Raw genomic sequence first — 144,179 nt, 5'->3', positions numbered from 1 at the left:
CAAAAAAGGTCCAGTAGCCAAAACAACAAATACAAATTCTATCTAGACACTGTTGCCCTAGAGCCAACAAAGAATTACACCTACCTCGGCCTGAACGTCAACACCACAGGTAACTTCCACAAGGTTGTGAACGATCTAAGAGGCCGGGCAAGAAGGGCCTTCTAAGGAATGGAAGGAACATTAAACTCAACATCCCACTTAGGACTTGGCTATAAATATTTAATAAGTTACCAAACCCATTGCCTTCTATGGTTGTGAGGTCTGGGGTCCGCTCACAAACCAATAATTCACAAAATGGGACAAACACCCAATTGAGACTCTGCATGCAGAATTTTGCAAAAATGTCCTGTGTACAATGTAAAACACCAAATAATGTCACATCTTCTGCTCCTCCCCTTTGGCGTGCGACGTTGCCGGAATACTAACCACCGGTCCAGGGATTCAGCCTTACGCACACCTGTTGCTCCCGGGTGACGCAGTGGTCTAGGGCACTGCATTGCAGTGCTAGCTGCGCCACCAGAGTCTCTGGGTTCGCGCCCAGGCTGGGCTGGGTTCGCGAACAGGCTCTGTCCCAGCCGGCCGCAACCGGGAGGTCCGTGGGGCGACGCACAATTGGCATAGCGTCGTCCGGGTTAGGGAGAGTTTGGCCGGTAGGGATATCCTTGTCTCAGTATGTAAAAATTTAATAAAAATGTATGCACTCTACTGTAAGTCGCTATGGATAAGAGCGTCGACTAAAATGTAAAAAAATGTAAATGTAAATGTTAATCATTATGATTCACACCTGAACTTCAATACTTCAATACCATAATTTCCTCCCCCTTATATGTCACTCTCTTATATTCACTCACCAGTTGGTATTATTCTTGTGTACCGGCTTGTAGCCACATGGAATTGTCTCGTTCTTGGTTTTGTTGTTATATTAAACGTTTCACCTGAACCTGCTTCCTGCTTCCTGACTCACAGCTCCATTATTACAGAATACCAACTCAAACTATAGAAGCAGCAGGAAAATCGGATATCTCTCAGATGGTCGACGAACAAGGGTACCTTCTATGTCAACACCATGACCAGAAGGCTCAACTGGAGACGGCCATGCAAGAGGTTCTCCGAAGTCTGCAGCGTCTAGATACTCAGTCCAGCAGTGGAGGATACTTTAGAGTCAGTCTACCCAGCGAGCCAGCGCGACGGCCCACCATCCAAATGCTGTGGCTTCCTCCTTCGGTGCTCCCTCTATTTTTCACACCAGTTGGGAGCTCCCACCACCTAGAGCTCTAAGGTTGCCACGGTTATTTCTCTGCTGACTGGGTGGGGATTGGAATGGGCTACGGCCGTCTGGGAGAGAGGAGAGGAGGAGCTAGATTCATATGAGGGATTCATTGCTCTGTTTAAATGCATGATTGATCATCCCGCAGAGAGCAGAGAGGGAGGTGAGCGTCTGCTTCACCTACCACAGGGGAATCAGACGGCTGCTGAGTATACGCTCAACTTTCGGACAGTAGCAGCTTCCAGTGGATGGAATGAGCCGGCGCTTCGCACGGTACCTAGAAGAGGTCTGTGCGAGCAGGTCCAGGCGGAACTGGCCTGTCGGGATGACAGCCTCACCCTGGACACACGCATGGCGGTGGCCATCCTGGATAACCTTCTCCGGGAGTGTCTGCATTCTCATCGCTTCTCTCCCTCTTTTGGTGAGTACTCGGGATCAGAGCCTGAAACCATGGAGGTAGGGGTCACACACGTTTCCGCGGCAGAACAACGCAGACATATGCAGCTCGGGCTATGTCTGTACTGTGGAAAAGGAGGGCACAAGCTCCAGCGGTGTCCGGTACTTCGTAATACGGGATCCACTAGAGCAGAGGGACGGTCACGTGATGTTCCATTCCCTAGACAATGAAAGAGTATTCCAGAATCAGCTCTTCCTGCTAGACTCATTTGGTGTCCATCACTCTGGTTGACTGTCCGTCATTTACTGTGTCTACAGCTTTAGTGGATTCAGGCACCGCGGAGAACTTTATGGATCAGACCCTTGCCTCCTCCCTCAAAACTACCATCTACCCGTTCTCCTCTCCTTTTCCGATTCAAGGTCTCGACTGTCGGCCATTAGGATCTTGGACCATCCCACACATCACTCACCCTCACTGTGGAGTCCAATCACGGCTGAGACCCGGGCCATGGAGGATTACAGTCAAGAGGTGCTCCAACTGTGTTTCAACCACACATCCACGTCTCCGGCGTCGGCTGGTTTCTTCTTTGTGACCAAGAAGGAGGGAGGATTACGCCCATCGGTATCGATTACCGAGGACTCAATGACATCACCACAAAGTATCAGTACCCTCTCCCGTTGGTTCCGTCAGCCATCGAGCAGCTCCACGGGGCAAAGTTCTTCACCAAACTGGACCTGCGGAGTGCCTACAATCTCATCTGCATCCGGGAGGGGGATGAGTGGAAGACAGCATTCAGCACGATGTCTGGTCACTACGAGTACTTGGTTATGCCCGTTGGCTTAGCCAGTGCTACGTCAGTGTTCCAGGCATTCGTCAACGAATGTTCAGGAACATGCTCGGACGTCAGGTGATTGTGTACATCGATGACATCCTGATCTTCTCGACCAACCTGAAAGATCATATCACCCACGTTCGAGCTGTCCTGGAATGCCACTTTGTCAATCACCTGTTTGTCAAGGCGGAGGAGTACAAATTCCATCAGAGGGATGTATCCTTTTGGGTTACCAAATCAGTCCGCAGGGAGTGAGGATGGAGGACAAGAAGATAGATGCGTTAAGGTCATGGCCAGTCCCAACCACCATTAAGGGGTTGCCATGTTTTTGGGGGTTAGCCAACTTCTACCGCCGCTGTATCAGGAACTTCAGCGCCATCGCCGCCCCTCTCACTTCAAGGGTGGGCCTTGTAGGTTGGTGTGGTCTCCAGCAGCCGACAAGGCATTTTGTCTCCTCCAGGGGCGTTTCACCTCCGCCCCCTTGCTAAAACACCCAGATCCCATGCTACCTTTCGTGGTTGAGGTAGACGCATATGAGGTGGGCGTGTGGGCCGTTTTGTCACAAAGACAGGGTAACCCATTGACATTGTATCCTGTGCCATTATCTCCAAGAAATTGTCATCCGCAGAGCGAAATTACAACGTCGGTGATCGGGAGTTCCTGGCGGTGAAGTTGGCATTAGAGGAGTGGAGATAGTGGCTGGAGGGCGCCAGGGAGCCATTTGTCATCCTCACCGACCATCGGAACCTAGAGTACGTACGGACAGCGAGGAGACTGAATCTGCACTAAGCCAGGTGGGAACTTTTCTTCACCAGGTTCATCTTCACGCTGAGCTATCACCCAGGTTCTAAGAACATCATGGCTGATGCCCTCTCCCGTGTCTATGATTCGGGAGAGGGACGTAGACGTGGAGATCCGCCAGACTCTAGAGAGGGAGCCCGCACCCCGGGATTGTCCTCCCGAGTGCATCTGTTCCCATAGGAAAGGAATTGGCTGCTGACCTGGCCATCCAGGTATTGTTATCGCTGGGCATCCAGGTATTTATCACACCATCCACTCCATTGCTGAGAAGTACTGGTGGCCCACCTTGGTGCAGGATGGCACTCGGTACGTCAACTACTTTTCAGTATGTGCTAAAACCAAATCCCCCCGGAATGCTCCAGCAGGGAAGCTCCTGCCGCTTCCCGTGCCTCAGCAACCTTTGCCACATCTCTCCATTGCCTTTGTAACCGATCTTCCCCAGTCTGATGGTTTCACTGACATTTTGGTGGTAGTGGATTGATTTTCCAAGTCATGTCGATTAAATTTCCGGGTCTCCCAACTGCTTTCCAGGTCACTGAGGCACTCTTCCAGCAGGTCTTCCGGCATTATGGCCTTCCGGAGGACATACTGACCGTGGCCCCCAATTCACATCACGATTATAGAGGGCCTTCTTGGAGAAGCTCGGGGTCACGGACAGCCTCACTTCCAGGTATCGGCCTCAGTCCAACGGGCAGGTGGAGATGATGAACCAGGAGTTGGGGAGGTTCCTGCGGAGTCACTGTCAGGACCGGCAGGGTGAGTGGGCACAATTCCTTCCCTGGGCAGAGTACGCCCAGAACTCCCTATGTCACTCCTCCACTGGGTTGACCCCCTTCCAGTGTGTTTTGAGTTTCCAGCCAACCCTGGCCCCGTGGACCCAGGGCCAGACCGCAGCTCCTGCGGTAGATGAGTGCTTCCGGCGGCGTCATCCATCACTAGAAGGAACAGTCAGGCCGCCACCGCAGTGAGACCACTGTGTTCCATCCTGGGGATCGCGTCTGTCTCTCTACTAGGAACCTCCCACTCCGCTTGCCCTGCAAGAAACTGAGCCCCTGGTTTGTGGGGCTGTTCAAGGTTCTCCGGAGGGTCAACGAGGTGACGTACAGTTTACAACTACCCAGTCACTATTGTATCTCACCCTCTTTTCATGACTCCCTTCTCAGGCCTGTGGTTCCTGGTTCCTTAGCTGATACTGTACCCCACGACTCACCTCCACCCCTCCCTGGACATCGAGGGGGGTCCAGCGTATGCTGTCAGATCGCTATTGGACTCCCCATGTCGTGGGGGTCGGCTCCAGTATCTGGTGGACTGGGAGGGGTATGGCCCAGAGGTGTTGGGCTCCGGTGGAGGCCATTCTGGACTCCAACATATGTGATTTGCACCTTCGCCGGCCGGACCAACCCACTCCTCGTCCTCGGCGTCGTCCCTCTGTTGGGCGTCATCCTGCGGCTGGAGCTGCACGTCAGAGGGGGGGAAAGTTTGAATAGAAAGTTTGAATAGAAAATAGATGCGACAATTTGCCTGCTAGGATGCATTAACCATATTGTATAATTAAAACAGCTGGACGTAATGATGTCACAGTAAAAAATACAGCGTTGAATAAAAATTTAGTAGTAGTGTTTCCATTACCCATTTAGACAAATTGTGCATAAATATATTGGCGACAGCCTGTATGCCCTCCCACCAATCTGTTTCATGTCTCAGTCCTCCCACCTCTCTGTTTCATGTCTCAGTCCTCCCACCTCTCCGTTTCATGTCTCAGTCCTCCCATCAATCTGTTTCATGTCTCAGTCCTCCCACCAATCTGTTTCATGTCTCAGTCCTCCCACCAATCTGTTTCATGTCTCAGTTCTCCCACCTATCTGTTTCATGTCTCAGTTCTCCCACCTCTCTGTTTCATGTCTCAGTCCTCCCACCAATCTGTTTCATGTCTCAGTCCTCCCATCAATCTGTTTCATGTCTCAGTCCTCCCACCAATCTGTTTCATGTCTCAGTCCTCCCATCTCTCTGTTTCATGTCTCAGTCCTCCCACCTCTCTGTTTCATGTCTCAGTCCTCCCATCAATCTGTTTCATGTCTCAGTCCTCCCACCAATCTGTTTCATGTCTCAGTCCTCCCACCAATCTGTTTCATGTCTCAGTTCTCCCACCTATCTGTTTCATGTCTCAGTTCTCCCACCTCTCTGTTTCATGTCTCAGTCCTCCCACCAATCTGTTTCATGTCTCAGTCCTCCCATCAATCTGTTTCATGTCTCAGTCCTCCCACCAATCTGTTTCATGTCTCAGTCCTCCCATCTCTCTGTTTCATGTCTCAGTCCTCCCACATCTCTGTTTCATGTCTCAGCCCTCCCACCTCTCCTTTTCATGTCTCAGTCCTCCCAACTCTCCGTTTCATGTCTCAAATAGCCCGTGAAAGCCAGCATGGAAATAATGCAATAATTGAGTAATATTTGTCATATTCTAATAATTCTCATGTGCCAGCGTATCACCAAGGTCCGTGGTTGCCATGGTGAAACTTACACTCCAATAGATCTGTAGTAATTGGATGGTGAAACAACCAGAGAATCAAGGCAAAGAAATTCAAGCCGTTCTTCAAAGTCCTTGTCCTGCAAATAAACATTATTTTTATATAGTTGACATTTCTTATTTTGCAAGCAGTAGGCATTTAGAATAAAATGCGGAGTGGAGCTTGTAATTATGTGATGACATCACATGCCCCGTGTACCTTCGAAAGTATTTGACAATCATAAATTATTTGAAAAACACAGTTTCCATCATCATTTGTGGTAATAAAAATCCACCCCTGTCAAACAGATTAGATGTCTCCTGTATCTTCCATTTCCATTACACGTGTCCAATCATATTTTTTTGTGACATTGTTTTTGTCAAATAAACCTTGGTCAATGAAACCCTGCCTAGCGTCAGAGGGGGAGACCAGAGTAAAGGCGTACTAGGATCATACTAGGTTTGCTCCAAGCATAACTCGGCTAGGCGAATCAAACGTCTGTGCGTCCGAATACTCCCTTAAAAGGCCTTCAGTTGAAAAACTAGTCGAAAGTGACAATTTTACTGTTTGTCCCTCGAGACATCGTTGCAACAAACAAAAACAATATACACTTCCTCAGAATAGTCTGAATTAATCTAAGATAAATCAAGAAATCTGTAATAAGTGTTGACATTTTTGCAAAGGTCTTCGTCTGCAATTTTGCATTTAACTAAGATGTTGGTGCGGTATTTCTCAAATGAAAAAAACGCGCACGAAAACTAGTCATCTCTCATTGATTTGAATTGAACTGAATTGAAGAATCTCTACTGCTGACCAATCGCCAACTAAGGGGTGTAGACTTCAACTAGCCGTAAGAAAAAAAATTGTGCGCTCGAACAGCCCAAAAAAAACCTGCCAAACGATGCCGAACAGCAAAACAAACAAAAACATCACAACTTTTCACCATAATATATGTGCAAACTGTTTTGACTGGGAAGCATATAGTAAGCTTAAAGGGATACGTTAGGATTTTGGCAATAAAGCCCTTTATAACTACTTCTCAAGAGTCAGATGAATTCGTGGATACAATTTGTATGTCTCTTACGTGCAGTTTGAAGGAAGTTGCTAACTAGCTATGCCTCAATTGCTAACTAGCATTAGCACACTTACTGGAAGACTATGGTAACTGCTAGCATGCTAGTAGATACCATAGACTTCCAGGCATTGTGCTAATGCTAGTTAGCATTGGCTTGTGAAACTACCTCTAACTTCCTAACTTCATACTGGAAGGAGAGACATAAAAATGGTATCCATTAAATGGTATGCATGAGTTCATATCCAAGTAGATAAAGGGTTTCATTGCCAAAATCCCAAAGTAATCATTTTAGGCCTTTAAGAGAAAGGAGAAGAACTCCCCCTGTTAGTGAGTGTGATCATGCGCTATAGATTAATTTCTGTCACACATAGCTACACGATGGTCCCTGGATAGACCTCAAATCAAAATGGCCATTACATCCCAACCTGCTGATGCTGGATAAAACATTTCATATAAAGAATACAATTATTTAGATACAGAATCATCAGAACTTCAACCACTTTTACACAATTTGACCACGATAAATAGTACACTGACCCGAGGCTGAATATTATACTCCACACACCAACAGAGTTAAACACAATGTGATTGTTATATTGCTTGACCAACTATTCCAGGGGCAATAGACAGACAGTGGGTTAGCAGCAGCACTGAGCAGCAGCACCATGTTCAGCTCCAGCTCTCTCTTTGAAGAGACATCACCCGTGCTGCAGTGTCACGGTGCCAGCTGTTATGCCCGCTGTGCCCCCTGCCTGGATCCATCACTCATAACACGGATGTCATGGATTTAGCTTCTCTGCTCTCCACACACAGCATGGATGCCATGGATTTAGCATCTCTGCCTATCACACATAACATAAATGCTATGGATTTAGCCTCTCTGCTCTCAACACACAAGATGGATGCCAAGCATTTAGCCTCTCTGCTCTCAACACATAGCATAGATGCCATGAATTTAGCCTCTCTGCTTTCCACACACAAGATGGATGCCAAGCATTTAGCCTCTCTGCTCTCAACACATAGCATGGATGCCATGAATTTAGCCTCTCTGCTCTCCACACACAACATGGATGCCAAGCATTTAGCCTCTCTGCTCTCAACACATAGCATAGATGCCATGAATTTAGCCTCTCTGCTTTCCACACACAAGATGGATGCCAAGCATTTAGCCTCTCTGCTCTCAACACATAGCATGGATGCCATGAATTTAGCCTCTCTGCTCTCCACACATAGCATGGATTTAGCCTCTCTGCTCTCAACACATAGCATGGATGCCTGAATTTAGCCTCTCAACACATAACATGGATGCCATGGATTTAGCCTCTCTGCTCTCAGCACATAGCATGGATTTAGCCTCTCTGCTCTCAACACATAGCATGGATGCCATGGATTTAGCCTCTCTGCTCTCAATACATACCATGGATGCCATGGATTTAGCCTCTCTGCTCTCAACACATAGCATGGATGCCATGGATTTAGCCTCTCTGCTCTCAATACATAGCATGGATGCCATGGATTTAGCCTCTCTGCTCTCAATACATACCATGGATGCCTGAATTTAGCCTCTCAACACATAGCATGGATGCCATGGATTTAGCCTCTCTGCTCTCAACACATAGCATGGATGCCATGGATTTAGCCTCTCTGCTCTCAATACATACCATGGATGCCATGGATTTAGCCTCTCTGCTCTCAATACATACCATGGATGCCATGGATTTAGCCTCTCTGCTCTCAACACATAGCATGGATTTAGCCTCTCTGCTCTCAACACACAACATGGATGCCATGGATTTAGCATCTCTGCTCTCCACACACACACACCTACAATACTTTCCAAATAAAATAAAATTGTATTTGTCCCATGCTTCGTATACAACTGCTTCGTGAACTAACAGTGAAATGATTACTTACAGGACCTTCCCAAAAAATACAGAGAGAGAAAACAGAAAGATTCTAGAAATGTAATAAAATGCAGAGAGAGAGAAAACAGAACAATTCTAGAAATGTAACAACAAAAATATTAACACAACATGTAAAGTGTTGGTCCCATTTTTCATGAGCTGAAATAAAAGATCCCAGAAATATTACATATGCACAAAAAACATAATTCTCTCAAATTCTCTCAAATATGCACACATTTGCTTGAATCCTTGTTAGTGAGCATTTCTCCTTCGCCAAGATAATCCATCCACCTGACAGGTGTGGCCTTTCAAGAAGCTGATTAAACAGCTTGTGCTGGGGACAATAAAAGGCCACTTTAAAATGTGCAGCTTTGTCAAACAACACAATGCCATAGATGTCAAACATTTTGAGGGAGTTTGCGATTGGCACGCTGACTGCAGGAATGTCCAACAGAGCTGTTACCAGAGAATTTATTTCTCTACCAGGTAGCCTAGTGGTTAGAGTGTTGGGCCAGTAACAGAAAGGTTTCTAGATCAAATCCTTGAGCTGACAAGGTAAAAATCTGTTGTTCTGCCCCTGAACAAGGCAGTTAACCCACTGTTCCTATGCCGTCATTGTAAATAAGAATTTGTTTGTAACTGTCTTGCCTAGTTAAATGAAGGTTAAATAATTAAAAAAAACTTTTTTAAATGTCTCTACCATAAGCCGGTTGAATTTGGCAGTACATCCAACTGGCCTCACAACTGCAGACAATAATCATCTGAGGAGGGGGTGATTGGCTGAGCCTGGCTCCCTAGTAGGTGGACCTGACTCCCAAGTGGGTGGGCCTATGCCTTTCCAAGCCCACCCATGGCTGCACCCATGCCCAGTCATGTGAAATCCATAGATTAGGGCTGAAAGAATTTGTTTAAATTGACTGATTTCCTTATATGAACTGTAACTCAATAAAATCTTTGAAATTGTTGCATGTTGCGTTGATATTTTTGTTCAGTATAATAATAAATACACAATAAGCAACGATATCTTGAAAGTTACATAACGTGAGCGGAAACCAGTTTGATATAAACAGGGTATCATTACCGAGTCGATGTGCAGGGGTACGAGGTAATTGAGGTAGAAATGTACATGTACTAAACTATAAATAAAGTGACTAGGCTAACATGTGACTAACATTACAAATGGTCCTTTTGTTCGATAAACTCCTTTTTTAAATCCCCAAAATGTCAATTTATTTGGCGCGTTTGATTCAGAAGAACACCGGTTCCAACTCGCCCAACATGACTACAAATTATCTGATAAGTTACCTGTAAATCTTGTCCAAACATCTCAAACAACTTCCCTCATCCATCCTTAGGTATCCTAAAACGTAAATAATCAATACAATTTTAGATGGAATATACTGTGTTCAATAGTGGATAAAATCAAAGTGGAGCGAGCTACAAGTCGCGCGCCCCAAACAAAAGAGTCCACTTGGCTTGACTCTCATTCTGAATAGCCGTACTTCTTCATTTCAGAAAGGAAAAACATCAACCAATTTCTAAAGACTGTTGACATATAGTGGACGCCATAGGAACTGCAACCAGGTGCCCCATAAATCTAGTTCCCCATAGAAAACCAATAGAAAACACAGTCAACTCAACAACAAAACATTTCTGGATGGTTTGTCCTCTGGGTTTTGCCTGCCAAATAAGTTCTGTTATACTCACAGACATTATTTTAACAGTTTTAGAAACTGTAGAGTGTTGTCTATCCAAGTCTACCAATTATATGCATATCCTATGCATATCCTTCTGGGCCTGAGTAGCAGGCAGTTTACTTTGGGCATGCTTTTCATCCGGGCGTCAAAATACCGCCCCCTATCCCAAAGAAGTTTTAACTAGGTAAGTCAGTGAAGAACAAATTCTTATTTACAATGACGGCCTACCAAAAGGCAAAAGGCCTCCTGTGGGGACTGCGGGCTGGGATTATAAAAATATATATATAGGACAAAACACACATCATGACAAGAGAAACACCACAACATTACATAAAGAGAGACCTAAGATAACAACATAGCATGGCAGCAACACATGACAACACAGCAATGTAGCAACACAACATGACAACAGCATGGAGGCAACACAACATGGCAGCAGCACAACATGCTTGCGGAACCCCTCGCTACCAGCCAATGAAATTGCAGGGCGCCAAATTCAATGAACAGAAATCTCATAATTCAATTTTCTCAAACATACAAGTATTAGACACCATTTTAAAGATGCAATTCTCGTTAATCCAACCACAGTGTCCGATTTCAAAAAAGCTTTTAGGCGAAAGCACAACATATCATTATGTTAGGTCAGCAACTAGTCACAGAAAGCATACAGCGATTTTCCAACCAAAGAGAGGAGTCACAAAAAGCAGAAATATTGATCAAATTAATCACTAACCTTTGATTTTCTTCATCAGATGACACTCCCGAGACAACATGTTACACAATACATGTATGTTTTGTTCGATCAAGTTCATATTTATATCCAAAAACCTCAGTTTACATTTGGCTTTGCCTCCAAAACATCCCGTGAATTTGCACAGAGCCACATCAAATCACATAAAAACTCATAATAAACATTGATAAAAGATACAAGTGTTATTCACAGATTTAAAGATATACTTCTCCTTAATGCAACCGCTGTGTCAGATTTCAAAAAAACTTTACGGAAAAAGCAAACCATAAAATAATCTGAGTATGGCGCTCAGAGACCAACACAACCCAAGAAGATATCCGCCATGTTGGAGTCAACATAAGTCAGAAATAGCATTATATATATTCACTTACCTTTGATGATCTTCATCAGAATGCACTCCCAGGAATCCCAGTTCCACAATAAATGTTTGATTTGTTCCATTGTTCTTTGAAGATCTTCTTCTGTTGGCACTCCAAAATGTCCCAGTTACATTACAAATGGTCCTTTTGTTCGATAAATTCCTCCTTTATATCCATAAAAACTCAGTTTAGCTGGCGCGCTTCAGTCAATAATCCACTCGGTTTCCCTCCTTCAAAATGCATACAAAATGAATCCCAAACGTTACCAATAAACTTATCCAAACAAGTCAATCAATGTTTATAATCAAACCTTAGGTACCCTAATACGCCAACCAGCGTTAACTTCTTTCGGATCAGTGGGACGGTAGTCTCACCTCGACGACATCCGGTGAAATTGCAGAGCGCCAAATTCAAACTAAATTACTATAAATATTTAACTTTCATAATATCACAAGTGTAATATATCAAAATAAAGCTTAACTTGTTGTTAATCCAGCCGATGTGTCAGATTTCGAAAAGGATTTACGGCAAAAGCAAGCCATGCGATTATCTGATGACAGCGCCTCGCATACCAACAAATGAAGAACATATTTCAACCAGGCAGGTGCAACATGAAAGTCAGAAATAGCGATATAAAAAATGCCTTACCTTTGATGATCTTCTTCTGTTGGCACTCCAAAAGGTCCCAGTTACATCACAAAAGGTCCTTTTGTTCGATAATGTCCTTCTTTATATCCATAAAAACTCAGTTTAGCTGGCACGCTTCAGTCAAAAATCCACTGAGTTTCCCTCCATCAAAATGCATACAAAATGAATCCCAAAGCTTACTAATAAACTTTTCGAAACAAGTCAAACAATGTTTATAATCAAACCTTAGGTATCCTAATACGCAAATAAACTATAAAATTTAAGACGGAGAATCATTATTGTCTTTACCGGAGATAAATAACCAAGAACGGGCTTTCCTCCACGCGCTTGGAAACACTACAGCCACAATGGGAGCCACCTAGAAAAACTACAATTCCTGGCAAATTTTTCCAAAAACCAGCATGAAACTCTTTCTAAAGACAGTTGACATCTAGTGGAAGCCCTAGGAACTGCAATCTGGGAGGACTTGGGCTTATAATTATAGTACTAGCCATTGAAAACAGTGGTAAGCTGAATTATTTTGGGGGGGGGTGGTTTGTCCTCTGGGTTTTGCCTGCCATATCAGTTATGTTATACTCACAGAAACTTTAGAGTGTTTTCTATCTAAATCTACCAATTATATGAATATCCTAGATTCTGGGCCTGAGAAACAGGCAGTTTACTTTGGGCACTCTTTTCATCCGGACGTGAAAATACTTCCCCCTATCCCAATGAAGTTAAGTCATAAAACCGTCCCAACTACCCCCTTCCTCTCTGGTGGGAGAGAGGGGGGGGGGGGGTCAGGCTATCTGTCAGCCCTGTGCCGAGCTGATCTGGTGCCTTTGATCCTCACCAAGGAGAGACAGTCATGACAGTGATGTGGACACTGAGGAAATTGAAGCTCTCGACCCACTCCACTACAGCCCCGTCGATATGAATAGGGGTGTGCTTGGCCCCCTGTTTACTGTAGTCCACATTCAGTTGCTTTGTCTTGCTGACGTTGAGGGATAGGTTGTTGTGCTAGCACCACACTGCCAGTTCTCTGACCTCCTCCCTATAGGCAACATGTATCAAATTCATTCCAATGGAAGGCTGAGAGTCTGCGGGTTTTCGCTCCTCCCTTTTACATGGTTGATAAATTAAGGTCACTAATTTGTAAAGAACTCCCCTCATCTGGTTGTCTAGGACTTAATTGAAAGGAAAAAACATAAAAGCATTTTATAGCTACAGATGTGAGTATCAAGGGGAGATAGTCATTTAGACAGGTTACCTTGGAATTCTTTGCTTGAAACATGTAGGGATGACAGACTGGATCAGGGAGAATGTTCACAGGAGGGTCCTGATGTCTGTGACAGGCAAACACAGCCATGGGATTGAGAGGGGGCGGGGGAGCGAGAGAGAAGCTCGCACAGGGAACTGCTGGGCTCTGACTCATCCAGCTTTGACTGAATCCCGTCTGTGTAATTCACAGCTGGTCTGCCTGAGGAATTAAGATTTCTGCTACTGAAAGGGATTCATGACTCCTCTACTTATCAACAGCAATATTCGCCATTAACGGTGTGTTGATATGATTATGATTGATATAAATTAATGCACTGCTAGACATTTGGTGTTGGAACAATTCCAATTGATATAAGAATGCAGTACTAGAAATGCAAGTTCAATTTTACAGTAAATCTATTGTGTAGTACACATTACAAGCCTATTTTTGTTATTTATTTAACTAGGCAAGTCAGTTAATAACAAATTCTTATTTACAATGACGGCCTACACCGGGCAGACCAGGACGACACTTGGCCAGTTGTGCGCCACCCTATGGGACTCCCAATCAGTGCCAGTTGTGATACAGCCTGGATTCAAACCAGGTTGTGTCACGTTCGTCATAATGATCGGACCAAGGCGCAGCATGAGTAGAGTTCCACATCTTTTAATTAATAGAAATCAGGAGGTTCTGGACCGCAGACCGTCTCAGGAGGTTCCGGACCGCAGACCGTCTCAGGAGGATCCGGACCGCAGACCGTCTCAGGAGGATCCGGACCGTAGACCGTCTCAGGAGGTTCCGGACCGTGGACCGTCATTGGAGGTTCCGGACTGTGGACCGTCTCAGAAGGTTCCGGACCGTAGACCGTCTCAGAAGGTTCCGGACCGTGGACCGTCATTGGAGGTTCCAGACTGTGGACTGTCTCAGGAGGTTCTGGCCTGTGAAACGTCGCCGGAAGCTCTGGACAGGAAACTGTCGCCGGAAGCTCTGGACCAGAAACTGTCGCCGGAGCTCTGGACCGGGAACTGTCGCCGGAAGCTCTGGACTGTGGAGGAGCACTGGAGGCCTGATGCGTGGGACTGGTACAGGTGGCCCCGGGCTGATGATACGCACCTCAGGGCGAGTGCGGGGAAAATGCACATGACGTACTGGACTGTGGAGGCGCACTGGAGACCTGATGCGTGGGACCGGTACAGGTGGCCCCGGGCTGATGATACGCACCTCAGGGCGAGTGCGGGGAAAAGGCACAGGACGTACTGGACTGTGGAGGCGCACTGGAGACCTGATGCGTGGGACCGGTACAGGTGGCACTGGGCTGATGACACGCACCTCAGGGCGAGTGCGGGGAAAAGGCACAGGACGTACTGGACTGTGGAGGCGCACTGGAGACCTGATGCGTGGGACCGGTACAGGTGGCACTGGGCTGATGATTCGCACCTCAGGGCGAGTGCGAGGGAAAAGGCACAGGACGTACTGGACTGTGGAGGCGCACTGGAGGCCTAATGCGTGGGACCGGTACAGGTGGAACTGGGCTGATGACACGCACCTCACGGCGAGTGCGGGGAAAAGGCACAGGACGTACTGGACTGTGGACACGCACTCCAAGGAGAGTGCGAGGAGCAGGAACAGGACGTACCTGACTGGGAACAGGCACTTGAGGGAGAGTGCGGGGAGCAGGCCCAACCCGTCCTGGCTGGATGCTCACTTTAGCCCGGCAAGTGCGGGGCGCTGACACCGGACGCACTGGGCTGTGAAGGCGCACTGGCGACACAGTGCTTAGAGAAGGCGCAGGATATCTGGACAGAGGAGACGTACTGGAGACCAGGAGCGCTGAGCCGGCACAACCCGTCTTTGCTGGATGCTCCCTTTCGCACGGCACATGCGAGGAGCTGGCACAGAACGCACCGGGCTGTGAATGCGCACTGGAGACACAGTGCGCATCACCGCATAACACGGTGCCTGACCGGTCACACACAAGCACGGGGAGTTGGCTCAGGTCTAAACCCTGACTCCGCCAATCTCCCCGTGTCCTCCCCCCCCCCCCCCCCCCCCCCCCCCCCCCCCCCCCCCCGAGAGCTGCCTCTCGGGCTTCCGTTGTTGATATAACTCCTCCTATCGTCGCCGTTCCGCTCTCGCTGCCTCCATCTGCTCCCTTGGACGGCGATAATCTCCGGCCCTTGTCCAAGGTTCTTCTCCATCCAGGATTTCTTCCCATATCCACTCCTCCTGTCCATGCTGCTTGGTCCTTTGGTGGTGGGATCTTCTGTCACGTTCGTCATAATGATCGGACCAAGGCGCAGCGTGAGTAGAGTTCAACATCTTATAATTAATAGAAACTCACCAAACAAAAACAATAAAGCACAAACGAAACGTGAAGTTACTGGTGTGCACACAGGCAACTAACTGTCGACAAGATCCCACAAACACAATGGGGAAAATGGCTACCTAAATATGATCCCCAATCAGAGACAACGATAAACAGCTGCCTCTGATTGGGAAACATATCAGGCCACCATAGAAATACAATTCACCTAGATGACCCACCCTTGGCACTATCACGCCCCAACCAACATAGAGAATAAACAGCTCTCTGTGGTCAGGGCGTGACAGGTTGTCTGTAGTGACGCCTCAAAGCACTGAGAAACAGTGCCTTAGACCCTCTGCGCCACTCAGATACCATGAAAGAGGGGAGAGGATGTATAAACAGAGCTAATATTATCTCAGCTCACTGGTCACCATAGCAGCACCCACTCGTAGCACGCGCTCCAGCAGGTATATCTCACTGGTCACCCCCAAAGCCAATTCCTCTTTCAGCTGCCTTTCCTTCCAGTTCTCTGCTGCCAATGACTGGAACGAACTGCAAAGTCACTGAAGCTGGAGACTCATATCTCCCTCACTAGCTTTAAGCACCAGCTGTCAGAGCACCTGTGCATAGCTTATCTGTAAACATCCCATCTATCTACCTCATCCCCATTCTGATTTATTTATTTATCTTGCTCCTTTGCACCCCAGAATCTCTACTTGCACATTCATCTTCTGCACATCTACCATTCCAGTGTTTAATTGCTATATTGTAATTACTTCGCCACCATGGCCTATTTATTGCCTTAACTCCCCTATCTTACCTCATTTGCGCTCACTGCATATAGACTCTTTAGTTTTCTTTTTTTCTACTGTATTATTGACTGTATGTTTTGTTTATTCCATGTGTAACTGTGTTGTTGTATGTGTCGAATTGCTATGCTTTATCTTGGCCAAGTCGCAGTTGCAAATGATAACTTGTTCTCAACTAGCCTACCTGGTTAAATAAAGGTGAAATAAAAAATAAATAAATAAAAATTGCATTCCTAACTCGTCTTTTCGGGGTTTTTAAACTCACAAACAGTAACTGTAAAATCTGAATTTGCATGAACATAAAATCTTGAACATTTCTCCTCAGACATTGTCTTTGTATTTCCAAAACGAGGTCAAAACATTACTCCAAGATAATTTATTAATTTGTTTTACTTCTAAATGTCTTAAAGTGATGCTCCAGAGCTTTTGTATCATTTCAAAAGTAGTGCTCACGAGCCAAAACGAGTCGCCAAAAATCGTGTAAAATTGTGTACTATGTCATTCATTTCGTATGATATGTTACATCCTGCAACAACAAAAAATTATTGTTTCCTTGTATGATATGTTACAAATTCCAATTCATACAATATGTTATGAATTAGTAAGTGCTTAAAGTGGAACTGACAGCGTTTTAACAGATATTAAACAAACAGACAATATCTGTCGAAAATATCAAATTCCCAGTTGATGCTTCAAACCCAACTTTATAAGAGGTTTTAAAAATAGGTTATATCGTACTCAAAAATCCATGACATAGAGTAAGGCATTGTTGGCTCTCCAGGGTGCTGCCCACTAAGCTTTGCGAGGTGCTGTCCATAGTGCTGATTCAAGATTAATTTTGACATGGACTGTGAGAACAGGCCATTGATGGTTCAACAGTAGATTTTCCACTATGTTCTCGGGTAGAACAGGCTTACCTTTCCACCAACACGTGGGAGTATTGTGTGCTTTCTGAATTATTAACGTGATCAAACATAATCACAAGATAATAGGAGTACATACTGATCAGATCATATCTCTTCACAATGTCAAGATTAGTTTCTGCAGGATTAGAGAGATGGTCCTCTGAATTCCAATAGAGGGCTTGCAGTTTACGTACGACGCCTCCTGGCGGCCATGTTGGAAAACCACCGCATTAATTCTCCTGACAACAACAGCCGAATGGATAACACAAATTACATGTTTTCAGATTCTCCGCAATCATGAAACCCCATTGGTGACACCAAGATGAGACTCAAGAGTTGTCGGAAAAGCAAAGAAACCTTTTTGCCCGGTCAAAACCTGAACACAGACAACTGTCAGTAACGGGTCTGCTATACATTGTCTACTGGTATCGTTTTTTAAACTGAGAACATAAAGCTGAACAATATGTCAACAATGTGTAAGTTAAGCTATTCTCTGCTTCAGATGCATACTGTCAAGGGATGCTTTGTAAATACCCATAAGGCTAATGCCATCATACTGAAGGCCAGTGGTTCCCAACTCCGGTCCTCAAGTACCGCCACAACAGCCCAACTCCGGTCCTCAAGTACCCCCCCAACAGCCCAACTCCGGTCCTCAAGTACCCCCCCCCAACAGCCCAACTCCGGTCCTCAAGTACCCCTCCAACAGCACAGTTTAATTGTAGCCTTTATTCAACTTGTCAACTATTCATCAGGTCCTCAATGAGTTTAATCAGGTAGGTTTGTCCAGGGCTACAACAAAAAGGTGCTGTTGGGGGTACTGGAGTTGGGCTGTAGTGGGTACTGGAGGACTGGAGTTGGGCTTACTGGAGGACCAGAGTTGGGCTGTTGGGGGTACTGGAAGATTGGAGTTGGCCTGTTGGGGGTACTGGAGGATTGGAGTTGGGCTGTTGGGGGTACTGGAGGACTGGAGTTGGGCTGTTGGGGGGTACTGGAGGATTGGAGTTGGGCTGTTGGGGGTACTGGAGGACTGGAGTTGGGCTGTTGGGGGTACTGGAGGACTGGAGTTGGACTGTTGGGGGTACTGGAGGACTGGAGTTGGGCTGTTGGGGGTACTGGAGGACTGGAGTTGGGCTGTTGGGGGGTACTGGAGGATTGGAGTTGGGCTGTTGGGGGTACTGGAGGACTGGAGTTGGGCTGTTGGGGGTACTGGAGGACTGGAGTTGGACTGTTGGGGGTACTGGAGGACTGGAGTTGGGCTGTTGGGGGTACTGGAGGACTGGAGTTGGGCTGTTGGGGGGTACTGGAGGATTGGAGTTGGACTGTTGTGGGTACTGGAGGACTGGAGTTGGGCTGTTGGGGGTACTGGAGGATTGGAGTTGGGCTGTTGGGGGTACTGGAGGACTGGAGTTGGGCTGTTGGGGGTACTGGAGGACTGGAGTTGGGCTGTTGTGGGGTACTGGAGGATTGGAGTTGGGCTGTTGGGGGTACTGGAGGACTGGAGTTGGGCTGTTGGGGGGTACTGGAGGACTGGAGTTGGCCTGTTGGGGGTACTGGAGGACTGGAGTTGGGATGTTGTCCGATGACTTATCTCTCTTCTGTTCTCCTCATATTCTGTTCTGTTCTCCTCATATTCTGTTCTGTTCTCCTCATATTCTGTTCTGTTCTCCTCATATTCTGCTCTGTTCTCCTCATATTCTGTTCTGTTCTCCTCATATTCTGTTCTGTTCTCCTCATATTCTGTTCTGTTCTCCTCATATTCTGTTCTGTTCTCCTCATATTCTGTTCTGTTCTCCTCATATTCTGTTCCGTTCTCCTCATATTCTGTTCTGTTCTCCTCATATTCTGTTCTGTTCTCCTCATATTCTGTTCTGTTCTCCTCATATTCTATTCTGTTCTCCTCATATTCTGTTCTGTTCTCCTCATATACTGTTCTGTTCTCCACATATTCTGTTCTGTTCTCCTCATATTCTGTTCTGTTCTCCACATATACTGTTCTGTTTTCCTCATATTCTGTTCTGTTCTTTAGTTTACTACTCTGGTGCAATGTTAAAAAGCCTTGAATGGGATTGGGAAGACTGATGAGGATATATCAGTGTTGCTTAACCACATGGATAAACAAGCGTGGGATTGTTGTTTGAATGGGAAACTGTCACTGTGAGGAGATCAATGACTGAAATCCGAAGGTGACCACACAGCAACTGATTATGCAACATTTGGAGTCTTCAATCACACAGGTAAATTAGCGTAGCTCTGCCTGAGGAAAGCTGGCCTGTAAATGTAATACAGCTGCCGTGTTTATTAGAACTGCCACTGTGCCAGGTGGCATTTACTAATGCTTCTGCCCTTCTATTGGATTACCCAGGATGCATCTTAAATGGTACCCTATTCCATTTATGGTGCACAACTGTTAACCCGTAGTAGTGTACTATATAGGGAACAGGGTGCCATGAGCCCTGGTAAAAAGTAGTGTACTATATAGGGAATAGGGTGCCATTTCAGACGTCTGCTGGTATAAATTATGATGTAGCTATGTATGTCCCAGTCAGGAAGCCTGTCCATTTATAAGAAATCAATGCCAATGTTTAATGACATGATTTATTCTGTCCATAAATGTTTGATCCCTAAACTTTCATTTGATGTTATACATCTAGATCTCAAACGTATGCTGTGACAAGATGTCTTGACAAAGCTTTAATTGCATCACTTGTGCATTGAAGGTATGTGAAATTGGCCTTTATTCACAGATTTCAATTATCATCATCTGATAGCTTATTAATGGCTAAAGATCTGCTTCATAAGCAGCCTTATTAAAATGATTAAACCACTATAAAACAAAAGACAAAGGGGTTACCTTTACACAGGCAGCCCAAATCTGATTTTTTTTTTACCACTAATTGGTCTTTTTACAATCAGAACTGCCTGTGTAAATTTAGCCAGAGTGAATCAGATCTAATTGGTCTGTCAAAACTAAAACAGATCTAGGATCAGATTTGACTCAAAAGAGCATCCATCCTAAAGAGACAGACGCAATAATGAAGACTAATTCATAAAATTGCCTGAGGCACGTGTTCAGGGAGGAACAAGTAAACAAATTTGTGCACAACATTTGAGAGAAATAAACTTTTTATGCGTATGGGACATTTCTGCTATCTTTTATTTCAGCTCATCAAACATGACCAATAGTCTCTGTTGGGGAGGGGGATTTTGTCATTTAGCAAAATCTTTGAAATTCTTGCATGTTGTGTTTATATTTTTGCTCAGTGTAGATAAATCTCCTGGAAGCCAATAGCTTCAGCTTTCAATAAACTGTTTTCAAGATTTTGATTTCACACTTGCATCACTGTCCTTTGTGACAACAACTCGCAGATATTTAATTGTACATCATAGGGATATGACGAAATGAAATGAACGGATGGTCATGTCTGGCCATAAGCTCACATTTATTCATATTTAGACTCAACCCTGATGCTTCTGAGAAGAGGTTAACTAAATGAATAGCTAAGGAGGTTCTCTGAGTGGTTTGTCATCTGCCTTTCCAAAATCTAAAAATAAAATCAACCTATCATCCTCTATCATTTCACCATAGTCTATTAGGTCCAAAATAGGTCCACAAAATGGACCTATTTTGCAAAAAGCCAGATAGAGTCTCATTTACAATCTGCCTTCATTTAATCTGCTGGCAAACACATGTGAAAATAGTTTATATCGTTACTTAGTAAAATTATGGTTCTAATGTTATCAATATATCTACTGTCTTTTCCAGGTTTGGGTAGTAATGTAATTATACCTTGTTTCAAATTGGGCTTGAGACTGCTATTCTCAATACATTTAATGAAGGTGTCAAAAAGTATAACTCTTAGATCATCCCAAAATAACTGAGTCGCAGCAGGGTGAGTCAGTGAGTCGCAGCAGGGTGAGTCAGTGAGTCGCAGCAGGGTGAGTCAGTGAGTCGCAGCAGGGTGAGTCAGTGAGTAATATTAGGGTGAGTCAGTGAGTCGTATTAGGGTGAGTCGGTGAGTCGTATTAGGGTGAGTCATAATAGGGTGAGTGAGTCATATTAGGGTGAGTCAGTGAGTCGTATTAGGGTGAGTGAGTCATATTAGGGTGAGTCAGTGAGTCGTATTAGGGTAAGTCAGGGGGTTGTAATAGGGTGAGTGAGTCATATTAGGGTGAGTCAGTGAGTCGTATTAGGGTGAGTCGTATTAGGGTGAGTCATAATAGGGTGAGTGAGTCATATTAGGGTGAGTCAGGGAGTCATATTAGGGTGAGTCAGTGAGCCGTATTAGGGTGAGTCAGTCAGTTGTAGCAGGGTGAGTGAGTCATATTAGGGTGAGTGAGTGAGTCGTAGCAGGGTGAGTGAGTTGTATTAGGGAGAGTCAGTGAGTCATAGTAGGGTGAGTGATGTCACAGGGTGAGTGGGTGAGTTGTAGCAAGGTGAGTGAGTCGTTATTGGGTGAGTGAGTCGTTACTGGGTGAGTGAGTGAGTCGCAGTAAGAGTAAGTGAGTGGGAGCAGCGTGAGTCGTGGCAGGGTGAGTGAGAGAGTCATAGCAGGGTGAATGAGAGAGTCGTAGCAGGGTGAGTGAGGGAGTTGTAGCAAGGAGAGTGAGTGGGTCGTAGCTGGGTGAGTGGGTCAGTAGTAGTAGGGTGAGGGAGAGAGTCGTAGCAGAGTGAGTGAGTCGTAGCAGAGTGATTGAGTCGTAGCAGGGTGAGTGAGAGAGTCGTAGCAGGGTGGGTGAGTGAGTTGTAGCAATCAATCAATCAATCAAGTTTATTTTATATAGCCCTTCGTACATCAGCTAATGTCTCGAAGTGCTGTACAGAGACCCAGCCTAAAACCCCAAACAGCTAGAATGCAGGTGTAGAAGCACGGTGGCTAGGAAAAACTCCCTAGAAAGGCCAAAACCTAGGAAGAAACCTAGAGAGGAACCAGGCTATGAGGGGTGGCCAGTCCTCTTCTGGCTGTGCCGGGTGGAGATTATAACAGAACTATGCCAAGATGTTCAAAAATGTTCATAAGTGACAAGCATGGTCAAATAATAATCATGAATAATATTCAGTTGGCTTTTCATAGCCGATCATTAAGAGTTGAAAAACAACAGGTCTGGGACAGGTGGCGGTTCCATAACCGCAGGCAGAACAGCAGCAAGGCCAGGCGGACTGGGGACAGCAAGGAGCCACCACGCCCGGCAGTCCCGACGTATGGTCCCAGGGCTCAGGTCCTCCGAGAGAAAGAAAGAGAGAAGGAGAAAATTAGAGAGAGCCAAGATTTTCAAAATGTTCATAAATGACAAGCATGGTCAAATAATAATCAGGAATAAATCTGTTGGCTTTTCATAGCCGATCATTAAGGGTTGAAAACAGCAGGTCTGGGACAGGTAGGGGTTCCGTAACCGCAGGCAGAACCGTTGAAACTGGAATAGCAGCAAGGCCAGGCGGACTGGGGGCAGCAGGGAGTCGTCATGCCCGGTAGTCCTGACGTATGGTCCTAGGGCTCAGGTTCTCAGAGAGAGAAAGAAAGAGAGAACGAGAGAATTAGAGAAAGCATACTTAAATTCACACAGGACACTGGATAAGACAGGAGAAGGACTCCAGGTATAACCAACTGACCCTAGCCCCCCGACACAAACTACTGCAGCATAAATACTGGAGGCTGAGACAGGAGCGGTCAGGAGACACTGTGGCCCCATCCGAAGATACCCCCGGACAGGGCCAAATAGGAAGGATATAACCCCACCCACTTTGCCAAAGCACAGCCCCCGCACCACTGGAGGGATATCTTCAACCACCAACGTATAATCCTGAGACAAGGCCGAGTAGAGCCAACAAAGATCTCCACCACAGCACAAACCAAGGGGGGGCGCCAACCCAGACAGGAAGATCACGTCAGTAACTCAACCCACTCAAGTGACGCACCCCTCCCAGGGACGGCATGAAAGAGCACCAGTAAGCCAGTGACCCAGCCCCTGTAACAGGGTTAGAGGCAGAGAATCCCAGTGGAGAGAGGGGAACCGGCCAGGCAGAGACAGCAAGGGCGGCAGAGTGAGTGAGTCGTAGCAGAGTGAGTGACTCGTAGCAGAGTGAGTGAATCGTAGCAGAGTGAGTGAGCCGTAGCAGAGTGATTGAATTGTAGCAGAGTGAGTGAGTCGTAGCAGAGTGATTGAGTTGTAGCAGAGTGAGTGAGTCGTAGCAGAGTGAGTGAGAGAGTCGTAGCAGAGTGATTGAGTCGTAGCAGAGTGATTGAGTCATAGCAGAGTGAGTGAGTGAGTCGTAGCAGAGTGAGTGAGTCGTAGCAGGGTGAGTGAGGGAGTCATAGCAGAGTGATTGAGTCGTAGCAGGGTGAGTGAGTGAGTCGTAGCAGGGTGAGTGATTGAGTCGTAGCAGCTGTTGACAAGTCTGTCAGCCAGACAATGGATAAGCTAAGTAAACCAGCAAATAGCTATAGCCTAGGCCTGGCGCTCAGTAGAGGCATTCAAAGCAGCCCTGCCTGTCACTCACACACAATCCCCCACAATCACAGGGCAGTCCAAGGCCTAACCCTCTTTACAGCGGCATCAAAGCCCACCTGTCACACATACTGATTTGTTTGTGGTTTGAATTCTTCAGGGGGATCTGGGTCACCTCCTTCCCACTTTTCTCTTGTGGAGCCACCTTACACATTTTTCTATTTTATTGTGTAGTTCTTTTGATACTTGTTACAGTACTTATTCCACCAGCCATCAGTGTTATTCTCATGTCTATGTTGTAGTACTATGGTAGCAAACACAATCTCATCTGTCCATTCATCTATCTATCTATTTATCCATCTCTCTCTCTCTCTCTCTCTCTCTCTCTCTCTCTCTCTCTCTCTCTCTCTCTCTCTCTCTCTCTCTCTCTCTCTCTTTCTCTCTCTCTCTCTCTCTCGCTCTCAGATGGACACATGTTTTCTGTCCGCGCTGCACCCCTCCAGCCCCAGTGACACTTTCCTCCACCGGGCCAGGCTACTTTGTGACAACTGCTCATGTAGAAAGGGAAGTTATAAATAAATGTCATTGTATTCTGCAGGGAGCCACTACGGGGAGCCCAGTCCGCACCTCCAGGCCCCTTGCCCAGCACCCTGGGGACACCTGCTGGGTACACGCTGTCTAGGCTAATCCTGCCTGCATCTCCCACCTCCAGATTTCCTCGGAGGTGCCAGACCAGGATGGGTAACTCCTCCTCTACCTCTCCATGTAAATAACCAGCGCTGGGTGTTACGAATCTCCCGCGCCTCCCCCTGAAGGTTGTGGCCTTACTATGAAGCGATCCCCCAGAGTGTGAAACAAAGTCCACACAACTCTCATTATGCTCCCACAGTGGTTTATTGAGAGTTGACACATACACCACACTGCCCTATCGAGCTAAAAGGCAGTAACTACTCATTTGGTCGAAAATGAGTTAATGTCATTTTTACTACATTAATACATGCTTAATTAGGAGAAAATGGGGGTCATGTTAGCAGTAACTGCATAAAGTTACTGTGAAACCAAGGTAAATAAAATACATTTTTCTCAGTTCCACACTATGAGCAGTTACAGCCTTTTGCTTGGTAGGGCAGCATATATGTTTTATTTAACCTTTTATTTAACTAGGCAAGTCAGTTAAGAACAAATACTTATTTTCAATGACGGCCTACCCCGGCCAAAACCCGGTCGACGCTGGGTCACTACGTCATAGCGGTTGAAATCAGTTAAAATATAAAATAGGGAGCATGGAGGATTGGAATGCATTAAAAGTTAGAGAGTCATGAAAAGAGTCTGTTCTAGATCTGAGCAGCATCTTTATGCTTTATTTACTGTATGCTACTGTATTTACTGTATGTTACTGTATTTACTGTATGCTACTGTATTTACTGTATGTTACTGTATTTACTGTATGCTACTGTATTTACTGTATGCTACTGTATTTACTGTATGCTACTGTATTTACTGTATGTTACTGTATTTACTGTATGCTACTGTATTTACTGTATGCTACTGTATTTACTGTATGTTACTGTATTTACTGTATGTTGCTGTATTTACTGTATGCTACTGTATTTACTGTATGCCACTGTATTTACTGTATGCTACTGTATTTACTGTATGTTACTGTATTTACTGTATGTTACTGTATTTACTGTATGTTACTGTATTTACTGTATGCCACTGTATTTACTGTATGCTACTGTATTTACTGTATGCTACTGTATTTACTGTATGTTACTGTATTTACTGTATGCCACTGTATGCTACTGTATTTACTGTATGCTACTGTATTTACTGTATGCTACTGTATTTACTGTATGCTACTGTATTTACTGTATGCTACTGTATTTACTGTATGTTACTGTATTTACTGTATGCTACTGTATTTACTGTATGCTACTGTATTTACTGTATGTTACTGTATTTACTGTATGCCACTGTATTTACTGTATGTTACTGTATTTACTGTATGCTACTGTATTTACTGTATGCTACTGTATTTACTGTATGTTACTGTATTTACTGTATGTTACTGTATTTACTGTATGCTACTGTATTTACTGTATGTGAAGATTAAACACATCACATCACGTTTTTCCACTTCTGGCAGTGTACTGATTGTGTATGTTTAATGTCTCTGAGATTTGTATCATTTATATTCATAGCTGTTTCCTCCGCAACATCACAGTGATGTGAGTGATTTACATTCAAATATAAACCCAGCCCGATTTGTTTATCTGACTTAACTTAATGCATCCATTGCACTGGTGTCATATGCAAATCTGTTTAGGAAGAGCAGATATTCAATCTTTCAAATGCGTTAACAAAAGACGCTTGATTTATGAGCCAATTGAATAGCCAATCAGCGAAGCCAGGGAATCTGGTGCCCACGGTAACACCACAAGCAGACAGAACCCACAGAATGGTGAATTTATGTGCCACTTAGCAGCCGCTTTTATCTAAAGAAACAACATCCAACTGAGCTACACAGGTGAAAATATCAATCGACATTTTAATGAAATAATGTCCCACTGTGTAACGGATGTGAAATGGCTAGCTAGTTAGCGGGTACGCGCTAGTAGCATTTCAATCAGTTACGTCACTTGCTCTGAGACTTTAAGTAGGGTTGCCCCTTGCTCTGCAAGGGCCGCGGCCTTTGTGGAGCGATGGGTAACGATGCTTCGTGGGCGACCGTTGTTGATGTGTGCAGAGGGTCCCTGGTTGGCGCCCGTGTCGGGGCGAGGGGACGACGTAAAGTTACATCTGTGACATCTGCATCCATTGATGACCAACCACAGATAGGTTTGGATGGATGACTTGAGTTGGAATATTCAGAGTTTATAGAATAGTTTAATTTCACCACTCAAGTTGAGATCCTTCATTGTCCGTCATTGTAAATAATTGACTTGCCTAGTTAAATAATGGTTAAATAAATGTAAAAAAATATATATTTCGTTGCTGCCCTATAGAGAGCAATAGTAATGGGGTCTTTCTGTGGCCACCATTGCCCGTTGGGCAACGCCTATGTGGATATTAAAGGTCTGTGTTAAACTCAGGATTTGCTGGTAAGCAGAAGGCTAACTATCTTGTTTAGCTAAGTAGTGGTTCCAATTCTCTGGTAGACAGCGACTCTTTAGCGACAGACTTAGTTTGAGTACAAAAAGGCTTCATAGTTCAAGATGTCCTAAATCTGTGTTAATCTCAGGCCTTCTTTTCTGTTTTTATCCCAAAAGTCATTTCCCCCTAGGAATGCCCAACAAACCAGAAGTAGATAAAGCTAACTAATTTCTGTTTTTTTAGGACTAAAAGCTGGAGAACTTTATTTCTGGTGAAATGGGGATGAGAGGAAAAGATCGATTAAGAGAGAGAGAGATTCTTTATATTCATTGAGTATAGTATCCTATCCTCTCTGTCAGTCAGTGTGGGCACTGGTCACAGTCTGACGTGTGACTTCAGATCATTTTAATTTAACCTTTATTAACCAGGAAGTCATCTTGATGCTGGTCTCAGTTGATGCTCGTCTCAGTTGGCGTTGGGCTTCCTGGCGTTGGAGTCTTCTCAGCTGGCAAAGTTGGTGTTGGTGAATGTGACCCTTACACTTCAGACCACTTGCACACTTACTTTGGTAGTAGGTGGCATACAGGTTTTGAAGAGAGAAGAGTGTTGAGGACAAGAGTTAGATCAAAACACTATCTCAATTATCAGTCAAACTATTTCCACCACGGACTATAAAGCTTGGTCCCAGATCTGTTTGTGATGTCTTGACAACTCCTATGGTTGTAGTCATTGAAATTCACTATAGGAGTTTTTTTTTTTTTTTACCTTTTATTTAACCAGGTAGGCCAGTTGAGAACAAGTTCTCATTTACAAATGTGACCTGGTCAAGATAAAGCAAAGTAGTGTGACATAAACAACAACACAGAGTTACACATAAACAAACATACAGTCACTAACACAATAGAAACATCTATGTACAGTGTGTGTAAATGTAGAAGATTAGGGAGGTAAGGCAATAAATAGGCCATAAAGGCGAAATAATTACAATTAAGCATTAACACTGGAGTGATAGATGTGCAGATGATGATGTGCAAGTAGAGATACTGGGGTACAAAAGAGCAAGAAGATAAATAATAATATGGGGATGAGGTAGTTGGGTGTGCTATTTACAGATTGGCTGTGTACATCTCTATGACACCCTTTTATCACTGTCAACATGGTCAGTTAGGATAGCATTCGGAGCAGGTGCTAAAGAAGAGAGCAAAATCATTCCCTCCATGTCCAGTAATAGTAGTCGTGCTACCACATCTGTCCACTGGAGGGGGATGTTGTCCATGTCTGGTTTACATGGTCCTCTCATTCAAGTAGGCTACAGCAAAACCCCTTATATCTCGTCTGTGTGTGTGTGTGTGTGTGTGTGTGTGTGTGTGTGTGTGTGTGTGTGTGTGTGTGTGTGTGTGTGTGTGTGTGTGTGTGTGTGTGTGTGTGTGTGTGTGTGTGTGTGTGTGTGTGTGTGTGTGTGTGTGTGTGTGTGTGTGTGTGTGTGTGTGTGTGTGTGTGCGTACCAGTTTGGAGAACTGATTCTTGGCAGATAGGGGGGACACAGAGGGGCAGACTGGTGCCTTTGGGTCGGTGGCAGCCGACTACACCACACATCTCCTCCCCGTTCTTCTGTAGTGGGGGGACAACACACATACAGTACAAGTAAACATATTATATCAGATAGTGAAATATAATCACATCCTCAATATAACACCCAGGGATATAAAGTCCAATGTCAGCTACATGTGGCTTTAGTCAGACTATTAGATCCTTTTTTAGACAACTACAGCAACAACAACATGTTTGACATGATTCCACACAGGAAAACATTCCATCCGTTACACAGATCCATTACACAGATCCATTACACAGATCCATTACACAGATCCATTACACAGATCCGTTACACAGATCCATTACACAGATCCGTTACACAGATCCATTACACAGATCCATTACACAGATGCATTACACAGATCCGTTACACAGATCCATTACACAGATGCATTACACAGATCCGTTACACAGATCCATTACACAGATGCATTACACAGATCCGTTACACAGATCCATTACACAGATGCATTACACAGATCCGTTACACAGATCCGTTACACAGATCCATTACACAGATCCGTTACACAGATCCATTACACAGATCCATTACACAGATCCGTTACACAGATCCATTACACAGATCCGTTACACAGATCCGTTACACAGATGCATTACACAGATGCATTACACAGATCCGTTACACAGATCCATTACACAGATCCGTTACACAGATGCATTACACAGATGCATTACACAGATCCGTTACACAGATCCGTTACACAGATGCATTACACAGATGCATTACACAGATCCGTTACACAGATCCGTTACACAGATGCATTACACAGATCCGTTACACAGATGCCTTACACAGATCCGTTACACAGATGCCTTACACAGATGCCTTACACAGATCCATTACACAGATGCATTACACAGATCCGTTACACAGATCCGTTACACAGATGCCTTACACAGATGCCTTACACAGATCCATTACACAGATGCATTACACAGATCCGTTACACAGATCCGTTACACAGATGCATTACACAGATCCATTACACAGATCCGTTACACAGATGCATTACACAGATGCATTACACAGATCCATTACACAGATCCATTACACAGATGCATTACACAGATGCATTACACAGATCCATTACACAGATGCATTACACAGATCCATTACACAGACAGATCCATTACACAGATCCATTACACAGATGCATTACACAGATCCATTACACAGACAGATCCATTACACAGATCCGTTACACAGATGCATTACACAGATCCGTTACACAGATCCATTACACAGATGCATTACACAGATCCGTTACACAGATCCATTACACAGATGCCTTACACAGATCCATTACACAGATCCATTACACAGATGCCTTACACAGATCCATTACACAGATCCATTACACAGATGCATTACACAGATCCATTACACAGATGCATTACACAGATCCATTACACAGATGCATTACACAGATGCATTACACAGATCCGTTACACAGATCCATTACACAGATGCCTTACACAGATCCATTACACAGATCCATTACACAGATGCCTTACACAGATCCATTACACAGATGCATTACACAGATCCGTTACACAGATCCGTTACACAGATGCATTACACAGATCCGTTACACAGATCCGTTACACAGATGCATTACACAGATGCATTACACAGATGCATTACACAGATCCATTACACAGACAGATCCATTACACAGATGCATTACACAGATGCATTACACAGATGCATTACACAGATGCATTACACAGATCCGTTACACAGATGCTTTACACAGATCCGATTAGTTCATTACATCTTCAAGTGTGAGATTCCTGACTGGACTACAGTATATCTGGTCCATGTGTTGGACAAACCCAAATACATTAATGCACAAGCGCAGAAGAAGGAACATTTTAATATTGTTACAGTCATGTTTAAAAAAAAAAAAAAAAAAAGACTTTTTGCATTTGTAAACAATGTTGAGGTTATCACATCACATTGGAGAATTGACACGTTTAATACTTAGTCAGAAGTCTTATAAATCAGTCAAATAATAGCCCCTAGCTAGATGTATCTGGTTCCACTATGCAACATGTCCTGTCACCTTACTCCTACCGCCTCTCATCTCCTTACCTTGAATAATTTAATACCTCACACCTGTACTGACATGACGCTTGTCTCCAACACAGGAGACATGCCAACTCTTAACAAGTAGCACTTACCATGATTAAATTAAACCTAGGAAACATACAGTTTTATAGAACTGTTTTAAACTACCATTACTTGTTGTAAATCATGCAAACGTCATCTTCACTCTGACCAGAGACATTGTATCATCAGGCGGGTAAAGGCCAGAGACGGCAAAGGAAACGAGACAACTCACACACTCCTTTTCTCTTGTTCCTATACGGTCAATGAACTAAGCAGACCAGACCATAGACTGAGACAGACATCACATATAGTTGTATCTGTTCTACGCAGGGGTGAACAACTCCAGTCCTCGGGGCCTGACTGGTGGCACAGTTTTCCCCCAGGCCCAGCCAACACACCTGACTCCAATAATCAACTAATCATGATCTTCAGATTAGAATGCAGTTTGATTAATCAGCTGTGTTTGTTAGGGATTGGGGGGGGGGGGAGTGTGACACCAACCACACCCCTGAGAACTGTAGTTTCCCACCCCTGCATGGCATCTGTGAGAGCAGTGCCTCTAATGCCATCTCAGTTGAAAGTGTTTCACTTTCTTCTACTACTACTTCTATGAGTTGGTAAACAAATTGAAAGGGTGAACACTGCCCCCTGGAGGGTGTTGTTGAAACATGTATAAAGCCAAGGTTGGCGATTAATGCCACCTGCAGTTACGGAATGTTTTCTTATGAGAATAATTCATTGGCTCAACCCTCCTGGTGACCTGGATGGAATTATGTGATCTTTCCTTAACCAATAGGAAGTCCCTTCCCAAACCTTTTTTTTCCCAGGGCCCACCTTTTTCACATTTGAAAAATGTCACTATATTAAATAAACCACCAGCTTGATTTTGTTTAATTTAAAGGACCTAGGAAAATGTGATTGTTTTGAAGCTAATTTTCTGCAATTCTACGTAGTTTAATTATACTTTTGACTTCTTGTAGGTCGACAATTTAATTATAATAATAATAATAATAATAATAATAATGGGTTAGGAAAATTAATTATAGACCCAATTTTCCCTAATGTTATTCCGCTAACAAATATGTTTTATTATGATAATGTAGATGAACTCTCAATTTAATTATTCATGGTTTTATGTTTTGTCACAATATTGCTTTGAACGTTAGTTTTAGGACTGATGTCACTAAATTAAATACACCACAAACAATGACGAGACAGCCTACAGGGAGGAGGTGAGGGCTCTGGGAATGTGGTGCCAGGAAAATAATCTCTCATCTCGTCAACAAAACCAAGGAGATGATCGTGGACTTCAGAAAACAGCAGAGGGAGCACCCCCCTATCCACATTGATGGGACCGCAGTGGAGAAGGTGGAAAGCTTCAAGTTCCTCGGCGTACACATCACTGACAAACTGAAATGGTCCACTCACACAGACTGTGTGGTGAAGAAGGAGGCAGAAAAAAATTGTCTTGGCACCTAAAACCCTCACAAACTTTTATAGATGCACAATTGAGAGCATCGTGTCGGGCTGTATCACCGCCTGGTATGGCAATTTCACCACCCGCAACCACAGGGCTCTCCAGAGGGTGGTGCGGTCTGCAATGTTGCCATGAGCTAGCAAAGTAACCTTGACAACATCGTAATGTCGACAAAGTTGTTTTCTACTAATTATGTGTCTACTTTAGCAATGTCATCATATTTCCAGGCCATTATTGTGTAATGTTGATGAAAGAATCATTAACCCCCTGTTCAGAAAGACTAAGCATTAACCTTCAGTCGGACGTCAATATGCTGCGGCATCTGTAGAACCTTGATAACAATGGTAACGACGTGACGGAGGTGCAACCCATCAATGCATATTCTCTTTTACAGGAAGTGAACAAATCAATTGATAGCGACAGACATTGTATAAGAGTCAGACATTGTATAAGATTACTTCCCAAGCAAAGTCAAATTTCTTGGACTCCTTTACATTTTAGCTAACCCTAACCTAACCTTAACCTAATTCCCCTAACCTTCTACGTAAATTATCCTACCCTGCTGCGTAAACTTCTCCTAAACCTACTATGAAAAGTCAATTTTGACAAAGCTTAAAAGAGACAGGAACGGTGTTGTTGTTTTTTCAATGGTAAACAGCCTGAGTGAGACATCTTCATTTATCCACCATCTTTGTGAAGGCGTGCGCTGTCCTTGGTTCTGAAATGTTGAGCCGCTGTCCAGCTCCAGCAGAACAGTGATTTTCTCACTGACTTCAGCACAAGCCAAAGAAAAGCAGAAAGAACCCACTGGGCACAGAGGTCAATTCAACCCCTTTTCCACCTTGGTTCAAAGTAATTTAATTGAAATGACAGGAAAACAACGTTGATTCAACCAGTGTGTCCCCCAGTGGGAACCACCTCAGCTCTCAAAAGATGGCGGAGTTGAATTAGGAAGGATTTGTTTTGTGGACTTAAGTGTGACATTTTTTTCCATTCAGTTATAACTTCATATGACAAGTAAATCTGGATGCTTGGAATTGTCTGGCAGACGACCAAATTGAGACTGAAAACGAGATGGCAGTGAAGAGAAACTCAAACAGACAGTGACTCACAGTATGTGCTGAAAAACAATGTCTTCTTCTCATCCTCCCCCTTCTACTTCTCCTCCCCCTCGTCCCCTTTCCCTCCTTCTTCTTCATAAAGGAAGTTCTCTGGACTTCACATCCATCCCTTTAGAACAGCCCTCTTCTTCGTGGGTACCTCCATGCTGCTGTGTGCTGTATGGTCTGTTTCACTCTGTTCTGGTTATAACACCGGGAGTGTAAACAAGATCTGTGGGTGAATGCAGTTTGCATCAAGTGAGATTAGAAGAATCTAGCCTAACTAACCTGCACATTTTAATGTATAGCATCCTTGTGTTTGCTGAGCCAACATGTATAGCCAGGGGCGGACGTAGAGGCCGTTTCAAAATGCCCTTGCTGGCCTTCCTCTCTATCCAGCCGTTAGGCAACCTTAGCTCATGAACAGTCGTACAGGCCCCTGGCTGTCACCCTCAGTGACTGAAGTTGTCATCCCTGTTGTCCAGGAGAGATGAGATGACCAACCTACCCTGTCCAGTCTGTGAAATATCTCCTGTTTCAGAGGTGGCATGCGTCCAGTGCTATTGTCACTCGATGACAATAACACTGTGGACTCCAGGCCTCACTCGATGACAATAACACTGTGGACTCCAGCCCTCACTCGATGACAATAACACTGTGGACTCCAGCCCTCACTCAATGACAACAACACTGTGGACTCCAGCCCTCACTCAATGACAACAACACTGTGGACTCCAGGCCTCACTCAATGACAACAACACTGTGGATTCCAGCCCTCACTCGATGACAATAACACTGTGGACTCCAGCCCAAAGGGATTCTGTTTCAGTCCAGATTCTGACACGTACAGTGGCTTGCGAAAGTATTCACCCCCTTGGCATTTTTCCAATTTTGTTGCCTTACAACCTGGAATTAAAATAGATTTTTTGGGGGGGTTGTAATCATTTGATTAACACAACATGCCTACCACTTTGAAGATGCAAAATATTTTTTTTGTGAAACAAACAAAAAATAAGACAAAACTTGAGCGTGCATAACTATTCACCCCCCCAAAGTCAATACTTTGTAGAACCACCTTTCGCAGCAATTACAGCTGCAAGTCTCTTGGGGTATGTTTCTATAAGCTTGGCACATCTAGCTGCTGGGATTTTTGCCCATTCTTCAAGGCAAAACTGCTCCAGCTCCTTCAAGTTTGATGGGTTCCGCTGGTGTACAGCAATCTTTAAGTCATGTCACAGATTCTCAATTGGATTGAGGTCTGGGCTTTGACTAGGCAATTCCATTATGCTAGTGGGCAGTTTTATTACTCATTATGCTAGAGGACAGTTTTATTACTCATTATGCTAAAGGCCAGTTTTATTACTCATTATGCTAGAGGACAGTTTTATTACTCATTATGCTAAAGGACAGTATTATTACTCATTATGCTAGATGACAGTTTTATTACTCATTATGCAAGAGGACAGTTTTATTACTGATTATGCTAGAGGATCGTTTTATTTCTCATGCTAGAGGACAGTTGTATTACTCATTATGCTAAAGGACAGTGTTATTATTCATTATGCTAGAGGACAGTTTTATTACTCATTATGCTAAAGGACAGTTTAATTACTCATTATGCTAGAGGACAGTTTTATTACTCATGCTAGAGGGGAGTTTTATTACTCATTATGCTAGAGGACAGCTTTATTACTCATTATGCTAAAGCACAGTTTAATTACTCATTATGCTAAAGGACAGTTTAATTACTCATTATGCTAGAGGACAGTTTAATTACTCATTATGCTAAAGGACAGTTTTATTACTCATTATGCTAAAGGACAGTTTTATTACTCATTATGCTAAAGGACAGTTATATTACTCATTATGCTAGAGGACAGTTATATTACTCATTATGCTAGAGGACAGTTATATTACTCATTATGCTAGAGGACAGTTATATTACTCATTATGCTAGAGGACAGTTTTATTACTCATTATGCTAGAGGACAGTTTATTACTCATTATGCTAGAGGACTGTTTATTACTCATTATGCTAGAGGACAGTTTTACTACTCATTATGCTAGAGGACAGTTTTATTACTCATTATGCTAGAGGACAGCTTTATTACTCATTATGCTAGAGGACAGTTTAAATACTCATTATGCTAGAGAACAGTTTTATTACTCATTATGCTAGAGGACAGTTTTATTACTCATTATGCTAGAGGACAGTTTTATTACTCATTATGCTAGAGGACAGTTTTATTACTCATTATGCTAGAGGACAGTTTTATTACTCATTATGCTAGAGGACAGTTTTATTACTCATTATGCTAAAGGACAGTTATTTTACTCATTATTCTAAAGGACAGTTATATTACTCATTATGCTAGAGGACAGTTTTATTACTCATTATGCTAGAGGACAGTTGTTTGGGCCTTACTGTATCCAATGGTACCCTGTTTACACGTGGTTTTCGCCCCTTTTTCGAGCCTTGGTAATTGAATGCAGTGTTATTTCATCATGTTGTTATTTAGCAATGTTTTGTGTATACAATATAACTCTATGATCGTCAATACACATTTTATGTTTGTGGTCATAAGCACACACTTAAAAACATAGGTGCTGGGCTAATACCGATGACTAGTACAGAACAAGGCCCACACACTGTTAAAGCTCCCAATACACATCTTTATTGACAACGCTTCCATCCAAAACAGATCTTCGTCAGGTCAAACAAACGGAGTGCTTCACATCCCAAAATACACATTTCACCTCACATGACCATTGCGCACATGATGCATGGTGGGTGAAAAAAAAACAATGTGCATCTCTAATAATTTAATAACAATGAGATGGGTACATGTAGTAGTTCCAGAAAAGAATATATTTTTACCCAATGACCAAGTGGGTAACCCTGGGAAGGTAAGCCAAATCAGTGACATTCATGTAAGAAAAATGGTGTGATATACAGCTCTTGGTTCAGACCTCTAGGAGACAGTGCCATTTAACAGCTGATGGACATGCGTACAAAAGATCTAGCACACTTGCACACGCGTCATTAAAACATCACTACCCAGCTAAATCATTTTAGCTAAGACAGAGTAGGGTCTGTTCCAAATTGCACCTTTCTTCCCATGGAGTGCACTATACAGTGCATTTGGAAAGTATTCAGACCCCTTGACTTCTTCCACATTTGTGTTACGTTGATGCCTTATTCTAAAATGGATTAAATTGATTTTTCCCCCCTCATCTCTCTAAACACAATACCCCATAATGACATCACAATACCCCATAATGACAAAGCAAAAACAGGTTTTTAGAAATGTTTTCAAATGTCTTAAAATATAAACACTGATATCACATGTACATAAGTATTCAGACCCTTTACTCGGTACTTTGTTGAAGCACCTTTGACAGTGATTACAGCCGAGTCTTCTTGGGTGTGACGCTACAAGCTTGGGACACCTGTATTTGGGGAGTTTCTTCCATTCTTCTCTGCAGATGCTTGAGTGTTGCGTTACAGCCTTATTCTAAAATGTATTAAATAAATGTTTCTCCTCATCTACACACAATCCCACATAATACTAAAGCAAAAAAAGGTTTAGACATTTTTGCAAATGTATTAAAAATAAAAAACTGAAATACCTTATTTACATAAGTATTCAGACCCTTTGCTATTAGACGCAAAATAGAGCTCAGGTGCATCCTGTTTCCATTGATCATCCTTGAGATGTTTCTACAACTTGGAGTCCTTCTGTAGTAAAATCAATTGATAAAGCATGATTTGGAAAGGCACACACCTGTCTATAAGGTTCCACAGTAGACAGTGCACGTCAGAGCAAAAACCAAGCCATGAGGTCGAAGGAATTGTCAGTAGAGCTCCGAGACAGGATTGTGTCGAGGCACAGATCTGGGGAAGGGTACCAAAGAATGTCTGCAGCATTGAAGGTCCCCAAGAACACAGTGGCCTCCATCAATCTTAAAATGGAAGAAGTTTGGAACCACCAACACTTCCTAGAGCTGGCCGCCCTGGCAAACTGAGCAATCAGGGGAGAAGGGCCTTGGTCAGGGAGGTGACCAAGAACTCGATGGTCACTCTGACAAGAGTCCAGAGTTCCTCTGTAGAGATGGGAGAATCTTCCAGAAGGACAACCATCTCGGCAGCACTCCACCAATCAGACCTTTATGGTAGAATGACCAAAGAGAAGCCACTCCTCAGTAAAAAGGCACATGACAGCCGGCTTGGAGTTTGCCAAAAGGCACCTAAAGGACTCTGAACATGAGAAACAAGATTCTCTGGTCTGATGAAACCAAGATTGAACTATTTGGCCTGAATGGCAGGACAACAACCCTACACACACAGCCAAGACAACGCAAGAGTGGCTTCGGGACAACTCTCTGAATGTCCTTGAGACCTGGAAACAGCTGTGCTGCAAAACACTCCCCCATCCAACCTTACAGAGCTTGAGAGGATCTGCAGAGAAGAATGGGAGAAACTCCCCAAATACAGGTGTGCCAAGCTTGTAGCGTCACACCCAAGAAGACTCGAGGCTATAATCGCTGCCAAAGGTGCTTCAACAAAGTACTGAAAAGGATCTGAATACTTACGTAAATTTGATCGTTTATTTTAAATAAATGTGAAAACATTTCTTAAACCTATTTTCGCTTTGTTATTATGGGGTATTGTGTGTAGATTGACGAGGGAAAAATTCAAATTGAATCCATTCTAGAATAACGCTGTAACATAAAATGTGGAAAAAGTGAAGGGGTCTGAATACTTTCCGAATCCACTGTAAAGGGAAGCGGGTGCGATTTCAGACACATCCTAGGATTTGTTAAAAACTGTACATGGCTGTAATATACAGAACAAGGCAAACTCTTTGGTACAGGTATATATACACACACAATTTTATTTTTTCTCTCAAAATCTCTTATTTTGGATGGGGCTCTTAAGAACATAATATTACTTAATGAAACCCACAAAACATGAGAAAACCAGTCTCTAATCCGATGAGAATGAATCAATGACAAGGTAGTAGAATAACGGATTCTGTACAAACAAGGTGGTGTGAGTTTTACTGATCGGAACAGCTAGACAGTCCTCTAAGGTATTTCCTGTTTAGAAGTAGAAATAGTTCAGTCAGAAAAGAGCAGACTGCAACCTACATGTTCGTTCATGTTCGTTTGCCTTCTGTGCAACTTCCTAATACACCTTTACCCATAAGGCATTTTGTTTTGTAACACATTTGTACTCTTTGCCTTTATCAGAGGAAAAAACCAAGTGGTATCAAGTTAGATGACAGAGACAGGGTTACAAAAGTGGTGGAGGGCACTAGTGACTACAGTTCCTTGATCTTGTTCTGCTCCAGGGTCTTGTGCTGGGGTAGAACAAAGCAAGATGGTGGTGGGAATCACAAGTTATCTTACACTACATAACCAAAAGTATGTGGACACCTACTCAACGAACATCTCAATTCCAAAACCATTAAATATGGAGTTGACGTTGCTTCCAGAGGTAGTTTGGAACTCGGTAGTGAGTGTTGCAACCAAGGAGAGATGCTTTTTACGCGGTTTAGCACTCGGTGGTCCTGTTCTGTGAGTTTGTGTGGCCTACCACTTCGTGGCTGAGCCGTTGTTGCTCCAAGACATTTCTACAATAACTGCACTTACAGTTGACCGGGGCAGCTCTAGTAGGGCAGAAATCTGACGAACTGACTTGTTGGAAAAAAATGACATCCTATGACGGTGCCACGTTGAGTCACTGAGCTCTTCAGTAAGGCCATTCATTCGACTGCCAATGTTTGTCTATGGAGATTGCATGGCTGCGCGCTTTGATTTTATATACCTGTCAGCATCGGGTGTGGCTGAAATAGCCGAATCCACTAATTTTGAAAGGGTGTCCACATACTTTGTATATATAGTGTATATGGGTGAGAAGTGTACAGAGCACAGAATTCTGGAACACCAAAATGATTGGTTTATGGTCAATGTTGTCTACTGGCTTCTTAAACATCAGTACAAAAAAAAAAGGAGAAACAAATATAGGATGATGATAATAATAACAAAATGTAAGAATACAAACCAAAAATAAATAGCCATCTCAGATGATCCAATTGGAAAGTGATCTGTTGCAACAAGTCTCTTGTAAGAGGTTTAATTTGCATCCCAGTGGCCAGATGCCTCCACTAGAGGGTATACATCTAGGGTTGTAATTCAGGGACGTGAAACGCTACTTTCACATTTGGAGTCATTTCGCACAGTATTTCCTAACTCCACCAGAGTACACATTCTCAGATAAGCACACCTGATTCAACTATTCATCAGGTCCTCAATGAGCTGCATCAGGTAGGTTTGTCCAGGTCTACAACAAAAGGCTGCTGTCGGGGGTACTGGAGGACCGGAGTTGGGCTGTTGGGGGAACTGGAGGACCGGAGTTGGGAAACACTGGTCTAGCAGCAGACACACTGGATAAGAATGTCTGCTAAATGACTAAAATGTCAAAATTGAATATTGCAGATAGAAATGTAATGAAAAGAGCAGACACAATTCCCTACTCTGACAGATGATCATGTGTTCGACACCATACATTTTTATCTGAACGTTCAGTAATGTTACATACTCCTGAACATAGCCCCGGGTTTTTACATTGCAGTGGTTGGAAGGTTTCATCAGGGGCAAACCGGGCCGCATTCAGCAGGGCAAAACGTTATGGAACGAACGTAACGGAGAACAAACATGCCTCAATGACAAGTTAAAAAAAAGAGATAAGTCAGCTCCAGTCATTCAAATTAGCTGCAACATTCAAAAACGTTTGCCTACTGAAGAGGCCCTAGGTGTTTTGTATTGCAGTACTGGGGGCCGTCACTGGGGGGCGATCCAGGGATGGCGCAGGCAGTCTGCGGCCGTGGCCCTCTTCTCTGGTACCAGCTCCAGCATGGGGAGGAGGAAGTCAGCGAAACAATCAGCCTCCTCTTTGGACCACTCGTACTTATCCTGCAGCACCTCTAGTAACCCCCAGGGCTTCAGCTTGGTGATGTGCTTCAGGTCCCCTAGGAAAGAGAAGTTAAGAGACAGCCTCAGAGACACGTAGAAGGATTAGACAGAGACGGCAGTCAGCCAGCCAGTCAGCCAGCGTTTCACATCACCACAGCACACAAGACTCACCACCATCACACACCACTCAAGACCGTTACTAAAAGCTTTCCTTTAAAATTACAGCATACAAGAAAATCCAACCCCAAAAGATGATTGGCACTATGAAATACACGCATAGATTTACAACAAAGGAGAGATAGGTCATTTAAAAACCTTACATAACCGCTTTGCTTTACCTTTCTTGGTGAAGAAATCCTTGGAATATCTCCCAGCTGTTACGAGTTTGTGTGGGACTTGCCCCAGCAGCTCAATGATCAATGCAATGTGGTCTGCACAGACACAACGAGAGACAGGGGGAAGAGAAGAGGACGAGACAGTCATCAGACTTGGTGTGCCAGTCAGTCACAAGCCCACCCTGGGTGATGGTGAAGGGGTCAGTCTAACAGCACTTTGAGGAACCCGCCTTTTATTTAGGGGTGTACAATCCCTTTTATTTAGGGGTGTACAATCCCTTTTATTTTGGGGTGTACAATCCCTATAACTACCTGTCAAACAGTACAAAGACAGCTGCCTAAAACTAAGTAGAGAACACCTATACATGACAGAGACTGGATTTAAAGTGGTTGTGATTCTACGTAGTATACAAGTGTTGACATTTGGAATGTAGCAGTTGGGTCTCCTGGTGCTGTCAGAGGAACTTGCCTGCTCTACCTCCCCACATCCCCCAGTGCTGGCCACAGACAAACAGTACCTCTTCTGGTGAACCATTCCTGGGAGAATATCCCACTCAGTGCATAGTGGTGGGGAACTTTTCCCAACAACTCAATAAATCAGAGCTGTGAGTATATATATATATATATATATATATATATATATATATATATATATATATAAATAAAAGAGAGAAATGAGAAAGCAAGGAGGAAGCAGAGATGAAGAAAGAAGCAAGTGGCAGCATATTTTGTGGCTCCCGAGTGGCGCAGCGGTCTAAGGCACTGCATCTCAGCGCTAGAGGCGTCACTACAGTCCCTGGTTCGATTCCAGGCTGTATCACAACTGGCCGTGATTGAGTCCCATAGGGCGGCGCATAATTGGCCCAGCTTCGTCTGGGTTTGGCCGGTGTAGGCTGTCATTGTAAATTACAATTTGTTCTTCAATGACTTGCCTAGTTAAATAAAAAGGTTAAATAAAACAATATTAAAGACAATGAGAACATAGTATGACATGAAGCACACGTAGACGACAACCACAGTATCTTTACCAACTGAACACCTTCAGCCTTTGGAACAGAGCTGTCAGAAACCATAGAGATAATCCATTTAACACCATCGTCTCGGGAGATTTCTCTCTATGGCAGAAACTAGTTTCAGTAGACTGAAGTCACGAAGCAGAAGGAAGACAATGTCTGCTACACGCACGCAGATATTACAAGCCAGTAAGATAAATGGACATGGTATTTTAATGATCAGTTGAGTTAGGGGTTAGAAGATCCTCAGATCAAGTCACCTATGTCTTACTATACTTGACATACAAAATCCTATTTTCCCTAAACCCTTACTCCTAACCCTTACTCCTACTCCTAACCCTTACTCCTACTCCTTACTCCTACTCCTTACTCCTACTCCTACTCCTATTTTCCCTAAACCCTACTCCTATTTTCCCTAAACCCTACTCCTATTTTCCCTAAACCCTACTCCTATTTTCCCTAAACCCTTACTCCTAACCCTTACTCCTACTCCTAACCCTTACTCCTACTCCTAACCCTTACTCCTACTCCTAACCCTTACTCCTACTCCTAACCCTTACTCCTAACCCTTACTCCTACTCCTAACCCTTACTCCTACTCCTAACCCTTACTCCTACTCCTAACCCTTACTCCTACTCCTAACCCTTACTCCTACTCCTAACCCTTACTCCTACTCCTAACCCTTACTCCTACTCCTAACCCTTACTCCTAACCCTTACTCCTACTCCTACACCCTACTCCTACTCCTACTCCTACACCCTAACCCTTACTCCTACACCCTACTCCTTACTCCTACACCCTACTCCTTACTCCTACACCCTACTCCTTACTCCTACACCCTACTCCTTACTCCTACACCCTACTCCTTACTCCTACACCCTACTCCTACACCCTACTCCCTACTCCTACACCCTACTCCTACACCCTACTCCCTACTCCTACTCCTACTCCTACTCCCTACTCCTACTCCCACTCCCTACTCCTACTCCCACTCCCTACTCCTACTCCTACACCTACACCCTACTCCTACACCTACACCCTACTCCTACACCCTTACCCCTACCCTTACCCCTACCCTTACTCCTACTCTTACTCCTACACCCTACTCCCTACTCCTACACCCTACCCCTTACCCTTACCCTTACCCCTACCCTTACCCCTACCCTTACCCCTACCCTTACCCCTACCCTTACCCCTACCCTTACCCCTACCCTTACCCCTACCCTTACCCCTACCCTTACCCCTACCCTTACCCCTACCCTTACCCCTACCCTTACCCCTACCCTACTCCTACCCTACTCCTACCCTACTCCTACCCTACTCCTACCCTACTCTTACTCCTACTCTTACTCCTACTCTTACTCCTACTCTTACTCCTACTCTTACTCCTACTCTTACTCCTACTCTTACTCCTACTCTTACTCCTACTCTTACTCCTACTCTTACTCCTACCCCTAACCCCTTACCCCTAACCCCTTACCCCTAACCCCTTACTCCTAACCCCTTACTCCTAACCCCTTACTCCTAACCCCTTACTCCTAACCCCTTACTCCTAACCCCTTACTCCTAACCCCTTACTCCTAACCCCTTACTCCTAACCCCTTACTCCTAACCCCTTACTCCTAACCCCTTACTCCTAACCCCTTACTCCTAACCCCTTACTCCTAACCCCTTACTCCTAACCCCTTACTCCTAACCCCTTACTCCTAACCCTATAATAGCCTTTAAAAACAAGTGAGGACAGTCCCCACTTCTGAATTTGAGCTTCTTTATGATTCTTGTGAGGACTTCTGGTACTCACGAGTAAAACGTGTCCACACGCACAACGTCGGGCCAATCTATAACTAGGTGTTCAGATTCGAGGTGTGAGTAGTCAACACCTGGCTGTAGCAGATGGAGAGCTGTAGCTTATGACAGTTAGCCCCGGGCTAGCTTCCACCTACCTCAGCAAATACCTAAACGTTCCACTGAATCAAATCAAGCTGTGCCAAATTGAAAAATGTTTCAAGTTACTCAACGTACACAAGTATGAGCAAAAATCCTCGCACAGAATCAGAGGAGGAGAAGAGATGAAGAGCAAATGAGGGAGGAGGAGGAGTCAGATGAGTAGAGGGCGTGGGAAACTGGAGAGGATGTGCAGTGTTGACAGAAATACAGCTCCAATAGTTTGAGGGGGAAAATAAAGACAGGAATGAAGGTAGGTACTCAACATCACATGATCATAAATTTACTCATAACAATCATGTACAATAAACAACAAGCAGGTGATTACGTAGCAGGAAGACTGTAAAAAGAGGGGACGATAGGTTAATGACACCTAGCAGGTTATTACGTAGCAGGAAGACTGTAAAAAGAGGGGACGATAGGTTAATGACACCTAGCAGGTTATTACGTAGCAGGAAGACTGTAAAAAGAGGGGTGGATAGGTTAATGACACCTAGCAGGTTATTACGTAGCAGGAAGACTGTAAAAAGAGGGGACGATAGGTTAATGACACCTAGCAGGTTATTACGTAGCAGGAAGACTGTAAAAAGAGGGGACGATAGGTTAATGACACCTAGCAGGTTATTACGTAGCAGGAAGACTGTAAAAAGAGGGGTGGATAGGTTAATGACACCTAGCAGGTTATTACGTAGCAGGAAGACTGTAAAAAGAGGGGACGATAGGTTAATGACACCTAGCAGGTTATTACGTAGCAGGAAGACTGTAAAAAGAGGGGACGATAGGTTAATGACACCTAGCAGGTTTCTTTTGGACAAAAAAAAAAACACTTTCAATGTTAAATCTGATCATACTCTCCAGTCCAAGTCAAGGCTCCAAGTCAAGGCTTTAAAATAATCCAGGAAACTGGCCCTTTAGGATTGACTATAGCTGACATATAGCCAGCTCCAATACCACACAACGTGCTATAGTCAACAACTTCATCTCTCAATTTAAACACATGGTATGACTATGATAGACCAGCTACTACAGTAATGAACAGGCCCAGGCTAGCTGACACATGCTACAACGTATCCAGATGGCTATTAAACCAATTACAAAATCACTGTAGTCTTTACTGTCAACTAGACTAGTAATCAACATTGTACCATCAAATGCATTGCACAGTATTGTACACCATTGAATGTACACACCACCTACTGCATAAAGTATAACTGTTGGATTTTAATCATTAATGCATGTATTAATATTTAGGACCAAGTAAACCCCAAAGTGACAAGAAAAGATTGAATGAAAACCTATTAATATTTCGGGAAGGTATTTCACAGTATGAAAACGGTTAATGTCAAGAATCTAAAATATCTCTTCTATGTAGGCCAGGGCTCTCCAACCCTGTTCCTGGAGAGCTACCCTCCTGTAGGTTTACACCAGGGCTCTCCAACCCTGTTCCTGGAGAGCTACCCTCCTGTAGGTTTACACCAGGGCTCTCCAACCCTGTTCCTGGAGAGCTACCCTCCTGTAGGTTTACACCAGGGCTCTCCAACCCTGTTCCTGGAGAGCTACCCTCCTGTAGGTTTACACCAGGGCTCTCCAACCCTGTTCCTGGAGAGCTACCCTCCTATAGGTTTACACCAGGGCTCTCCAACCCTGTTCCTGGAGAGGTACCCTCCTGTAGGTTTACACCAGGGCTCTCCAACCCCGTTCCTGGAGATCTACCCTCCTGTAGGTTTACACCAGGGCTCTCCAACCCCGTTCCTGGAGATCTACCCTCCTGTAGGTTTACACCAGGGCTCTCCAACCCTGTTCCTGGAGAGCTACCCTCCTGTAGGTTTACAACAGGACTCTAGAACCCTGTTCCTGGAGAGCCGACCCGCCTGTGGGTTTTAACTCCAACCCCAGTTGTAAATAACCGGATTCAGCCGATACCTGATTCTAATAATTATCTGGCCTATGTAAGATTAGCACAGAGGCAACCTTCTAAAATTAAACTACTAAACATATATTCAAATCAAGCAGATTAATATTCGGCTGCATAACTACCTTCGTCCCTGGAGTAATCTTCCCCGGAATGGGGCTCAAACAAGTAGTCCCCAGTGGCCAGCTCAAACGCCTGCAGAGAAGGAAACAAACAACAAAACACAGACAACCTAATGGCAGGAAGCAGACAGTGTACGAGTCAATTATCCTCCATTATAAACTGGGTGGTTTGAGCCCTGAATACTGATTGGCTGACAGCCGTGGTATATCAGACCGTACAGCACAGGTATGACAAAATATTTATTTTTACTGCTCTAATTACTTTGGTAACCAGTTTATAATAGAAATAAGGCAACTCAGGGGTTTGTGGTATATGGCCAATATACCACAGCTAAGGGCTGTGTCCAGTCACTCCGCTATGCGTCGTGCGTAAGAACAGCCTTCAGCTGTGGTATATTGGCCATATACCACACCCCCTTGTGCCTTATTGCTTAATTATCCCAAGTGGGGAAATTCACGTGGCTAGTAAAAGGGAATTCTAGTCCGTCGTAGCTTCGTGATCCACCCAAGACTACATCCAATTACAGCAAGGAAACGACTAAATTAATCTCTTCTACTTTTCCGTTTATTTACTGGTTTTAAAATGTTGTAAAGTGTGTTGTCCAGTCTTACCATGCAGGCTGTACTCCATATGTCAGCTGGTGTGTTGTAGCCAGACCCTATAAGCACCTCTAGAGAACGGTACTGTCTCGTCTGGATGTCTTCCGTAAAGTGCTTGTGCTGCGGAGGAGACAGAAAGGGGCAAAGGGGAAACCAGGTCAATGAGACCGCTATTGCAGAACTGGGTTCAAACAGTGGTTTTCTGTTTGAATTACTGTCCACGTTTGATTGGAGCGTGCTGGGGCGGAGTTCTTTTGGGGGGGGGGGGGGGGGGGGGGGGTTATTCCATTGGCAAACTCAAGCAAGCAGGCGACATTAATGCCCGGGGAAGACTTAAGCAGGAAATCCCTTAGGTCATCTGCAGATACTCACCAGCCAGCAGGCGTTTCCCAGGTCCGCTATCTTGACCTTCAGTCTGTCTGCGTTGAGTGGGTCCAGGGGGTTCACCAGGAGGTTCCCCGCTGCTAGTTTGGCTGCATCGAGAAAGGGAGAAGAGAAACTCAGCAAGCAGCCATTACAACACTGATCTGACCGTTAAATAAAGGAGGAATACAACAACGTACTCTACTACAGTCGACGTCCACGCCAAAATCAAATTAGCATAATAATCCAAAATCCGCCTGTTTAAAAATACAGATATGATTTTTGATCTCTTTGTTCTCACCGTCCCTCCCGCCTACTCACCGTCCCTCCCGCCTACTCACCGTCCCTCCCGCCTACTCACCGTCCCTCCCGCCTACTCACCGTCCCTCCCGCCTACTCACCGTCCCTCCCGCCTACTCACCGTCCCTCCCGCCTACTCACCGTCCCTCCCGCCTACTCACCGTCCCTCCCGCCTACTCACCGTCCCTCCCGCCTACTCACCGTCCCTCCCGCCTACTCACCGTCCCTCCCGCCTACTCACCGTCCCTCCCGCCTACTCACCGTCCCTCCCGCCTACTCACCGTCCCTCCCGCCTACTCACCGTCCCTCCCGCCTACTCACCGTCCCTCCCGCCTACTCACCGTCCCTCCCGCCTACTCACCGTCCCTCCCGCCTACTCACCGTCCCTCCCGCCTACTCACCGTCCCTCCCGCCTACTCACCGTCCCTCCCGCCTACTCACCGTCCCTCCCGCCTACTCACCGTCCCTCCCGCCTACTCACCGTCCCTCCCGCCTACTCACCGTCCCTCCCGCCTACTCACCGTCCCTCCCGCCTACTCACCGTCCCGACTGCCTACTCACCGTCCCTCCCGCCTACTCACCGTCCCTCCCGCCTACTCACCGTCCCTCCCGCCTACTCACCGTCCCTCCCGCCTACTCACCGTCCCTCCCGCCTACTCACCGTCCCTCCCGCCTACTCACCGTCCCTCCCGCCTACTCACCGTCCCTCCCGCCTACTCACCGTCCCTCCCGCCTACTCACCGTCCCTCCCGCCTACTCACCGTCCCTCCCGCCTACTCACCGTCCCTCCCGCCTACTCACCGTCCCGACTGCCTACTCACCGTCCCGACTGTCTACTCACCGTCCCGACTGCCTACTCACCATCCTTCAGACTCTCCTGTTCTCCAAACTGGGCGTTCTCCAGCACCTCCTCCTCCCCACAACTCCTGTTCTGCTCCTTCCAACTCCTGCCCTGCGCCTCCTCTGTCACTTCTACTTGACTCCTTTCCTGATTCTTCTGCTCCTCTGGCGATAGCTCCTCCTGGCCATCAAAGCTTTTCGTCTCAGACTCGGATGCTTTAGTCTTTATTTCAGCCACCTTCCAGGTCAGAGCTCCACTCTCCTCCTCACTCTCTGGGGTATCCGGGGACACCAGGCCGTTATACACGGGTTGAGGAGACTCCTGAAGAAGAGGACAATCCTCTGTTTGGTCTACGTTACCGTTGTGTTGGTCTTGCTCTCTCCACTGTGCCTTCCTCTCCTCCGTTTTATCGTCCTCTTCCTCAGGATGAAGGCCGTTACAGTTCACTTCTGCGTCTGTTATTATCCCTTCTGGTCCTAACCGCGTCACCTCTGCACCCGCAATGCATCCTGGGTAAATGAGAAAATAACATTAGATCTAGTGGAGGCTGGACTAGTAGTTCCCTTCTAATTAGTCTAATTCTGTGTTCTTAATCCTAATCTGGGAGACCCAACTGTGTGTGCAGGCTTTTGTCCCAGCTCGGCTGGTTCAACTAATCAAGGGCTTGATAATTAGTAGATTAGTTGAATCAGGTGCATCACTGCTGAGCAAAAAGCTGTACAACCCAGTGTGGATCTCCAGGCCCATGATCGAAAAATACTAACGTCCCCTTGAGTAACAATAAAGTAGTACTGAACAGAATTACAGAAAGTCACCTGCTGTGTCTTGGCTGGCTACTTCCTGTAAGGAGACCTGTCTGAGAGGAGCACAATATGGCCGCTGCTGCTTGGGAGATACGGGAGACTCCGGATCCTCTTCATCATCATCCTCCTCCTCCTCCCTCTCCGGAGCCTTCTCCATCTCTTCCAGATCCAGAATGCACTTCTCCAACAGCTCCGCCTGACGCTTCTGCTTCTTCTTTAATTTCTTCTTCTTGTTCTTGGACATTTTGGTCGTCTGGAGAGGAAGAGGAAGAAGAAGCAGGACAGACGTCAACAGGGTTTACTGAATACAATAGCTACTGGTTGTGGCTGCGGTAGCACAGTAACACTGAATGTCTGAAATTGTTAGCCAAGGCAATGAGTGAAAAGGGGAGACTTACTGCTTTTGGAGCTGGAGCTGTGCTGACTGAAAATAGAACAGAGACAAATCAACATACTGCTGTACAGCAAAGTACCATATTTTGGGGAACTTTTGCACGAGTGCTGCTGTCTGTGTGTCGATGTCTGTGCGGTGCGTATGTGGGGTGCTTAACCCCTACCTGCGGACCCTGAGGGTGGGGGAGCCCCTGCTTTCTGCCACTCCGTAGCCTCCGCGGCCAACCTCCTCACGTATGGCTCATTCACCGTCAACAGGATGTTCTCTGGCTTGATGTCAGTGTGGATGATCTCACACTTGGTGTGAAGGTAGTCCAACCCCTGGAGAACCTGCACAATGGGCACCAATTACTTTATTTAACCTTTATTTAACTAGGCAAATCAGTTAAAGAACAAATTCCTATTTACAATGACGGCCGGCCCCGGCCAAACCCTCCCCTAACCCGGACAACGCTGGGCCAATTGAGCCCTATGGTACTCCTGATCACGGCCGGTTGTGATACAACCCGAGATCGAAAGAGTGGGGCTGTATTGACGCCTCTAGCGCCTCAGACCGCTGCACCACTCAGTAATACTAGTCCCATATTGCCATCCCTCTTGGTCATTGGTCAAGGAAGTCTGGAAATCAATTTCCCTCCAGCCAGAGGCCCTGTGATAGTTTAAGTAGATAAGACATTAAAAAAAATAGGACTGAATCGTTTTTAAATGAATCTTTACTAGGTCAATGAGGTAAAGGATAAGTAGCAGGGTTGGTGCCAATTCAATTTCAATTCATTGCTTTTCAATGGAGGAAATAAGGAATCCCAGTTAACTTGCTGAATTGATATGGAATTGACCCTATTCCTGATCAGCAACAGGGTCTAGGATTAGGTTTGGATAGCCCCGGTATGGAGGACTATGCCCTGTGGTATTACCTGTCGTATGATGGTCTTGACGCAGGGCAGAGGAAGACCCTGGTAGTTGGACTTGATGATCCACTTCAGTAGGTGGTGCCCCAGCACCTCAAACACCATGCACACATGAGTCCCGTTGACGCCGGAGATCTTGAACTCATCCAGTAGCTGAACCACCATCTCCCTCTTGGGATCGTCAGGGTCCGTGTTTCTCACCTACGAAACAACAAAAACAGGAAATAAAAAAAACGTATCAGAACAAATGTCTGAAAGGAAAGGTGAACAAAGGCACGGGGAAGAAAAGGAAGTATTTTACAGATTGAAATATCAGGCTGATGTCATGCTGGTGAGTATGATTGACTAAGTTAGCACTCACAGAACTGAGCAGTTTGATCTCATCTACAGCCGTCTCTGTGTAATGCTCTGCACTCTTCACCACTTTCATAGCCACAAACCTCTTCACCCTACAAAACAAACAGTCAGTCAATCAAGCTGACACAGAAGACAATGTATGTTTGATTCTATGCAATATAGGATTATTTCAGCAAAATGTTTTATGTTGATTTAACAAATACTGCTTCTGGAATTGTGAAGATCTGTTGATCAGAATCTAGTGTGATGCCGTCTCAGGCCTTCACAGACAATGATATGAGAAGTGATCTTACTGGATGTCCCAGGCCAGCCACACAGTGGAGAAGTGTCCCCAGCCCAGCTTCCTGATCACATGGTACCTCCCATTGAACAGGTCTCCTATCTTTACATGGTGGTAGCCACCTAGACACGCAGCAGAGGGAGATTAGTGACAGTAGGAAAGCCAACATCATTAAAACGAGTCATTGGCTCAGCCTTGAAGTCCAAAATAACCTAATGTAGACTATTGTAGACTCCCAAGGTAATGTATTACAACGAGAGGACTAATAATGAAATAACATTCTACTTTTAAAAAGTCATACAATGAGTTGGTTGACTTTGCCAACTTTAAACTCTTGGCTCTGCCTGAAACCAGTGGCAAGTTTCACATATTAGGAAGGAACGTAATTTTCTGGTCAGTTCTATCCACACAGCCAGAACTCAGAAAGAAAGCAGACACTGCAGGAACTCCCTAGAGACTAGCAGGGCACTTCATCATAGTCACCCCCTCACCACCCTTGCAGCAGTCATCCCCTCACCACCCTTGCAGCAGTCATCCCCTCACCACCCTTGCAGCAGTCATCCCCTCACCACCCTTGCAGCAGTCATCCCCTCACCACCCTTGCAGCAGTCATCCCCTCACCACCCTTGCAGCAGTCATCCCCTCACCACCCTTGCAGCAGTCATCCCCTCACCACCCTTGCAGCAGTCATCCCCTCACCACCCTTGCAGCAGTCATCCCCTCACCCTTGCAGTAGTCATTGGGGTCCTCCTGCTCCTCATCATCAGATCCTAGGATCTCCTCAGGCTCATCTGGCTCCTGGGGAGAAGCCTCTGGCTGGGGCTGCTGCTGTGGTGCTGCCCCCCTGGGGTGGGCTGGTTGTCTGGATGGAGGACACGCAGAACAATGGTTAGAGACCTTCTATGCACGTAGAACAGGCGTTTGACAATATTTACCGAAACTCTTTAGTGTTCAACTTCCCCCCCCTTTCCTTAAAAATCATTAGTATAACTATTTTCAGTCACAGAAAATAGTACAAGACAAAACATTCTGGTATTTCTGGCAGAAGTACTAATGTATATTACTACTGGCACTAAGATGATATCTTGTTGTATAACAGCACAGTATTAGGTCTACATTCAATAACCATCATTCCAGGGAAAACATTACATTTTTCCAGAGATGAGTGATACTTGCATGGCAATTACACTAACATTTAATACAGGACTGTTATACCCTTTCCATTCACGACGTCTCACAGTAGAGTGACAGCCCACTAACTGAGGGATAATCAGTGGGTGTGTGTGTGGGGGGGGGGGGGGGGGGGGGGCTATGCGTTCTATGGAAAATAATGAAAAATAATGAACAATATTCCACTGAGTTGCATTATCTTCCAGAGAACGCATAGAGCCCCGAGGTGATTATCCCCTTTTATACCATGGCTATAATTGAACACATTTGCCGGTAGAAATGTGTTCCAACATCCACAGAAGTAGCTAGAACGTTTACTAGATAGCTACCCTAGTGGCCTTGGTAACCAAACCAACATATTTGCTAGTTTAGTTAACCATCAGTACTAGTTTAGTTAACCATCAGTCCTAGTTTAGTTAACCATCAGTCCTATAGCTTGCCATTATGAAAATTGAATTCAACAATGCCAATATTGTTTTCAATTCGGCTTTTGCTTTCAAAAGCAGCTCAAATATGCAAGAATGAACTATAGACATTGAATTCTACCGTGAAATATACTGTGTTATTTAAGCAATAAGGCACGAGGGGGTGTGGTATATGGCCAATATACTATGGCTAAGGGCTGTTCTTACGCACAACGCATCACCGAGTGCCTGGATACAGCCCTTAGCCGTGGTATATTAGCTACCACAAACCCATGAGTTGCCTTATTGCTATTATAAACTGGTTACCAACGTAATTAGAGCAGTAAAAATGAATGTTTTGTCATACCTGTGATATACGGTCTGATATACCACGGCTGTCAGCCAATCAGCATTCAGGGCTCTAACCACCCAGATTATACAGGGAAATAATGCACGCTCTAGAATGCCCTTCAAGCCAATCAGATGTGAGGAGGATGCTGATATATCCTCCAAACACCAGCTTTGAGGGCATTATGACTTTTATACAATGGGTTACATATTCAAATATATTTTTTTAAATGATTTACATATTTTCATTAAAAACATTTTGATAAATATACTATTCATTCTTCCACAAGATATAGTTTTGACACAAATCCAGGGTTGCTACCCAAGCCGGCTGGTCGTTCGTTCTATCGGTTTGGTTGCCAGAGACGTGACCCAGTCGTTTGTTCTAGATGTTCTATTGCCATACTGGCTGGCAACGTTCTTAGCCCTTGCTTGCTAGCTAGCCAACTATGGCTAACTTACAGTCACATCAAAAAGTGCAGCCAGAATAACAGCAAAGTAGTGCATTTGCATAAGCTGTTTTCTAGTGACATTTATTTGGATACATCCATAATAATGAGCTAATGAGGTGTGATTTCGCCTGGCATAGAAAATGTGTTCTCTCGTCAGGCCACTGTTGTTTAGAGGAGCTAGTCAACAACACAAAAACCACTTCAGACTGAAGCTGGAAAAAACTGCAAACTAGCTACACTTTATTTAATTTGACCTGTTTTCCATTGATAGTTCTTTGAATATATCCATAAAAATGATGCTGATTCATGACTGGCTGACAAAATCTGCCTACCTGTATGTCTCATCCCAACATGTTCATTACTATGGGACAGCCGGAGATCGAATTTGATCATTGAAACAATGTTACAAATGTTGGAGAGTCAGACAGCAGGGTTTATACAAATCTCTGCTGTTGAAAACTAAAATGTTAGTTTAGATGCTTTTACATCTTGAGAACAAGTTTATAAAATGCCTGCAGTAGATTGAACAGAGTAAATAGGCATTTCAACACCTTAAATTTAGCCGGTTGTAATTTGTGGACTAGACACCAGTTGGAATGCGGTTTTAACCAATCAGCATTCAAGATTATACCCACCCATTGCATAATCCTCTACAAAACAATGTTGTTCACACATGTACATAGGATGACTACAGTGTGCGAATCCATTGTTTTGAAGGACAACATTACATAAGCAAAATGACTCAAGTTAATGTTTAAAATGTGATTTATTAATGTGAAACAGAGGACAAAACACTTCTAGGTTGGCAATAGATGTCTGATGAGAGGCGCTCTTACACTAAAATAAATGATTTAGCATTGTTTAGGTCAGCACAAGGAGGAACTGACAAACGAAAAATTACTTCAAGGGCAGGGCATTTTCCCTCCTCCATAACGTTGTGCTTCAGCTGGCCCGTGCTGAGGACTTCATCGTTCTCCTGCTCCTCTAAATAGCAGCACAGCAGCTAGGCATTACATAATATCTGGCCTACAGAAAGGACGTCTGCTGGCATGGTGTGGGTTGGCTTGGCTGTTGTTGGGTAAACCACAACGATCTCAACATTAACTAAAATACTCTACATCACATATGTCAGAGTCAAGGCCCGCGGGCCACATCCGGCCCGCGAGAAGGTTTTTTACGGCCCCTGGGATGATCTTGATTTATTATTAGAACCGGCCCGCAGACCGCAGCAAGCCGGCAGCCCGCAGATCTTTTACACGCACCAATACTACATTTCCCACAATGCAACGGTGACGCACCGAGCAGTAGGCTGCTTCATTTCAATATTTATTGGCACAGCAGTCGTCAGCATCACAGTAAAATTAACTTTCAGATACCCATCAAAAATGGCAAAACGGAAGGTGGACACTGAGAACCGGGGGTTTCAAACAAGGTGGGAGTCGGAGTATACGTTCACGGAGGTAGCTGGAAAACCTGTGTGTCTTCTGTGTGGAGAAAGTGTGGCGGTACTGAAAGAGTATAATCTGAGACGACATTATGAAACGAAACACGCGGACAAAAACAAGAATATGGACATGGAACAAAGGCTACAAAAGGCAGAGGAATTAAAACGAGGCCTCAAATCTCGACAGGCTCTGTTCAAAAAAGCCAAATCACAAGGCCAGGCTGCTGTCAAGGCCAGTTTTATTTTGGCAGAAGAGATCGCTAAATCAGCCCGGCCATTTACGGAGGGGGATTTCATCAAAAACTGCATGATTAAAGTTTGTGACGAAGTTTGCCCAGAAAAAAGGCAACTCTTTTTAAATGTGAGTCTGAGCAGAAACACCATTGCCGAGAGAGTAGACCAGTTGTCCATCAATCTAAAAGAGCAGCTTGTGAAAAAGGGAAAAGATTTCATTGCATATTCCTTGGCTGTGGATGAGAGCACCGACATTTCTGACATTGCCCAGTTGTCAATTTTCATCCGCGGAGTGGACTCCAGCCTAAGCGTGACAGAGGAGTTTTTGGCTTTACGTCCTATGCATGGCACAACTACGGGGCATGATTTGTATGAAGAGGTGTCAAGATGTGTAAATGAGATGGAGCTGCCTTGGGAAAAACTTGTGGGTTTGACAACCGACGGAGCACCTGCGATGTGTGGACACAGGAGCGGACTGGTGGCGAAGATACGGGAAAAGATGCAAGAGGAAAACGCGACAGGTGAGCTGACAGCTTATCATTGTATCATACACCAGGAAGCGTTGTGCGGTAAAGCCTTGAAAATGGAGCATGTAATGAGCATCATCACGCGCACAGTTAACTTTATCAGAGCCAAAGGTTTGAATCACCGCCAGTTCAAGGCATTTCTGACGGAGTTAGAAACGGAGCATGGTGATTTGCCTTATCACACAGAGGTGCGATGGCTAAGCCAGGGAAAGGTGCTTCAAAGATGTTTCGAGCTTCGTGAGGAGATTTGTCTGTTCTTGGACAGCAAAGGGAAAGACACAACACAACTCCGAGACTAAATGTTTCTGTGTGAAATGGCTTTTCTGTGTGACATAACGAGTCATCTGAATGCAATGAACTTGCAGCTGCAGGGTCGGGATCATGTCATCTCTGATATGTACAGTACAGTGAAGGCATTTAAAACCAAACTGACTCTGTGGGAGACGCAGATGCGGAAAGAAAATTTGAGCCACTTTCCCAGCTGCCAGACCATGAAAGAGAAGCTCTCTACCAGTGCGTTCCCGAGCGCACAGTTGGCTGATAAAATAGGTATGCTTGCCGCTGACTTTCGACGCCGATTTGCTGACTTTGAAGCACAAAAAAGCAGGTTGGAACTGCTCGGTAACCCATTTGCTGTTGACGTGGAAAGCTCACCACCAAACCTCCAAATGGAGTTGATTGACCTCCAATGCAATGATGCACTGAGGGCAAAATATGCGGCAGTGGGTGCTGCGGAGTTCGCCCGTTTCCTCCCCGACACAATGCCCCAGCTGCGCATCCAGGCTGCTCAAACGTTGTCTATGTTTGGCAGCACATACCTGTGTGAACAACTGTTTTCTTTGATGAACCTGAACAAAACATCACACAGAAGTCGACTTACTGCTGAACACCTCCACTCAATTCTGAGGATTTCCTCAGCTCAGAGCCTTACCCCGAACATTGATGAACTTGTGGAAAAGATGGGACACCACCAAGTATCACCCTCAACCTCAAACAAGTGAACATTACTGTGCAATCACATATTTAGAGTTTTTACTCAGTGCAAGTTTAAAAGTTGAAGTTTAATATTTGTTTTCACTGCATGTTACTTCTCCTTAAACAAAGTGTTGTTTTTGATTAATAGATTTTTGCACTTTATTTTATTGTATTTCAATCCAATTATATTTTAAAAATATTTCAGTTGAGTGGATGATAGAAAATTGCTATTATTGTTTTTTTCTTTGAAGTAAATTTAGCCCACTTTTGCTAAAATAGAAAATATAGGCTACTGATGGTGCCTTGAATACCGGTTTCTTTCATTTAATATTCATGTTATGGGGATTTTTATATAAAGGAAATTTGTCTTTTGTGTCTGTTGAAAATTAAAGATTACTGACAGAGCCATAAGAAAATATTGCTTTATTTATCTGATCATATTGGAATATATTTGTTAGGTTTTCAGTAGGTTCAATTAGGTTCACTAGACTATATGCGTCATTTAAAAAAATTTCAATGAACATTCGAACAGTCCGGCCCTCGGCTTGTAGCTAAATTTTTTATTTGGCCCTCCGTCCATTTGACTTTGACACCCCTGCTCTACATCATTCAGAATATTGAAAATGGGTGTCATAGGATTTTTTTTTTAAAAAGGTATATTTTTTGTTCAGGGCAAGCCCAAGAGTCACCTACATTTGTACTAAACTATGTGCTGGTGCAACTCAAAAACGGGCCCTCGAGGCCAGTTACACTTCTGCCAGCTTTCAATCTTGCCTACTAATTCGGGACTGATTTAGTGTAGGCCTAGGACACCAATTAACTGAGTGAAATTAACAATCCGATGGAAACAAAAGACAGAAGTGCTTTGGGCGCCCCAGGTGTAGCCCTCTATGCATTCAGATGTCCATATCTACCTTAGACTTGTCATGGTCACACTATACACTGGTGTGATGGCAGTTTGTGTCACTATGTAAATATTGATGTTATTAGTTCATTACATTTCCAGATATGCTGCATTCCTTTTGACTACAGAGAATAAACCAAACAGAGGACGTTATAGTTCACACACACTCAAAGCCAACCAATTAACTGCTGCTATGGAAACGAAGGACAGATGCCATCTAAAGTATTTCCCTGAAACTTCACAATTTAGGACAATTTATCCAAACGAAAAATACACGACATCACGGGTACTGCGACATCAGTACATCTGCCGCAAGTGCAGTCTAGTAATGTGACTGTCGTCGACATACTGGACCACAACGCGCAGTCAGTCTTTTTTAGGACCCTTTGGATACTTGATTCAATGCTTATGGTCAAACTAAATGCCCTGTGTCAAATGTAGCGAGACATGCTAACAGTACACTACATAAATACTCACTTCTTGCTCGACTTCTTTGCTTTCGCCCTCTTCTTCCTTGCTTGAAGTGCTAGAACTGTAAATGTAATGATAAAAACACATTAATTCAATATCTAGCTAACTATCCCATTTCTGGTTAACCAGTATTTTAGAGGCTATGTTTCTTCACTGGGTTGAACGTTATGTGCTAGCTAGCTAAGTTAGTTAGCCAAAGACATTTGAAAGCTGGCTGAGGTATCAAATAAATGATTAGCTAGCTAGCTAACGTTAGCCACAGTTGTTAACTAGCTAACTATTACCGCAGAAAACAGGTAGTAATCAAAATCTGGTCCTATTACATAAGTGAGATAGTGATTGAAAATATTCAGTAACGTCCTCTTTTAAAACAGGAACAGCCACTGCGATGTTTGGCCAGCTAACGTTAGTTAGCAAGCTTTCGTGCAACCACGACTCACTGAAGATCTGTCGTATAAATATTGCATTATTCCCTCCACGTTCACTTAATTACATTTTCATGAAAAGCACATGAAATGGAAGCAGTTAGCAATAATTGTAGGGGCCAGGTTGATGGTGCTAACTGCTTAGTAAAAGGTAGCTAGCTGAACCAACGCGTGCCTAGCGTTCAGCTTAGCAGTAGATGCAGTTCCACAAAACACTTCGTACATAAGATTACGTCGTTATAATGAACTGTAACTTTAAAAACGACATCAATTGACATTTGTTAATAATATGTTAACGCACAACTGCTTAAACGTTTGTATTTTGTATCTTTATGAAGATTACCTTTTCTCTCCATGTTGATCCGGTAGTTCAGAGACCTTCGTTCTGCCAGCAGCACAAACGACGACGTCACTCTCGTATGGCAATGAGGAAACCTTCAGATTAAACGCCCGCGTTTCAACATTGCAATGTCAATAACTGACTTTAAAAAAATAAAAAACATTTTTTTTATGTTAAGGCCCAGTGCAGTCAAAATTCGTTTTTCCTGTGTTTTATGTCATATTGTACAGCAGCTGATAAAACTAACACTGTAAAAGCGTGAACAAGTTCAGTGTTATTTACTGATATAGTAAATTAGTTGCTGGTTGAAAATACAATTTACACAGGGCCTTCTAAATCATCAGGTTTACATGGGTGGGAGTTTCAGCTTTACATGGTGACATCGACATGTGATAAATTGGTTAATAGACCAATAAGTTCCAAACCTCTCTGCCAATAACTACTAGTTATATCTATATTTTCTCTTCATTATTTCTCTTCATATGACAAGGATTAAAAAGGATTTGCCAGTAGACTTGATTCGCGATGATGGCTGCTAGCTAAGTGAAAGTACGATGTTGACATGATCAGTCCAATCAAAGCTACTGTACATATAACGTGATTTGACGTCATTTCTGTAGCCAATGACCTTGAGCCGTCTTGGAAGAGCACTTGTAATATAAATCCATGGTAGGACCCAAAGGGCTGAAATTGTGGATGTCTACCATTACTAAAGGACTGAAGCTAGGCGATTGCGTAAGGTCCCCATGAGTGACAGAATACTGAGCCAATCACGGCGCAATGCTCCTATTTTCTGCTGGCCCGCCCCACCACTACAGAAAGCACTGAGCTAGGCTGAAACACCTGCGCCTTACTAAAGAAAACAATCAAGAGACCATGGTTGTATGAGGCTTTATTAACTCAATTATATACATTTTTTTTTTTTTTTTTTTACATTGTTTGCAAACTTATCTGTGACACATATTAATGTCCAAATAACATGCAAGCCCCCCCAAAACATTTGTTGTTTTTTTTGCAAAAAATGTGGGTCTCAAAACAGGTGGGGCAGAATGACGGGTCGCCACTGAATAGAGCGTATTACACATTGGGCTATAGCAACAACAAAAAAGCTTGATGGAAAATACTCAGTAGGGTCTCTACTAACCAAATATGTTCAGGCTTTGAGGGGGACTCTCATACACATCCAGGAGCACTTCATACCCCTCTATTTAAATAGAGTTGAACATACCAGTATTTGTGTAAACTTTCAAAATAAATGCTGGTATATCTAGTGTTCCTAGATTGTTGCAATGCTGTGCAACACGTTTCACTGCACTAGAGTGCTTCAAAAAATCGATTTTCCTAAAGTTTAGCATGTCTTTGCAGGGGGACTCTTATTTTGAGAGAAAAAATCCAGTATCATTTCCTGCTGCTAGCAGAACGGAGATGAGAAAACCTATTCAACTGTCAAGGCAATCAAAATCCTGTTTCCCATTCCGCAGCTTTCTTCATTAAATAACATATGGAATCACATAAAATGTAGCCTATTGCAAATAAAAACTATATTAATTTGATTTATACTCTTTTCTGGACTGAATGAAATGACTGTCAAATTAGTTTATATTCTATGTCTTAGTTTATATCCTAGCCTGCAGATAGTGAGACCGTCAATAGACAGGTAAACTGCGACCACTAGCGGCTGTTCAGGCTATAGCATTCTACATACAGATCATTCATGTAAATAAATATTATCAGTACCAGAAGAAAATACATCTGGATTTTGTATTTAGTTATTTAAGATCGCATGGCATCAAACATTTTCACAATCAAAATTCCTTCAGCCTATATTTCCCCATTTCAAAAATAATAATAATCTACGTCAGAGGTGTTAGAGATCTGGACAGCCTTGGGTGTTTGCTTGTGTGATATGTTAGTGTGGTAATTTAATCACAAAAATATTTACATCCCAAAACATCTAATCAAAATGTATAGATTGTGTCTGCTGTTATTCTCAGATTATTTGTAGGGAATCTAAAAGGATCCACCATAGCCCATGGCCAACCCTAACCACAGCACATATAACCAATAAGATAATCCTCCTAACATATTGTATAAGCAAGGCCATTTTTAAAAGCTTATCGCGGCTCAGTAGTCACAGAATAGTTCCCCATCGAGGACCACTTTGGAAAGAAGTGTTTTAATAATACTGGTAATACAGTCGTCATAAGTCAATTGCCTCGGAGTTTGCAGTGCAGGGCCCAACTGGGATGCTCACACACATTCCACATGATTGTCTTGAGATTTACCTCCCCATTCATCACATGATTCCCGATGATTAGTCAATGCCATGCCAGCTTCATATATAGACCATTGTAGAGCAGCACCGGCAGGCAGTTTGGTGTAACCCTCCTCTGTAATGTGTTCTATTCTCAGATACCCCCCTGGCTTATGTAGGGCCACACCATGGATGTGGGAGAAGAGCAAAGGCAAGTCTCTAGTTAGGGTGTAGCGTGACACAAACCCTAGCTCGGCAGGGATGTCCTTCTCCTCAGAGTACTCAAATATGGCAGTCATGTACTTGGAGATGTCTCTCCCCTTGGCTTTGGCACGGCCAAGCTCTTCTCCCATCAGGGATACTACGGCTGCAGCAGAGCTTCTGCTTTCCCCCGCATCTCTCTCCGTTGGCCGCCTCTGTAGTCCCCGGGAACAGACGACCAGAACAAAGTCACTCTCCTGGATCCTCCTGCAGTGCCATCCCATGGTCCCCTCCTCTGCCAAGCTTAGAGATTCCCACAGGTCCAGAAACACCTGGCGCAACAATGCAACAGACAACAAGAAATAATAATATAATAATAATAATACAAATAATATAAGATATTATAAATAACATTTACATTTGTCCATTTAAAATGCCATTTCAACCAATATTTTTTTTTCTTTCTATTTATTTAACACAGACCAGGGCAGGGGTGCATTCCATTCGGTTCAAAGATTGCTTTGTTTCATAACAATTTGAACTGAATTACAGGTTTCCCCGCAAAACAATGTGTACCATTCTTCAACAGCCTTTGAGGAACGTTTGCTCCTGTTTGGTGGGTGTGGCAAGGGGTGGCTTGATCAATATGGATGTGACCATTTGAAATCACGTCCAACATGGCATACACAAACACTCTCTGGGCCACTATAATCACAACATTCTTCAACTGGTCGTTCAGTACAGTACCGCTTGTGTTGAATTAAACGTTGCACACCGTTCTGTCGTACTGATATTCTCCTCCCTGTGTTACCTGTGTTGCCATGTGCTGCTGCAGGAAGACTGCTAGTTGCATTACCGCTCGGACATGGGCATGGCCGTCATCGCTGCTGTAGCAAATCAGTAGTCGAGGTGGAGTTAACCTGCTGGTCAGTGACACATGTTCCTCGTTCCCATTCTTGCCATGATGTTGCTCGATTATTTCTGAAAACCACAACAAACAAAAAAATCTTGTATTACCATGTTCTTGTCAGAGAAAAACGTTTGTCTGTTTGACCTGCACACGCAAAGAAAGCATTGGTATCGTTAGTGAAATGTAAAAATGCCGACCTGGATTTATCTCCATCTTCCTCCTAATCTGCCTGGGATTCTTCCAGATGACAGCCAGTAATAACACCACTAACATGGCTGCCAGGGCAACGGCAACAGGGAGCAGCAGGGTCAGGGATGGAGTGGCAGTGGGAGGTGGGTCTGACGGGAGCAAGATAGACTATATACACTGAACCAAAATATAAACGCAACGAGCAACAATTTCAAAGATTTTACTGAGTTACAGTTCATACGGAAATTAGTCAATGGAAGAAAAATAATTAAGCCCTAATCCATGGATTTTACATGACTGGGAATACAGATATGTGTCTGTTGGTCACAGATACCTTTAAAAAAAAACGGTAGGGGCGTGGATCAGAAAACCAGTCAGTCTCTGGTGTGACCAACATTTGCCTCATGCATCGCAACACATTTCCTTCACATAGAGTTGATCAGGCTGTTGATTGTGGCCTGTGGAATGTTGTCCCAATCTTCTTCAATGGGTGTGCAAAGTTGCTGGATATTGGCAGGAACTAGAACACGCTGTCGTACACATCGATCCAGAGCATCCCAAACATGCTCAAACGGTGACATGTCTGGTGAGTATGCAGGCCATGGAAGAACTGGGACATTTACAGCTTCCAGGAATTGTGTACAGATCCTTGCGACATGGGGCTGTGCATTATCATGCGGAAACATGAGGTGATGGCGGTGGATGAATGTCACAACAATGGATTGCAGGATCTCGTTACGGTATTTCTGTGCATTCAAATTACCATCGATAAAATGCAATTGTGTTAGTTGCCCGGTACAGTTGAAACCGGGATTCATTCATGAAGAGCACACTTCTCCAAACTGCCCTGAAGAGGATGACAAGCACGCAGATGACCTTCCCTGAGACGGTTTCTGACAGTTTGTGCAGAAATTATTTGGTTGTGCAAACCTACAGTTTCATCAGCTGTCCGGGTAACTGGTCGCAGAAGAAAAGCCAGATGTGGAGGTGCTGGGCTGGCGTGGTTACATGCGGTTGTGAGGCCGGTTGGACGTACCGACAAAGTCTCTAAAACGACAATGGAGGCGGCTTATGGTAGAGAAATTACATTCAATTCTCTGGCAACAGCTCTGGTGGGTATTCCTGCAGTCAGCATGCCAATTGCACGGTCCCTCAAAACTTGAGACATCTGTGGCATTATGTTTTGTGACAAAACTGCACATTTTAGAGTGGCATTTTATTGTCCCCAGCACAAGGTGCACCTGTGTAATGATCATGCTCTTTAATCAGCTTCTTGATATGGCACACCTGTCAGGTGGATGGATTATCTTGGGAAATGAGAAAAGCTCACCAACAGGGATGTAAACAAATGTGCGCCAAAAAAATTATAGAAATAAGCTTTTCTCTGCGTATGGAACATTTCTGGGATCTTTTATTTCAGCTCATCAAACATGGGACCAACAGTTTACATACTGTGATTATATTTTTGTTCAGTATAAATAGCTGGATATGCTCTATACTGTTATACACACTACACTGTTACTCATTTTCAGAAAGGGAGTTTTTGACATTGCCCAATTTACTTTCAAAGCCTAGGGCAGAAGGAAAAGTGTATTGTTTGTATAATATGACAAGGTGATTTATGGCCATACTTTATTATTCCTTCTGCATATCATTTAGTTTTGTGCACACGTACTTAAAGAAGCAGTGTATTAAGGCCATACCAATTGGTGTATGACAAGGAAATAAAATAAACCAATCAAAAAATCTCTCATGCCTACGCTAAGTACACAGCAAAAAATATCTACAAGAATTTGTATAACTTGTATAAATGTTGGTCTTGATTGGAACATACCGTGCTTAATCTGCATCACTTGAACATTAAATGTTTTTCTTACAGCGTCTACCTCATCAACTGCGATCTGAGATTTAAAAAATAAAAATACATTTAAAAGAGGAGTGATTTATGGAAACATTGGCTGGAACTACAAGTTTTGTTTGTATAGAGTATGAGTTGTGTCACATTTGCAATGACTCACCTCACATGTGTAGTTGAACCCTACCATCAGGCCTTGGAGATGGTAACTGTAGTGAGTTCTGTTTCTTGTGGAATTCTAAAGAAAGTAACAATAGAAAGGTAGAAATCATTAAACACGGCAGACTAATAATGACAGTAAATCCTTCTCCATGTAGACATGTAAAAGAGTCGATCACATGCTCTCCCTCACAGGTGTAATGATGTATCTCTTCAGGCCAACTCCTCCCCGCCGCCCCTCTCCATAACATAATGAGAAGTAGCGGTCGATTCCAAAATGTGTGGGAGCAAGGTTGAATGTCACAATAACGTCATCCTCTTCCTGCTGGACTTCTACATGTTTTGGGTACCAATCTATAACAGAAAACAAAAAAAACATTTACAAACAACATGAACCAATGCCGTACAGCGAACGGTTCATAAGATTGTAAACATTTAAAACGCAGCAACGTTTTATTTCTCACCTTTCTTGCAATGTTCAAGTCCGTTTTTCTCTGGGCATGCTGCAAAACAGCAAGGGAATTCACACATTATATACAATAGATTAGCTTTTTTTTTTGTAATTTTATTTTTATGGTTGATTTATTTATTTATTATGGTTGATTGTAAATTTACAAAATAAAAAACATTTGTCATAGATGAAGCCAACAGTGTTAGTGAACAATGTTCTTGTGTTCCATTGATGTGGTACTGAATATTGAGAAGGACAATTTACTGCGTGTGGAGAACATTGTGCTGTGATAGAATTTATCCCACAACTCAGGAACTGGCAGGGCCATCACAGTGACAGCATACTGGGTCCCCAGGGTTAGACGGGAGAAGGTGTCTGACTGGTACACCTACAACACCCAATAAACATCATTAGACGTTGTGGGAATCCTGACAAGACAAAACCCTGCTTTACTGGTCCAATAACATTTAGCATTCTTACTTTAAACAGTTTCACTTTACAGTAGCTTTCCTTTCACTACCTTTCAGTGAAAAATAGTATATACAAGTTCTGTAAGAAGCTGGTATTAATGTTGTACTGGGTTTTATCCACCTTGTCATAGATGTGTTTTCCACAAAGATTCTGACCAATTTTGTGGGAAATGGTGTCATGTTAGCAAAGAGTCCTACCGTTTTGGCATGTGAGGCAGAGAGAGAAATATTGATTTGAAAAAGAAAAAGCTGACAGGCCATATGAGATCCTCCCAAGGCCTGAAGGGAGACCTGGAACCCTCTGAGGAAGGAGATCCCTGGAACAAACACAGGGACAAGGCCAGTAACGAGTGAGTGAGTTAACATACACAGGAATGCATGGTAATACTATTCATTAACATGAATGTAATTTTTATGCCAATACACGATGACAATCACCATTATTACTTTATATTTGATTGGTACCATCTAGGCCTGTACCTTATCATTCTATTAATTCATATTCCATTTGAGTGACATCTCAACCACATTATAAATGACCACTACATTGGATCTACAGTAGACGATTGATGATTACAGGAAAATATTTGTATCTTATGTTTGCCCTTACCAAACTGGCTGGGTTGCCAGGAGACAACGATAGTGTCATATTTAGTGTTCTCATCAGCTACGAACTCTACAGTCACATCGTGTGGAGCATGGACATAATGCTGGCACACATCAGAGCTCTGTCCACCCAGAAAGACCAAACATGGCCACGGAACACAACCTGGGGGAAATTGATGATGATAATAATAATAGCAATGATTAAAATGGAACACAAAAGCAGTGTTTATTATACAGTGAGATATAGATATATACACACACACAGTGCATTTGAAAAATTCAGACCACTTTACTAACTCTACCTACATGTACATATTACCTCAATTACCTCGACTAACCGGTGCCCCCGCACATTGACTCTGTACCGGTACCCCCTGTATATAGCCTCCACATTGACTCTGTACTGGTACCCCCCGTATATAGCCTCAACATTGACTCTGTACCGGTACCCCCTGTATATAGGCTCCACATTGACTCTGTACCGGTACCCCCTGTATATAGGCTCCACATTGACTCTGTACCGGTACCCCCTGTATATAGGCTCCACATTGACTCTGTACCGGTACCCCCTGTATATAGCCTCGGTACTGTTATTTTACTGCTGCTCTTTAATTATTTGTTACTTTTATTTTTTAACTCAGCTATTTCTTTACTTAACACTTATTTTTCTTAAAACTGCATTGTTGGTTAAGGGCTTGTAAGTAAGCATTTCACTGTAAGGTCAATAGTCATTCACAACATTAACAATGTCTACACTGTATTTCTGATCAATTTGATGGTATTTTAATGCTTTTCTTTCAAAAACAAGGACATTTCTAAGTGACCCCAAACTTTTGAACGGTAGTGTTAGCATTCAGACCCTTTACTCTGTACTTTGTTGAAGCACCTTTGGCAGAGATTACAGCCTCGAGTCTTCTTGGGTGTGACGCTACAAGCTTGGCACACCTGTATTTGGGGAGTTTCTCACATTCTTCTCTGCAGATCCTCTCAAGCTCTGTCAGGTTGGATGGGGAGTGTTGCTGCACAGCTGTTTTCAGGTCTCTCCAGAGATGTTTGATTGGTTCCTTGAGTGGCTTGAGAGACCTGTCCCGAAGCCACTTCTGCATTGTCTTGGTTGTGTGCTTAGGGTCGTTGTCCTGGCATTCAGGCCAAAGAGTTCAATCTTGGATTCATCAGACCAGAGAATCTTGTTTCTCATTGTCTGAGAGTCCTTAGGTGCCTTTTGGCAAACTCCAAGCTGGCTGTCATGTGCCTTTTACTGAGGAGTGGCTTCCAACTGGCCACTCTACCATAAAGGCCTGATTGGTGGAGTGCTGCAGAGATGGTTGTCCTTCTGGAAGGTTCTCCCATCTCCACAGAGGAACTCTGGAGCTCTGTCAGAGTGACCATCGAGTTCTTGGTCACCTCCCTGACCAAGGCCCTTCTCCCCCGATTGCTCAGTTTAGCTGGGCGGCTCTAGGAAGAGTCTTGGTGGTTCCAAACCTCTTCCATTTAATAAGGATGGAGGCCACTGTGTTCTTGGGGACCTTCAATGCTGCAGAAATGTTTGGTACCCTTCCCCAGACCTGTACCTCGACACAATCCTGTCTCGGGTGCTCTACGAACAATTCCCGCGACCTCATGACTTGCTCTGACATGCACTGTCAACTGTGGGATCCTATACTGAGAGGTGTGTGTCTTTCCAAATCATGTCCAATCAATTGAGTTTACCACAGGTGGACTCCAGTCAAGTTGTAGAAACATCTCAAGGATGATCAATGGAACAGGACGCATCTGAGCTCTATTTCGAGTCTCACAGCAAAGAGTCTGAATACTTATGTAAATAAGGTATTTCAGTTTTTAATACATTTGCAAACATTTCTAAAAACCTTTTTCCGCTTTGTCATTACGGGGTATTGTGTGTAGATTAACGATGAAAAACCTTTATTTAATGCATTTTAAAATAAGACTATTGTACCAAAATGTGGAAAAAGAGAAGGGGTCTGAATACCTTCTGAATGTACTGTATACACTGAGTATACAAAACATTAATAACACCTGCTCTTTCCATGACAGACTGATCAGGTGAATCCAACTGAAAGCTATGATCTCTTATTGATGTCACCTCTTAAATACACTTCAAATCAGTGTAGATGAAGGGGAGACAGGTTACAAAACTATTTTTAAACCTTGAAACAATTTAGACATGAATTTTGTGTGTGCCGCTCAGAGGATGAATGAGAAAGATACAAAAATATGAGTGCCTTTCAAAAGGGGTATGGTAGTAGGTGCCAGACACAACGGTTTGTGTCAAGAACTGTAATGCTGCTGAGTTTTTCACGCTCAACCGTTTCCTGTGTGTATCAAGAATTGTCCACCACTCAAAGGACATACAGCCAACTTGACACAACTGTGGGGGCATGATATTTATGCCTCTAACTTTCTCACTCATCATTATTATTATTCACAATTCATTCATGTTTATCTAAAATCATGGTAGCATCTACATTAATGATTACAGCTGTGAGTCTTTTTGGGTAAGTCTCTAAGAGCTTTGCACACCTGGTTTGTCCAATCTTTTTCAAACTTATTCAAGCGCTGTCAAGTTGTTGGTAATTGCTAGACAGCCATTTTCAAGTGTTTCCATAGATTTTCAAGCAGATTTAAGTCAAAACTGTAACTAGGCCACTCAGGAACATTCCATGTCATCTTGGAAAGCAACTCCAGTGTAGATTTGGCCTTGTGTTTTAGGTTATTGTCCTGCTGAAAGGTGAATTTGTCTCTCATTGACTGTTGGAAAGCAGACTGAATCAGGTTTTCCTCTAGGATTTTGTCTATAAGCACAGATGTATTCTGGTTCTTTTTAATTCTCTAAAACTCCCTAGTCCTTGCCGATAGCCAGTGTAACATAACATGATGCAACCACCACCCTGTTTGGAAATATGAGGAGAGGTATTCATTGATGTGTTGTGTTGTATTTGCGGCAAACATAACACTTTGTATTCAGGGCAAAAAGTTAATTTCTTAGCCAAATGTTTTGCATTATTACTTAAGTGCCTTTTTGCAAACAGGATGCATGTTTTTTTATTCTGAACAGGCTTCCTTATTTTCACTCTGTCATTTAGGTTAGTATTGAAGAGTAACTACAATGTTGTTGATACATCCTAAGTTCTCATATCACAAGCATTAAACTATGTAACGTGTTTAAAATCACCATTGACTTAATGGTGATATCCCTGAGCAGTTTCCTTCCTCTCTGGCAACTGAGTTAGGAAGGACGCCTGTATCTTTGTAGTGACTGGATGTATCGATACACCATCACCAAAGCCTAATTTATAACTTCACCATGATAAAAGAGATATTAAGCATCTGCTTTTTAAAAATGTTTACCCATCTACCAATCAGTGCCCTTCTTTGAGAGGCATTGGAAAACCTCCCCGGTCTTTGTGGTTGAATCTGTGCTTGATATTCACTACTCGATTGCGGAACCTTACAGGTAAATGTGTGTGTGTGGGGTACAAAGATGGGGTAGTCATTCAAAATTAATGTTTACCACTATTATTGAACACGGAATGAGTCTATGCAACATATTATTAAGCGATTTGAACACATTTTTACTCTTGAACTTATTTAGGCTTGCCACAACAAAAGGTTTGAATATTTGACTCAAGTTTTTATTCATTTCTCAAAAATGTTCCACTTTGACATTATGGGGTATTGTGTGTAGATCAGTGACACAAAATCTCAATTTAATCTATTTTAAATTCAGGCTGTAACAACAACAACATGTGGAAAGAAAGTGTGAATAATTTCTGTAGGATGAGAACCTGTTTAGTCAGTCCAGTCTGAAACACACTTACTTCCAAATGCCTCGACAGAGGGAATGCCTAGGGTTCTTCCAACATCTTCTCTGCTGATTCTGCAGTATTCACATCCTGCACCCCCCTAAGATGGTGCGTGAGAGGACAGGGTATGCATAAAGGACTTGTATGTGACACAGTGAATAGGTAAACACAGTGGTGGAGGAGAGGAGGAGCCCAAGGTTCTCATCCTTTCCTTTTGGCTGTGTACTCAGGAGTCATTGCTAGTCTAAGAGACAACACACAGCTGGAGAAAATGAGAAAACAGAAACAGCCAGAGAGCCCAGGCTCTCACTTGTCAGGTGGGTAGTATACTAGGTAGGTTAATTAAAGGCCTCCCATCTTGCCTACTACCTTTGTATGCATGGCTGTAAATCACTTTGGATAAAAGCATCTGCTTGTTAATGGCATATATCACTTCCTAAGTCAGATGGGAGAAATGTACTAGGGCAAAACTTCACACGGTCAATCACTGTACTACTTTAAATCTACTCTACAGTGACTATGTACTGGGATTAATAATTTTGTACTTCTGTAATCCACTTAAAGATGTTGTCCTTAATTTAGCCCATTTTTAAAAAATCCTGCATTTCACAGGCCTTCGCTGGTCAGTTACCTTTGTAATATTTTAGATTATTTACTTTTTTTTAAACCAGAAAATGTATATTATGCATGTAGTAAACAGGACATATCAGGTTTGTCAAGAACTCTTGACAACACGATTTGTAAAATAAGTGTATAGCGGCAGAAAACAAAGCATTTTACCTTTCAGTATTCCTCATCTGAGGTGCAGGAAACTTTGCAGCTGGCAGAAATCAAATCAACTTTGTTGGTACAAGTCAGTCTACTGGTTAGAGCGTTGGGCCAGTAACTGAAAGGTGACAAGCTAAAAATCTGTCGTTCTGCCCCTGAGCAAGGCAGTTAACCCACCATTCCCCGAAAACGTGGATGTCGATTATGACAGCCCCCCTCACCTCTCTGATTCAGAGAGGTTGGGTTAAATGCGGAGGACACATTTCAGTTGAATACATTCATTTGTACAACTGACTAGGTATCCCCCTTTCCTAATAACCCAGTCTGATTCCTACCCTTCGGTGTTCAACAATAGCAGTGAAAATTAGCCAAACATTTTGTGAACGATATAGAAGGTCAGGTAGTGGCAGAGGCTTAATTACTATGTGTGGAGGCTCACCTGCAGGACACATTCCAGACTGCAGTCCTGTGGTGAGATGGCTGTTAGGTCCTCCTGGGCCCAGAGGTACTGACTCAGAGTCAGGACCTGGAGCAAAACGAGCTTGGATCTCTGCATGCTGCTAAAGCACACATAGCAGTGCCCAAAAGCAAAGCACTTGGACTCAAACATCTCCCAGTCGGACTGTATATCCGTTTTCTGTGACACAATAGGCGTTGTCTGGTCCTTGTATGTACAGCATGAAGAACGCTATGAGGTTTCGACACATCAGGGTGAAGTGCGTGAGAGAGAGAGAGTGAAAGAGACAAGGGTGTGGTATCTTGAAGCTAAAGGGCAAAGAAAACACAGGCAGCTCAACCTGTAACTTTGAACTGTTTTGTTTTTAAATGATCTCCAAGGAGCCAACCGAACCATATTCTCATTCATCACACTTAAAAACAACAGACAAGGACAAATTAAAATATATATTTTTAATAATATAAATAAATCAAGTTGATATAATCTAATTTATATCAACACAGTGGACAGCATCCAACTGTAGGTTTATTTGTATTTTTTTAAATTTTTTATTAAAGGAAATATTTTCATAGGAATTCAAATGGGAATATTTCTTTAACAGAACTGTTATGTTATTGGTAAAGAGATCACTACGGTTTCATGATTTAGGCAACAACACTTTGGGGAATTTAAATAAAAAGGTAGAGGAGTAACAATGAAGAGTAAACTCATGTTTTAAAGTTAATGAAATGTATTCATCTGAAAGGAGAATGCATCTGACAATACATTAATAGTAAAACATGAAAATAAAATCCTGGTCCAGAATGATCCTGAAGGCAATATTTTCACCGGATCTGAAAAACAAGAAATTACTGCACGTTTTACAATCAACCTCCCAACTTCATATCCATTTTTTTTTTAAACCTAATAACACAATCTTCACTACAATTATTCAATTATCAATAGGCCTATTTTCAAGTTGCCTCAGCCATTTCTGACATGTTTTATGAACTAACAACTGAAAGTGAACAGGCCCATGCATGCAGCACTTTAAAAACGGACACCCATTCGTCGTCATGTGGAGCATTCCTATGAAACAATCCTGTTGTGTTGGTTTGAAGACGGCTATAAATCATGAGCCACTAGGCATGATAATAATCTATCTAGCCAATTGATGCAGCATTCTTTTGATCATTCATTTGGGCGTGTGAGAAAACGAGAGACAAAACAGAAACAGCCAGAGAGACGAAAAATAAAAACTTACTATAACAATCACATACAGTGCTGTGAAAAAGTATTTGCCCCCTTCCTAATTTCTTATTTTTTTTGCACATTTGTCACACTTAAATGTTTCAGATCATCAAACACATATTTATATTACACAAAGATAACTGCATTTTTTTTGTTTACTTGGGTTAAGTGATCATTTTAATTATTAAGGTTAAAAAGCTATTCGAACCTTCATGGCCCTATGTGACAAAGTAATTGCCCCCCCCCCCCCCCCCCCCCCCTTGTTAAATCATGAATTTACTGTGGTTAATCACATGTTTTGGAAAGCTGAGTTCAATTTCACCAGCCACACCCAGGCCTGATTACTGCCAGACCTGTTGAATCAAGAAATCACTTAAATAGAACCTGTCTGACAAAGTGAAGTAGGCCAAAAGATCTCAAAAAGCAAGACATCATGCCGCGATCCAACGAAATTCAGGGACAGATGAGAAACAAAGTAATTGACATCTATCATGACATCTATGACATCATGACATCTATCAAGGGCTACAAAGCCATTTCTAAAGCTTTGGGACTCTAGCGAACCACTGTGAGAGCCATTATCCACAAATGGAGAAAATTTGGAACAGTGGTGAACCTTCCCAGGAGTGGCCGGCCTACCAAAATTACCGCAAGAGCGCAGCGACGACTCATCCAAGAGGTCACAAAAGAACCCACAACAACATCTAAAGAACTGCAGGCCTCACTTGCCTCAGTTAAGGTCAGTGTTCATGACTCAACCATAAGAAAGAGACTGGCCAAAAATGGCATCCATGGCAGAGTTCCAAGGCGAAAACCACTGCTGACCAAAAGAACATAAAGGCTCGTCTCACTTTTGGCAACAAAAAAAAACATCTTGATGATCCCCAAGACTTTTGGGGAGCTAGCTAGCTAGTCAACTTCTACCGACTAGCAGCACTGTAGAAACTAATACATTACAACGGAACGATTTGATTAGTGTAGTGTTAGCTAGCTACATAGTTGTCTTTGCTGTCTTTGTATCTAAGATAATTGTGTAGTTTAGAGTAATTATCGAGGTTAGCTTGCCAGCTATTTTCGTCGCCGCGCCACCGTTCTCCTACCTAGTCAACAACTGCTAGCTAGCTAGTCAACTTCTACCGACTAGCAGCACTGTAGAAACTAATAATACATTACAACGGAACGATTTGATTAGTGTAGTGTTAGCTAGATACATAGTTGTCTTTGCTGTCTTTGTATCTAAGATAATTGTGTAGTTTAGAGTAATTATCGAGGTTACCTAGCCAGTTATCGAGGTTACCTAGCCAGCTACACTTTCAAACAAAGTCAACAACGCAGCCACTGCTAGCTAGCCTACTTCACCAGCCAGCAGTACTGTATCATTTTAATCATTTTAGTCAATAAGATTTTTGCAACGTAAGCTTAACTTTCTGAACATTCGAGACGTGTAGTCCACTTGTCATTCCAATCTCCTTTGCATTAGCGTAGCCTCTTCTGTAGCCTGTCAACTATGTGTCTGTCTATCCCTGTTCTCTCCTCTCTGCACAGACCATACAAACGCTTCACACCGCGTGGCCGCTGCAACTCTAACCTGGTGGTCCCAGCGCGCACGACCCACGTGGAGTTCCAGGTCTCCGGCAGCCTCTGGAACTGCCGATCTGCGGCCAACAAGGCAGAGTTCATCTCAGCCTATGCTTCCCTCCAGTCCCTCGACTTCTTGGCACTGACGGAAACATGGATTACCACAGATAACACTGCTACTCCTACTGCTCTCTCCTCATCGGCCCACCTGTTCTCGCACACCCCGAGAGCTTCTGGTCAGCGGGGTGGTGGCACTGGGATCCTCATCTCTCCCAAGTGGTCATTCTCTCTTTCTCCCCTGACCCATCTGTCTATCGCCTCCTTTGAATTCCATGCTGTCACAGTTACCAGCCCTTTCAAGCTTAACATCCTTATAATTTATCGCCCTCCAGGTTCCCTTGGAGAGTTCATCAATGAACTTGACGCCTTGATAAGTTCCTTTCCTGAGGAAGGCTCACCTCTCACAGTTCTGGGTGACTTTAACCTCCCCACGTCTACCTTTGACTCATTCCTCTCTGCCTCCTTCTTTCCACTCCTCTCCTCTTTTGACCTCACCCTCTCACCTTCCCCCCCTACTCACAAGGCAGGCAATACGCTTGACCTCATCTTTACTAGATGCTGTTCTTCCACTAATCTCATTGCAACTCCTCTCCAAGTCTCCGACCAATACCTTGTATCCTTTTCCCTCTCGCTCTCATCCAACACTTCCCACTCTGCCCCTACTCGGATGGTATCGCGCCGTCCCAACCTTCGCTCTCTCTCCCCCGCTACTCTCTCCTCTTCCATCCTATCATCTCTTCCCTCTGCTCAAACCTTCTCCAACCTATCTCCTGATTCTGCCTCCTCGACCCTCCTCTCCTCCCTTTCTGCATCCTTTGACTCTCTATGTCCCCTATCCTCCAGGCCGGCTCGGTCCTCCCCTCCTGCTCCGTGGCTCGACGACTCATTGCGAGCTCACAGAACAGGGCTCCGGGCAGCCGAGCGGAAATGGAGGAAAACTCGCCTCCCTGCGGACCTGGCATCCTTTCACTCCCTCCTCTCTACATTTTCCTCTTCTGTCTCTGCTGCTAAAGCCACTTTCTACCACTCTAAATTCCAAGCATCTGCCTCTAACCCTAGGAAGCTCTTTGCCACCTTCTCCTCCCTCCTGAATCCTCCTCCCCCTCCCCCCCTCCTCCCTCTCTGCGGATGACTTCGTCAACCATTTTGAAAAGAAGTTCGACGACATCCGATCCTCGTTTGCTAAGTCAAACGACACCGCTGGTTCTGCTCACACTGCCCTACCCTGTGCTTTGACCTCTTTCTCCCCTCTCTCTCCAGATGAAATCTCGCGTCTTGTGACGGCCGGCCGCCCAACAACCTGCCCGCTTGACCCTATCCCCTCCTCTCTTCTCCAGACATTTCCGGAGACCTTCTCCCTTACCTCACCTCGCTCATCAACTCATCCTTGACCGCTGGCTACGTCCCTTCCGTCTTCAAGAGAGCTAGAGTTGCACCCCTTCTGAAAAAACCTACACTCGATGCCTCCGATGTCAACAACTACAGACCAGTATCCCTTCTTTCTTTTCTCTCCAAAACTCTTGAACGTGCCGTCCTTGGCCAGCTCTCCTGCTATCTCTCTCAGAATGACCTTCTTGATCCTAATCAGTCAGGTTTCAAGACTAGTCATTCAACTGAGACTGCTCTTCTCTGTGTCACGGAGGCGCTCCGCACTGCTAAAGCTAACTCTCTCTCCTCTGCTCTCATCCTTCTAGACCTATTGGCTGCCTTTGATACTGTGAACCATCAGATCCTCCTCTCCACCCTCTCCGAGTTGGGCATCTCCGGCGCGGCCCACGCTTGGATTGCGTCCTACCTGACAGGTCGCTCCTACCAGGTGGCGTGGCGAGAATCTGTCTCCGCACCACGTGCTCTCACCACTGGTGTCCCCCAGGGCTCTGTTCTAGGCCCTCTCCTATTCTCGCTATACACCAAGTCACTTGGCTCTGTCATATCCTCACATGGTCTCTCCTATCATTGCTATGCAGACGACACACAATTAATCTTCTCCTTTCCCCCTTCTGATAACCAGGTGGCGAATCGCATCTCTGCATGTCTGGCAGACATATCAGTGTGGATGACGGATCACCACCTCAAGCTGAACCTCGGCAAGACGGAGCTGCTCTTCCTCCCGGGGAAGGACTGCCCGTTCCATGATCTCGCCATCACGGTTGACAACTCCATTGTGTCCTCCTCCCAGAGTGCTAAGAACCTTGGCGTGATCCTGGACAACACCCTGTCGTTCTCAACTAACATCAAGGCGGTGACCCGTTCCTGTAGGTTCATGCTCTACAACATTCGCAGAGTACGACCCTGCCTCACACAGGAAGCGGCGCAGGTCCTAATCCAGGCACTTGTCATCTCCCGTCTGGATTACTGCAACTCGCTGTTGGCTGGGCTCCCTGCCTGTGCCATTAAACCCCTACAACTCATCCAGAACGCCGCAGCCCGTCTGGTGTTCAACCTTCCCAAGTTCTCTCACGTCCCCCCGCTCCTCCGCTCTCTCCACTGGCTTCCAGTTGAAGCTCGCATCCGCTACAAGACCATAGTGCTTGCCTACGGAGCTGTGAGGGGAACGGCACCTCTGTACCTTCAGGCTCTGATCAGGCCCTACACCCAAACAAGGGCACTGCGTTCATCCACCTCTGGCCTGCTCGCCTCCCTACCTCTGAGGAAGTACAGTTCCCGCTCAGCCCAGTCAAAACTGTTCGCTGCTCTGGCACCCCAATGGTGGAACAAACTCCCTTACGACGCCAGGTCAGCGGAGTCAATCACCACCTTCCGGAGACACCTGAAACCCCACCTCTTTAAGGAATACCTAGGATAGGATAAAGTAATCCTTCTATTCCCCCCCCCCTTAAAAGATTTAGATGCACTATTGTAAAGTGGTTGTTCCACTGGATATCATAAGGTGAATGCACCAATTTGTAAGTCGCTCTGGATAAGAGCGTCTGCTAAATGACTTAAATGTAAATGTAAATGTTTTGGGAAAATATTCTGTGGACTGACGAGACAAAAGTTGAACTTTTTGGAAGGTTTGCGTCCCGTTACATCTGGCGTAAAAGTAACACAGCATTTCACAAAAAAAACATCATACCCAACTATAACACTTTCCGTCAAGATAGAACTGCCAAAGGGGGGGAGAGTTGCAATCTACTGCAGAGATAGCCTGCAAAGTTCTGTCATACTTTCCAAGTCTATGCCCAAATAGTTCGAACTTCTAATTTTAAAAATGAATCTCTCCAGAAATAAGTCTCTCACTGTTGCCGCCTGCTACCGACCCCCCTCAGCTCCCAGCTGTGCCCTGGACACCATCTGTGAATTGATCGCTCCCCATCTAGCTTCAGAGTTTCTTCTGTTAGGTGACCTAAACTGGGATATGCTTAACACCCCGGCAGTCCTACAATCTAAGCTTGATGCCCTCAATCTCACACAAATCATCAAGGAACCCACCAGGTACAACCCTAAATCCGTAAACATGGGCACCCTAATAGACATTATCCTGACCAACTTGCCCTCCAAATACACCTCTGCTGTCTTCAATCAAGATCTCAGCGATCACTGCCTCATTGCCTGTATCCGCCACGGGTCCACGGTCAAACGACCACCCCTCATCACTGTCAAACGCTCCCTGAAACACTTCTGCGAGCAGGCCTTTCTAATCGACCTGACCCGGGTACCCTGGAAGGATATTGACCTCATCCCGTCAGTTGAGGATGCCTGGTCATTCTTTAAAAGTTACTTCCTCACCATATTAGACAAGCTGCAGAACAAAAATGCAGAACCAAGAACAGATATAGCCCTTGGTTCACTCCAGACCTGACTGCCCTCGACCAGCACAAAAACATCCTGTGGCGAACTGCAATAGCATCGAAGAGCCCCCGTGATATGCAACTGTTCAGGGAAGTCAGGAACCAATACACGCAGTCAGTCAGGAAAGCAAAGGCCAGCTTTTTCAAGCAGAAATTTGCATCCTGTAGCTCTAACTCCAAAAAGTTCTGGGATACTGTAAAGTCCATGGAAAACAAGAGCACCTCCTCCCAGCTGCCCACTGCACTGAGGCTAGATAACACGGTCACCACTGATAAGTCCGTGATAATCAAAAACTTCAACACACATTTCTCAATGGCTGGCCATGCCTTCCACCTGGCGACTCCAACCTTGGCCAACAGCCCCGTCCCCCCCGCTGCTACTCGCCCAAGCCTCCCCAGCTTCTCCTTTACCCATATCCAGATAGCAGATGTTCTGAAAGAGCTGGAAAACCTGGACCCATACAAATCAGCTGGGCTTGACAATTTGGACCCCCTATTTCTGAAACTGTCCGCCGCCATTGACGCACCCCCTATTACCAGCCTGTTCAACCTCTCTTTCGTATCATCTGAGATCCCCAAGGATTGGAAAGCTGCCGCTGTCATCCCCCTCTTCAAAGGGGGAGACACCCTGGACCCAAACTGTTACAGACCTATATCCATCCTGCCCTGCCTAGCTAAGGTCTTCGAAAGCCAAGTCAACAAACAGATCACTGACCATCTCGAATCCCACCGTACCTTCTCCGCTGTGCAATCCGGTTTCCGAGCCGGTCACGGGTGCACCTCAGCCACGCTCAAGGTACTAAACGATATCATAACCGCCATCGATAAAAGACATTACTGTGCAGCCGTCTTCATCGACCTGGCCAAGGCTTTCGACTGTGTCAATCACCATATTCTTATCGGCAGACTCAATAGCCTCGGTTTTTCTAATGACTGCCTTGCCTGGTTCACCAACTACTTTGCAGACAGAGTTCAGTGTGTCAAATCGGAGGGCATGTTGTCCGGTCCTCTGGCAGTCTCTATGGGGGTACCACAGGGTTCAATTCTCGGGCCGACTCTTTTCTCTGTATACATCAATGATGTTGCTCTTGCTGCGGGCGATTCCCTGATCCACCTCTACGCAGACGACACCATTCTGTATACTTCCGGCCCTTCCCTGGACACTGTGCTATCTAACCTCCAAACGAGCTTCAATGCCATACAACACTCCTTCCGTGGCCTCCAACTGCTCTTAAACGCTAGTAAAACCAAATGCATGCTTTTCAACCGCTCGCTGCCTGCACCCGCACGCCCGACTAGCATCACCACCCTGGACGGTTCCGACCTAGAATATGTGGACATCTATAAGTACCTAGATGTGTGGCTAGACTGCAAACTCTCCTTCCAGACTCATATCAAACATCTCCAATCCAAAATCAAATCTAGAGTCGGCTTTCTATTCCGGAACAAAGCCTCCTTCACTCACGCCGCCAAACTTACCCTAGTAAAACTGACTATCCTACCGATCCTCGACTTCGGCGATGTCATCTACAAAATAGCTTCCAATACTCTACTCAGCAAACTGGATGCAGTTTATCACAGTGCCATCCGTTTTGTTACTAAAGCACCTTATACGGCCCACCACTGCGACCTGTATGCCCTAGTCGGCTGGCCCTCGCTACATGTTCGTCGTCAGACCCACTGGCTCCAGGTCATCTACAAGGCTATGCTAGGTAAAGTGCCGCCTTATCTCAGTTCACTGGTCACGATGGCTACACCCACCCGTAGCACGCGCTCCAGCAGGTGTATCTCACTGATCATCCCTAAAGCCAAAACCTCATTTGGACGCCTTTCCTTCCAGTTCTCTGCTGCCTGCGACTGGAACGAATTGCAAAAATCTCTGAAGTTGGAGACTTTTATCTCCCTCAACAACTTTAAAAATCTGCTATCCGAGCAGCTAACCGATCGCTGCAGCTGTACATAGTCCATCTGTAAACTACCCACCCAATTTACCTACCTCACCCCCATACTGCTTTTATTTATTTACTTTTCTGCTCTTTTGCACACCAGTATCTCTTCTTGCACATGATCATCTGATGATTTATCACTCCAGTGTTAATCTGCTAAATTGTAATTATTCGATTTATTGCCTACCTCATGCCTTTTGCACACATTGTATATAGATTCTCTTTTTTCTACCATGTTATTGACTTGTCTATTGTTTACTCCATGTGTAACTCTGTGTTGTTGTCTGTTCACACTGCTATGCTTTATCTTGGCCAGGTCGCAGTTGCAAATGAGAACTTGTTCTCAACTAGCCTACCTGGTTAAATAAAGGTTAAATAAAATAAATAAATAAATAAAAACAGTCCAATATGGTGGTGGTAGTGTGATGGTCTGGGGCTGCTTTGCTGCTTCAGGACCTGGACGACTTGCTGTGATTGATGGAAGCATGAATTCTGCTCTCTACCAAAAAATCCTGACGGAGAATGTCCGGCCATCAGTTCGTGACCTCAAGCTAAAGCGCACTTGGGTTCTGCAGCAGGACAATGATCCAAAACACACCAGCAAGTCCACCTCTGAATGGCTTAAAAAAAAAAAAAAAAATTAAGGTTTTGGAGTGGCCTAGTCAAAGTCCGGACTTGAATCCGATTGAGATGCTGTGGCGTGACCTTAAAGGCGGTTCATGCTCGAAAACCCTCCAATGTGGCTGAATTAAAACAATTCTGCAATGAAGAGTGGGCCAAAAGTCTTCCACAGTGATGTGAAAGACTCATTGCCAGTTATAGCAAACACTTGATTGCAGTTGTTGCTGCTGAGGGTGGCACGACCAATTATTAGGTTTAGGGGGAAATTACTTTTACACATAGGGCCATGAAGGTTCGGATAGCTTTTTTCCCTTATTAAATAAAATCATCACTTAAAAACTGCATTTTGTGTTTACTTGGCTTTTCTTTGTGTAATATTTAAATTTGTTTGATGATCTGAAACATTTAAGTGTGACAAATGTGCAAAAAAATAAGAAATCAGGAAGGGGGCAAATACTTTTTCACAGCACTGTAGCTTGATAAAACTAAGAAAGCAATCATAATATTCCTACGTAGATATTGCCAGTGTTTTAAGGTTAGAGACATACTACTCACGGTGTATTTGTCCCATTTCTTCTCCGGGGTCATAGGTCTCCCAGCGACTAGCAGGGAAGATGTGCTTGTTCTTCTCATACCAGCTCCTCAGCACCACTCTACCTGTGTGAGACTACGACATACCAAGGAGGCTCACCAGTGTTAAAGCTGCACTGACAAATACATTTGATTCGAAAAGGTAACAAAAACGCATTTGAATAGTATATTAATTGTGATTAAACAAATACAGATCTCCTGACCTCGTCTTTTTCAACGGTGGCGTCATTCACCAGCCGAATGTCATTGTGGACATCGAAGCTGAAGAGTGGACCTATGGTAGAATAAAGTTGAACTTACATATTTCAATATACCGCACATTTTAGTTTGTTTTTGCCTCAAGCTTTCATCACAATGAAGTCATAGAAACTGTGATGCTAAAAGAAAAACAGAGCGATAATTAACTGCGACGTAAGAGAACACACAGAGCGATAATTAACTGCGACGTAAGAGAACACACAGAGCGATAATTAACTGCGACGTAAGAGAACACACAGAGCAATAATTAACTGCGATGTAAGAGAACACACAGAGCGATAATTAACTGCGACGTAAGAGAACACACAGAGCGATAATTAACTGCGACATAAGAGAACACACAGAGCGATAATTAACTGCGACGTAAGAGAACACACAGAGCGATAATTAACTGCGACGTAAGAGAACACAGAGCGATAATTAACTGCGACGTAAGAGAAAACAGAGCGATAATTAACTGTGACGTACAAGAAAACAGAGAGATAATTGTTCAATTTAAGATCAGGAAGATCTGTAAATCTATCAAGGAATAACCAGTCCGGCAGCACTCACATGTGGGATGATCAAATCCTCTTTGATGTACAGTTGAAGTCGGAAGTTTACATACACTTAGGTTTAAGTCATTAAAGCTAGTTTTTCAACCACTCCACAAATGTCTTGTAAACAAACTATAGTTTTGGAAAGTCGGTGCATGACAAGTAATTTTTCCAACAATTGTTTACAGACAGATTATTTCACTTATAATTCACTGTATCACAATTCCCGTGGGTCAGAAGTTTACATACACTAAGTTGACTGTGCCTTTAAACAGCTTGGAAAATTCCAGAAAATTAGGTCATGGCTTTAGAAGCTTCTGATAGGCTAATTGACATCATTTGAGTCAATTGGAGGTGTACCTGTGGATGTATTTCAAGGCAAACCTTCAAACTTAGTGCCTCTTTGCTTGACATCTTGGGAAAATCAAAAGAAATCAGCTAAGACCTCAGAAAAATAATTGTAGACCTCCACAAGTCTGGTTCATCCTTGAGAGCAATTTCCAAACGCCTGAAGGTACCACGTTCATCTGTACAGACAATATTCCGCAAGTATAAACACAAGTGCAAATCAATCTCAGAACAACAGCAAAGGACCTTGTGAAGATGCTGGAGGAAACAGGTCAAAAGTATCTATATCCACAGTAAAACAGGTCCTCTATCGACATAACCTGAAAGGCCGCTCAGCAAGGAAGTGGCTTCCACTGCTCCAAAACCGCCATAAAAAAAGACAGAATACGGTTTGCAACTGCACATGGGGACAAAGATCATACTTTTTGGAGAAATGTCCTCTGGTCTGAAGAAACAAAAATAGAACTGTTTGGCCATAACGACCATTGTTCTGTTTGGAGGGAAAAGGGGGAGGGTTGCAAGCCGAAGAACACCATCCCAACCGCGAAGCACGGGGGTGGCAGCATCATGTTGTGGGGGTGCTCAAGACATCAAAGTTAGAGCTTGGTTGCAAATGGGTCTTCCAAATGGACAATGACCCAAAGCATACTTCCAAAATTGTGGCAAAATGGCTTAAGGACAACAAAGTCAAGGTACTGGAGATGCCATCACAAAGCCCTGACCTCAATCACATAGAACATTTGTAGGCAGAACTGAAAAAGTGTGTGTGAGCAAGGAGGCCTACAAACCTGACTCAGTTACACCAGCACTGTCAGGAGGAATGGGCCAAAATTCACCCAACTTATTGTGGGAAGCTTGTGGAAAGCTACACAAAACGCTTGAACCAAGTTAAACAATTTAAAGGCAATGCTACCAAATACTAATTGAGTGCATGTAAACTTCTGACCCACTGGGAATGTGATGAAAGAAATAAAAGCTGAAATAGATCACTCTACTATTATTCTGACATTTCACGTGATTAAAATAAAGTGGTGATCCTAACTGACCTAAAACAGGGAATTTTTACTAGGATTAAATGTAAGGAATTATGAAAAACTGAGTTTAAATGTATTTGGCTAAGGTGTATGTTAACTTCCGACTTCAACTATACATCAGCTACTCCACACCATTAGCTCTATGAACAACATTGGACAAAACGAGGTGGGCAGAACCAAGCACGAACTAGTGAGATCCTGTTGACACTTTATAACATTTAATTGCATATTTCCGTTAGGGAGCGCCTACTCTGAAGTGCGTATGTGCAATAACTAAATTCGTCCTGGCACTCTTTCTAAACAGAATTTTTTCAGATTCTTTGTTACAGATTCTAGTTTTTTGGTGGGGGGACGGTATGGACATCAAATGTTTCATTGATGAGAAAATTAGTAGAATGTCGGACAAAATCCATCTCCTCCCACTGCCGGCCACTGGGCTTACTCTCACCACCATATCTGGTAGTGAGTGGAAACGCCAACCGGATGCTTCACATTTACACATCCTGTGAAATATCTGGCTCATTGTGGCACCAACCTTCCACAGAGTTGCATTATTTCCCAGAAAACAGAGTTGATTATCTTGCTTACACCGCAGCTTTAACACATTTCTCGCTAGAAATGAACGATCAACGCTTGAATAGAAACCTAGTTCACACTCCCGATTTTGAAGTCAACACAGTCGCTACAGTCCCATTAGATTTCTTTGTAGCCTCGTTTGAATGTTGCGGTTGCGCACATTTGTACGGAATGGGGTGAGTTTACGTTACTGCATTGTACTAAGCCATGAGGATAACTTTGAATCAGAAAAAAATAGCTAAATGCCACAGACAAATTGTCTTTACAACATCCAAACACCGTTTTATAACGTCCCACAGTAAAATGCAATTGTAGATGCCGAGATATTCTCGCATCATAACGCCACCAAAATCTGTCTCGGTGAAGTGCATTCTGGGTAGTGTGCGATCCTGTAAAAAAATTAAAAACACTTCCGACGGGGTTTCAAAATAAAAGTACAGCAGCAGCTGCTTGCATCTACTAGTGATGGGCATTCTGACTCTTTTTAGTGAGCCGGCTCAATCGGCTCCGTTCACGTAAAAGAGCCGGCTCGTTTGGCTCCCAAACGGATCAGATTGACGCGCTCTCTCCACTATTGTTTCTGCAGTGAGGATTCATCCTCTTTGGATCATTATTTTCTAAATTATCTACAGAAAAACGTTGATTTGAGCTCAAATAGCAGTAGTAGCAGTATGCAAATCAGGGAACCAAATGAACGGCTCTTTCACCGATGCGGTTCGGTTCCCAACGTTCACCAAAGAGATCCGTTCAAAAAGAGCCGTTTGTTCGCGAACGACCCATCACTAGCATCTACTGCGCTGACTGTTGATGGTGACAACAAAGCTGTTTTGACATGATGCTCACTCTACCTGGCGCCGGAATTATCATATTATTTGCTTGGCTCTCTCCAAGTTACGCTCTCTATTTTCACATTGGGGAGACGGAGAAAAAATGCTTTATAGAGGAAATTCCAGATGAAACTATGGTTATTGGTAAGTTAGCTAGCTATGGTTTTAGCGTTAGCTATAGCTGGTTAACGTTAGCTAGCTAGTTAGCTGCTTCTGGCTCATAGGCTATTTTTATTCAGTCAGTTAGTGCATGCATGTCTTTAATTTCCAGACGGATGAAAAATATCTATCACATGGGTCTTAATAAATAAAAATCGTTTTCGAGCTAGCTACAAAAGATGAGAAGATTATTTAATATGTGGTGAGCCAGTGCAGTGTATTGAGGATATGAGGAATAGCTTTCATAAAATTGTTTTATTTGTCAAATGTCATCTCTCTATTTTTAGGGAAATACAGGACCCAGCTGTGGGACAAGCAGACCGGATCGTTCCTCCCAGCCACCCCTGGCCTTGGAATGCATGTGGAGATCAAGGATCCAGATACTAAGGTCATTCCATCAATGAGAAAAGAGATGTAATGTAATCTCGGTTAACCCAGAACAACAATTTTGCGTAATTTACGTTGTCAGTCCATGAGAGATTAGAAATAAAGTTACCACGCTCTCAAATGTTTACAGTCACTACAGTTTGTATATTCAGGAAACTTGAATGACCTCAATGAGGGCAATTCATTTTGCGTCACACAATACATATACACAAGACAACAATCTAAATATCATATCTTCATGCACACAATGCCTCCATGTGTGTTTCATCGTCTCTATTTCTCTCCAAATCCTTCTTATTCTAGATCATCCTGTCTCGTCAGTATGGGTCAGATGGACGGTTCACCTTCACATCCCATACACCAGGCGAGCACCAGATCTGCCTGCTCTCCAACTCCACCAAGATGGCCCTGTTTGCTGGTGGCAAACTGGTATGAGTGGAATGTGTTGCTCATACAGAATGGGTTGTTCAGAAAAATTTTCTTACACAAAAAAAAAAAAAACTTACATAAAGCAGTAAATACACTGAGAATACAAAACATTAAGAATACCTTCCTAATATTGAGTTGCACCCCCCCCCCCCCTCTCCATTTTGCCCTCAGAACAGCCTCAATTCATTGGGGCATGGACTCTACAAGGTGTCGAAAGCGTTCCACAGGGATTCTGGCCCACGTTGACTCCAATGCTTCCCATAGTTGTGTCAAGTTAGCAGGATGTCGTTTAGGTGGTGGACCATTCTTGATACACACAGGGAAACTGTTGAGCGTGAAAAACTCAGCAGCGTTGCCATTCTTGACACAAGCCGGTGCGCCTGGCACCGACTACCATACCCTGTTCGAAGGCACTTACATATTTCTTTCTTGCCCATTCACCCTGTTAACGACACACATACACAAGTCTGGCATTATAACCTTGTGTTCTATCTTACAGAGAGTCCACCTGGATATTCAGGTTGGTGAGCATACCAACAACTACCCTGAAATCGCAGCAAAAGACAAGCTCACAGAGCTGCAATTAAGAGCTCGACAATTACTGGACCAAGTAGAACAAATCCAGAAAGAACAAAACTATCAGCGGGTAAGTTGAAAGATAAAGTCTACCTTTTGAGTGTAATAACTAAGCTACAACATATGTGATAATAAAATCTTGAAAGGTATTTAAACATGCTATACAAATCCGTGTTGTGGAATGTCTGTCTTTTAACAGTATCGTGAGGAGCGGTTCCGCATGACAAGTGAGAGCACCAACCAGCGCGTGCTTTGGTGGTCGATAGCTCAGACGCTTATCCTCATCGTCACTGGCATCTGGCAGATGAAGCACCTCAAGAGCTTCTTTGAGGCCAAGAAGTTGGTGTAATGCTCACAGGCCATCACTGATTGAGTGATGGCATCAGACAGGCATCACACCCATACAGAGCTGACTGGCAGAGAGACATGGTGTCGATGTGATTTAGTAGAGATGCTTAAAAAGGGCAATTCCGCCACTTTCAACCTCAGTGTACGCATGTGAAACCAGCTCATTTAAGGTACTAAAAAAAGTGATTTTCAAAACCTGCCATGAGTTTCTTGCTCCCCACGTCACCACCACAAATCTGTTTTAAATCAGTTTTTAAAATGTTTTAACTTTTGATGTCATCGGGTAGAACTTTACTTATTTTTTTTATATAAAAATAAATGTGCCATTTCACATATGTTAACACTGGTATTATGCTGGAGATAATGAATGAGGTTGAGAAGTGGTGGAGTTGCAGCTGAGGGATAGGGCTGGAGAAATTTAACCACACAAATTGTTAGTCACAGCTATAAATTCAAGGACTGACCAACTATGAGATCAAAATTGTGTGTTTACATTTACTTTGTTTATAAACATTGGAGTAAAACAAGCTTATATTTTAGGTTCTGATGGGGTACAACGGTTGAACGAAGCTCCAGAATCAATGGGAACATATTAATTTCTAAGTCTAAAAATGTATGTAACAACTGCAGATGGCACCTTTTAAACCCGGGAAGCAAATGAATTGAGGAGATGCAGTGTGTTTTGTATTGTCCATTATTATTCAGTGATTTTAATTATTGTGATAAGTAAGCAGCACCTGTGTCCATTTTGTTGTATTAGGTCTACTGCTGTGTAGCTGTTGTATACACTTTGTTGGACTGTACATATAAGCAGTGGCAAAAGTCAAATTTCAATGATGTGTCACTTTGGACTAAGCAGTCAGATCCACATTACTAGTATTTTGTAGATCTTGGTCTTTCTGAAAACTGTATACGTTTGGTTTAAACACTTGTATTTGGACTATATTGTGATTTAGTCTACTAACATGATTGTAACATAGCTAATAATAGGGATATCTTAATGACTGACCTGTTCACGCCCAAACACCAGTTCACAAGTAGAATGGCATCCCCATCCTTACCTTCTGTTGAAGAGCAGTATCATTCCAGAAAACATGGCATTATTTATATTTCTAGAGGTCCAAACAGCCCCGTTTTTTTTAAAGACCAACTAATCATTAAATCAGGTGCAGATTAAATTTGAATGCCCATGATAAAATACCCTTGAGATATTCAAAACTGAACATGGGTTTAGGTTACAATCTAGATATCAGTAAGATGCAAATACAATATTGTAGTGTTATGACAAGGAATAAAGTCACAAGGTTTTCACTTTTGGTTGGCTGTCATTTCAATGTACTCAATAAAAATGGAAAAAGTATTTGATTCCCATCTGTGGTTCTTTTGTTTATGTAACATTCATTTACATTTCCTGAATAGGATTTTTTTATTTATAACAAGTTATTTTCAATAAATATTTTATTGCTCGTCACCTTCCTCAGTTTTAATTTAACCCTGTATCTTGTTTAAGTGAATGTGATCATTATCACCCTCCGTTATGGATTTAGTTTTACATTGATGGTAACTACAGCCTTATTGTTCCATAATAACTATCGGATAGAAAATCTCATAACTGAACAAACTAAACTATTTCCTTTTTGCATAGGTTAATTCTTATTTTTTTTTACTGCACCAACAAATAATTCAGACAAGAAGAAATCACTGACATCACACAAAATGAAATAACACGGAAATGTAAACATATGGTATGAATCACTCTTTACCTACTGTTTTCTAATTTGGTTTATCAATTATAAAAATGTCAAATATCTGACACCATACAAAACAATTTAATCGACTCATACCATACGTCATGATATAAGGGGGAGTCGACCTCTGCTTGACTCTCCAAATTATCTCTATTTCCGTTATCGTGTAAAACAGTATCTATTGAATCTAGGGTTGGCACAAGACCAAGATGTGAGGTAAGGAACTTCTTATATCCAACACCATCAATCGATTAATGAGAATCTATGTCTAATGTGAGAAGAAGTTTGCAACGTCAACTTAAAAGATCGAACGTCATGTAAAAATGCTCAAATAAATGAATGGGCTCTGTAGAAAACTACTACATCAACCAAAGACATCATAAAGACATACTGTGGAAACTTGCTGTTGTTTCATTCCAGAAAATCTCATAAAATTCTAAATCCTTTTCAGCCTGTTGTGAGTGTAGGAAGGAGAGACATCACTGTTCTGTCACAGTGAGACGCTCCATCTTCTTAGCTGCCTCTTCTGTCGGAACCTTGGACTTTTTCTCTGGACTGGGAGTGGGAGTGTTGGGATAATCCCTATTTCCAAAAATAGTACTACCCACTCGCACGTTGGTTGAACCCACCTCAATCTAAAGGAGGAAACGGAAGAGGAGATATACCTCAGTGGGGTATAACTTATACGAACAGCATGAGCATTGGAGTTGCAAATGGGTAGCCTAATCAATATCTGATCATTCAATATGTTAAGAACATATTGTATTAGCCATTGAGAAGGCTGGAACAGTGGAACTCACCGCGTGTTCGAAGTCAGTGGACATGCCCATACTAAGCTCCACATCCTCAAGCGGCAGTTGTAGACTGGCACACACTTCCTGTCGCCGACTCAGCAAAGCCTGGTTGGTGATGCGCAACAGACTTAACACACACACACACACACACACACACCTATAGATCTTTACCAAAAGCATTAACATAAAAACATTAGGGTAATCATAACAGTCAAATACCTGAAAATCTGGGTTAGGGCCATCAGCTAGGTCGTAGCCATAGCGACCTATGGTCATAAGTCCGGAGAAGTGTAGGGCAGAGCATTTGGATAAAATGTGTTTCACCGTGGTCACGGTCTCACCAGGAGGCAGTCCATGTTTACCTAGAGGTAATGTACACAGTGTACAAAACATTAAGAACACCTGCTATTTCCATAACTTAGCCTGACCAGGCCAATCCAGGTGAAAGCTATGATCCCTTATTGATGTCAATTGTTAAATCCACATCAAAATCAGTGTAGATGAAGGGGAGGAGACAGGTTAAAGAAGGATTTTTAAGCCTTGAGTATGTGTGCCATTCAGAGGGTGAATTGGCAAGAAAAAATGTTTAACTGCCTTTGGTTATGGTAGTAGGTGCCAGGCGCACCAGTTTGTGTCAAGAACTGCAACGCTGCTGGGTTTTTCACGCTCAACAGTTTCCCGTGTGTATTAAGAATGGTCCACCACCCAAAGGACATCCAGCCAACTTAACAACTGTGGGAAGCATTGGAGTCAACATGGGCCAGCATCCCCATGGAACGCTTTCAACACCTTGTAGAGTCCATGCCCCGACGAATTGAGGCCGTTCTGAGGGCAAAATGGGGGCAACTCAATATTAAGAAGGTGTTCTTAATGTTTTGTACACTCTGTGTGGAACAGTAGTTTGTGTATCTGTCTGTGAAGCAGGTTGACTTCATGATTGTTGCCCTTGAGGCAGAACTGAGCGATTTCTACTAGATGGGCCAGCTGCAAAGTCAAAATTGTCTCGATAGAAATGTTTAAAAAATATATAAAAAAATGAGCTTTTTGGTCTTATTTTAAGGTCAGGGTTAGGCATTAGGATTAAGGTTAAATTTAAAAATCTGATTTTATGACATTGTGGCTGTGCCAGCTAGAGACCTCTGCAGTGCTTCCTCCAGTACATGAATCATCTCAATAAATGGCAACCTGCATGTGTGTGAACCAAGGGTTGAAACCGGTTCAGGAAACAGAACCAAAAAACGGAAAATAACAAAATTATTTGAGGAACAGAACCCGAACCGAAAACGAAAGTGATCTATGCTGTTCCGGAACAGAAACGTTATTTTAAAAGCATGGGAACTGGTTTTTAATAACGTTATTTCACGTTCCGAGCATTTTATTCCAGTCCCACAAAAATCGCAACAAAGTGCCTATGCAAGGCCCTAACTCTGTCACACAGAAACTTATTCCAGCATCTGCCTGCCAGTTGGAAATCTTCGCTAATCAGTCTGTGTATATGCTACCTGCCCCTCCCCATGTAAGAATAGGTTACTGTAGCCTACTGACAAAGTGTAATTCAGAAATTAGGGAGAGATGTTTAATTAGAGAATAATTAATTGACTTTTTCAATGCTATTTGATACTATAGTTACCATGTTTCACATTGGATTTATTAACTACAAAAAGGTAAATGTTTTATTTTAAATTCTGGTGTCGCTCTGCACACACAAGCTTGTTAGCTAGCTAGCTCTGGTTCATCGTTAAACCAACTCGGTAGTTCAAAGACATTAAAAGTTCCTCCATAGAAGCCGCTGCTCCGTAGGTATAATTTTATGGGCCTAATTCAGATAATACATGTCATAACAAGATGTCCAGCGCTTCAAGGCAAGCTTCCTCCATCCTCACCCTCAAACTGTCTGATGCATCTCATGCCCTACACTGTGACTGGCAGCACAGTGTGTGTTTGTCTTTCAATAGGATTAAACCATGCTTTCACTGCAAAAGTGGTTCTTAACGGCTTTCCTATACAGATTAAATCGCTTATACACTCCACAGCAAGCTGCTCTATCCGCACTGATTGGTAATTTAATTTAATAACGAGCTTAAGTTAAAAAACAAATGTATATTTCAGAGGTTTAAAAAGGAACAGAAAGGAAAGAAATAAAGTGGTACTTTTTTGGCGGTTCGAACCGGTTCATAACTTTATTTTTCTGGTCGGAACAGTGTAATGTAACAACAACAACAACAACAAAATTGGTTCTGTTCAGAACAAAACGATTGGGGGAAAAAAATGTTTGGGTTCCAACCCCTGGTGTGAACACTTACTTTCCTCCCCACTGGTGTTGATCTGAACCATGATCTTTAACGTCTGCGTACTAGCTGTTCTCAACCGCAGCCAGGAGCTGTTTACCTTGTCGGCCAACTTGACAGAGTCCACTGTCTCCACCATGAACAGGTTTGGTACACCTGTGGGAAGTGTGTGAGTAGAGTTAAGATATGCCGGTGTTGCTAAAGGCTTCTACGGAATGGTGTTCAAAAGCTTGCTTTTTGACAAGGATCGCTGGGTATAGGGAGACATGCAAGTTGATGTTAACAGCTTTAGAGATATGGAGACATAACATGTTGCACAAGATGTGACATATTACTTACCCAAAAGTTTGTTGACATTATTCTTCTGTAAATGGCCAATAAAATGCCACTCGATTTCTGGGCATGATTCTAAAATCTAGGTTAGGACAGAAATATTATTTTTAACGGTTGCTGGATAGACATAATCCATATGGTAAAGAACAATGTGACTTAAACCTTTCAACAAACCTGAAGATTTGAAGCTTTATCCACAAGTTCATTCACCTAAAAGTGAGGAGGAAAATGAAAAAAAAAAATCAGACCGCAAATGTCTTCACATTACTAATAAAGGTTTCATGTGGAACTGTACAACATGTTCCCATCATGTATATAACGTATGCCATTTATCAGACTATTATTATCCAAAGCGACTCACAATCATGCGTGCCTTGATTATACGTACGGGTGGGTCCCGGGAATCAAACCCACCATCCTGGCATTAAAAGCGACATTCTCACCCAACTGAGCTACAGAGGACTTTGATGCCAACTCTCAGTTCCATTACATCAAACAACTCTCATTGGACGAAGAAGTCTTCTGTACGGGGGATTTTTGTTTCGGAGCCCCGACACTCAATCTGAACATTACCACGCGTCGCTTGCGGTACGGTTTTGGAATCATAAGGATTTTATCTTTCACATCAACAATAAATCATTTTCTAAAAAAAAAATAAAAAAAAGGTTACATTGATGCACACCTTGCTAGGGTTCGTGTTCCCACACAGCCATATCCCAATGTTACAGTGCTTGTTTATGGAAAAAGGAGGGAAGACAAGAGGCAACCACCTGCGCTAATTAGCTATAAAGCATCCACCGACCACCTGTGTGTACGCGTAACTCGGGAAGTGTAGCAGAAGTGTGGTTTAGTAGGATGGAGGCTGGATGGATCTGTAACTGCTACAGTGTAGTTTAGTAGGATGGAGGCTGTATGGATCTGTAACTGCTACAGTTTAGTAGGATGGAGGCCCCATAGCTGTATGGATCTCTAACTGCTACAGTGTAGTTTAGTAGGATGGAGGCTGTATGGATCTGTAACTGCTACAGTGTAGTCAGGGTTGGGTAGGTTACTTTCTAAATGTAATCTGTTACTAGTTACCTGTCCAAAATTGTAATCAGTAACATAACTTTTGGATTACCCAAACTCAGTAATGTGATCTGATTACACTCAGTTACTTTTAGATTACTTTGCCCTTAAGAGGCATTAGAAGACCAAAATGTATGTTACCAATTGAACGACATCTATTGCAGGATAAATCGATGTTAAAGTTTACATAGCTGGCCATATGTGGATGTTAAATTGTACTTTATGGGTTGCTTATGTAGGCTTCTTCTAACCCATCGCTTTCTACTACATACTATAATACGATTCAATTATATCTTTACCATAATATATATAATTTATTAGTCCAAAAATGGATGTAGCAACTACAGATTGCCCCTTTAAGTTGATCAAAAGTGTGCAAGTTTGAGCATGTGTCTATTAGGTCTTTTTATCAGCATGAATTAGATTGAGCAATAAAAGCCCCACTTTTATCCCACAGGCTGGGATCTGCACTATGCAGCTGTTATTCTATAGGCTGGGATCTGCACTCTGCAGCTGTTATTCTATAGGCTGGGATCTGCACTATACAGCTGTTATTCTATAGGCTGGGATCTGCACTATGCAGCTGTTATTCTATAGACTGGGATCTGCACTCTGCAGCTGTTATTCTATAGGCTGGGATCCTCACTATGCAGCTGTTATTCTATAGGCTGGGATCCACACTATGCAGCTGTTATTCTATAGGCTGGGATCTGCACTCTGCAGCTGTTATTATATAGGCTGGGATCTGTACTATACAGCTGTTATTCTATAGGCTGGGATCCTCACTATGCAGCTGTTATTCTATAGGCTGGGATCTGCACTCTGCAGCTGTTATTCTATAGGCTGGGATCTGCACTCTGCAGCTGTTATTCTATAGGCTGGGATCTGCACTCTGCAGCTGTTATTCTATAGGCTGGGATCTGCACTCTGCAGCTGTTATTCTATAGGCTGGGATCTGCACTATGCAGCTGTTATTCTATAGGCTGGGATCTGCACTATGCAGCTGCCGCAAGAGAGCATTTTTCACTGGCTGTCCACTGGTTTCAAAAACAATTATCGATAGGCAGCTTAAACTTCTTGAATTCAACCATTATTGGGTTCAAATACAAACTTACATTTGTGAACAGCCATCCACAACCACAATCCGTAAGGCGCAAATAGCTACATCAATGCGCTATGTAGATATCAATAATAGTGATTTCAGTATCGCCGTAGACTACACCACTGCGGTCATCCTTACCTCCAAGCGTTTATTCAAGTTGGATAATCTTTGGATGCCGACAGCAGTCGCACCGTTGAAGACGTAGCTTGGACTGTAGCCTACAAAAGCCTACTCCTGCTCTTTTCCCGCGATCCATCAAACACATGTGGTGTGTCATCATGGTGGTCTCTGACTTGTGGTCAGACTCGCTCAAGTGGAACAAACTTAAACTTGCGCCTTTTTTCAATGCTGATTTGAATGTCATTGAGAAAACATAGAAGTGTCACATTTCTTTTTAGCAAACATCCTTTCTGAATTTAAAAGTTATCTAGTTTTTCAAAATAATCTGATTGCAGTATTTTTGCTGCTAACGTAAAGGATTACAGTTCGTTTTTTGTAATCCCTTACATGTAACAGATTACATGTTGTCCATTACTCCCCAACCCTGAGTGTAGTTTAGTAAAATGGAGGCTCCGTAGCTGTATGGATCTGTAACTGCTACAGTGTAGTTTAGTAAAATGGAGGCTCCATAGCTGTATGGATCTGTAACCAGTACTGAGCTACAGAGGACCATGTTCTACTAACTGAACTACAGAGGACCATGTTCTACTAACTGAGCTAGAGGACCATGTTCTACTAACTGAGCTACAGATGACCATGTTCTACTAAATGAACTACAGAGGACCATGCTCTACTAACTGAGCTACAGAGAACCAGTGTACAATACTAGGTATAACACTCACATAGTTTTCACCAAAGTTGCGATGTCCTTTTCGGTACGCCTCGATCACCATGTCGGGTGGTTTCGTCTTACTTACAGCTACCAGGCGGGGCGGCACCACGGGCAACGTCTTGGGTGGGAGAGCAGAGGAAAAAAAGAAAAAAAAAATATTGTAAATAAATGATGTGTTATATGAACCCAGCCGACACCTAAGGCTCATTCAGGAAGACATATTGGGGACACAATAGAAAACTATATTTTGTTAGCTGTATTGGTAACGTGTAAAACATTGTGCCCTCCTGAACGCAACCAAGATATGCTGTCCAAATGCACTTATTTTAGCATGCTGGCATTTCCTTACAATCAAGGTGACAGAAATCTGAAAGGGTTGTCTTTGTCTTTCTACACTGTATTATGTTTCATTGTTTGTCCAAGATGGCGTAGCAGTCAGACGTCTTTTTGTCTTCGTCTTGTCGTGTCCCATGTATATAACTTTTTTCTTTGCATATATTTAAAAAAATATTTTTTTCTTAACATCAATTTCAACATACTCTCCTGCAATCCGCCTCACCCAATGTGGTATGGATCTACTATTTCTTCTGAACCGGAACCCCAACAGAAGCTAGCCAGCTAACTAGCTACTAGCCACTGCTAGCTGTCATCAGCTACCATTAGTCCGTCCAACTCTCGCCAGTCTGCACAGCGTGACTCAAACCAGAGCAAATCGGACTTATTGCTCTCCATATCTCCGGATTCCTACCGCAAGCTCAGAACCTTTTCACCTGGATTATCGCAGCTATCTAGCTGCTATCCAAGTGGCCAGTCCTGGCTAACATCTCTGTCCCGAAGCAAGAACCAATTAGCCTGGAGCTAGCCTTGCTAGGCCCATCTCCCGGCTAGCCGAAGAGGTCCATCAGCCACTCCTTGGGCTACAATACCTATTTTGTCAATCAGCCCAGACCCCTGCCGACCTATCACGACTGGACTACCGGCGTAATTCGCCCGAGGGGGTTTATCAACTGGCTCCTCCGTCACGACTTCCCCTGAATGCCCATCTGCTAGCCTGCTAGTTGTCTAGAGCATATCGGACTATTAGCTTTTGCCACTATACCTATTCCGCCAATTGGCTTGGAACCTTTTACCACATGGAGCCCTGCTGATCCATGACGACTGGTCTGCAGATTTAACAGCACGAGGGTTACAACAGACTTTCTTCCGTAGCAACGTCCCTCTAAGGCCCTTCTGCTAGCTTGCTAGCCCCGGCCAGCTAGCTGCCTGAATCGCCGTGTCTCCAGCCCGAGCCACTCACTGGACCCCTATGATCACTCGGCTACGCATGCCTCTCCCTAGTGTCAATATGCCTTGTCCATTGCTGTCGTGGTTAGTAATTATTGCCTTATTTCACTGTAGAGCCTCTGGCCCTGCTCAATACGCCTTAGTTAACCCTTAAGTTCCACCTCCCACACATGCAGTGACCTCACCTGGTTTAAATTATGTTTCTAGGGACATTATCTCTCTCATCGTCACTCAGTGCATAGGTTTATCTCCACTGTATTCACATCCTACCATACCTTTGTTTGTTTTATTCACTGCCTTAGCAGACTCTGCCAGCTTAGGAAGACCACCAAAACCCCTGCAATTTCCATTCCTAACTATAACCTTTTCTGACAAGATAGAACTGCCAAAGGGGGCGGAGTTGCAATCTACTACAGAGATAGCCTGCAGAGTTCTGTCTTACTATCCAGGTCTGTGCCAAAACAATTTCAGCTCCTACTTTTAAAATCCCACCTTTCCAGAAACAAGTCTCTCACCGTTGCCGCTTGCTATAGACCACCCTCTGCCCCCAGCTGTGCCCTGGACACCATATGTGAATTGATTGCCCCCCATCTTTCTTCAGAGCTTATGCTGTTATGTGACCTATACTGGGACATGCTTAACACCCCGGCCATCCTATAATCTAAGCTTGATGCCCTCAATCTCACTCAAATGATCAATGAAGCTACCAGGTACAACCCCAAATCCATAAACACTGGCACCTCTGCTGTCTTCAACCAGGATCTCAGCGATCACTGCCTCATTGCCGGCATCCATAATGGGTCTGCGGTCAAATGGCCACCGCTCATCACTGTCAAACACTCCCTAAAATCCTTCAGCGAGCAGGCCTTTCTAATCGACCTGGCCCGGGTATCCTGGAAGGACATTGACCTCATTCCGTCAGTAGAGGATGCCTGGTTATTCTTTAAAAGTGCTTTCCTCTCCATCTTAAATAAGCATGCCCCGTTCAAAAAATGTAGAACCAGGTACATATATAGCCCCTGGTTCACTCCAGACCTGACTGCTCTTGACCAGCACAGAAACATCCTGTGGCGTACTGCATTAGCTTCGAATAGCCCCCGCAATGTGCTACTTTTCAGGGAAGTTAGGAACCAATATACACAGGTAGTTAGCCTTTGCTCTCCTATCTTTTTCAAACAGAAATGTGCATCCTGTAGCACAAACTCCCAAAAGTTCTGGGACACTGTAAAGTCCATGGAGAATAAGAGCACCTACTCCCAGTTGCCCACTGCACTGAGGTTAGGAAACACTGTCACCACCGATAAATCCGCGATAATTGAGAATTTCCATAAGCATTTTTCTACGGCTGGCCATGCTTTCCACCTGGCTTCCCCTACTCCGGTCAACAGCTCTACACCCGCCACAGCAACTTGCCCAAGCCTCCACATTTCTCCTTCACCCAAATCCAGATAGCTGATGTTCTGAAAGAGCTGCAAAATCTGGACCACTACAAATCAGCCGGGCTAGACAATCTGGACCCTCTCTTTCTAAAATGATCTGCCGAAATTGTTGCAACCCCTGTTACTAGCCTGTTCAACCTCTTTCGTATCGTCTTAGATCCCCAAAGATTGGAAAGCTGCCGCAGTCATCCCCCTCTTCAAAGGGGGAGACACTCTAGACCCAAACTGCTACAGACCTATATCCATCCTGCCCTACCTTTCTAAGGTCTTCGAAAGCCAAGTTAACAAATAGATCACCGACCATTTCGAAACCCACTGTACCTTCTCCGCTATGAAATCTGGTTTCTGAGCTGGTCATGGGTGCACCTCAGCCACGCTAAAGGTCCTAAACGATATCATAACCGCCATCGATAAGAGACAATACTGTGCAGCTGTATTCATCGAACTGGCCAAGGCTTTCGACTCTGAGAATGCGGTGATTGACATCGGCAGACTCAACAGCTTTGGTTTCTCAAATGACTGCCTCACCTGGTTCACCAACTACTTCTTAGACAGAGTTCAGTGTGTCAAATCGGAGGGACTGTTTTCCGGGCCTCTGGGAGTCTCTATGGGGGTGAACAGGGTTCAATTCTCGGGCTGACTCTTTTCTCTGTATACATCAATGATGTCGCTCTTGCTGCTGGTGATTCTCTGATCCACCTCTACCATTCTGTGTACTTCTGGCCTTTCTTTGGACACTATTAACTAACCTCCAGACGAGCTTCAATGCCATACAACTCTGCTTCTGTGGCCTCCAACTGCTCTTAGATGCAAGTAAAACTAAATGCATGCTCTTTAACCGATCGCTGCCCACACCTGCCGCCCGACCAGCATCACTACTCTGGACGGTTCTGACTTAGAATATGTGGACAACTACAAATACCTAGCTGTCTGGTTAAACTGTAAACTCTCCTTCCAGACTCACATTAAGCATCTCCAATCCAAAATTACATCTAGAATCAGCTTCCTATTTCGCAACAAAGCATCCTTCACTCATGCTGCCAAACATACCCTCGTAATACTATCCTACCAATCCTTGACTTCGGCGATGTTATTTACAAAATAGCCTCCAACACCCTGCTCAGTAAATTGGATGCAGTCTATCACAGTGCCATCCGTTTTGTCACCAAACACCCATATACTACCCACCACTGCAACCTGTATGCTCTCGTTGGCTGGCCCTTGCTTCATATGTCGCCAAACCCAGTGGCTCCAGGTCATCTAGAAGTCTTTGCTAAGTAAAGCCCCGCCTTATCTCAGCTCACTGGTCACCATAGCAGCACCCACCGGTAGCACGAGCTCCAGCAGGTATATTTCACTGGTCACCCCCAAAGCCAATTCCTCCTTCGGCCACCTTTCCGTCCAGTTCTCTGCTGCCAATGACTGGAACGAACTGTAAAAATCACTGAAGCTGGAGACTCATTTCTCCCTCACTAGCTTTAAGCACCAGTTGTCACAGATCACTGCACTTGTACATAGCCCATCTGTAAATATCCCATCCAACTACCTCATCCCCATACTGTTATCTATTTATTTTTACTTCTTTGCACCCCCGTATCTCTACTTGTACACTCATCTTCTGCACATCTATCACTCCAGTGTTTAATTGCTATATTATAATTATTTCGCCACTATGGCCTATTTATTGCCTTACCTCCGGTATCCTACCTCATTTGCACGCACTGTATATAGACTTTTTTTCCTACTGTATTATTGACTGTATGTTTGTTTATTCCATGTGTAACTCTGTGTTGTTTGTGCTGCACTGCTTTGCTTTATCATGGCCAGGTTGCAGTTGTAAATGAGAACTTGTTCTCAACTGGCCTACCTGGTTAAATAAAGGTGAAATAAAAAAATGTGTGCAGCAGTGAATTTGCCTGAATAATTTAATGAACCATGGCTGGAAATGACAGTTGCTCCATCTAATTTCTGTGGTCTGATTCTGTCAACTTGAATTTTGGAAGGAGTCTATCAACTTCTAGTATACCTACTGTTTTCGAATGGTGGTGGGATGGTTTCAAATGAACCAATCAAAACGGTCATTCCTTACGATCAGGAGTGAACGGAAGTTGATGGAAGAAATGTTTTGCAACGTTTACAAAACATTGACGTTTACATCAAAATGATAAAAGCAGCAGATCGTCTGGAACCCTCCACGCGCTAACGGGTTGCATGCAGCGCGCGCCTTTAAAGAGTTTGCCGTAAAATAATCAGTATGTATCAAAATGTAATGTGAATGTAATGTTGTGCTTTCTCAATCCAACGGTTGGTGTTTTTCCTTGCATAACTGGTCCATCGACCCTCGACACTTAAATGATAAGACCATTTCTCACGACACGACTATCTAAAGTAGATACACCGGTTCTTCCCAAGATAATATTGAACTGGATTTACCTTGGGTCGACGTGCCGCGGCTTGATTTACCCTGTCTACCACCGCTTGTAACGCTTTTCCAACCTCCTCCGACATTCCTACTTTCCACATACCCTCAATCCACCGACTGTGCGTAAGCAACAGCAACGTGACCAACCTGTCAAAATAAAAGTCCTTTCTATATCATTGAAAACTTGTGTGAGGTGAGAGAGCGACGCCTTGTGTTGACTATTGGTAAACCATTCCGCGTCAATTCAATCTAGTGCACACGAACTAGCTGGATGTTTGTTGAAAAACTATGTGACCGGCCCGAAACCAGAAATAATTGACTCCGTAAGTAAATCCATTAGCTGCACCTGTCACTTGCGCCCTTCTCATGGCGGCTAGGTGTCCATATAGCAATGCTGTCTCCGCTTGGGCTACTCTGCTCAATGACGAGGCATGAGAGCAGTTAGCTACTTTACGTCACCAAACTTAGACAAAACGCAAGGATCGTTATTTTCTGTTTAATAATCTCTCGTTTTATATTTGACGAGGTTGAAGCCCTTCTGACACTTACGATCTTAGTCAGATATGACTGTTACGCAGTTGAGCAGCGAATGACTCAGCATCATGTCAAGTAATCAATTTAGTGATAGCAGAGCTCTGTTCATACCCTGAAATAAAGAAAACGTTCCCTACCCAGCCCTAACCCAATGTAGAATGTCGGGCTCGGTTCGAGTAAATTAGCTCCTATTTGTGGATACCATTTTTATGTCTGCGTGTAGTTTGAATAAAGTTGTCAACTAGCGTTCGCGCAATACATTTTAAAATGTAACTTCTGATAAAGGCCTTTGCCTGCACACCTTGTCAAGAATAATCAAATCAAGTGCTTGAAACATGTAGAGCTAAAAACAGAATTACACAAATAAAGAAAACAAATATCCAAGTTTATTCACAAGATTTCACAATTCAAAACATTTCCAAATGAAACATCTGTCAACGTATCCGGAAAGAAAAAGGTCCACTAATTCCACTTTTTTTTTGGAAGACGATTCTGCCATCCCAACCCCTCATACTCTCTCAAGGGCCTCCAACATGATGATACTGTTTCCTCGGATGACCTACAGATAGCAACAACAACAAAAAAAGATATAATATTTACTTAAAAAAACAAACAAGGTATGTGATAACATTGAGAATAAAAGCTAAATGTGTCTGTCCCCAGAGATAGTGTAGTTAACAACGCTGTTGGTACTGACCACCATGCCTATGGTGTTCTGTACTCCCCCAGGGGCCATCTCCAAGCAGTCATCCATCACCAAGTTCATGAAGGGGTCAAAACCTCGCAGGACTCCTTGGACCTGCCTGCCACCGTTCAGCTTCACTGGAGGCAGAACAATGTATAACTGTGAGAACAACAGCTGAGGCAGTATAAGGCAGGGTAACCCCAAACTGGCTGCCCGCGGGGTGGTTTTATATACATAAGACTGTAAAAACACCAGGAAATGAGCTTGAGTGATTTTAATAAGAAATATGTTCAAGCATAGAGAGATATCTGTTGGGCTTTTTGCAGTCTACAAATTATTTGTAATTATAAACTGGGGTGGCTCGAGGTCTGAATGCTGATTGGCTGACAGCCGCGATATATCAGACTTTATACAACGGGTATGACAAAACATTTATTTGAACTGCTCTAATTACATTGTGATAGGTTTGGTTTTTGAGCTTTAATAATTATTAACCATTAGTTATAAACGAGACATGAGGGGTACCATAATGAAGCTTGGGAGGGGCTGAGTGCAGGGAAAACAATCATGTGGCAGTACAGATAAGGGGAAGAACCGTTTAAGGCCCATATTACTCAGCTTCCTGACAGGCAATAATGATGCAATGTTTGGCGATAAGGAGAAGACTCCACCCAAAGTGGGGTATGTATACTACCATGGATGAAACCATGTCTTTGTCTAATGCAGCTGTATTGACCCTCAGGGAAGAATAAACTTGGTTTAAAGCTTTCAAGTGTCCGTTGAGTTTGTACTCTGAAAACTAAAATCGAACAGTTGGTAACTAGTTTATAATAGCAATAAGGCATCTCAGGAGTTTGTGGTATATGGCCAATATACCACGGCTAAGGGCTGTATCCAGGCCTCTGCATTGTGTCTTGCATAAGAACAGCCCTTAACCGTGGTATATTGACCATATACCACACCCCTCGGGCCTTATTGCATTCTGAGCCCCCCCCGAACATACGCTCAAGAAAAAAAGAGAAAAAATACAACGGCCCGTCGGCTGAATCTAGTAGAGGATCCCTGCAATAAGACAAGTTGGACCCACTTTTCATTTCAGCCCAACAAGTTATATGGCCAAGAAAATGTAAATTGGGTTTATGGCTGGGTGATATACAGTGCATTTCAAAGTATTCAAGCCCCTTTACTTTTCCCACATTTTGTTACGTTATAGCCTTATTCTAAAATTGATATAAATGATCCCACTCCCTTAGGAATCTACACACAATAACCCATAATGAAAAAGCAAAAACTGTTTTTTCGAAATTTGCCAACAACTGAAATAACACATTTACATAAGTATTCAGACCCTTTACTCAATACTTTGTTGAAGCACCTTTGGCAGCAATTAAAGCCGCGAGTCTTCTTGGGTGTGACACTACAAGCTTGGCACAACTGTATTTGGGGAGTTTCTCCCAGTTTTCTCTACAGATCCTCTCAAGCTCGGTCAGCTATTTTCAGGTCTCTCCAGAGATGTTGGATCGGGTTTAAGTCTGGGCAACTCAAGGACATTCAGAGACTTGTCCCAAAGCCACTCTACCATGAAGGCCTGATTGGTGGAGTGCTGCAGAGATGGTTGTCCTTCTGAAAGGTGGAGAACCTTTCAGAAGGACAACCATCTCTGCAGCACTCCACAGAGGAACTCTGGAGCTCTGTCAGAGTGACCATTGAGTTCTTGGTCACCTCCCTGACCAAGGCCCTTCTCCCCCGATTGCTCAGTTTGGCTGGGCGGCTCTAGGAAGAGTCTTGGTGGTTCCAAACCTCTTCCATTTAATAATGATGGAGGCCACTGTGTTCTTGGGGACCTTCAATGCTGCAGAAATGTTTTAGTACCCTTCCCCAAATCTGTGCCTCGACACAATCCTGTCTCTGAGCTCTACGAACAAGTCCTTCGACCTCATGGCTTGGTTTTTGCTCTGACGTGCACTGTCAACTGTGGGACCGTAGACAGGTGTGTGCCTTCCCAAATCATGTCCAATCAATTGAATTTACCTCAGGTGGACTCCAATCAAGTAACATCAAGGATGATCAATAGAAACAGGATGCTCCTGAGCTCAATTTCGAGTCCCATAGCAAAGGGTCTGAATACTTATGTAGATTAGGCATGTTTTTTTTATTTTTTATATACATTTGCAAGAATTTCTAAACTTGATTTTCGCTTTGTCATTCTGGGGTATTGTGTGTGTGTTTTTTTGTAAGGCTATAACGTAACAAAATGTGGAAAAGGTCAAGAGGTCTGAATACTTTTCCAAATGCACTATCAAATTAACGTTTTAGCACGATGTTTCAAATGCCTGTATTGCAAGAATCTAGTTTTATTTTTTAAATATGTTTTTATGGGCGTTTGTTTCTTTCAGGTCTCGTCTCCTTTGCGCGTTCTGTGCACCGTTCCACTCAGACACCATGCCCCTAACTACAAAGTTAAAAGATTACTTCTTCCTCTCTGACAAGCAGTTTGAACTCGCTATTGTCAATTGAGGTTTGGTCCAAACGAATCGGTTGATTCCCCTTCTAACGATACCCCTCATGTCTCAACTGACTTTTTAAAATTTAAATACAGCGCAGACACTAAAAACTTGTATGAATTAACATGATTGTGTTAATGTCCAGTTTGTTACACACGGTATTGCAGCTAGCAGCATTTTAGCCACATGCTCTTGTGGTAGTCATCTAGTCTGTTTTATACATGTTATACATGCAACGAGCATAAACATTCTAAATTATACAAGGAACTGGCAACTCGTTCTCATTCTGAAAAATAAGCATAATCTTATCCGGGTTGGCCACTTGATTTCAACATCTAAACAAAATGAACAGGCCGTGTTGTTCAAACAGTTGGAGACAGACAGGAGGGTGTATTCATAAGTTCAACTGTTCTACCTTGTTAGCAAACAAATAGATCCAACTTAACTAGAGTTTAAATATAACAGATTAGCCGGCTACTCACTAGCATGTGGGCTTGTGCTAGAGATATTGTTTATGAGAAGTATTAATGTTCTAGAATACCTGCTACCAGAAGTTAGTCATTGTTATAGTTCTGGTAAAATGTGTAACAAAAAAAGGGGCATTTTCATAGACAGACTTGAAAGCCAGATCAGTGATTGCAAAAAGCAGGTTAAAATCAGGGTTCGTTGTTGACGCAGGATTTTTGCGTCCCCCCCCCCAAACAGAAAGGGCAGATTTAAAATGCTTCTTATTGTACATTTTGCTCTGCTTCAGTCAAGGTTCGCGCTAAATCAGGAATGTAAACGGACACATTTCGTGCTACTTATCTTAGCTCTCATCAATGGTTCACCAGACAGTTCTCTGACTGATGTATAGGCAATTTTTTCTCCAATACTTTCCTCCGATAGCAAGTTAATGCAAAATTAACTTCAAGCGAAACATTAGGAGATGTAGCTGGCTACATTCTTTCTGTGATAAACACAAATATGATGGCCTGATCATTTTTGCAAAAAAATTTAATGTATACATTTAAATTTCAAAACCCGTGCCTTTTCATTGTAAGCAATGTTCCCTCTCATTTTTTCCTGCACGGAGCAAATTTCAGGTCTGCAGAGCGGAAACTCGAACGTGAAAATTCAGTGCATGTTTACTGAGAAGAATGAAGCTGTACCCCCTTTAAGTTACAGTTAACAGCTACAGTGGCTATTTGATCATAATGTAGATCTAACAAAGTGGCGTACCATAAGAAACAATGGAGAAAATGCACCCCATAACATTTTAACATGGAAATAGCTGTTATATCATTCAGCCTACAGTAGCAGCCAATGTGTGGTGTTCAATGTAGGCCTACATTCCATGAGATTTGAAGAAAAAAAAGCATGCAGGGCTTGACATTAACCTGTTTATCTACTTGTCCTCCAGACAAGGTGACTGAAAATGTGTTTGATGCAAGAAACCACTTTATAAAATGCATTATTCACATAACATTATTACAGGTTATCAGACAAATTATGGCTTCCTCTGCCTATTGGCTACATAGCTTATTCAAGCCTGTCTCAAAATACAACACTGCCCCTTTAAGACAGAAATAAATGCTCTTTACTGGACTCGCTTTTTAAAGATGTCTAGAAATGTACATGTTTTGTGCTCTTGTAAGATGCAATCACTCCTCCATTGCTGACTAGATATCTATAACGGGGCTAATAACTCACTACTAGCAAAGGATATGAACAAAATGTGCACACGTGGCTACATGCAGCTCTCGCTTTGATCTCAAAATAAGCGCATCTACTCACAACCGCTCATGGTGTAAACACAGTCCAGTTCAAAGTGAACGGCACCAGATCCATATTTGGCAATGGTCTAGTTGCATATAAGGCTACTGCAGCTCTGATTGGTTATGCCGCACTGGTCTGTGTAGAATCATACTCCAATGCATTGTGCCTATAACAACATCTCATGCATAGTTTGTTTTGTTATGCTGCATTTAAAGTGGCTAATATTACGTTGAATCGATCACAATAACCCACAGTAAAAGGGAAATGTTAAGTGTTAACGGAGAAAACTCTAGAAAGTTGAGGAGTTCAATCTTCTGCTTCTCTGCGCAGGATGCTATTTCTTATGCCAGGCAGCCCAGCGGAGCTTAGAGGGAAAATTGAATTGGCGGGGGAGGCGTGCAGCTTAGAGGGAACATTGAATTGGCAGGAGACACTAAGCCAATTTCCTCCTGTATAGATGCAAGCCAAACAGAGATGCACTTCTGTTGTCATCTGATGAAAATACTCTTCTCAATGTGTTGTACTAGTGTTGTTTAGAAAAACTATATTGTTGCTCGCCCCTTTCACTCAATTGTTAGCAAACATTTTTATTTTTAATAACACTATTGACTTTATATAAAATGCAGGCGAATTTCGTATCATTTAAAAAAATATATATATATATTTTTAAAGGCCTGCATTTTGAAAATGCAGATTTCTGAAAGCTAATGCAACCCCTGTAAACTATTTTGATAAAATTATTAGTGGGTCTTATCTTATGGTTGTAGAAGGCTTATATTTAGCCTAGGTATAATTCTACAAGCCCTGAATTAATTTGATTATTCTTGATTGTTTGACCTTTATTCTCTATATAAGCTTTGTTGCATTTTTTATTTTTTTTTATTTATTATTATGTAGATACACTACATATAAAAGTATGTGGACACCCCTCAAAATCAGTGGATTTTACTATTTCAGCAACGCCCGTTGCTAACAGGTGTATAAAAATCGAGCACACCGCCATGCAATCTCCATTGACAAACATTGGCAGTAGAATGGCCTTACTGAAGAGCTCAGTGACTTTCAACGTGGCACCGTCATAGGATGCCACATTCCCAACAAGTAAGTTAGTCAGATATCTGCCCTGCTAGAGCTTCCCCGGTCAACTGTAAGTCCTGTTATTGTGAAGTGGAAACGTTTATTTAACAAGGCAAGTCAGTTAAGCACAAATTCTTATTTACCATGACAGCGTACCTCGGCCAACCCCTAACGACGCTGGGCCAGTTGTGCGCCGCACTATGGGACTCCCAATCACGGCCGGTTGTGATACAGCCTGGAATTGAACCAGGGTCAGTAGTGACGCCTCTAGCACTGAGATGCAGTGCCTTAAACTGCCACGCCACTTGGGAGCAACAATGGCACGTTTAGGAGCAACATCGGCTCAGCCGTGAAGCGTAGGCCACACAGAACGGGACCCTTGAAGCGCGGAAAAATCATATGTCCTCAGTTGCAACACTCACTACAAAGTTCCAAACTGCCTCTGGAAGCTAAATCAGCACAAGAACTGTTCGTCGGGAGCTTCATAAAATGGGTTTCCATGGCAGAGCAGCCGCACACAAGCCCTGAGATCACCATGCGCAATGCCAAGCGTCGGCTGGAATGGTGTAAAGCTCGCCGCCATTGGGGGAAACGTGGGATGTTTTTCATGGTTTGGGATAGGCCTCTTAGTGGGGCGGCAGGCAGCCTAGTGGTTAAAAGCGTTGGACTAGTAACCCGAAAAGTTGCAGGATCGAATCCCCGAACTGACAAGGTAAAAATCTATCGTTCTGCCCCTGAACGAGGCAGTTAACTCAATGTTCCTAGGCCGTCATTGAAAATAAGAATTTGTTTTTAACTGACTTCCCTAGTTAAATAAAGGTTAAATAAAATTACAATTAAATTAGTTCCAGGGAAGGGAAATCTTAACGCTACAGCATACATTCTAGACGATTCTGTGCTTCCAACTTTGTGGCCCCTGTTTGGGGAAGGCCCTTTCCTGTTTCAGCATGACAATGCCCCTGTGCACAATACGAGGTCCATACAGAAATAGTTTGTCAAGATCAGTGTGGACGAACTTCACTGAACAGAATCCTGACATCAGCCCCATCCAACAACTTTGGGATGATTTGGAACACCTATTATTGCCCAACATCAGTGCCCGACCTCACTAATGCTCGTGTCTGAATGGAAGCAAGTCCCCGCAGCAATGTTCCAACATCTAGTAGACAAGTGGAGGCTGTTGTAGCAACAAAAGGGGGACCAACTCTACATTAATTAATGCCTGTGGTGTTGGAATGAGATGTTTGACAAGCAGGTGTCCACATAGTGTGTATTGTGAGTTGCCCATAATCCAGATATGATTTTAAGGCCATTTGGCCCAGCCCTAACTGGGTTTTTAACATTAGTCTCAACTCTGCAAGCAAAGAGATTTGTCCGTTCAACTCAGCAGAACCATAAACATTCAGAATCAGTACTCACACGAAAGCTTCTTGTCCATGAACCTGAAATGAAACAAAAATATGTTATTATTAGTTGCTAATAGAGATCGCAACGCCACCGATTGTATGGCTATATCAGAGACGGATTGGCTCTGGTCGATGCCTCTGATTTTCACTAGGAGCTAGACAAGAACTAGTTTTTCGCTAAAGCATCAAAAGTTTTTTAAACTATTTTTTTTACACAAGAGATCCATATAGCACGTTGGGAACGATGAAAACGAAAATGCCATTAATTTTCAATAAAGGAAGCGAAGTGGGCTGGGGAACCGTTGAGAAAATTGTAATAAACTAAACATTATTAAAATACTCCGCGACATCGGGTCGTGATTGACCAATCGAAGCTCACAGTAGCTTCCAGGCCCAACTAGATTGGCGGTTGATACCGAAAGTTAGTATTCGTGCTCCCACAACAGTGCGAAACTAAATGTGGCTATCCGTATAACTTAGCGCACACAGAAGTGCTCCATTCTAACATTGTAACGCGACAAGAGCGCAGAGGCAACTCGTTGTCGTCGGGCCGTTCATAATACTGACACTTAATGATATTCGTACATCAATGAAATGTCAATGAATGCATGGTTTGGTTATCTAACCGTTCCATTCAATAACTAGCGAGCCATTTTACTAGCCACAACAGTGTTAGTGACCGACTACCGGTGGATTTGTGCTAGCGTGTAGCTACCTGTTAGCTTGCTAGCCACATTATCTAAAATGAACAGCGAAATATTAGAAATTACACTGGATCGAATACCAACTATGAATATGTATTTTTAATAACTCACTTTTTCAACTCTGGTGGGTGTGCTTTACTCATGTTTCTTCTGTTTTGGGGGGGGCCTTCAGCTCGTGAGACTTACTTTTGTGAAAAAAGCGGAAAGCATGCGTAACGAGCGGAACCGGAAAACGTATTCTTCTTCTACGATATAATGGCGTTCCGCAAACTAACGTTTAAGGTGCATGCCGTCACCTACTGTGCTGGAGTGTGTGGTCAATTGCGGTTTACAACATTAGTTCCACATTTCTAAATCCTCCTACCCAACTCTGTACTTCAAATAACTTCTTAAATAACCTCTCCCATCCCCAAACCTCAATAACCATACACCGGAGAACGTTATGCAAACTTCCTCTAACATAAGCAGGCACTTCGCTGCTCTACTGTATGGGAGTAGATCATTGATGAGTTCTCTCTCTCTTCATATAAATTGCAGAACTACCTTGACAGAAAAGTTGTTTGAAATGTGTGCCTATTTACTTTGTCAAATAACATTTCTCACTCTCTATAAATCTGAATAATTGATTGATTTGAGGGTAGTTTCACCATCTGCATCAGTGTAAAAATGTGCCACGTAAATCAACAAATCACATTTTAGAGTGCAGGGCAGTGAGACATGTGAACAACTCTTCAAGCCCAAGATCTTTTCTTATGTTGTAATGGATATTGTGTATATATAGATAGTATTTTGTCAATTGAATAATATAACGTTGTTTTCTGTAAGAAGATTAATGGAGTCAACACAAAACATCATGGGAGAATACTTTTAATGAGGTATGTTCTAAGAAAATGTTGCTAACTCGGACACAAAAGGCACTTTCCCGAAGTAGAAACTTAAAAACCCTTTTTCCCCAAATAAAATATGACTTTCTTTTAAAAGGTAGACTCAGCGATATGACGTAGATGCAGAAAGTAAAACAGCATAGTGGGTCAATTTCAAAAACAACTAAGAGAGTGTTGAAGCGCAAGGTCTACCTTTAAGTCTTTTATTTTTCTTCTGGTTTTGGTTTACTAAAAACTGCAGAAAATGGATAACCTGGTAAACTAATTTCTAACCAACAGTAGCAGCAAGGTTGCAATCACTGCGTGTTTTGCATAATATCCATGTTATATTACGTCACATTGTCTTAGCTGGCTCCATGAGTATGCATCTCACACACAGACAGACAGGCAGAGATAAATAATTAGGAAATTAATGCTAAATCAGTGTCACACATAAGTCATCAAGAGTTAAAAAAAAAAAAAAAAATCTAAAGTCCAATGTATTTCCACCGCATTTTCAACTCTACCAATAGTTTTGTCACAAAATGGTAGTAGGTACCAGGCGCACCGGTTTGTGTCAAGAACTGTAACGCTGCAGGGTTTTTCATGCTCAACAGTTTCCCCGTGTGTATCAAGAATTGTCCACCACCCAAAAAGACATCCAGACAACTTGACACAACTGTGGGAAGCATTGGAGTCAACATGGGCCAGCATCCCTGTGGAACACTTTCAACACCTTGTAGAGTCCATGACCCCTGACGAATTGAGGCTGTTCTGAGGGCATCTCAATATTAGCAAGGTGTTCATAATGTTCATTATACTCAGTAAATCTTTCCACACTGTGAGGTTGGGATAATACTGTGAAATTTTGAAAATTATTATAATGCCCTTTAATAGCAAATAAGAAATAGTTCCAAACCCCAATAACAGCTTTCAGTTTTCCACTCCGCAGTCAGACCACTTCCAGACTGTCCTAGCTAAATTCTTGCTTGAGAAATTGTTCTTCGCTAAGAAGCTATTTTCTGTTCCGTTTTGACCATTAAAATTGAAAACAAATCACAGTAAAGGTACTTAATTGTTAACCAGAAATTATCGGATATTGAGATAAAAAAAAAAAAAAAAAAAACTGCTGCACTGGACCTTTAATGCTGCAGCATCATACTAAATTAGTTATTGTGTATATTCATTTAATTTAAACCATATCGACAAATGGATGGTTGGATCCGATCAACATTTGTAAAGGAATATAAAAAGGTCTAAATCAAGAGGATTTAGGATCAAGAGGATTTAGGCCTAGTAAGACTGTTTCTGTACTGCTTTCACAGCGTACCACTGTTGGTCAGTCACAAAATGAATGGTATCAGACAGCACACACACAAAAAAACATTTTTTGTTGCAACTTGAAATCACATGTTGATATGAATTACATTCAAACAGCTATTGTGGTGAGTGGTCTAAACATATTTTTAAATGTACATGAACACATCATATTCTCTTGGGAACTCAGTACAGCTTGTTAAAAAACTAAAAAAGGAAGAGTACAACATCTCACATTTTGCTGTCAGGGTCATAAATTGCTCCCTTCCTCGTCGCCACTGACAACAAGGTGATCTTGGCAGTGTTGTAAGAAAGTGTCCAGTGTTACAAAAGCCTTCAGGCAGGGCACACAATGGTAGGCCCTCCGAAGCTTGGCCCCAGGCTTCTTAGAGATAACCATGCCCTGACTGCACACGCTGCACTGTCTCATACTCCCTGTAGGCTGATGCAACTCCTCATGCTCCTTCAGGGCAGACTGCAAAGAAAACACCTCAGCACAAGATGGGCAAGGAAACTCTCCCTCTTCTTCTGGGATTTTCTTTGGTCTCCCTCTGCCAGCCTTGACCAATGTTCCACCCACCTTCCGTGATAGGTTGCTTTTAGGCTTTTTTGGCATCTTCTCACCTAACTTGGTCTCTTTGGCTGCTTTCCCAACCTGCTGAACATGGCTTGGTGGTTCTTGACTATGATTCTTGACGTGTGCTTTAAGTGACAAGTGGTGCAAGAACACTTTACCACAAACTTCACATGGGTAAGTCTCTCTTTTCCTCCTCTTGCTAATCAGTGGCCTTGGATCTCTTCTGATATCCTTCTCTCTGCTGTGGGACTCTTGTCTGTGCAAGTACAGCTTGCCAGTACTTAGGAAGACCCTGTCACAGGAACGACAGGAAAGGAGCTGGCTCTTTCTGCCTCTTCTTTTTGGTCGGGATGGCCCAGCCATCTGATTCGATAAAATATTAACCCCATTTGTGCATCCTCCTTTTAGTAGAGAACACTTAGAGATGATCCACTCCTTCCGATGGGTGGATCGCTGATGGCATGCAAGGCCAGCCCCTGAGCGAAACCTCTTGGCGCAAAGTGAGCATTGGCTTGGCCTGTCAGGATCTGGGACACTAGTGGCATCAGGAGGGGGGGAGTCAGGGGGAGAGGAGTACAAGATGGCAGATTCAGGCGAGGGAGTGTCAGCGGGAGGGCTGACAACTTTTGAAGTTCGTGAGGCAGATTTACTACAGCCAGCCTGCTGATGGTGAAGCAGAGACTGCTTTTGGCTAAAGCTTTTACCACACGGAGCACAGGCATATGATCTGATATCATGATGGTGGGACTGGTGATAAAGGGACTTATCCTGAACACTCTGAGAGTCTGAGGTTGAAGCCTTGCATGCACTGCATGGAGCACCTAGCTGGGGTTTACCACAACAGAGCTGACAAGGAGCAGCATCATGAATGCACTTGTGCAACTGCAAAGAGGATAGGAGCGAAAACTCTTTGCCACAGGAAAGGCAGCGATGACACTTACGTAAGGCATGTTCTCCCTGCTGGTGGTGCAATAACTCAGCCATGTCTGCGCACACACACGGGCACACATCAGGCAGTAGTTGGTTTTGGCTTTGACTCTCTTGCTTTTGTGCCACAAGTTTTGCCAGCTTTGTTAGAGTGTCTGAGGCAGCCTTAGTCCGAGCAAACGACTCCTGAACTCTTGTAGTGTTCCAACTGCAAGGTACTGCATCCATCTTCAACCAAGGCACCTATTTGGAGGTACAAAGGACAGTCTATTAGACATGTTCATCATCCTGATGAGGGAAAACTTAGCTATAGCCTACAAAACATTTCCCTGGTCTCTCTTTTTACAGCACCAATGGTTGGCTGCAGAGACAGGCTGTATATCTGTCACCCTCTCTGTAGCTCAGCTGCTATTGCAACAACAGGATAGTTGGTTCAAATCCCGGGACCACCCATACATAAAATCTGTGCACGCGTGACTAAATCGTTCTGGATAAAAGCGTTTGCTAAATGGTATATTCAAATCAAATGTATTTATAAAGCCCTTCGTACATCAGCTGATATCTCAAAGTGCTGTACAGAAACCCAGCCTAAAACCCCAAACAGCAAGCAATGCAGGTGTAGAAGCACGGATATTCCCCTTGACGCGTAGCTACCAATGATAGTCCATGAGCCAGACCCCCAACTTTTGGGCCGTCGGACTCAGTTGGGCCGATGTTGTATAATAAGGTATTTTTTTCTTCAAGGTTTATGTCCCTTAGTTGGAAAATGTGTGTTATCATTCTTTCTTTCATCCCTCCATCCACTTATATTTTCCCCATATGACAAACAATGTCATTATATGAAAAAGGTATTGCTTGTTTGTACCCTTCATATCATATCTCACTGGAAAGCTTAGAGTCACAGTTATCCATCAGACACATTTTCCAATAAAGTTCAGGTCAACAGAACTTTGACCTCTAGGGTACATATCAGAATTACCTGTATAAAAATGGCTTTAAAAGCAGAAACCCCTGATACATTTTAAACTGTTTGACAAGAGGTTCTGACAGTTCATGAAATTACCTTTCAAATTATATATAATATAACCAACTTTGAAAGTATCAGTTACAACAACAAAAGAATGTATCACCCATTTTGTGTCATTGACATTCAAATGTTGGAAGCTTAGCCACAGAATTCCATGTAATTGCGATTTCAACTGTGTAAATATGATTTTCAACTTTGGTGATAGAGGCACCAAAATTACACACATGGCTAGAATAGGGTATAAAACGATTTGTAGATATAGGGTCATCACAGAATTCACCCATTAACTTTCTCTTAATCCAACAGAAGACTTTTTACAATATGGCTGCCAATATACACACAGGTGTTCGGAGACGCAGATAGTTAATTAGCCCAGTTAGTCCACTTTCTTCAGTCTGTTTTCTATAAACAAGTGTTATATAACATGGAAATATAACCGTGTCGGAACCCTATAAAAATGGTGTGTAATCAATTTAACCTTTAGTAAAAAAATTTTTTTTTTAACGATTTCTCCCTGACATGAAAGAGAAGGGCCTTATGGTTTCCAAAACCGTACCGCAAGCGATGCGTTTTAATGTTCAGACCGAGCGTCAGGACTCTTAACAAAACGCCTTCGTCCAATGACTTCTGTGTAATCTAATGGCTAACTGTGTGGTAGGTGAGTGTAGGCATTTCCCCATTTCTAAAGGACTGAAAAGATTTACCGCCCGTATAGCAAAATAGGCTACATGCAGTGATAACGTGGGAATAAAGCAAATCGAATGAAACATTATGCAGGAAATCGCTATTGCTACTAGCTAGCTGCGTTAACTAGGCTATTAACCTCAACTCCACGATTTAGGATGTTACAAATTCACGTTTCTATACTTATTTTTTTTAAATACTGATTTGAGCACACAAAGAATTTTCATTATTTGGGTGCTCAAATCAGTAGTTTTTTTTTTTTGTAAAAACATTTTGTGACGTCGGACCTCCAGTCCGCCCACACTAACGTTACTGTTAGCCATCGAAATTGTGGAGTTTAGTCGGCTAACTAGCTAGCTAAAACAAGACAGAATGTTAAAACATGCAACGAAATTAGCCTACCTTTTTTGGTCAAACAAATCCGAATACTGGTGACATATCAGTTTCCAACAAGTTTAAAGGAAGTAATTTTTTAAAGATAAATACTTGTATATCAAAACGTTGTTTTCATTTCCCTGCAGCACCGTAGCCATGTGTTCCAAAGTGAAGCCAAGTTGTTTGTGTACTTTGAGCTTTGGTAGGACTACAAAACCTAGCATTCTGGTACTTTCTTTTCGACCAATGAGACATTCAAGAACACAAATGGCTTCAGGAAAGTTGGTAATAATGGTAGAGTTGAATCCCGTGGTTTATGATTAGAGAATGAAGTGGACAGTAAAATATTAGATTTATCCAGAGAGTATATAAAAAAAAAACACCAGATTTAGTATGTACATTCAAAGTGTTGCAAAGTGTAAGGGATCAAATGTAGCATGGCAATTCAAAATAACTCTGCTCTGTATGTGGAAATCAATGTGGGCATTTAATGCAAAAAAATAATCTGCTCACTTACCTCCATCCACCACTAACCCCCCCCTTATCCACAACACCATGACTCAGTCAAAACAAAGGGTAACAATCGTTTAATATAAACAAAACATTTATATACAGTAGATTACTGTAATATTTCCTCCATTTAAGGCTAAAACCAGTATTGACTACAGAAGCATTGAACTGAATGAAAACATTATTGGCCATATAGTTTGGCATTGAAGATAAGAAAATGAAAACTGAATGACTACAGATGAATTTTAGACAATGAATTCAGGTTTCGTAGTCCTGTTACTATACATCCTGTTTTTAAAACCAAAAATGCAGTGAAACCTTTGAATGACCATAAAACAACACGGGACATGGATTGAATTGTAGAATGAATTCAATTGAAATAATAAAGTCCTACATTTTTGGGAGCAAATAAACACATGAGGACAGAGCATAGTTTACTTTAAGGCTGAAAGGTAAATATTCAAATACACAAAGTAATCATTATATATTTGAAAATGCCAACAACGAACATAAGTCTGACTTTGTTCTACAAAAACCCTGAATTGAGAACTGAATTGAGAAGACATGGTAAAATGTGCACTGGGAACATGCAGAAATCAAAAGTAGAATGATTCAATTAGATGATTTAAATTGCAGAAAAATCCTAATTGAACTACGTGGTGATCTTGAAAACCAATATGAGAATAATACTGGTAGGGAAGTTATGGCACTTCTGTTTCCTCAGTATCATGAAGTGAATTCATATCATATCATTACAGGTCTAATACCACCAAGGTCACTGTCCTAGTACTGATTATTTAAAAAAAACTTCAGTTAAAACAATTTTTTTTTTTTTAGGTTGTCATAGGGTCACTAAAACCTGACAAAACAAATGTACTCCATATTGTTCAATGTCATATCCACATGTCAATTTCACAAACTTGAACCTCAATGCCAATACAATAATGATAAAATCTAAAGAATGATTGTCAAACCTTTCGTACCAGAGCAGAGAAATGGTTATGAAGGTGGGTGAAATAATAACATAAATATTCACATTCCATTGTTTAAATGTAATTACTATTCCTGCTTTACGTCACCTAAGTGAGGTCACAGCAGGTAAGCTCCCACATAACCCCAATATTTTAAATTGAAACACAAATGCTGTACAAACAAAACAGGGCAAATTATAACATTTCAGTTTTCTATGCTAGTCAAAGTGCATTACAAATGCTTATAACAAAGGCATCATTACAGACTTGAAATACAGCTGTGTTGATATCACAGTTTCCAACAGATCAAGTAACTGTGCAGCGACTCAGGAGGGCTACTAAAAGTTGGAATATCAACATCAGCATTAGCAGACAACCCTCAGAGGCAAGTCAAAACACATTCATTTACTGAAAAACAAACATTTGAATTCTTAATATACACAATTTTCACTTCTATAATTATTAAAGTTTACAGACGACTGTTTTAAGTTAACCATAGTAAATAAGAGTAGATGCTGTGGCAAACAACAGGAAGTAGAACAGTTATTTTGTCTACTATCTGAACAACTTCCTGGATGGTTGTTACATTGTGTTGCAGATTGTTGATTTAGATTGCACTGGTTGCTTTGTATATGTCTTCAGAAAGAGGAACTAGACCATGCAAAACCTTCAGCGTATGTTATGGACACCGCAAACATACAAAATATACATTTGGTAAAGTGTCAGATACTCTTAAATGTACACTACTTGAAGGGTAAACAGGTCTCATTAGTTTCAAATGACAACTTAATTTTGAAACAATTTAGCAACTTTCATATTGTGCCACCGTTTCAAATAATCTAAAAAGAAAGTGTGACTAATCTGAATGTGAAAATTAAGCCTGAGAATTACAAAGCAAAATAGCTAGTATCTCAGTTGAGATAAACATAACCTAAGATCCAGATTAACTGAAAATGTAGCTCAAGTGTTAACAATAATACACCATCTAAAAACACACGGTCCCCATTCTCATTCTATTCACATTGAGGCCTTGGGATTCAATATGGCACCACTATAGGTAAGCCCCGAAATAAAGTACCGTTTCCTGGTCTTACAGAGCGGCTATTAGTAACAGCTGTGACACCTCCTGTATCATGTTGTACTACATTGGACAATTTCTTCAGTAGATATTCAGACTGGACTTTTACTGGACTCAATATAGCCATGAAGGGAACAAGTGGGGACAAAGTGGTCAAATATGTGGACTAGCTTTACCACAAAACTCTTGTTAGATAAAAAACGAAATAACTCAAATATATTCTCTCTGAAACTTGAACGATGATCACTTAAACATTCATCATCCATTCAGAGTTCTTTCAAGTATATGTTTAAACTTCTGAGACAATCGATACTGATTAATGCCAGTATGAATTTGAATTTAAAACACCATAAAACAATGGCCAAGTATTTATCCCCTCTGGATTAAAATATCATTCATTCATGCAGTATAGTATAGAGTTCTAATACCAGAACAGTACAGAGTTCTAATACCAGAACAGTATAGAGTTCTAATACCAGAACAGTATAGAGTTCTAATACCAGAACAGTATAGAGTTCTAATACCAGAACAGTGTAGAGTTCTAATACCAGAACAGTATAGAGTTCTAATACCAGAACAGTATAGAGTTCTAATACCAGAACAGTATAGAGTTCTAATACCAGGACAGTATAGAGTTCTAATACCAGAACAGTATAGAGTTCTAATACCAGAACAGTATAGAGTTCTAATACCAGAACAGTATAGAGTTCTAATACCAGAACAGTATAGAGTTCTAATACCAGGACAGTATAGAGTTCTAATACCAGAACAGTATAGAGTTCTAATACCAGAACAGTATAGAGTTCTAATACCAGAACAGTGTAGAGTTCTAATACCAGAACAGTGTAGAGTTCTAATACCAGAACAGTGTAGAGTTCTAATACCATAACAGTACAGAGTTCTAATACCAGAACAGTATAGAGTTCTAATACCAGGACAGTACAAAGTTCTAATACCAGAACAGTACAAAGTCCCAATACCAGGACTCACATAAGGTTATGGTTAATAGGAGTTAGGTTGAAGGGAAAGGGAAAGGGGGATACCTAGTCAGTTGAGGATTAGCTGTGTTGTATGTCCAGAACCTACTCCATGCCTACCGCATTAATTGTAACAGACTACTATTGACATGTCTAAGCAAGTGGCTCTGAGATAATACACTGCAGTGTTAGTGGAATGAAACTTGCCAATACAAGTCTTAACAAACAGAGAGAACCTGCAAGAAAACTATTGTAGAAATAGGGTTTGAGGGTTCCCATTTTGAGTGAATTATTCTGTACCTGTGTGCAAGCTATAAGTCGGTCAGTCATATCAAAGAGAGGAATGAAACCTTACATTCCTCGTAACAGTATATCAGAATCTGTTTTTACACCATTGCATAGAAGCCTATCTCTTGTAGTGATTGGGCGCGTCAGCGAACATGTACTTGAGTCTGTACGCTTCAGCCAGGAGAAGGCCCACTTCCTCATTCCCCCAGTGGATTGTGGGAAGGTTCTGGAGTAACATGAGAAGACCCTGGAAAGCCAGAGACACATTTGATGACATAAATACCATGTTGGAACCGGATGGGTGGAAGTGTGTAAATAAACCCTGGTGGGCCTCAGTCACAATCTGCAGTGTCATGAACACCGAAATATGCAGATTTGTTTTTTAATGAGAGCTTTTCACTGGAGGGGTCACAGCATACAAAAACAGTAACACATTTTCAAATAGAAAGTTCTCGAAGTATTGTTCACTAAAACAAATCAAGAAAGGATAGAATGAATGGTACCTGAAAATCGACCATGGAGAGTATCTCTTTACGCCACTCGATCAGGAAAGCAGCACAGACGTAGAGGTGGAAGTGGGAGAAGCCCTCTTGTTCAGCCTGCAAGGAGGGATACACAACAGGTCAGCATGTGTAGAACACGTACACATCATCTCTGTAAATCGCACAGACATTCAGAACTAAACACAAAGGTTCAATGCAAATATCTATGTGTTTGTGTGTCACCTGATAGGTGTCCCAGAGGCGGATGGTGCAGCGTAGCGGCAGCTCTCTCATCAGCAGGTTGTTCATCCAGCGAAACGCAAACTGCAGGTACTCCACCTCGTACCTCTTAAAGTAGTTGTGTATGTCCTCTGTGGGAGAAAGAGACGCAGTCACACAGTGTGTAGAGAAAAACACAGAGAGATGAAAACGGACCCTGAGGCCATCTGAAAATAATGGAGACTGGAGATCTATGTTCAGATGAATTAAAAGGTAAGATCTTACCTCAGATACGGTAACAACATGAGGAGATCATATCTCACCATCGATTCTGCTGACCAATTCTTCCAAAGCTTTCACATTATTCTGAATTCCTGGCTGAGCAAAAGTGTAGTTGTCCTGCATAGACAAAACAACAGTAATATCAACAACACGTCACCAGGTGGATTTTGTAAGGGTTGGGGGGGGTTACTGCTGGAGACAACAGTGGGTCAGAATGAAGACCATAAGAGCAGATGGAGAAAAATAACTGACTAACATTACTAACCTGTATTCCGTCCAGCAGCTTGGTCATGCACCAGAAACTGTCTGCCTCAATGTTCCTCTGGGTGTCAAGAGGCAGGGACGCTACGTCAAAATTCTCCACGTCCTCCTCTGTGGATGTAAACCCAAACGATCACGGTCAGCGAAACACAACCCTACTTCCAGTTCACTAAGGCAGGGGTGTCACTCACAACCCTACTTCCAGTTCACTAAGGCAGGGGTGTCACTCATTTCCCTGCCGGGCCGTATTCGGTCTTCACCGAGGTCCTGGGGAACGTACTTAAATCTTGCTGTAAAAATGTGGAGTTTTGGCATTTTCGATGCTCCCTGACTGCCTGGCTTTCAGTTCGATGACTGTTATCAAGCTGGACAGAGTGTAGAGACTATAGATGACTGTTATCAAGCTGGACAGAGTGTAGAGACTATAGATGACTGTTATCAAGCTGGACAGAGTGTAGAGACTATAGATGACTGTTAACAAGCTGGACAGAGTGAGGAGACTATAAATGACTGTTATCAAGCTGGACAGAGTGTAGAGACTATAGATGACTGTTATCAAGCTGGACAGAGTGTAGAGACTATAAATGACTGTTATCAAGCTGGACAGAGTGAAGAGACTGTAAATGACTGTTATCAAGCTGGACAGAGTGTAGAGACTATAGATGACTGTTATCTAGCTGGACAGAGTGTAGAGACTATAGATGACTGTTAACAAGCTGGACAGAGTGAAGAGACTATAGATGACTGTTATCAAGCTGGACAGAGTGAAGAGACTATAGATGACTGTTATCAAGCTGGACAGAGTGTAGAGACTATAGATGACTGTTATCAAGCTGGACAGAGTGAAGAGACTATAGATGACTGTTATCAAGCTGGACAGAGTGTAGAGACTATAGATGACTGTTATCGACCTGGACAGAGTGTAGAGACTATAGATGACTGTTATCAAGCTGGACAGAGTGTAGAGACTATAAATGACTGTTATCAAGCTGGACAGAGTGTAGAGACTATAAATGACTGTTATCAAGCTGGACAGAGTGTAGAGACTATAAATGACTGTTATCAAGCTGGACAGAGTGTAGAGACTATAAATGACTGTTATCAAGCTGGACAGAGTGTAGAGACTATAAATGACTGTTATCAAGCTGGACAGAGTGTAGAGACTATAAATGACTGTTATCAAGCTGGACAGAGTGTAGAGACTATAAATGACTGTTATCAAGCTGGACAGAGTGTAGAGACTATAAATGACTGTTATCAAGCTGGACAGAGTGTAGAGACTATAAATGACTGTTATCAAGCTGGACAGAGTGAAGAGACTATAGATGACTGTTATCAAGCTGGACAGAGTGTAGAGACTGTAGATGACTGTTATCAAGCTGGACAGAGTGAAGAGACTGTAAATGACTGTTATCAAGCTGGACAGAGTGTAGAGACTATAGATGACTGTTAACAAGCTGGACAGAGTGAAGAGACTATAGATGACTGTTATCAAGCTGGACAGAGTGAAGAGACTATAGATGACTGTTATCAAGCTGGACAGAGTGTAGAGACTATAGATGACTGTTATCGACCTGGACAGAGTGTAGAGACTATAGATGACTGTTATCAAGCTGGACAGAGTGTAGAGACTATAGATGACTGTTATCAAGCTGGATAGAGTGTAGAGACTATAGATGACTGTTAACAAGCTAGACAGAGTGTAAAGACTATAGATGACTGTTATCAAGCTGGACAGAGTGTAGAGACTGTAGATGACTGTTATCAAGCTGGACAGAGTGTAGAGACTATAGATGACTGTTATCAAGCTGGACAGAGTGAAGAGACTGTAAATGACTATTATCTAGCTGGACAGAGTGAAGAGACTATAGATGACTGTTAACAAGCTGGACAGAGTGAAGAGACTATAGATGACTGTTATCAAGCTGGACAGAGTGAAGAGACTGTAAATGACTATTATCTAGCTGGACAAAGTGAGGAGACTGTAAATGTAGCTCCATTATAAATTCTACAGTTTCCATTTGATTTGAGTCCCGGGAGAAATACAAAAAAAAGTATGACTCAAACCCAATTAAATTCGCCCCACGGGTGGTATAATAAAAACATAGATATATTTGAGTTTGACATGTGCACTAAGGGAAGCAAACTGGTTTGTAATGCTGACAAATAACCTGACAGGAACAATGTATGCATTAATCCTTCTGTATGTCATATAAAACAAGATTATTGGACACCCTGTCAGAGGATAGAGGCCATTTTCCTTTCATATGGACAAGCCTCATCTGGTTGGACAGAAATCTATGACACACACCAGAGGAGGCTGTTGGGAGGAGCTATAGGAGGACAGGCTCATTGTAATGGCTGGAATGGAATAAATGACAGAGTCAAACATGTGATTTCTATAGGTTTGATGTGTTTGATACCATTCCATTTATTCCGTTCCAGCCATTACACTGAGCCCGTCCTCCTCTACAGGTATAGGATCTTAATTTGATCGCTTTTGTTAATGAGAATTGTTTACTGCACAGGAGGAGATGCAAATTTGTAGTGCATTTATTCGTGGTTTAAAATGGCTTCTAAAGTTTGTAATTTCCACTTTAAAATGTCAGACTTGATTTGCCCTAATAAAAATGTATCAAACCCTACAAAAAAATGTCCATTAATTATAATCCACATGCCGTGTTGCTGCAGGATTATTTTCCTGCTGTAGCAAACTGGTTCAAATTATGATCCTACATCTGTAGCCCCTCCCAGCCTCCTCTGAGACACACACATTATCCTCCGGCCGACGTACCAACAAATTCGGAGAGGAAGACTACAAAGAATGGAGTGACCAAGTCGTTGATTCCCTGGACGTAGCCGCTAGCTGGATGGCGGATAGCCCAGATGAAGAGGATCCTCTCAAACACCTGATTGAACACATGAAGGCACAGACAGGACAGGATTAAATCCAAAGTGATATGCCATGTCTATTACGTGTTAACAAAACTTCTCTCCAGAATATCAAAAAGTGGAATTGGCAGACTGTCCATCCAAGCCAGGCAACTAGTAAGAAGAGCTGGGAGAGAGAAGCTCACCTCTTGCACAGCGGGCTGCTGGAAAAGTGGAATTAGTGGGTTTGTCCTCGGAATATCGATGTGGATCTGTGGAAACAAAGCATGGGCTACTTAAACACTGACTCACTACAGTAGACAGGGATACTTAAACACTGACTCACTACAGTAGACAGGGATACTTAAACACTGACTCACTACAGTAGACAGGGATAGTTAAACACTGACTCACTACGGTAGACAGGGATTCTTAAACACTGACTCACTACAGTAGACAGGGCTACTTAAACACTGACTCACTACAGTAGACAGGGATACTTAAACACTGACTCACTACAGTAGACAGGGCTACTTAAACACTGACTCACTACAGTAGACAGGGATACTTAAACACTGACTCACTACAGTAGACAGGGCTACTTAAACACTGACTCACTACAGTAGACAGGGCTACTTAAACACTGACTCACTACAGTAGACAGGGCTACTTAAACACTGACTCACTACAGTAGACAGGGATACTTAAACAAGGACTCACTACAGTAGACAGGGCTACTTAAACACTGACTCACTACAGTAGACAGGGCTACTTAAAACACTGACTCACTACAGTAGACAGGGATACTTAAACACTGACTCACTACAGTAGACAGGGCTACTTAAACACTGACTCACTACAGTAGACAGGGCTACTTAAACACTGACTCACTACAGTAGACAGGGCTACTTAAACAAGGACTCACTACAGTAGACAGGGCTACTTAAACACTGACTCACTATAGTAGACAGGGATACTTAAACACTGACTCACTATAGTAGACAGGGCTACTTAAACACTGACTCACTACAGTAGACAGGGATACTTAAACACTGACTCACTACAGTAGACAGGGCTACTTAAACACTGACTCACTACGGTAGACAGGGTTACTTAAACACTGACTCACTACGGTAGACAGGGATACTTAAACACTGACTCACTACAGTAGACAGGGCTACTTAAACACTGACTCACTACGGTAGACAGGGCTACTTAAACACTGACTCACTACAGTAGACAGGGCTACTTAAACACTGACTCACTACGGTAGACAGGGCTACTTAAACACTGACTCACTACAGTAGACATATCCTACTTAAACACTGACTCACTACAGTAGACAGGGCTACTTAAACACTGACTCACTACAGTAGACAGGGATACTTAAACACTGACTCACTACAGTAAACAGGGCTACTTAAACAAGGACTCACTACGGTAGACAGGGCAACTTAAACATTGACTCACTACGGTAGACAGGGCTACTTAAACAAGGACTCACTACAGTAGACATGGCTACTTAAACACTGACTCACTACAGTAGACAGGGCTACTTAAACACTGACTCACTACAGTAGACATATCCTACTTAAACACTGACTCACTACAGTAGACAGGGCTACTTAAACACTGACTCACTACAGTAGACAGGGCTACTTAAACACTGACTCACTACAGTAGACAGGGCTAATTAAACACTGACTCACTACAGTAGACAGGGCTACTTAAACACTGACTCATATTCGGTAGACAGGGCTACTTAAACACTGACTCACTACAGTAGACAGGGCTACTTAAACACTGACTCACTACAGTAGACAGGGCTACTTAAACACTGACTCACTACAGTAGACCTATCCTACTTAAACACTGACTCACTACAGTAGACAGGGCTACTTAAACACTGACTCACTACAGTAGACAGGGCTACTTAAACAAGGACTCACTACAGTAGACAGGGATACTTAAACACTGACTCACTACAGTAGACAGGGCTACTTAAACACTGACTCACTACAGTAGACATATCCTACTTAAACACTGATTCACTACAGTAGACATATTCTACTTAAACACTGACTCACTACAGTAGACATATCCTACTTAAACACTGACTCACTACAGTAGACATATTCTACTTAAACACTGACTCACTACAGTAGACATATCCTACTTAAACACTGACTCACTACAGTAGACAGGGCTACTTAAACACTGACTCACTACAGTAGACAGGGCTACTTAAACACTGACTCACTACGGTAGACAGGGCTACTTAAACACTGACTCACTACAGTAGACAGGGCTACTTAAACACTGACTCACTACAGTAGACAGGGCTACTTAAACACTGACTCACTACAGTAGACAGGGATACTTAAACACTGACTCACTACAGTAGACAGGGATACTTAAACTGACTCACTACAGTAGACAGGGCTACTTAAACACTGACTCACTACAGTAGACAGGGCTACTTAAACACGGACTCACTACAGTAGACAGGGATACTTAAACACTGACTCACTACGGTAGACAGGGCTACTTAAACAAGGACTCATTACAGTAGACAGGGCTACTTAAACACTGACTCACTACAGTAGACAGGGATACTTAAACACTGATTCACTACAGTAGACGGGGCTACTTAAACACGGACTCACTACAGTAGACATATCCTACTTAAACACTGACTCACTACAGTAGACAGGGATACTTAAACACTGACTCACTACAGTAGACGTATCCTACTTAAACACTGACTCACTACAGTAGACAGGGATACTTAAACACTGACTCACTACAGTAGACAGGGCTACTTAAACACTGACTCACTACAGTAGACAGGGCTACTTAAACACTGACTCACTACAGTAGACAGGGATACTTAAACACTGACTCACTACAGTAGACAGGGATACTTAAACACTGACTCACTACAGTAGACAGGGCTACTTAAACACGGACTCACTACAGTAGACGTATCCTACTTAAACACTGACTCACTACAGTAGACAGGGATACTTAAACACTGACTCACTACAGTAGACAGGGCTACTTAAACACTGACTCACTACAGTAGACAGGGCTACTTAAACACTGACTCACTACAGTAGACAGGGATACTTAAACACTGACTCACTACAGTAGACAGGGATACTTAAACACTGACTCACTACAGTAGACAGGGCTACTTAAACACAGACTCACTACGGTAGACAGGGCTACTTAAACACTGACTCACTACGGTAGCCAGGGCTACTTAAACACTGACTCACTACAGTAGACAGGGCTACTTAAACACTGACTCACTACAGTAGACATGGATACTTAAACACTGACTCACTACAGTAGACAGGGCTACTTAAACACTGACTCACTACAGTAGACAGGGATACTTAAACACTGACTCACTACAGTAGAAAGGGCTACTTAAACACTGACTCACCAGAGTGGGTAGCATTGGTCGTTAGGATTTAGTGCTTTGGTGACTCATGTATTACCTGTCTATATGTGTCTTTGTAAGTTTCGTCTGTCCTGGAGTGGTAATACTGTTCAATGAAGCCAAAATACTCGTCTCTCTTCCTCTTCAGCACCAGGTCTCTGCGCTCCATGTTGGCTGGAAGGTAACCCTACCACGACAGAGAGGACGACAATGAAAGACAAGAAGATGTAAACAGTCTTGAAGATGTAAACAGTACCGGAACAGTGTAGAAGAGTGATACGGGTCAAGGGTCAATACTACAGTCAAGATTATGTAGATCATATCACAACAAATACCAATGTGTGTGCAGTTGTCATATATAATACACTGAGTGTACAAAACATTAGCTTTTCTAGCGCAGGCGTTCTGCTAGCGGAACCCCTCGACAACATTCCGCGGGAAATTCTAAAATATTTTTTTTAAATATTTAACTTTCACACATTAACAAGTCCAATACAGCAAATGAAAGATAAACATCTTGTTAATCTACCCATTGTGTCCAATTTCAAAAAGGCTTTACAGCGAAAGCACAACATATGATTATGTTAGTTCAGAGCCAAGTCAAAAAAACACACAGCCATTTTCCAGCCAAAGATAGGAGTCACAAAAAGCAGAAATATAGATAAAATAAATCTCTAACCTTTGATGATCTTCATTAGATGACACTCATAGGACATCATGTTACACAATACATGTATGTTTTGTTCGATAATGTGCATATTTATATTCAAAAATCTCAGTTTACATTGGCGCGTTACGTGCAGTAATGTTTTGATTCCAAAACATCCGGTGATCTTGCAGATAGCCACAGAAATCCCAGAATTGCTCATAATAAACATCAATAAAAGATACAAGTGTTATTCACAGAATTAAAGATAGACTTCTCCTTAATGCAACCGCTGTGTCAGATTTCAAAAAAACTTTACAGAAAAAGCATAATCTGAGTACGGCACTCAGAGCCCAATCCAGCCAAATCCAGCCAAAGAAATTTCCGCCATGTTGGAGTCAACAGAAGTTAGAAATAACATGATAAATATTCACTTACCTTTGATGATCTTCATCAGAATGCACTCCCAGGAATCCCAGTTCGACAATAAATGACTGATTTGTTCCATAAAGTCCATAATTTATGTCCAAATAGCCACTAGTTGTTAGCGTGTTCAGCCCAGTAATCCATCTTCATGAGCACTAGGTCCAGACAAAAACTTGAAAAGTTCCGTTACAGGTCGTAGAAACATATCAAACGATGTATGGAATCAATCTTTAGGATGTTTTTAACATGAATCATCAATAATGTTCCAACCGGAGAATTCCATCGTCTGTAGCAAAGCACTGGAATGAGAGCTAACTCTGTCGGGAGTGCGCGTCACGAGCCTGAGACACTCTGCCAGACCACTGACTCATTCAGCTCCCATTCCCCCCTTCTTTATAGAAGAAGCCTGAAACAAGTTTCTAAAGACGGTTGACATCTAGTGGAAGCCTTAGGAAGTGCAACTTAACCCCATAGACACTGTTTATTCGTTAGGACAAGCGTTTGAAAAACTACAAACCTCAGATTTCCCACTTCCTGGTTGGATTTTTCTCAGGTTTCCGCCTGCCATATGAGTTCTGTTATACTAACAGACATCATTCAAACAGTTTTATTAACTTCAGAGTGTTTCTTATCCAATACTACTAATAATATGCATATATTAGCATCTGGGACAGAGTAGCAGGCAGTTTACTCTGGGCACGCATTTCATGCAAAAGTGAAAATGCTGCCCCCTATCCCAAACAGGTTTTAAGAACACCTGCTCTTTCCATGACACAAACTGACCAGGTGAAAGCTATGATCCCTTATTAATGTCTCTTGTTAAATCCACTTTAATCAGTGTAGATGAAAGGGAGGAGACAGGTTAAAGAAGGATGTTTAAGCTTTGAGACAATTGATACGGATTGTATGTGTGATATTCAGAGGGTGAATGGGCAAAACAAATGATTTAAGTGCCTTTGGTTATGGTAGTGGGTGCCAAGCGCACCGGTTCGTGTCAATAACTACTTCGCTGCTGGGTCTTTCACCCTCAACAGTTTCCCGTATGTATCAAAAATGGTCCAACACCCAAAAGACATACAGCCAACTTAACACAACTGTGTGAAGCATTGGAGTCAACATGGGTCAGCATCCCTGTGGAATGCTTTCGACACATTGTAAAGTCCATGCCCTGACAAATTGAGACTGCTCTGAGGGCAAAAGGTGGGGGGGTCAATCGTCATACTCCTTGTGTGTGATCTCCAGCCTAGTCAAAGGTCATCATGGTACTTACAGAGAGCAAGTCAAAGGTCATCATGGTACATACAGAGAGGAAGTCAAAGGTCATCATGGTACTTACAGAGAGGAAGTCAAAGGTCATCATGGTACATACAGAGAGGAAGTCAAAGGTCATCATGCTACTTACAGAGAGGAAGTCAAAGGTCATCATGGTACTTACAGAGAGGAAGTCAAAGGTCATCATGGTACTTACAGAGAGAAGCCTCCATGTGATGGGCCTCACTTCTCGTGGAATACCTGACCAGCTGTGCTTCCGGAGCTCCTCTGTGGATCACAAGGACCATGAGATAGAATGAGAATACAGTACATACATTGCAAACACAACATTGGACTTCTTGTATTAGCTATTTCAATCTATAAGGTGGCGTTTATTCTCACCGAGGTCGGTGTTAGGACAGGACAGAAGGTATTTGAATTTGTCCAATCGGCTCTTGTCTCGCACTGTCATGATTGGGGCCCCCGAGGAATTTTGGTCAGAGATTCTGGCGACTAACGGGATGATAGGACGAACTGGGAGAGACTGTTGCTTCTGCAGGGTGGAGCGCACTGTGGAGGAAGAGACCCAGCGTGGAGGATCATGGAACAAGTCGCAGAGAGTAGACTATCAACAATATCAGTTTTTAGTTGATAATGAGAAATATCTTTAATACATCCACATGGGATATGAACAATAAATGCAAGGACATGTTCCCTAAAATCCACCCCCCACCCCCCTGACGTTAGTGTTCAGTGTCCACATTACCTGTATTGGTGTTGAGCAGGGCCTCACTGCTGGACTTCACCACCACTCTGCCATTGATCTGTCCACAGTCTGTGTCCTCCTTCTGCTGAAGACAGCCCTCTGCTGTTGGGGGAGCCAGCCGGTCTGCAGGCCCTGTGTCTGGCTCCCTGGTGGTGTCCCTGGGTTGTTGTAAAGGAAGAGGAGGAACCTGGTGCGTGGAGAGCAGGGTGGGCGGGAGAGATGAGGGGTGACTGGGAGCTAAGAAGTCCTCATCGTCCTCGTCATCAATGTCCCAGGCATCATTGGTGCTACGGGCAAATTCGTGGAAACTAGAGGCTTTTTTAGACTTGAGGTTGTTTCCCTTGGGACTGTCTTTAGGAAACCTGCAGAGAGAAAAAGGAGAATAAAAAATGTCATTGATACAAAGTGTAATTGATACAAAGAAGATACCATTGAGTAGCTACAGCACTCTCATGGTAAAGACAAGAGGATACATTGACAACAAACAATATAAAAAGGAACAGCTGGACCAAATGGCATAAAAAGGCCAATAAAACAATAGCGTAAAAATAAAGACCAATGTATTAGGCTTCGAACACACCGACAGCGTCGTTACGTACGCGGCGTCATCCGGATGTGTCTGCAACACAAGTTCCAACATTCACCTGCTGTTTACCATTTCTGTCAAGCCGTCTACAGCATACAGTTTGACGCATACCGAGTTCGATAAATCCACCGTACGCACCACACCGTACGCGCACGGCAACTGCCTCTGCCTCTGCAACGCTGCAAGACAAAACGCGGCGTTTGATTGGAAATGAATGTAATTCTGGTGTACCAAAATGCAATGACGCTGTCGATGTGTTTGGAAGCAGCGTTACCGTGGAACAATCAAACCAACAGTACCATTCTCATCCACACATGTTCAAAGGCTTTTGGCAATATAGACACGAACATCCACCATCTAAAGTAAGCATACAAAAAAAAAAATCAATGTTGAAATGAAGGGTGAAAAAAGAATCCCTGTGGGCTGCATGCAGAGCACTTACGTGCGGTGTATTCTGGGGTCAAGGGGAGGGTGTTGCGCTCCATACACTGGCTGTATACTGTAGAGGAGAAAGAGCAGTGGCTGTATACTGTAGAGGAGAAAGAGCAGTGGCTGTATACTGTAGAGGAGAAAGAGCACTGGCTGTATACTGTAGAGGAGAAAGAGCACTGGCTGTATACTGTAGAGGAGAAAGAGCAGTGGCTGTATACTGTAGAGGAGAAAGAGCACTGGCTGTATACTGTAGAGGAGAAAGAGCAGTGGCTGTATACTGTAGAGGAGAAAGAGCACTGGCTGTATACTGTAGAGGAGAAAGAGCACTGGCTGTATACTGTAGAGGAGAAAGAGCACTGGCTGTATACTGTAGAGGAGAAAGAGCAGTGGCTGTATACTGTAGAGGAGAAAGAGCACTGGCTGTATACTGTAGAGGAGAAAGAGCACTGGCTGTATACTGTAGAGGAGAAAGAGCAGTGGCTGTATACTGTAGAGGAGAAAGAGCAGTGGCTGTATACTGTAGAGGAGAAAGAGCACTGGCTGTATACTGTAGAGGAGAAAGAGCACTGGCTGTATACTGTAGAGGAGAAAGAGCAGTGGCTGTATACTGTAGAGGAGAAAGAGCAGTGGCTGTATACTGTAGAGGAGAAAGAGCACTGGCTGTATACTGTAGAGGAGAAAGAGCAGTGGCTGTATACTGTAGAGGAGAAAGAGCACTGGCTGTATACTGTAGAGGAGAAAGAGCAGTGGCTGTATACTGTAGAGGAGAAAGAGCAGTGGCTGTATACTGTAGAGGAGAAAGAGCAGTGGCTGTATACTGTAGAGGAGAAAGAGCAGTGGCTGTATACTGTAGAGGAGAAAGAGCACTGGCTGTATACTGTAGAGGAGAAAGAGCACTGGCTGTATACTGTAGAGGAGAAAGAGCAGTGGCTGTATACTGTAGAGGAGAAAGAGCAGTGGCTGTATACTGTAGAGGAGAAAGAGCAGTGGCTGTATACTGTAGAGGAGAAAGAGCAGTGGCTGTATACTGTAGAGGAGAAAGAGCAGTGGCTGTATACTGTAGAGGAGAAAGAGCAGTGGCTGTATACTGTAGAGGAGAAAGAGCACTGGCTGTATACTGTAGAGGAGAAAGAGCAGTGGCTGTATACTGTAGAGGAGAAAGAGCAGTGGCTGTATACTGTAGAGGAGAAAGAGCACTGGCTGTATACTGTAGAGGAGAAAGAGCAGTGGCTGTATACTGTAGAGGAGAAAGAGCACTGGCTGTATACTGTAGAGGAGAAAGAGCACTGGCTGTATACTGTAGAGGAGAAAGAGCACTGGCTGTATACTGTAGAGGAGAAAGAGCACTGGCTGTATACTGTAGAGGAGAAAGAGCAGTGGCTGTATACTGTAGAGGAGAAAGAGCAGTGGCTGTATACTGTAGAGGAGAAAGAGCAGTGGCTGTATACTGTAGAGGAGAAAGAGCACTGGCTGTATACTGTAGAGGAGAAAGAGCACTGGCTGTATACTGTAGAGGAGAAAGAGCAGTGGCTGTATACTGTAGAGGAGAAAGAGCAGTGGCTGTATACTGTAGAGGAGAAAGAGCAGTGGCTGTATACTGTAGAGGAGAAAGAGCAGTGGCTGTATACTGTAGAGGAGAAAGAGCAGTGGCTGTATACTGTAGAGGAGAAAGAGCACTGGCTGTATACTGTAGAGGAGAAAGAGCACTGGCTGTATACTGTAGAGGAGAAAGAGCAGTGGCTGTATACTGTAGAGGAGAAAGAGCAGTGGCTGTATACTGTAGAGGAGAAAGAGCACTGGCTGTATACTGTAGAGGAGAAAGAGCACTGGCTGTATACTGTAGAGGAGAAAGAGCACTGGCTGTATACTGTAGAGGAGAAAGAGCAGTGGCTGTATACTGTAGAGGAGAAAGAGCAGTGGCTGTATACTGTAGAGGAGAAAGAGCAGTGGCTGTATACTGTAGAGGAGAAAGAGCACTGGCTGTATACTGTAGAGGAGAAAGAGCAGTGGCTGTATACTGTAGAGGAGAAAGAGCAGTGGCTGTATACTGTAGAGGAGAAAGAGCACTGGCTGTATACTGTAGAGGAGAAAGAGCAGTGGCTGTATACTGTAGAGGAGAAAGAGCAGTGGCTGTATACTGTAGAGGAGAAAGAGCAGTGGCTGTATACTGTAGAGGAGAAAGAGCAGTGGCTGTATACTGTAGAGGAGAAAGAGCAGTGGCTGTATACTGTAGAGGAGAAAGAGCAGTGGCTGTATACTGTAGAGGAGAAAGAGCACTGGCTGTATACTGTAGAGGAGAAAGAGCACTGGCTGTATACTGTAGAGGAGAAAGAGCAGTGGCTGTATACTGTAGAGGAGAAAGAGCAGTGGCTGTATACTGTAGAGGAGAAAGAGCAGTGGCTGTATACTGTAGAGGAGAAAGAGCAGTGGCTGTATACTGTAGAGGAGAAAGAGCAGTGGCTGTATACTGTAGAGGAGAAAGAGCAGTGGCTGTATACTGTAGAGGAGAAAGAGCAGTGGCTGTATACTGTAGAGGAGAAAGAGCAGTGGCTGTATACTGTAGAGGAGAAAGAGCACTGGCTGTATACTGTAGAGGAGAAAGAGCACTGGCTGTATACTGTAGAGGAGAAAGAGCAGTGGCTGTATACTGTAGAGGAGAAAGAGCAGTGGCTGTATACTGTAGAGGAGAAAGAGCAGTGGCTGTATACTGTAGAGGAGAAAGAGCAGTGGCTGTATACTGTAGAGGAGAAAGAGCAGTGGCTGTATACTGTAGAGGAGAAAGAGCACTGGCTGTATACTGTAGAGGAGAAAGAGCAGTGGCTGTATACTGTAGAGGAGAAAGAGCAGTGGCTGTATACTGTAGAGGAGAAAGAGCAGTGGCTGTATACTGTAGAGGAGAAAGAGCAGTGGCTGTATACTGTAGAGGAGAAAGAGCAGTGGCTGTATACTGTAGAGGAGAAAGAGCACTGGCTGTATACTGTAGAGGAGAAAGAGCAGTGGCTGTATACTGTAGAGGAGAAAGAGCAGTGGCTGTATACTGTAGAGGAGAAAGAGCACTGGCTGTATACTGTAGAGGAGAAAGAGCAGTGGCTGTATACTGTAGAGGAGAAAGAGCAGTGGCTGTATACTGTAGAGGAGAAAGAGCAGTGGCTGTATACTGTAGAGGAGAAAGAGCAGTGGCTGTATACTGTAGAGGAGAAAGAGCAGTGGCTGTATACTGTAGAGGAGAAAGAGCAGTGGCTGTATACTGTAGAGGAGAAAGAGCAGTGGCTGTATACTGTAGAGGAGAAAGAGCAGTGGCTGTATACTGTAGAGGAGAAAGAGCAGTGGCTGTATACTGTAGAGGAGAAAGAGCAGTGGCCGAGCAGCACTTCACTGGGAGCACGTGGGCTCATCGAGGCCTCTTTTTCATGTTTCATTGACAATGTTGGCCATTTATAGTGGACTCATTACGAATTTGACAGGTTCATAAAGCATAGACTCCTCAGAGCAACCATTATGGGCAGACAGAGGACTTCATTTTCTCTTATCTCGCTCTCCCCCCCCCCCCCCCCCCCCCCCCGCCCCCTAAAATATGAACCTCTTCTGTTTGGGTTTTGGATAATGGTTGTTCGTACAGTAGGCGTACAGCTGTAACACATTATGTGACGTGAGGCGACAACAGCCTTACTGACACCCCATGGAGAGTAGCCACTCACCACCGATCTGATGATGCTACAAGAACTGTGACCCCTGCAACACAGTCCAACGGCCCCCGTGTGCCTGTCTCCCTTTGTGTTCCTGAAGGGAACCAAGCTCGGTGGAGAGGAAATAGCCCTACTGTTGTAGATGACTAAATTAGTCAAGTTACTGGGTCTTTAAAAAGGCAATCAGCAGTTGAAACAAGAACAAAGCCCCGCCACTGTTTCGGTAAAAAGATGAGGGATGGGGCTGGAGAAATGTAACCACTCTTAAATTCAAGGACTGACCATCCATGATATCAACATTATAGTTTTAACCATGAGGCAATACAGTTTAATGCTATACAGTATAAGTTTAAAAATATACATATATATATGTAGAAACTGTTGATTGCCTCTTTAACACAATAATAGCTCATGTTGCAGTAAAGTGGCTCATCAGCTGGGTCTTAGGAGGATATTGTAGGATATCGACAGGATCTAGTAACCTTTTAGTAGACTGTTAATTTGTACAATGGCAATACCCTATCATGTGTGGTTAGTATCTCATAACAACTTATTGCATAGCTTGAACTGTCAGGGATTGGAAACAGTGTTACTTCCTGTTCTTGGCCCTAGTGTTTGCCTTGTGGCTACCACCAAAGACAACACCCAATCCTTAGAGACCACTCACATTACCTTGGCTCCTGCCTCCGCAGAGATAAGACACATTGTGTCAATTTCTGTCAATTGTGTCAATTTTCCCAGCCATAAAGGGGTTCCCCAAGAAAGGCCATATGCCAATCTATTTGGTAATACTGTATTGGGGACGTTTCTGAAGTATTTTCTCAGTCTTTCCTGCTTATCCTAGATGTCAACATTCACCCATTACAGACCACCTGACATGTTGTGTGGACATATGGTAGCCAAGACAAAGGCATGAAGATTACCTCATGAGCTCCAATGTGCAACAAAGACCACCACTTCCGTATTGCCTAAAGGGGAGGTTAATGTTTATTGTCATGAGTCTTGTCCTGGAGGCAGAACTGAGCGATATCTCTATAGAACAGCTGCAAAGTCAAAATTGGCTATACTGTAAAAATGTATGAAAACAAGAAAATCGCTTTTTGGTCTTAATTTAAGGAGAGGGTTAGTTATTCGGTTTAGCAGTGTGGTTAGGTTTAAAATACGATTGTATGACTTTGTGGCTGTGTTAGCTAGTGACCACGCTGCACAGCGGCCTCCAGAACAAGATTCATGACGAAAAATGATAACCTGCGCATAACGGCTTCATAAACTAGCTATCTATCAAACAAGGTTAAGCATATGTTTTATTAACATTTAATGACACTGTAATTACGCAAAGCCAACGCTATTATGCCCACTAAAATACAGAGTTAACTCATTATCAGAATACACATTTATAATCTTAAAAATCACCAAAGAGTATTCATCATTAACAAGAGGGAGAATTGAAACATACCTTCCTGGAACCTTTGCGTTTTTCCTCCAGAAATGAATTATGTTGTCGGTGGCCATGCTCGGTTAATGCAAATCCTCTCAGTCCAACACGGCGCGCAGCTATACAAATGTACAAAGCATTGGAGAAGATTTTAGCGTTTCAGATTCGATATACTAAACCGGCTTGTCTTTGCAGCAACCAACAACAATGTTTTGACGTGTGTCAATAATGCCCCTTTGTTGCAATTGCCGATACCGTATAATACAGAACGGTGGAGGTCGCCATCTTGGAGTACATTGACATGGACGTGTGATTGGCGGACGGGTTTAACAGGTGCATAGACACTTACCAATAGGAATACTATAGCGAAAGGAAGTCAACCTTCTCTGAACACGCCTCCTCCATCCTCCTCTATAATTAAGTAATAATGCCCGAGGAGGTGTGGTATATTGGCCATATACCACAAACCCCAAGGCACCTTATTGCTATTATAAACTGGTTACAAACGTATTTTTTTTTTTTTATTTTTTTTTTACCGTTATTTTACCAGGTAAGTTGACTGAGAACACGTTCTCATTTGCAGCAACGACCTGGGGAATAGTTACAGGGGAGAGGAGGGGGATGAATGAGCCAATTGTAAACTGGGGATTATTAGGTGACCATGATGGTTTGAGGGCCAGATTGGGAATTTAGCCAGGACACCGGGGTTAACACCCCTACTCTTACGATAAGTGCCATGGGATCTTTAATGACCTCAGAGAGAAAAGTAACAATAAATGTTTTGGCATACCCGTGGCATACCACAGCTTTCAGCCAATCAGCATTCAGGTCCTCGAATCACCCAGTTTTTAAATTATATTATAAACTGTGTGGTTCGAGCCCTGAATGCTGATTGGCTGACAGCCGGGGTATATCAGACAGTATACCACAGGTATGACAAAGCATGTATTTTTACTGCTCTAATTACGTTGGTAACCAGTTTATAATAGCTTTAAGGCACCTCAGGGGTTTGTGGTATATGGCCAATATACCACGGCTAAAGGCTGTATCCAGGCACTCTGCGTTGCGTCGCGCATAAGAACAGCCCTTAGCCGTGGTATATTGGCCATATACCACGCCTCCTCGGGCCTTATTGCTTAAACATGCAACATTTTAGATAAAGGGGGAAACAAACATTTGGCTTTGTTATTATTGCTGTATAATAATATTAAACGAGCTAGCCTACTGAGGCCTACCCTCGCGGCCAGTGTTCCTACAATCCAGTTATCACCAATACATTTTTTGACAACGTTATGTTTGAATCTGTCCATAGGTCTACCGTCCATTCACACTGTACACAGTTTGGGATTCTAACCTGTGAAGAGTTTTATTATGGGCTAATGACTATATGATCTGCTAGGCCCACTGTGTAGATGAAGATCAGATATAGCTCACACTGAAGTGATTACATCATGCATTGCCTCATTCTGCTAAATAGTCTAAATAGGTTTATCAGATTTGTTTTGGTCAGATTTGGGAAGTTAGATTGTGAAATTGATAGAGATACAAGGCTATTACTTCTAGTTCTATCACTAATAAGATTATACTTTATGCTACATAGTAATTACTTTGTAAGTGTCACGACTTCTACCGAAGTCGGTTCCTCTCCTTGTTCGGGCGGTGTTCGGCGGTCGACGTCACCGGTCTTCTAGCCATAGCCGATCCATTTTTCATTTTCCATTTGATTTGTCTGGTTAATTCCGATAACGAACGAGATTCCGGCATGCTATACAAGCTATGGGTGTCTAGAAGACCGGTGACGTCGATCACCGAACACCGCCCGAACAAGGAGAGGAACCGAGTTCGGCAGAAGTCGTGACAGTAAGGGACGGTGTTATTTTTCCAAACAGAAACAAAGCAGCATCAGTCTTGCCCCTAGGATTTTTTTCCGCATTGGTGGAAAGGGTAAAAATCCCCACAGATGTTATGCCTTTTTAGCTGTGCCAGCTAGGGGGGGGGGGGGTGCATTGTTACTAGTGTTAGCGCAATAACATGCTAGCTGTCATTGAGCCAACGACTATCCATTTAAAAGTGTGTCTTGGCACAAATAAATACAGTACCAGTCAAAAGTTTGGACACACCTACTCATCCAGGGTTTTTCTTAGTTTTTTACTTTTTTCTACATTGTAGAATAATAGTGAAGACATCAAAAATATGAAATAACACATGGAATCATGTAGTAAACAATATATTTTATATTTGAGATTCTTCAAAGTAGCCACCCTTTGCCTTGATGACAGCTTTGCACACTCTTGGCATTCTCTCAGCCAGCTTCACGTGGAATGCTTTTCCAACAGTCTTGAAGAAGTTCTCACATGTACTGAGCACTTGTTGGCAGATTTTCCTTCGCTCTGCGGTCCAACTCATCCCAAACCATTTAAATTGGGTTGAGGTCAGGTGATTGTGGAGGCCAGGTCATCTGATGCAGCATTCCACTCTCCTTCTGGTCATATAGCCCTTACACAGCCTGGAGGTGTGTTGGGTCATTGTCCTGAGGAAAAACAAATTATAGTCCCACTAAGCGCAAACCAGATGGAATGGCGTATCCCTGCAACATGCGGTGGTAGCCATGCTGGTTAAGTGTGCCTTGAATTCTAAATAAATCACTCACAGTGTCACCAGCTTAGCACCCCCACACCATCACACCTCCTCCTCCTCCTCCATGCTTCACAGTGGGAACCACACATGCTGAGATCATCTGTTCACCTACTCTGCGTCTCACAAAGACACAGCGGTTGGAAGCAAAAATCTCAAATGTGGACTCATCAGACCAAAGGACAGATTTCCACCAGTCTAATGTCCATTGCTCGTGTTTCTTGGCCCAAGCAAATCTCTTCTTCTTATTGTGTCGTTTAGTGGTGGTTTCTTTGCAGCAATTTGACCATGAAGGTCTGATTCATGCAGTCTCCTCTGAACAGTTGATGTTCAGAAATGTCTGTTATTTGAACTCTGTGAGGAATTTATTTGGGCTGCAATTTCTGAGGCTGGTAACTCTAATGAATTTATCCTCTGCAGCAGAGGTAACTCTGGGTCTTCCTTTCCTGTGGTGGTCCTCATGAGAGCCAGTTTCATCATAGCGCTTGATGATTTTTTGCGACAGCACTTGAAGAAACTTTCAAAGTCTTGAGGTTTTCCGGATTGACTGACCTTGACGTCTAAAAGTAATGATGGACTGTCATTTCTCTTTGCTTATTTGAGCTGTTCTTGCCGTAATATGGACTTGGTCTTATACCAAATAGGGCTATCTTCTGTATACCACCACTACCTTGCACGACACAACTGATTGGCTCAAACACATTAAGAAGGAAATAAATTCCACAAATTAACTTTTCACAAGGCACACCTGTTATTTGAAATGTATTCTAGGTGTCTACCTCATGAAGCTGGTCGAGAGAATGCCAAGATTGTGCAAAGCCGTCATCTAGGCAAAGGGTGGCTACTTTGAAGAATATAAAATCAAAAATATATTTTGATTTGTTTAACACTTTTTTAGTTACTACATGATTCCATATGTGTTATTTCATAGTTTTGATGTCTTCACTATTATTCTACAATGTAGAAAATAGTAAACAGAAAAATAAATAAAACAGTGTCCAGACTTTTGACTGGTACTTTATTTTCAAAAAATTACATGATATTATTCTACAGCAGTAGGCAAGAATTTGGCAGCAGTGGACCTCCACTGCTAAATTAATATAGGGGAAACACTGAGCATCAGTTGCATTGGCTTTGATTATTGCAAAGCAAAAACACAAATTTGTTGACCTTGTTCCCCATTTCCAGGTTCTGCATTGTGTTCTTATTACCACAAGAGGGCAGACATTTACTGATGGTAAGTAGCTGTGAGCTTTCTAGAAACCGGTTGAACCACTCTATTGACTGTAAATTGTTGATATGCCAAATCATTTGTAGATTTTGTTTTGGCTTGGGTAGCTCAGTCATCACACACTTAATTTTGTTTGCTCGAGATCATAGCAGTGAAAGCCAGTGGAAGTAAATAGTGTGTAGATTAGTGTTACTCAGAGTTGTAGGCTATTGTTATTCCATTTTCTTTAATACAGCATATTGTTTCTCAATGGCTTTCACAAAACATGTCATTTACAATGCTCTTTTATATTTAAATGTAGGGAAATGAGAATTGCGCATACATAAATAAGCTGGTCTTTCCACATCAGCTTATATTTGAATGTCAGGTAGACTCGTCTGTCTGTTTGCTTAGGGAAATCACTGCCATCTTCCTCCTCTTCCATTTCTTCTGTTGACGGGCTTCAACTGGCAAAATGCAGGTAGACTGTTTTTACTACCTACTGTATTATGTTTTCTGTGATAACTTTTTATTTCTCGTACACAGTGAGAAGAGTAGCTAAATGTAGCCTGCAAACAAAAATACTAATGTGTTTGTTATGTGTGTTTTAGGGTAATTTATGTATCCTTCTCAGACTAAGTTCCTTCTTGACTGTGCCTCTGCCTGACTCAGTAGCCTACTCCCTATGTAAATCAACTGGGTAAACTTTTTGAAAACTTTCTGAAACTTTTTTCTCTCTCTCAAGCAGGTCTTGTGATCTCTTTCCCTCTTTTCTTTTGGCATGGGTTAACTTAACAAAAACATGTTTGGGAAGAATGTCACAAGACATGACAATAAGTAACTCTGTTTTCTGAAATGAGGGACTGTTAATGATGCCTGAGGCAGAATGAGGCTCTATACTAAGTCAGTTTGAACTTCAGAGGGATACGGGAATATGTTTTATAACGGTCTTGGGAGAATATGAGGACATATTACTTATGCTGCTTATTTTTTAAGGGTTGTGACATTTTACCATATTATGAGAACATATTTAGGCCTACATGTATAATATAATATGAACAATCAGGCCTTTGTAAGCCTTTCATAGTTCCATAAATGTCAATGAATCACAACCAAGATGTGCTCTTTCAAATTTTCTTTTGAGGTTTAGAGACAAAAAATCTATACAGTACCAGCTGTTGTTACATGCTCAGCTAAATTACACATTTTATCGTGTAGTTCAGCCAGGGTTATGGGCTTTGGACAAACCCTGAGACTTGGGATGGGATTTGTTTAAGTACAGTGTTTGGTCTTCTATAAAGAGGTGCATTCTGTATATTTCTTTCTTTGAGGAGAGCTTTTTTTTGTTTTTAGCCCCCAGACATATTTGGGTTTGTGTGACCCCCTTGTATTACTCTCGCGCTTCCCTCTGAAAGAAAAGCATTGTGACTTTATCTTCATGAATGTTTAAGTAGCAACAAAACCACTCCGACAGCATTCTTTCAGGAAATAGGAACGTTTTCTTCTTCTACCCTGTTAGGCTACTACACTGCATGTTGTAAGCACTCGTTTCCTGTAAAGAAAGAGTGAGGGAATCACATAACATTTTGAACTCCTTTTTGCAGCTGAGGTAAGCTTTTTATCAAAAGGTTACATTTATTTTTATCTAGTTACAGACACATCATTCGGTTAACATTTAATGCTAAACTTCAACAAGATTTACATGTAAGTGTAATGTATTTTTTTCAGGCGAAGGGGGCACTGTCAGATGTTTTCAGGTTATTTTGTTGGTATGAGAAAGTGAAAGCTTTGTTTTTAAACAGAGGACTCACATTAGTGGCAGTGTTGGGTGTTGTGAACAGTACAGTTAAATGGTTCCATGTTTACAGTTTAGTCATTTATCCAGAGCCTTTTACTGTCAGTGCAGTCATCTTCAGATAGCTGAGTGAGACAACCACATACTGTATCTCATGGGGCGGCAGGTAGCCTAGTGGTTAGAGAATTTGGACTAGTTAACCGAAAGGTTGCAAGATCGAATCCCTGAGCCGACAAGGTAAAATTCTATCGTTCTGCCCCTGAACAAGGCAGTTAACCCTGTGTTCCTAGGCCGTCATAGAAAATAAGAGTTTGTTATTAACTGACTTAACTAGTCAAATAAAGGTTAAATAAAAAATGTTAGGTGAGACAACCACATACTTACCACGTAAGTAGTAAGTACACATTCTCCTCAATAAAGAATAAAGAAGTTATAAGCAAAGTTAGTGCTAGTCGTAAAATACAAGTGTAGTTTCTTTGTTGTGTGGCGGGGGCGGGGGGGGGGGGGGGGGGTAGCGCTGAGATGTCTTATTTAAGATACTGTTTATTGAAGAGGTAGGGTAACTTTGCATGTCTTCTCATCAGGCGGTCGGTGATGCCGGGTCAGTGGTCTGATTTAGAGGTTATGGTGTCAGCTGTAACACTACGGAGAGACTCAGCCAAGGTCATGGAGGTCTGTGAATTCTCAGAGAAAGGTAGGATCCTTGTGCTGATGTACTGTAAACATACCCAACAATAAGGATAATAGGTTTCTAGGTTTAATAGGTAATAGGTTTCTCCTGACAAAGAGCTGCAACCCCAAATGGTAAAAAAAAAAAAAAAGAGCTCTTCAATATTACCGTATTGACTACTTCTTGTATGTGTGTGTCAAGTATAAGTATTCTTTCTGTGGGTGGAAATTAGTTGACTCATCTGTCCAATTTTCCAATTCTCTAACATTATTTATATAAGCCATTGCCTTTTATGTGTTTACAGTATGACACTAGTATAGGCTGGCAGGTAGCCTAGCAGTTAGGAGCATTGGGCCAGTAATCGAAAGATCGCTAGTTTGAATCCCGTAGCCGACAAGGGGAAAAATCTGAGCAATGCCTTTGAGCAATGCACCTAACCCTAATTGCTGTGGATTAGAGCGTCTCCTAAATTACTTTGAAAATTGTTTTAAATGTACAAGATATGACTCTAAGGGAAAGGATGAATCTAAGGGACAGGATGACTATAAAGTACAGGATGACTATAGAAGACAGGATGACTATAGAAGAAAGGATGACTATAGAAGACAGGATGACTATAGAGGACAGGATGACTACAGAGGACAGGATGACTATAGAGGACAGGATGACTCTAAAGGACAGGATGACTATAGAGGACAGGATGACTATAGAGGACAGGATGACTCTAAAGGACAGGATGACTCTAAAGGACAGGATGACTATAATGGACAGGATGACTAAAGAGGACAGGATGACTATAGAGGACAGGATGACTCTAAAGGACAGGATGACTAAAGAGGACAGGATGACTATAGAGGACAGGATGACTCTAAAGGACAGGATGACTCTAAAGGACAGGATGACTATAATGGACAGGATGACTAAAGAGGACAGGATGACTATAGAGGACAGGATGACTATAGAGGACAGGATGACTCTAAAGGACAGGATGACTATAGAGGACAGGATGACTCTAAAGGACAGGATGACTAAAGAGGACAGGATGACTCTAAAGGACAGGATGACTCTAAAGGACAGGATGACTAAAGAGGACAGGATGACTATAGAGGACAGGATGACTAAAGAGGACAGGATGACTCTAAAGGACAGGATGACTATAGAGGACAGGATGACTATAGAGGACAGGATGACTCTAAAGGACAGGATGACTATAGAGGACAGGATGACTCTAAAGGACAGGATGACTAAAGAGGACAGGATGACTATAGAGGACAGGATGACTATAAAGGACAGGATGACTAGAGAGGACAGGATGACTATAGAGGACAGGATGACTCTAAAGGACAGGATGACTAAAGAGGACAGGATGACTCTAAAGGACAGGATGACTCTAAGGGACAGGATGACTATAGAGGACAGGATGACTATAGAGGACAGGATGACTACAGAGGACAGGATGAATCTAAAGAACAGGATGACTCTAAGGGACAGGATGACTAAAGAGGACAGGATGACTCTAAGGGACAGGATGACTATAGAGGGCAGGATGACTATAGAGGACAGGATGACTATAAAGGACAGGATGACTCTAAGGGACAGGATGACTATAGAGGACATAGAGGACAGGATGACTCTGAAGGACAGGGTGACTATAGAGGACAGGATGACTCTAAAGGACAGGATGACTCTAGGGGACAGGATGACTCTAAAGGACAGGATGACTAAAGAGGACAGGATGACTATAGAGGACAGGATGACTAAAGAGGACAGGATGACTCTAAAGGACAGGATGACTATAGAGGACAGGATGACTATAGAGGACAGGATGACTCTAAAGGACAGGATGACTATAGAGGACAGGATGACTCTAAAGGACAGGATGACTAAAGAGGACAGGATGACTATAGAGGACAGGATGACTATAAAGGACAGGATGACTAGAGAGGACAGGATGACTATAGAGGACAGGATGACTCTAAAGGACAGGATAACTAAAGAGGACAGGATGACTCTAAAGGACAGGATGACTCTAAAGGACAGGATTACTATAGAGGACAGGATGACTAAAGAGGACAGGATGAATCTAAAGGACAGGATGACTCTAAGGGAGAGGATGACTAAAGAGGACAGGATGACTATAGAGGACAGGATGACTATAGAGGACAGGATGAATCTAAAGGACAGGATGACTATAGAGGACAGGATGAATCTAAAGGACAGGATGACTATAGAGGACATAGAGGACAGGATGACTCTGAAGGACAGGGTGACTATAGAGGACAGGATGACTCTAAAGGACAGGATGAGTCTAGGGGACAGGATGACTCTAAAGGACAGGATGACTAAAGAGGACAGGATGACTATAGAGGACAGGATGACTAAAGAGGACAGGATGACTCTAAAGGACAGGATGACTATAGAGGACAGGATGACTATAGAGGACAGGATGACTCTAAAGGACAGGATGACTAAAGAGGACAGGATGACTATAGAGGACAGGATGACTCTAAAGGACAGGATAACTAAAGAGGACAGGATGACTCTAAAGGACAGGATGACTAAAGAGGACAGGATGACTCTAAAGGACAGGATGACTAAAGAGGACAGGATGACTATAGAGGACAGGATGACTCTAAAGGACAGGATGCCTCTAGAGGACAGGATGACTCTAAAGGACAGGATGACTATAGAGGACAGGATGACTATAGAGGACAGGAGGACTATAGAGGACAGGATGACTATAGAGGACAGGATGACTCTAAAGGACAGGATGACTTTAAAGGACAGGATGACTAAAGAGGACAGGATGACTATAGAGGACAGGTTGACTCTAAAGGACAGGATGAATCTAAAGAGGACAGGATGACTATAGAGGACAGGATGACTCTAAAGGACAGGATGACTATAGAGGACAGGATGACTAAAGAGGACAGGATGACTATAGAGGACAGGATGACTCTAAAGGACAGGATGACTATAGAAGACAGGATGACTATAGAGGACAGGATGACCATAGAGGACAGGATGACTCCAAAGGACAGGATGACTCTAAAGGACAGGATGACTATAGAGGACAGGATGACCATAGAGGACAGGATGACTCTAAAGGACAGGATGACTATAGAGGACAGGATGACTCTAAAGGACAGGATGACTATAGAGGACAGGATGACTATAAAGGACAGGATGACCACAGAGGACAGGATGACTCTAAAGGACAGGATGACTCTAAAGGACAGGATGACTCTAAAGGACAGGATGACTATAGAAGACAGGATGACTATAGAAGACAGGATGACTATAGAAGACAGGATGACTATAGAGGACAGGATGACTATAGAGGACAGGATGACTATAGAAGACAGGATGACTAAAGAGGACAGGATGACTCTAAGGGACAGGATGACTATAGAGGGCAGGATGACTATAGAGGACAGGATGACTATAAAGGACAGGATGACTCTAAGGGACAGGATGACTATAGAGGACATAGAGGACAGGATGACTCTGAAGGACAGGGTGACTATAGAGGACAGGATGACTCTAAAGGACAGGATGACTCTAGGGGACAGGATGACTCTAAAGGACAGGATGACTAAAGAGGACAGGATGACTATAGAGGACAGGATGACTAAAGAGGACAGGATGACTCTAAAGGACAGGATGACTATAGAGGACAGGATGACTATAGAGGACAGGATGACTCTAAAGGACAGGATGACTATAGAGGACAGGATGACTCTAAAGGACAGGATGACTAAAGAGGACAGGATGACTATAGAGGACAGGATGACTATAAAGGACAGGATGACTAGAGAGGACAGGATGACTATAGAGGACAGGATGACTCTAAAGGACAGGATAACTAAAGAGGACAGGATGAC

General features: G+C 43.0%; 7 protein-coding genes across 9 annotated transcripts; 1 reads left to right on the top strand and 6 right to left on the bottom strand.

Annotated features, from left to right (window-relative positions):
* Positions 1-35,993: 35,993 nt before the first annotated feature.
* LOC129861287 (SRSF protein kinase 1-like) lies at positions 35,994-58,294 on the bottom strand. Its single transcript, XM_055932573.1, has 15 exons — positions 58,188-58,294; positions 57,426-57,480; positions 51,216-51,352; positions 50,504-50,612; positions 50,215-50,302; positions 49,860-50,054; positions 49,110-49,275; positions 48,951-48,976; positions 48,565-48,805; positions 47,770-48,258; positions 46,618-46,718; positions 46,258-46,365; positions 45,649-45,718; positions 40,658-40,750; positions 35,994-40,375 (listed from the first exon to the last, which is right to left on the bottom strand). The coding sequence occupies exons 1-15, from the start codon at positions 58,198-58,200 to the stop codon at positions 40,188-40,190; spliced, it is 2,079 nt and encodes a 692-aa protein (XP_055788548.1). The 5' UTR covers positions 58,201-58,294; the 3' UTR covers positions 35,994-40,187.
* Positions 58,295-59,089: 795 nt separating this feature from the next.
* Positions 59,090-64,698, bottom strand: si:ch211-207e14.4 (interleukin-17 receptor D). The gene is made up of 8 exons (XM_055932579.1): positions 64,468-64,698; positions 64,217-64,255; positions 63,946-64,106; positions 63,757-63,831; positions 63,573-63,639; positions 61,747-61,887; positions 61,451-61,620; positions 59,090-60,971 (listed from the first exon to the last, which is right to left on the bottom strand). The coding sequence occupies exons 1-8, from the start codon at positions 64,529-64,531 to the stop codon at positions 60,435-60,437; spliced, it is 1,254 nt and encodes a 417-aa protein (XP_055788554.1). The 5' UTR covers positions 64,532-64,698; the 3' UTR covers positions 59,090-60,434.
* Positions 64,699-70,765: 6,067 nt separating this feature from the next.
* On the bottom strand, positions 70,766-99,224 carry LOC129861291 (pyridoxal phosphate homeostasis protein-like). The gene is made up of 9 exons (XM_055932580.1): positions 98,945-99,224; positions 93,799-93,906; positions 90,961-90,996; positions 90,793-90,868; positions 90,469-90,609; positions 88,385-88,527; positions 88,172-88,270; positions 80,110-88,006; positions 70,766-71,161 (listed from the first exon to the last, which is right to left on the bottom strand). The coding sequence occupies exons 1-8, from the start codon at positions 99,032-99,034 to the stop codon at positions 87,851-87,853; spliced, it is 849 nt and encodes a 282-aa protein (XP_055788555.1). The 5' UTR covers positions 99,035-99,224; the 3' UTR covers positions 70,766-71,161; positions 80,110-87,850.
* Positions 83,655-86,983, top strand: tmed4 (transmembrane p24 trafficking protein 4). The gene is made up of 5 exons (XM_055932581.1): positions 83,655-83,868; positions 84,171-84,271; positions 84,574-84,699; positions 85,199-85,345; positions 85,475-86,983. The coding sequence occupies exons 1-5, from the start codon at positions 83,730-83,732 to the stop codon at positions 85,622-85,624; spliced, it is 663 nt and encodes a 220-aa protein (XP_055788556.1). The 5' UTR covers positions 83,655-83,729; the 3' UTR covers positions 85,625-86,983.
* Positions 99,225-99,831: 607 nt separating the features above from the next.
* On the bottom strand, positions 99,832-107,827 carry snrpg (small nuclear ribonucleoprotein polypeptide G). The gene is made up of 4 exons (XM_055932582.1): positions 107,713-107,827; positions 106,911-106,933; positions 100,165-100,289; positions 99,832-100,026 (listed from the first exon to the last, which is right to left on the bottom strand). The coding sequence occupies exons 1-4, from the start codon at positions 107,742-107,744 to the stop codon at positions 99,976-99,978; spliced, it is 231 nt and encodes a 76-aa protein (XP_055788557.1). The 5' UTR covers positions 107,745-107,827; the 3' UTR covers positions 99,832-99,975.
* Positions 107,828-108,452: 625 nt separating this feature from the next.
* si:ch211-148l7.4 (uncharacterized protein LOC563603 homolog) lies at positions 108,453-113,566 on the bottom strand. The gene is made up of 2 exons (XM_055932578.1): positions 113,399-113,566; positions 108,453-111,528 (listed from the first exon to the last, which is right to left on the bottom strand). Exon 2 carries the CDS (start codon positions 111,511-111,513, stop codon positions 110,032-110,034), a length of 1,482 nt encoding a protein of 493 aa, XP_055788553.1. The 5' UTR covers positions 111,514-111,528; positions 113,399-113,566; the 3' UTR covers positions 108,453-110,031.
* Positions 113,567-113,943: 377 nt separating this feature from the next.
* Positions 113,944-134,332, bottom strand: LOC129861288 (TBC1 domain family member 22B-like). 3 transcript variants are annotated; one of them, XM_055932574.1, is made up of 13 exons: positions 134,008-134,332; positions 128,876-128,962; positions 127,848-128,209; positions 127,484-127,651; positions 127,299-127,369; positions 124,817-124,945; positions 121,517-121,582; positions 121,234-121,348; positions 118,444-118,550; positions 118,220-118,295; positions 117,921-118,048; positions 117,699-117,794; positions 113,944-117,442 (listed from the first exon to the last, which is right to left on the bottom strand). In XM_055932574.1, the coding sequence occupies exons 1-13, from the start codon at positions 134,061-134,063 to the stop codon at positions 117,314-117,316; spliced, it is 1,590 nt and encodes a 529-aa protein (XP_055788549.1). In that variant the 5' UTR covers positions 134,064-134,332; the 3' UTR covers positions 113,944-117,313. The 3 variants fall into 3 exon arrangements, with proteins under 3 accessions (XP_055788549.1, XP_055788550.1, XP_055788551.1); XM_055932575.1 differs by having other exon boundaries at positions 128,876-128,932; positions 134,008-134,331; XM_055932576.1 differs by lacking the exon at positions 128,876-128,962 and having other exon boundaries at positions 134,008-134,330.
* Positions 134,333-144,179: the final 9,847 nt, after the last annotated feature.

Source organism: Salvelinus fontinalis, chromosome 8, assembly GCF_029448725.1.
Source record: "Salvelinus fontinalis isolate EN_2023a chromosome 8, ASM2944872v1, whole genome shotgun sequence".
Classification (NCBI taxonomy): Eukaryota; Metazoa; Chordata; class Actinopteri; order Salmoniformes; family Salmonidae; genus Salvelinus; species Salvelinus fontinalis.
The sequence above is the reverse complement of the archived record's forward strand: the minus strand, read 5'-3'. Positions and strand labels throughout refer to the sequence as shown.

Excerpts from the sequence above, each read along its gene's own strand:
- LOC129861287 (XM_055932573.1), bottom strand. Across the intron at positions 46,719-47,769 it reads ACAGGAGAGTCTGAAGGATG|CCAAACTAGCAGCGGGGAAC; the intron begins GTGAGTAGGCAG and ends TTCTCGATGCAG. Across the intron at positions 45,719-46,257 it reads TATGGAGTACAGCCTGCATG|GCGTTTGAGCTGGCCACTGG; the intron begins GTAAGACTGGAC and ends CCTTCTCTGCAG.
- si:ch211-207e14.4 (XM_055932579.1), bottom strand. The coding sequence starts at position 64,531 with ATGGCCCTGCCAGTTCCTGAGTTGTGGGATAAATTCTATCACAGCACA. Across the intron at positions 63,832-63,945 it reads AGAGATACATCATTACACCT|AATTCCACAAGAAACAGAAC; the intron begins GTGAGGGAGAGC and ends TACTTTCTTTAG. Across the intron at positions 63,640-63,756 it reads GGTTCAACTACACATGTGAG|ATCGCAGTTGATGAGGTAGA; the intron begins GTGAGTCATTGC and ends TTTAAATCTCAG.
- tmed4 (XM_055932581.1), top strand. The coding sequence starts at position 83,730 with ATGATGCTCACTCTACCTGGCGCCGGAATTATCATATTATTTGCTTGG. Across the intron at positions 83,869-84,170 it reads AGATGAAACTATGGTTATTG|GGAAATACAGGACCCAGCTG; the intron begins GTAAGTTAGCTA and ends CTCTATTTTTAG. Across the intron at positions 85,346-85,474 it reads AAGAACAAAACTATCAGCGG|TATCGTGAGGAGCGGTTCCG; the intron begins GTAAGTTGAAAG and ends GTCTTTTAACAG.
- LOC129861291 (XM_055932580.1), bottom strand. The coding sequence starts at position 99,034 with ATGTGGAAAGTAGGAATGTCGGAGGAGGTTGGAAAAGCGTTACAAGCG. Across the intron at positions 90,997-93,798 it reads GCAACTTTGGTGAAAACTAT|GTGAATGAACTTGTGGATAA; the intron begins GTGAGTGTTATA and ends CCTCACTTTTAG. Across the intron at positions 88,007-88,171 it reads CCACTGACTTCGAACACGCG|ATTGAGGTGGGTTCAACCAA; the intron begins GTGAGTTCCACT and ends TTCCTCCTTTAG.
- snrpg (XM_055932582.1), bottom strand. The coding sequence starts at position 107,744 with ATGAGTAAAGCACACCCACCAGAGTTGAAAAA. Across the intron at positions 100,290-106,910 it reads CATGGACAAGAAGCTTTCGT|TGAAGCTGAACGGTGGCAGG; the intron begins GTGAGTACTGAT and ends TTCTGCCTCCAG. Across the intron at positions 100,027-100,164 it reads AGAACACCATAGGCATGGTG|GTCATCCGAGGAAACAGTAT; the intron begins GTCAGTACCAAC and ends TGCTATCTGTAG.
- si:ch211-148l7.4 (XM_055932578.1), bottom strand. The coding sequence starts at position 111,513 with ATGGATGCAGTACCTTGCAGTTGGAACACTACAAGAGTTCAGGAGTCG.
- LOC129861288 (XM_055932574.1), bottom strand. The coding sequence starts at position 134,063 with ATGGCCACCGACAACATAATTCATTTCTGGAGGAAAAACGCAAAGGTT. Across the intron at positions 124,946-127,298 it reads TCACATGGAGGCTTCTCTCT|GGTTACCTTCCAGCCAACAT; the intron begins GTAAGTACCATG and ends CTGTCGTGGTAG. Across the intron at positions 117,795-117,920 it reads GCCTCTGGGACACCTATCAG|GCTGAACAAGAGGGCTTCTC; the intron begins GTGACACACAAA and ends CCCTCCTTGCAG.